The sequence below is a fragment of the Coturnix japonica genome, chromosome 9, assembly GCF_001577835.2.
Source record: "Coturnix japonica isolate 7356 chromosome 9, Coturnix japonica 2.1, whole genome shotgun sequence".
NCBI lineage: Eukaryota > Metazoa > Chordata > Aves > Galliformes > Phasianidae > Coturnix > Coturnix japonica.
Window position 1 is genome coordinate 17437988 of NC_029524.1, and position 139922 is coordinate 17577909.

At 44.1% G+C, this 139922-nt stretch overlaps 9 protein-coding genes and 2 long non-coding RNA genes across 23 annotated transcripts in view; 5 read left to right on the forward strand and 6 right to left on the reverse strand.

Moving 5' to 3' along the window:
* Nucleotides 1–2492: 2492 nt before the first annotated feature.
* EIF5A2 (eukaryotic translation initiation factor 5A2) lies at nt 2493–9079 on the forward strand. The gene is made up of 5 exons (XM_015872023.2): nt 2493–2593; nt 2808–2988; nt 3954–4058; nt 4418–4549; nt 4983–9079. The coding sequence occupies exons 2-5, from the start codon at nt 2824–2826 to the stop codon at nt 5040–5042; spliced, it is 462 nt and encodes a 153-aa protein (XP_015727509.1). The 5' UTR covers nt 2493–2593; nt 2808–2823; the 3' UTR covers nt 5043–9079.
* A 74-nt stretch (nt 9080–9153) lies between these two features.
* Nucleotides 9154–10961, forward strand: RPL22L1 (ribosomal protein L22 like 1). Its single transcript, XM_015872024.2, has 4 exons — nt 9154–9273; nt 9458–9550; nt 10054–10175; nt 10713–10961. Exons 1-4 carry the CDS (start codon nt 9181–9183, stop codon nt 10855–10857), a joined length of 453 nt encoding a protein of 150 aa, XP_015727510.1. The 5' UTR covers nt 9154–9180; the 3' UTR covers nt 10858–10961.
* A 1986-nt stretch (nt 10962–12947) lies between these two features.
* Nucleotides 12948–22097, reverse strand: LOC107318317. The gene is made up of 3 exons (XR_004308428.1): nt 21135–22097; nt 20937–21041; nt 12948–17409 (listed from the first exon to the last, which is right to left on the reverse strand). It is a non-coding gene; the product is annotated as an uncharacterized LOC107318317 (long non-coding RNA).
* A 14470-nt stretch (nt 22098–36567) lies between these two features.
* SLC7A14 (solute carrier family 7 member 14) lies at nt 36568–58949 on the forward strand. Its single transcript, XM_015871972.2, has 8 exons — nt 36568–36897; nt 46862–47245; nt 50051–50287; nt 51043–51260; nt 52972–53118; nt 53546–53754; nt 53879–54756; nt 56171–58949. The coding sequence occupies exons 2-8, from the start codon at nt 46942–46944 to the stop codon at nt 56491–56493; spliced, it is 2316 nt and encodes a 771-aa protein (XP_015727458.1). The 5' UTR covers nt 36568–36897; nt 46862–46941; the 3' UTR covers nt 56494–58949.
* Nucleotides 58950–60920: 1971 nt separating this feature from the next.
* CLDN11 (claudin 11) lies at nt 60921–67769 on the reverse strand. Its single transcript, XM_015871982.2, has 3 exons — nt 67336–67769; nt 66106–66270; nt 60921–62009 (listed from the first exon to the last, which is right to left on the reverse strand). The coding sequence occupies exons 1-3, from the start codon at nt 67559–67561 to the stop codon at nt 61777–61779; spliced, it is 624 nt and encodes a 207-aa protein (XP_015727468.1). The 5' UTR covers nt 67562–67769; the 3' UTR covers nt 60921–61776.
* A 960-nt stretch (nt 67770–68729) lies between these two features.
* SKIL (SKI like proto-oncogene) lies at nt 68730–85725 on the reverse strand. Of its 4 annotated transcripts, XM_015871975.2 has the most exons (9): nt 83796–83967; nt 82779–83017; nt 81255–82413; nt 78558–78655; nt 77350–77588; nt 76899–77140; nt 76266–76355; nt 75610–75834; nt 68730–73408 (listed from the first exon to the last, which is right to left on the reverse strand). In XM_015871975.2, the coding sequence occupies exons 3-9, from the start codon at nt 82359–82361 to the stop codon at nt 73247–73249; spliced, it is 2163 nt and encodes a 720-aa protein (XP_015727461.1). In that variant the 5' UTR covers nt 82362–82413; nt 82779–83017; nt 83796–83967; the 3' UTR covers nt 68730–73246. The 4 variants fall into 4 exon arrangements, with proteins under 4 accessions (XP_015727461.1, XP_015727460.1, XP_015727459.1 ...); XM_015871974.2 differs by lacking the exon at nt 83796–83967 and adding an exon at nt 84985–85725 and having other exon boundaries at nt 81255–83017; XM_015871973.2 differs by having other exon boundaries at nt 81255–83017; nt 83811–83967.
* Nucleotides 85726–85832: 107 nt separating this feature from the next.
* Nucleotides 85833–106001, reverse strand: PRKCI (protein kinase C iota). Of its 2 annotated transcripts, XM_015871977.2 has the most exons (18): nt 105717–106001; nt 101753–101874; nt 100245–100334; nt 99454–99504; nt 98239–98324; nt 96815–96955; nt 95936–95987; nt 95239–95297; nt 94620–94796; nt 93729–93826; nt 93240–93326; nt 92459–92594; nt 91951–92038; nt 90663–90788; nt 90487–90566; nt 89570–89659; nt 89185–89300; nt 85833–88322 (listed from the first exon to the last, which is right to left on the reverse strand). In XM_015871977.2, the coding sequence occupies exons 1-18, from the start codon at nt 105824–105826 to the stop codon at nt 88235–88237; spliced, it is 1797 nt and encodes a 598-aa protein (XP_015727463.1). In that variant the 5' UTR covers nt 105827–106001; the 3' UTR covers nt 85833–88234. The 2 variants fall into 2 exon arrangements, with proteins under 2 accessions (XP_015727463.1, XP_015727464.1); XM_015871978.1 differs by lacking the exon at nt 98239–98324 and having other exon boundaries at nt 105717–105914.
* A 1586-nt stretch (nt 106002–107587) lies between these two features.
* Nucleotides 107588–130605, forward strand: PHC3 (polyhomeotic homolog 3). 7 transcript variants are annotated; one of them, XR_001557303.2, is made up of 16 exons: nt 107588–107662; nt 109938–110085; nt 110857–111015; nt 112349–112426; nt 113884–114042; nt 114704–114802; nt 115383–115623; nt 116062–116939; nt 117380–117530; nt 117782–118035; nt 118467–118623; nt 121065–121179; nt 122316–122466; nt 122558–122789; nt 122950–123050; nt 125190–125301. XR_001557303.2 is itself a non-coding variant. In XM_015871965.2 (15 exons), exons 2-15 carry the CDS (start codon nt 109960–109962, stop codon nt 125342–125344), a joined length of 2955 nt encoding a protein of 984 aa, XP_015727451.1. In that variant the 5' UTR covers nt 107588–107662; nt 109938–109959; the 3' UTR covers nt 125345–130605. The 7 variants fall into 7 exon arrangements, 6 of the variants coding, with proteins under 6 accessions (XP_015727451.1, XP_015727453.1, XP_015727454.1 ...); XM_015871965.2 differs by lacking the exon at nt 122950–123050 and having other exon boundaries at nt 125190–130605; XM_015871967.2 differs by lacking the exon at nt 122950–123050 and having other exon boundaries at nt 113917–114042; nt 125190–130605.
* An 810-nt stretch (nt 130606–131415) lies between these two features.
* Nucleotides 131416–133681, reverse strand: GPR160 (G protein-coupled receptor 160). 2 transcript variants are annotated; one of them, XM_015871980.2, is made up of 2 exons: nt 133517–133681; nt 131416–132738 (listed from the first exon to the last, which is right to left on the reverse strand). In XM_015871980.2, the coding sequence occupies exon 2, from the start codon at nt 132681–132683 to the stop codon at nt 131664–131666; it is 1020 nt and encodes a 339-aa protein (XP_015727466.1). In that variant the 5' UTR covers nt 132684–132738; nt 133517–133681; the 3' UTR covers nt 131416–131663. The 2 variants fall into 2 exon arrangements, with proteins under 2 accessions (XP_015727466.1, XP_015727465.1); XM_015871979.2 differs by lacking the exon at nt 133517–133681 and adding an exon at nt 133083–133397.
* A 2892-nt stretch (nt 133682–136573) lies between these two features.
* Nucleotides 136574–139922, reverse strand: part of SEC62 (SEC62 homolog, preprotein translocation factor) — a 13327-nt gene continuing 9978 nt past the window's right edge. The window contains exons 6-8 of the mRNA XM_015872030.2: nt 139331–139391; nt 138747–138866; nt 136574–138186 (exon numbers count right to left, since the gene is read on the reverse strand). Of these exons, the coding sequence (XP_015727516.1) occupies nt 137720–138186; nt 138747–138866; nt 139331–139391 (648 nt within the window). The 3' untranslated portion in view covers nt 136574–137719. The remainder of the gene's footprint in view (nt 138187–138746; nt 138867–139330; nt 139392–139922) is intronic.
* LOC107318343 overlaps nt 138159–139922 on the forward strand; it is a 6480-nt gene continuing 4716 nt past the window's right edge. Inside the window, exons 1-2 of one of the 2 annotated variants that reach the window (XR_001557322.2) lie at nt 138159–138248; nt 139466–139632. This is a non-coding gene — a long non-coding RNA (uncharacterized LOC107318343). Of the gene's footprint in view, nt 138249–138863; nt 138952–139465; nt 139633–139922 lie in introns of those variants that run through there. The other variant, XR_001557321.1, reaches the window with a different exon arrangement.

The following is a 139922-nucleotide window of genomic DNA, read 5'->3' on the forward strand; positions in this document are numbered from 1 at the left end:
GCACTGGGATGCAGCAAAGGGTCACAAGGGTTGGTCAGATCTGCAGATATGTTTACGTCTGCCTTGTCCCATCAGCCTGGCAATTAGCACCTTATCTGCCCTTGTCACACGCGAGTTCCAGCTGAAACTTGTTCTTATGACACAGCTCGTTCAATTATTATTTTTATCTCCACGTTACAGTTTTGTGAAGTCGCTAATCATTAAGATTTAAAAGACCGAGTCATACTTATTAGCTAAATGGTCTTTGCACTTTAGTTAACATGTAAAATATGTTCCCATACCGCGGTTAGCTAATAACGCAATATAATTAATAGCCCCTGAGAAAGCATCTTGTCAGCAAGAGCTTCAACAGTGTTTTCCTAATGTGCTGAGGTGACAGCCATTAGGACTTCTCTGTCGTGTCAGATAAATGGGGAACAATATCTAGTTTCCCACACTCCAGGCCTAATTTCAAAATTAGTTTGACTTTCCTAATCCAATAAACTCGGGACATTTGGCTCCATTAACACTTTCCACGCTCATTTATCACCGATTCTTCTGCCTGGCTTCAACTTGTTTTTCATCACGGGGAAGAGGTGCCCTCCCTCTCCCGGCTCAAACAGCTGATGGGGATGAAGATGAAGCACTGCGCGTGCAGGGACCGATGCTGCAGGGTCTGATGGTGCTCTGGGTCCATATCTCCCACCGAAACCTACAGGGGATGGACAATTGCAAGGCAGGGCAGCAGATGGGGGGCAGAAGCAGGGCTCTCCGTGCAGCACACGTCCTGCTATTGGCGTGGCGTCAGCCTGGGAGGAGCAAACAGCGAAATTGCAATGCATATCCCCTCCTTCTGGTGCAAGTTGCAGCTGGTTCCAGCTGGCTCAGCGTCCCTGGCAGCGTTGCACTGCTTGCCTCATAGCTGCAGTGTGTGCCCGGGGTAATGCTGACAGCACATACCTTGCCCAGTCACATCTGCACAACCAGGCACAGCACACGAGTCGAGAGCGACCAGGAAGCAGGAAGAGGCAGCGTGACGGGAGCTGGGAGCATCCCAGGACACACAGCCCATAGTCAGTGTATGGACATCCCAGAATCTCATCCTCAAGACCACTGCAAACACGGGATGAGCCCCTGGTGCTTGCACTCATTCTTGGGAGAAGCAGGGGGTGTTTGGCAGCGCTCAAGCAGTGCCTGGGGCAGTGTGATGCCTATAGCTGTCACAGCAAAGGCTCTTTTGTCTGGTTCAGGCTGCACAGAGACTGAATGCAGGAACACAGAGGGTCTGCTGAGCCCAGCATTGTCCTGTGCTGTGTTGAGTTTGCCGGTAACAAGGCTGTGTGTTTGCCCCAGGGCTGGCTGCGATATACATGGCTGAGGCTGGGCTTTAATGCAGTGCTTCAGGGCACCAGGCACTTCTTCATGATATGAATGAGTTGTGCCCGTTCTTTGCTATTTGTGACCTTCCAAAGCTCATTTCTGCCCACTGCTCATTTCTGCTGTGACTGATATGAACACTTAGAGAGATGAAGATCAATAACGCACTGAGCATACTCAGAAGAAGAGACACAGTCCAGGTGTGTGCAGTGCTCTGAGCACACGTACCAAAACAAATACATGTAAAGTGAGACCCCGATGGTTACAAACACGCCTTGAAACCAAACTGCTGGTGCTGTATGTATGTATATATGTATGTGTGTGTGTGTATGTGTGTTTGTATGTATATAGGTAGGTAGGTAGGTGTGTGTCTGTGTGTATGTATGTAAGTGTGCGTGTATGTATGTGTGTATGTATGTATGTATGTAAGTGTGTATGCATGTATGTATGTGTGTATGTCTGTATGTGTGTGTATGTATGTGTGTGCGTGTATGTATGTATGTATGTGTGTATGCATGTATGTATGTGTGTATGTATGTGTGTATGTATGTATGTGTGTGTATGTATGTATGTGTGTGTGTGTGTATGTATGTATATGTATGTATGTGTGTATGTATGTATGTGTGTGTGTATGTATGTATGTGTGTGTATGTATGTATGTATGTGTGTATGTATGTATGTATGTATGTATATGTGTATGTATGTATGCATGTATGTATATGTGTATGTATGTATGTGTGTATGTATGTGTGTATGTATGTATGTGTGTGTGTATGTATGTATGTGTGTATGTATGTATGTACGTATGTGTGTATGTATGTATGTGTGTGTATGTATGTATGTGTGTATGTATGTATGTATGTATGTATGTGTGTATGTATATATATATGCATGTGTGCTCCGTGTTCGCAGCGCCCCCTTCAGTCCTGTCGGTGCGATACACCCATGTCTCCCCCCTGCGTCCTCGCTCCTCTCCCGTCTCCATTTGTCCCACTCCGCACTCCGTACCTCCCCGCACGTGTCGGTCTCAGTGCCGCGGGGCGGTGCGGTGCGCTGTGTGCCGGCCCAATGGTCGCTCATGAACGGAGCGGAAGTTGTTGGGCGTGTTTCGGGGCGTGGTGCTCTCTCTGCCCGCCGCCCGCCGCCCCTTCCCGCCGCGCTCCGCAGTGGTCGGGCGCGTGTGCGCGGCGCCGTGTGCCCCCGCCCGCCCTCCCGGCCGCCCCGCCGCGCTCCGCAGGTAAGAGCGGCCGAACCAACGCTCCCCTTTCCCTTACCCGGCTCCCGGCCGCTCCGTGCCCGGCTCTAACGGCTCTAAGGGCCGGTTGGGCCGCGGCGCTGAGGGCCCCGAGGGCGGGCACGTGGCGGGCGGTGCGCGGCGCTCCGGTATCGGGGTGGTGGGGGGTGGGAGCCGGGAGGGGGGACACGCGCTCGGACCGACTCGGTGCGTTCAGCCCCGCAGCCGCCGCCATGGCCGACGAGTTGGACTTCACGACGGGCGACGCCGGCGCCTCGTCCACGTACCCCATGCAGTGCTCGGCGCTGCGCAAGAACGGCTTCGTGGTACTGAAGGGCCGCCCATGTAAGATCGTCGAGATGTCCACCTCCAAGACGGGAAAGCACGGCCACGCCAAGGTGAGCGGCGGCACCGCGTGTACTGCGACACCAGCGGGGCCGGGGGGTTGGGCCGGGCAGGGCCGGGGGCTTCTCATTGCATCGGATGGTCGGCGGGATCGCGGGGCGGCGGTGATAAAACGATGAGCGATGGGCTGGGTAAGTTCTGGAAGGGGCTGATGAAATCCCCAGGGCGTGGTTGCACCGCGCTGGCCGCCCCAGCCACGCTCCCCGGGCCGCGACTGGTGCTGCCCCAGCAGTTGGCTCCGCAGCTGTCCGGGCTGGGCTCCACTAAGCTCGTATGGTGAGGCGGATCTACAAACACGGGCTCGTTTGCTATCTTAAGTTTCCACAGCCTCATGTGATACGCGGGAAGTATTTAGCGTTTGGTCAAGCTGGAGGCTGCCAAGACTCTGCTGGGTGGTTTTTTTTTCTGTCCTTCTCATTGCACTTCATGGCAAATCCCTTTTTTCCCCCCCCCCCCAGTCTTACATAGTACTGCTAAATACTGAACCGGTTGTGAGAGTGAAGAGAGCTGAGTAGGGTGGGCTGTAAATTGCTAATCCATGTGCTCTGAGCAGCTGCTGCAAGCATTGGGAGGTGGGAGCTGCTCTCATCTCAGCACGTGGTCGTTTCTGTTCTCCTTGACCATCCTGTTGTTTCACACAACAGCTGGAACGTGAAATAAATGTTCTTTTAACAGTCACAAAACAGAAGTTGAGAGCATTGAGCTTTACCTTGTGTTGTAAAATGATTAGAGGTGAGGACTGTGGCCTTCACTCGTTTCCTTTAGTGGATGATCTGAAATATGGAAGGACACCTGAGGGGCCTCTCACACAGCATGCAAAGGATTTGAGGACAATCTCATCTCACATGTTAGCTTTTAAAAGACAAGAAGCCCCATATGGGACCAGCAGCGCTGATTTCAGTGCTGTTTGGCTCCTGTAGGATGAACAGGAACTGATCTTCTTTCTTTTTCTTTGTAGGTCCACCTGGTTGGTATCGATATCTTCAATGGGAAAAAATACGAAGATATTTGCCCATCAACTCATAACATGGATGTCCCAAATATAAAGAGGAATGATTACCAGGTGAGTTAATGTTATCCTCCCACATTTCCATAAATCTACAACTCCTAACACTTCAAGTAAAGTGTTTTTCACCACAAGACTGCTTGTCAGTTAATACAGTACTGCTGCCTTCAGAGTTTGGCAAACTTGTCTGTCCAGATGTGGCACTGCTGAACCAGGAGCATTTACTCAACAGTTCAAGTTGTCAAGAATTGTCTGGATAGAAATCTCCTGCTTACTGTGCCATCAACCTCACAGGGCAAATTAGGTTCTTAACTATTAGAAACACGGTACTAAAGAATTAGTGTAACAGCTGTCTGTGCCTTCTGCTCATCTTGCTGCTCGTGTTAAACATCCTAATAATGACCTTCTCTTTGCAGCTGATAGGGATTCAGGATGGGTATCTCTCCCTGCTGACAGAAAGTGGTGAAGTTCGTGAGGATCTAAAGCTGCCAGAAGGTGACCTGGGAAAAGAAATCGAAGGAAAATTCAATGCCAATGAAGATGTGCAGGTAAGAATAGAGTTAGGCAGGCAAGAAGAGAGATGTTTAATTGGCCTTGCCTGACATAAGAATACGTGTTCTCCATTATGTAGTTATTTGTTATATGAAGAAAGAGTTAAAAACCTGGGAATTGGTTCCTTGGCAATTAGGACATCTGTGTAGGGGCACACAGTGTGGCACTGAAGCCCAGCTCTGCTGACAGTGATCTGAGTCTCAGATATCAAGATAGATCCTAGCAGTGCTGTTTGCTTGGTGTAGATTGGAGCTTCCACTCTTTCTTGTGTGGAGCCTTGCGATGTAATCTGTGCTGTATAAACACCTTAAAGCTGAAAACAAATCTTGAGATGCCACAATCTTGCACCGTCGGGTGTGATCGCCTGTATCTTCTAGGAGCAATTCTGCTGTGGAGGGTTGGAATTAACCTGTGTGTCTTTTCTTTCAGATATCCGTCATAAGTGCAATGAATGAAGAATGTGCTGTAGCCATAAAGCCTTGCAAATAAAGAGGATCGCCAGGCACGGGCAACTGCTCAGGTCTGGATAAACCACAGATCTTTAAATTTGGTTCTGATTGTCACCAAAGCTCTGGCCTTCACAAGCAACCTCATTTCTTTTTTGAATTGTTACAAAGCAGTGCTGGATTCTGGATTAGTGTTGCAGGCTAACTGGCAGTTTTCAAAATCACTGAGATTTTAATTCCTTAATTGTAACTATTTTAACATTCCTGTGGGTTTCAGCTCTGGATCTAAGAAACCGTTCAGGTGTTACTAGTGGATATATTTTTTATTTGCTTGAGCAAAACAGTGTTTGTCTGTATGAACAGACAAAATACAGTATTCAGGGGCTTTTAGATAAGCTAGTAGGTATCTAGGATTATAAAGTGACCTAGAGCACAAATAGTATTTTTCTTGACATGTTTAGATAGAACTGACAATAAAAGTAGCTTTCTTTGTTTTGTTGATTATATTTTTTTTAAAGCTTAACAATTTTGTGGATTGGACTCTTGCAGAACTGTAGGTACCAATCACAAATTTTAGACCAAGAAACTCAAGTGATCAGAAATGCCAGCTGGCTTCACCGAGCCCCAGTGGCCACGTGCAACTTAACTGTATTACCTCTGTATTCTTTTTTTTTGCCAACTCGTTGGCTTATTGTAACGTTAAAATGGTGTCAAAGCCTACCTGTGGTTTAGGCAGGCAGTTGAGTTTTGAGTAGATGAGACATAGATAGGTCAAGGTGAGAACGGATGCTAAAGCTATAGACTTTCACTCGAGGCCTTTGTCAGACTTAAAGAAAAACAAAAAAACAAAACCACAGTTCAATTGCTTTTCTTTGTTCTATTTATCTTCAAACTCTAAAAGGGTGACGAACACAGCGGGAATCTGTTGCAGTGCTTCCAGCTTTAGGTTTCAATCTTCAGGTTCAGACCATATTTTTGTAGCACAAGGACCACGTGGTTTTTCAAGAAGTGGGACAAATTGTAGCATTGAGCCTAAACTAAATGCATGTGTGGGGTTGGGGTTCTTTTTGTTTTTAGTAGAAATATTGTATTTTCAAAATACAGACTTGACAAACAATACTGAACAACCATGGCTTAACCATAAGAATAACTAGGTAGCTGAAAAAGTTAGTTCCTGTCCACAGGAGTTTGGAGTCATTGAAACACACGTGCATGCCTCTGACTATTTAGTAGCTTAATAGGCAAACAAAGCTTTACAGAACAAGTCATGGAAGGATAACTAGCTTACTCTTGTTTATAGCACTCAACTTGAATTTAGATACTTAATGACTCTTCATAGGTGGGAAACTTCTTAGCCCATGGTTCAGTCTCTCTTCACAGTGGGTAAACCATTTCATGGACTCGCCTTAAGCTTCAGCAGCTGTCAGCTGATGTAGGACAACTTGTGAACACCTCGTATGCTGCATTAGGCCATCTGTACAATTCAAACTGTTGGCAATGAGAGTCAGACTTCACGCTGCTGCTTACTGCTTAAGTGTTTCCAGCTTGTACTCTCTAATCCCCAAAGGGCTCGTGGCAACTATCCTGAACTGCCCTTGTACATACTGTGGTAGGGCTTAGCAAATCTTGGAAGTCTAACATAGTGGGCAAAAGCATGTATTCTTTATAGACTTCTCATGATGGGGAGCAGTACGATGAAGGTAAAGACAGCAATAAATATACTCTGGTAATAAAGCACAGTTACCTGGGACACCTGGCAGAAGTAGGATACTGCTGCATGCTCTTACCTAGTACAGTGCACGTTGTGAGTGAGCTCTCTGAATAGCTCCTTGACTGAAATGACAGAGCTTTTCTAAAAGCTGTAGATCCAAATGCTTCAGAAAGGTTTTTTAAGGGCATGCTAGCAGTAGAAGCAGCTCTGCACTATGTCCTTTCCTGCCTTCCCATACCGATACTTGAGGGACAGGCTTTGGTGGGGTTAGAGGTGACTGAAACCATCCATCATAGTCTTAACAGCAAACTGATCTGTGTGATCGGCAGCCCAATGGTTATGAATGCTTTCTAAAATGCTTGAAATCTACAGGACTTTGATGTTCTGGTAGGGTTTCAGTCTGCTTTCTGGTGCCTGTCAGTCCCTCCAAACCCTTGTTGGAAGACAGTTGTTCAATGCCACTGGCCCACAGTCCAAGTATTTACTTAGACTGTCTATGTATTTACTTAGACTTTAAGTTCTCCAGGACAGGAGCTGTTTTCCATCCTGTTTCTACAAGTGGGGTCCTGGCCTGACAAGTTTTCAGGTACTAAGGCAATCTAAAGATCAATATTTTATGACTTCCAGCTTGCTGGAAGAACCCTCCTTGGGGCTTAAGGACGTCCTATTGCAACCTTCAGTTCTGCAAGACCTAAATGATTCAGTACTTCAATATAGGTTTGTTCTTATATACTTAGTTGTCTTTTGTGAAGCGCTTCAAACACAATGGAAGTGCGTAGCATTGCCTCGTCGTGCATGAAGTTTCCCATAGATAATAATACATAAGCATGAGTCTTAAGCATAATCTCCAAGTTTTAGTAGGGTTGAAAGTTGCTTCTAAATTAGAACAAGTCTTTGAGACACTTTTTCCAATGTAAGATGTTTCAGTCTGCTGTCAGAATTATTTGCAACAACATTGTGATCAGTAGTCCATATAGATGCATATTTTTTAAGATCTCTAAGCAAATGCTTAGGAGAATTCCTATTTCGTAGCTTTACTTTAAAACAAACGTCATCCAACTACTTGTTTTTTAGCCTTGTCTTTAACACTCTCAAACCAAGTGTATTAAAATAGAAAAATAAGCTCATGGTAGCTCACGCAATTGCTTAAAATAAAGGCTGTGATGACTAGGAGGTGAAGACAAGTATTTCCACTCCAAACAATGCATTTTTTTATGGCTCCAACTCATTGAGCTTCTCATACTGCTTTACAGAATTGGAAAGACTGCGGTATTTCCTGCCTCAAATGTTGGCACGTAATACTTCAAGATTTCAACAGATCCTTCAACTTGTTGCTTCTAATGGTGGTTTTTCAACCGGGCTCCTCCTGGTTGAGCCATGTTCTCAGGGCTGTTTTTTTTAAGAAGTTAGCTGAGTTTCATTGTTTTAATGTAACCGCTTTCAAGCCTCTCACAGGTTTTTCTAACCCACGATGTACCCAGAAACGGTGCACGGTCTTTAGCTTCACAATACAGGTCAATTTTACAGTATAATCTGTAAAGGAGTCAAAACTTGTTGACAGTTGAAACTCTTCAGGTTACTGCAGGTCAGTCTTTAGAATTCAGAATTCAATCAATCCCACTATTTTTTTTCCTTTTTTTTTTTTTTTTTTTTTTTTGCTTGAGTGATTAGGATGTAGTTTGTTACTATAGAATTCAATGTCAGGATCAGACGACCTGAAGGCTTTGTTGCATATCTCACACACAGGTTATTAAAGGCACAGGTGAGCTCCTGTGCTTGGGGGAATAACTGATGTGAGCCAAGAGCTGATGTGTTGGTCTGAACGTTGGCTCTGTGTCACTGAAACCCCCATTCCCTATTTGTAAGCAGGCTGTGCCCAGAGGCAGCTGCAAGCCCGGGAGGTGTCTGTATGCTTGAGAAAGTGCGTTGTTGTTTGACACCACACCCACAAAGGAGCTGAAAACGGCCATTATGTGTTTATCTATCTCCAGAAATAATAATAATAAAGATGGCAGTGCTGGGGGAAGGGGAGCGCGGTGATGCTTATTGGGGCAATGGGGCCGAGGTGGTGTTATAGGCCCTGTGGTGTTATAGGCCTGTAACCTGTGTTATGGGCCCTGTGTTTAAGCTGTGTTATGGGCCCTGTGGTGTTAGAGGCCTTTAACCTGTGTTATGTTATGGGCCCTGTGTGCTGGGTTGGGGCCTAGCGTAGCTTTGCTTTGTGTCTGTGGGCCAACCCCGCGCTTTCTGAACGAGGAAACACTTTTAACGCTAGAGCAGCTCGGCCTAGAATTGTACGAGGAAGAAAAAAAAAGAAATGCTTTCGTACCTAATGACAATTAATTAGAGTAAATAAAGAGGTGACTCGCTCCGCTGCCGCCTGTGACTCGTCCTTGGGGGAGGGCGGGAGGGACAAGGCCTGACTGGGCCGCGGCTCCGCCCGCCATTACGCCACCATCACGCATGCGTCATGACGTCACGACGTCGGGCCGGCTATAAAAGCGCGGTGTACGCCAGGCCTCTTCCTTTCGGCGTGAGTCGCGGCGGCGGCGTGATGGGGCCGGTGAGTGCGGGCGGGGAGGCCGCTGTGTGGGCAACCACAGCGGGCAGGGGGCGGCCTGTGCCGGGGAGCAGCCGGCTGCTGTGGGGATGGAGACCGGGTGATGGTGGCTCTGAGGGCCGGGGGTGGCGAACAGACGCGCTGTGGTGCGGAGCTGACGCTGCCGGTGCTGCCGTTTCGTTCTTAGCAAAAAGATAGGAAGGCTAAGAAGGCGACGTGGAAGTTTTGCCTCGACCTGACGCATCCTGTTGAAGATGGGATCTTCGATTCTGGGAACTTTGTAAGTGCTGCCCGTGTTCGTGCTGCTGGTGCTCGGTGCAATGGGCTGCCTTTGGAAACCAGCCCCTAAGTAACAAACAGCTGCTTTGTAATTAATTCACCCGCAGCTCCTGAACGTTTCCTGGGCTTACGTGTCTCATATAGATGATAAGATGGGTGCCTGGCCCTGCAGACACCCATAGTCAGGCTGGGTCTGAGTACAGACACCCATAGTCAGGCTGGGTCTGAGTACAGACACCCATAGTCAGGCTGGGTCTGAGCTCCTCATGGAGCTGTGTGTGTTCCTGCTTACACCAGGTGGCCCTTAGAGGCCATTTCCAGCTCCAACGCTGCCGTGATTGTGTCATCTCAATTAATTGCATGCTGGGAAGTCTTACAGCATTGTGGGTGCTCACTGTGGCAAACAGTGGTATTTAATGTCGCTCCATGACTAGGGTCCCTTCCCTAGTTCATACCTAGGGTGCCCTTCCCTAGTGTTCTATTTCTTCTCTAATGTCGAAACAGGAACAGTTCCTAAAGGAGAAGGTTAAGGTCAATGGGAAAACTGGGAACCTGGGGAACACTGTTCACATTGAACGTTTGAAGAACAAAATCACCGTGACATCGGAGAAGCAGTTCTCTAAAAGGTCTGACTGTTTTGTTTTTTTTCACTGTGTTTGCAAAGTAGTGGGGTTATATTTATATACATGGGGTTATAATTAGTTATATTAAAATATACACATACATGATATGGCAAGAGAACCCCTAAAGCCAATGGAAGCTTTCCAGCAGATTCATTTGTTGGAGCATGCAGTAGATCAGTGCACTGAGATGGGTACAGCTCCTCCCCCACACCCTCCATTCACTTCTCTGATACAGGTGTGCCAATATCTGTTGTGTTGGTAGAAGGTTAAGAGCAGCAAGAAGCGGCCCGGGGGGTACTGGCATTGAGCTGTGTAGGCAGGAAGCATCAAATAAGTTCTTAGATATCAGGAATGAAAATGTAGGCTTGTTATCTGTTACACATGGTAATTTGTGATTTCATGCTGTAATTAATTAAGTGGAATCACCCCTTGGAAAATTCAGCATGTAAAAGTTCCCCTGTTAGAGGCATGAGTGGAGTACAGGCATTGGTAAGGGATGTTAAATGGCAGAAGTTCTAACGTGTAATTGATGTTTGTAAGGTACCTAAAATACCTCACCAAGAAGTACCTCAAGAAGAACAATCTTCGTGACTGGCTTCGTGTTGTTGCGTCTGACAAAGAGACGTATGAGCTGCGCTACTTCCAGATCAGCCAAGATGAAGAAGGATCAGACTCAGAAGAGTAACAGAAGCTTAGCTTCATTCTCAATACAGCGTACAAAAGGAACATCTATTTATGACAACACTTAACTTATTGGTCAATAAAGATTTTGTACTCTGTTTGACAGAGCATGGTTAGTTTTCAAGCTCCTTTTTTCCTTAAATAGTAATTAAGTGCCAGCATAGAGAGTCATTTCATTTGCATTGCTAGAAGTTGGAGCTGTTCAATGTGACATTATTGAAAGTCCAGGTAGAAAAGCAAAACTAAACTCTTCACCCAGTGAAATTGTAGGACATTTGCAGTGTTAAGCTCAGGCTGCGTGAAGGCAGCTCCTGCCTCTGGAACAGTCACATAGGGTGGGTTTTAAACACATAAACACAGAACTGGGTTTTTAGAGGGACTTAACACTGCAATCTGCAGTGCTGTGTTAGTTTATAACAGGGATGTATGCAGGCTGCAACACTGAGATTTTCTGCTTGAAGTAAGCTGCTGGTTTAAGCTGAAGGTACCTACTGAAACGTTCCTCTTCCTTGTGGATTTCTGAGGATTTATTTCAGCACTGCTTTTGCTGGCAAATTTTATGACAGACTTGAGGTGCCAAAGCACAAAGCAATGCTTTACCAGCCACAACACTCTCTTGTGCTACCTCAATCTAAATGAAAAGTACAGAGGGGGTGATAAATGAAACCCCAGAGCACATGGAAGTTTGTCACTTGTTATTTTCCAATCTATTTGAACAGCTGTTCTTAACAGAAGAGGATGCAGCAATCAAACAGCTGCTTGAGTAATTGCTATTATGCCCCTTTGTTTCACATTTCTGTTTCAGAACTAGGAGAGGTGAGGGAGCCAGCCTGCTGCTGTGGATATTTTATTTATGAAAGATGGATATGGTCAGAAAATGCCACTAGCTGGCATGGCCCTGAGGCTCTCTCAAAGGTTTGTGTTGAGTAGATGCAGACCTAAACCTGGATCAGTGTGTAACAGTGTGGGTAGCTGCAGAGGTGGCAGCTGGGAGCTATTCCCCCTGAGCACCTGATCCTCTACTGATGGTCAAACAACAGCTGTAGGCACCAATGTGTTAGTTCTTTTTTTGCTGGAAATCCAAAGGGCAGCTAATGCTTTTCTGAGGTGGCTGCAGGATTGAAAGCTGATGCTGCATTCAACAAGCAGCACGGTGTTTGTACCGAGCTGCAAGAATTTGTTTTTTCTTTCTAAAGATACTAAATAACTGCACATTATTTGCTACACCAAGATAAGCGGAAAAAAAAAAAAAAAACCCTGTGTGTTACAGTTGTATTTTGAAATACATCTCTGTTTTGTTTGGAATTGCCCTTTTATGTTACAATGCATCCTTTAAAGGAGGCTGACACAACAAAACTATCATGATTAAATGTAACAACTAGAAACAAAATCAAAAAGTCAATAGGGCTGTGCTACCTTGTTATCTCTCTCTTTCCTTTTAATGCAGTGTCATGTGCTGGTACACAGCCTAACACAAAGACATCATCATTCAACAAGAGGTGGGGAAACAAGGGCTGGGATTTCAGCAAAGCAGCTGATGGCACAGCTGAGCTTGAAGGAAAAATGCCACTGCCATGTGAGTGGCAATGCTTGTGGGCTTACCTGGAACAAGGATGGAGCCCAGGAAACCCATCCCTTCCATGGGGCTTCACAGGAAGAAATGGCTGCAGCACACAGACAACAAGAGAACATCAGAAAAACCTGAGCAACTGGGGTTCCTTCATAACATCAGCCATCTCACAGCAACAGAGCTGGGGTAATGCAGGTGGAAGTCAGCCAGCCCTTGTTTACATTAGGAAGTTAATTAGATTATCCAGATGAGAATCACATGGACCTTAGGGGAAAACAAAAACAAACAACTGACCCCTTTATCTTTAAATCCACAGCTTAATTTGGGACCAAACCAGCACTTGTAAGTTTTACATTTAGTTGAAATTGTACAAACTTATAAATACATACACCACATAACCGTATGCTTATTTGACATATATACACACATACCTATATCCCTATATATCAATATATTGATATCTATATGTATCTATATGTATCTATATGTATCTATATGTATCTATATATCATTTTTACCTCCATTCCTTTCTCAGTAAAGGTTTTCCCCTCCCATTTCTCAGTAACTATTTCTGCTATAGGCTTTTCCAAATAGAATTGGTTTAGGAGAGACCTCCCACCCATGGGCAATTTAAATATCTGGCAAATAAAAAATAATGAAGTGCTTTTTCTTAGATGACGAGCTCAGCAGCTGTTGCCAGAGCAGCAGCAGCAGCAGATCCGCATCAACTATTTGTGTGAGCATACAGAGAGCTTTTTCTGCACCACCAGTCTCTTATTATCTGTAGTACAGCAGAACCTCACTGAATGCCATTAAAAAATAAAACCAAATCACATGCTTTCTGCCTGCTTGCTCCCTAGGCCTAAAGCTACCAGAATTCAGCTTTATCCTACACCCAAGTGCAGGAATTAAGAGCAAACTGCTGGCAGGAAATACCTGGAGAGGGGCTGGGGCACTACTGTGTATCACAGAGCCATGTGGCAGTATCAGAGGTGGCACAGCCTCAGCATATTCCCACAACGTCAGCACAAAGTAATTAGAAGCAGAGAGGCCCGTGGAAAAACAAATAAGAATAGCTTCAGTGTCCCAGAGGCAGGAAATGAGTCTGTGAAGGGAGTGATCTGATTACACCAAATATAGACAAAATAGGGATAAAATGATGTTTGTTTAAGAGACAAAATAGAAGGAAGAAACTTCATCAGGTGGATTGCATGGGGCTGAATATCCCCTGTGCTGGTTGTGGTGTGCTGCTGCACTGAGCCTCCCCCTCCTTACCAATATCCTCACCACCACTAATTGCCAGTATTCATATTCCCAGCACAGGCTCCCCACTAAGAGCAATGACCCTGCAGGCCTTCGCAATGCTCTGAGCTGCTGGTGCCCAAGCCAGGAACCAGCTGGCACAGGGATGAAAGGCAGCATGGAGCAGTGGATGCCCTGAGAGCAGCTGGCTGCAATCCTTCCCTTTGGCACAGCAGGGTGAGTGCTGTCCTCCAGCACACAGCCCCACTGCCAGCAGCATGGATAAGGATGGCTCTGAAGTCCCTGTTCCCAGAGCTGTAACATTTTCCTGCAAAAATGCATTCATCCATCCTCCTTCCTGCTCACGTAGAAAATATTTACGCTGCTAGGAGATAAGGAGCTTGGAGTTCAGGATGGTTTTTACTGACAGCTCGGGCTGGGAGCTGCGGAGCTTTCAGGCTTTTCCCATACCTCAACATTTCAGAACTTTTTCCCCAAACCTGCTCCAGGAGTGGCCCAAACCAAGGGAATTTTAAAGCAAACTGCACAATCCTGAGAGTTGAAGGTTTGAGCAAAGAACGTAGGAAAACAGCTATGACATATGTCCTTGTCCCAGAAATACCTTGGGAGTAGCACGGACAGGAGCAGCCAGTGCTGCTGTCTGTGCATCACAGCTCTCTGTGGATTCCTTCCCTTCCATACAAGTGATCCAACTATTTCTCCAAACACCACTTACTGTCAGTCTTGCAGTTCTTTAAACCAGCCGTACATCCACAAAGCCATCAGGAGATGGAGCCAAACCAACCACCATGGTGCTCTGTGCTGGGGGAGCACAGGGGAGCCGATCACCCAGCGAAGCTCCTTTCCTCATGATCAGTGCAGTGTGGGTGGGTGCACTAACACATAGAAACCAAGAGACACAGTGGATTTAGAAGCACTGCCCTGATGAGGGAATATTGGCTGTAATTTGTTTTGCAAGCACTTAGCAAAAGCAGAACTGGAAAGAAACTGAGGAGTACCCAGCAAAATAATATGAAAATGGAGTCCTTGGCAGCCTCAAAAAGTGCACTTTTAACACATGTAGAGTGCAGACAGATTGCAGAGCCTGAATCTGAAGAGACCAAACTGTAACTGTGTTTTAGACTGTGAAAGAAACAGCAACATATCTGCACTTCTCATCTCTCCTCCCAGCTGTGGTGTGTAATGCTATAATGGGATGGAAAGTACCATGATAATAGAGGGGTCGCAAAGTCCTGGCTGCAGCAAATGTAAACAAGCACAAATACAGCAGATACAGTCACAGAAATAAAGGAGAAAAGCTGCTTACCTTCAGAAGGCCTCAGGTATGCAAGGATCTCCAGTGAGATACCCTCACCTCCACCACCAGCCCTTAAATGAGATCTGGGAAGAGGTGCATCCTGGTTCCTAGCCCTCCCAGTCACCTGGGTACATTGCATGCACCTGAGCTCCTCTGGGTTGGCCCTGCCTTCCCACCAGGTGCTCAATCACTGCTTCAGACCATGACTCAGCCATTCTGTTACAGCATGACATGCAAAAGCACTGAGCAAAGATGCACACCATCACTGCTAGCAGCAGGTTGACCCCGTGGTCCACAGACCTGCATACCGTATAGCTCATTTTACTCTAAAAGCCTACAAAATAGAAATATAAAGCAGCCAACATACATCTGATCTTGCCAGAGCACAGAGAGCATCTTTGACATGGCCCCATCACCTCCATCCTCCTGGTTCAAGCTCTGAGCATGACCTGTTCCACAAGCAGTGGGAAACATATTGCAGCTGAGATGGAAATTGATTGTTCTTGTCTTTTTCACCTACTGTGAGATATGAATCGGGAATTCATTAGCTGTGAACTGCTGAAAAATAACATTGCTCTTAAAATATTCAGTAGCCTCCTGGCTCCAAAGGACCCTGGTTAACTGCAGACAGAGCAGAGGGGTGTTTCATCATTTAAAATATCCTGGAATGGCTCGTTAGAAATTACTTACTGTTTCTTTCAGATGCTTTTTGTTTCCGTTTGCAGACTCTTCTTGCTCGTGGAAGAGCTAAGGCACAAAACAACTAATAAACCCTGGAGAAGGTAAAAGGATTTCTTTCTGCTGGTGTGAGAGAGGGGCAGGGCGAATGGTGGGGCTCCAGGAGGGGGTAGGGTTGCAGCAGGGCCACCCCTGGGTCCAACTACAGCTCTCCATCTCAACTCTTTGAAGTACAGTTTATTTTCAAGGGGTTGAAAGGGAGGTTCCTAGAGGAAAAGCTGGCAGCAGGAAACAATCAAACCAGCAATTTTTTGTTTAACTGTTGTTTTCCTGTGAAAAATATCCTTTGAAAGAAGAAAGGCAGTCCCTGCTGCACAGCCATCCCACCCATCACAGGGCACCAGGGACCAGGGCTAGCACAGCGTGGTCTCGTCATCCTCCCAACACATTCCATACACATCCAGTAGCAAAGAAGTGATATATTTTACATGAAAACCATTTCCTTCATATACCTCTGCAGCCAGCAGCCATGGCAGATGCTGCATATCCCAGTACAGGCAGCAAAGGGAACGGCTCAGCAGCAGCATTGCCTCTGCAGATGCTGTTCACTGGCCCTGCCAAAGGGAAACGATCGATTCCACAGCATCACTGCCAGATCTGCAGCCACAGCCAGCAGCTCAGGAAAAGGGCTTACTGCTGACTCTGTGCAAGCTTGGAAAGATTCATAGTAATGATTTTTTTCTTCTTAAGAAAATAGTTGGATTAATCCTTCTGCTGGGGTTACGCTTAGTTTCCAGTCAACTGGTGTTTTGGAATCATGTCAGAAGCAAATCGGACTGCCTGGCACCATCTCCCCAAACAATTCATGGCTGTGTTTCTCAAGCACTCCATTAGGTTTTCAGAAGAAAATAGATCTGATTTCAGACACGCTCAGAGGGTGCTGCTGGGTGCTGAGGGAAATGAGGCTGCTGCCACGGTGCCTCAAAGACGAGCAGCAGATTTTGCACAGACTGTAGATGGATGTCAACCACATGCTTCCCCTGGGTTGCAGTTGTATCTTCTTTTTTCTTTGCAACGATCCCTTTATAGCTCCAAACTTAAAGTGGTAATTCCAAGGAAGAGAACAGCAGAACCCAAAAATGGATGGAATTTCATGAAAAAGTTCTCAAGCACAGCCATGCTGCTGGTGCCAACACAGCACTGCCCTGAGTCTCAGCAAGAGATGTGCAAGCACCACGGTTTGCAGCAGGCTGAAGGCAAAGCTCACAGCGCAGCTAAGGCAGAGCTAAGGGGGTTGGTGGTGAAGCTAAGGACAGCCCTTAACTATCATCACTGAAATACCTTCTGTGAAAGGCTCTGTAGAATGAGTTATCACAAAAATCACTCCAGCTTCTGCACTGCACCTTAGGGTAGGTTAACTTAATCAGTGAGAATTAAGCAGAAACTCACATCAGCAATGTAGGAGGCTCTTCTTTGTAACAGTTTCACAAATGATATATGTGCTAACTAATGGGTAGCTGTGGATACACCCACACAAACCCACCATTAGAAAGCAGTTAGTTTGTGTAGGCTTCTCTCGTCAGCTTTACAAAGACTCACATTTAGCAGGAGAGATGGTGGTCGAGTTAGAACCAGTGGTTGTCAGCACCTTCCTGCAGTGGTGGTTCATCCACAGAGCAAAGAGAGCCTGGGGGGGGATGTCAGGATCCAAGCTGAGTCTTCATATATGGACTTAGTCATTCTATTGCCTGAAATAAGAGTATAAGCATGGAAAAATAGTTTCAGAATCAAAATAAATAAATTTGACTGGGATGGATGAGGCTGGGATGAGAGGGTAACTTTGGCAGGACAACCTCAGCCTTTTTGTCTACCCTCTCAGTCTGTAGTTTCCTTCTTTAATCTCTGCTTTAAGGTATTTTTGATGCTCTCACCCATTCTCCAGCTTGGCCATATTCTTTGACCCCCTCCCACCCCCCCATGGCTCATGCTCAGCCCACCGTGACTGAAGCCTTTCCCCACATCTTTGCAGGCACAGCCTTTCCCAAAAGCGTGGTAACCGAGACAGAGAAGAGAGACTCCACAGGGAGACTGGAGAAGGATGGCTCATTCAGCTGAGGGTTGAGAGAGGTTATTACTGCTGTTTATAAAGAGTCACAGCAGGAAAAGAAAATAATTAAGCTAAGAAGAACTAATGGGAATGAGCCGGCCATAAATAATTTAGGATGGAAATGAAGAGAAGCTTCACACCATTAGAGATCTCCATGAAAGCTGCAGTTCTCACCTGCAATTAGTCTGAAGCATCACGAGGAGTATCACATTTCCAAGTCAAGAACTGAATGCCTCCTCCCCACAGCAAAGAGGACCAGAGGAGGAGACAGTGCCTCCCAACCTCAGCCCCATCCATAGCAGCAGGAGATCCTCACAGTGCTCTATAGGGACTCTATGTGGGGCAGCCAGCTTAGGGCAGGAGCCATCCAGAGATTGAAAATAGCCTGTTGTTCTGAAAGCTTCCAATGATGTCAAAATGCACACATTTGGGTTGCTTTTTCTAGTGTAAACTATAGGGTCAAAGCCAGTTTGTGCAGTGAGTGCACAAGCATTGCCCAACACCAATGCACCAACACAGGTCATGGGGAAGAAGTGTCCAAAATCCACAGCTTGTCTTAGCTTATGACTTTGTTGTTACCGACATTAAACATCTTCAGACATTTTGAAGGATAGTCTGAGAGCAAATTACAGGATCGAAGTTAAAAAGCATTCACTCAATAAAATTGAGTTCTTAATCATTACGAAAATAAATGTCTCCATGAAGCCTTAATGGCACAGTGCTGTTGCCTTCATCCAAAGACAGGGCGAGTGCACTGGGAAGACCAGGGTGGTCAGCTGCAGTCTGACTCCAATTTCAATGCCAAAAATGAAAGAGGGTTCTTAATTCCCAACAGTTTGCTGCTATTATCTCATTGTTTCCATCTCAAGAGCAGCTAGTTCAGGAGACCTGCAATCTACCATCTTAGAAAGTAAGTGATAAGCATCCATGGCAGTGGGAAAGTGGATGAAAAACAGTATTTAGAGAGGAGGGATGCAGGTGGATAGAAACTGGTACCCAGGGATTTAACATCCTGCAGTAGAAGATGCACAGGAGGTAACCACCTTTCAACAGAGCTAAAATAAGTCATCAGAAGAGTTCATAGACATCTGGGATGCAGAAAACAATGCAGTACATCAGGTTTGGATGGGACCAAAGCTAGTTAGAAAAGTTCATGTGCCCCAGAGCCAAGGAGGGACGTGGAGGCACAGCAGTAGGGCCAGGTGAGATGCCTCACACAAAGGGACAAGCACCACTGCCAGCTTAGCTGCTGCATCTTCCATCCAGAGAAACAGGCCTTGCCTTGCTCTTTGCCCCTCTTGTACAAATCAGAACCATTCCAGAGAAAGCCTGGACGCCCAGGAAAGGCTCTTCCACTCATGAGATAACACAGACACAGAGCCTCTGTTTTGTTGAGAAATCTGCTGATGGGAGGGAGGGTCAGGCTGGTGGGAGCCACTGCTTGTGGCCTTCCCACATTGCTCATTGTTGGATATGTGCAGGTCAGGGGCTGCATGTGATTTATCAGGGATGAGGCTCCAAGGACAGCAAAGAGAGAAAAGAGCCAAGCACAATCACATCACGGGGCAATTCATTAGCTGCAGAGCTGATAGCCAAGCCCGGGGGCTGCAAGTAGCTGCCATGGACAAATGCCAGGAGACAGAGTTTCAATTTGATTTGCACAACTTGAACTGCTTCTCAGCTTGGTCTGTGCACAGAACACTTAGGTGTTTTTTGGCTGCTCTCTATCCAAGCCAAGTCCATTACCCAGGGGTTGCAGAGGGAGGCTGGCATATGGGGAGCGTCTTGATAGGACTCAAGGAGTGTCTTAGGTGAATCCTCCTGAACACCTCTGCACTCATTACAACTTTCAGTCATAGATAGATTCTATGATTCTTAGCAGTGTTGCCACAATTCCAGAATAGGGAAAATCTGTGTAACCAAGGAATAAGTACATTTATATAGATCTAAGGATGGACGTGTTCATGCAAATAATGCTGGAGAATTGCATGAGAAGAGGGTGTCATCTAAGCTGAAAGGAGAAGTAGGAGATGTCTCTAAATGCAAGCATTTATACCATCAAGGTGTGCTTCTAGTAAGATCATTAACTGCAAAAAGCCACTCCAATGAAATCTGATATTCAGAGCTATCAAACACCTCAGGCCCTCTCCTGCCAGGTGACTCTTTCCGTCCTACATCCATCTCTGCTGCATAAGCCTACATGACAACTGTTTCTTCAGTGCGAAAACAGGGCACAGAGCTGATAAAATAACAGCTGGAACCTCCAAGCAGAGTCAGGCACTCCTTTCCCACTGACAACCACAAGCAGTTGGCATCCTGAGAGAGCAGAGCAGAGGAAAACCACTGAAATAAAGCCATTTCCTCTTCATCCTTTAAATAGTTGGATATACTGACAGTGCATGCCTGCAAGGGTTCAGCCCGAAGGTATCTGGAGCAGGAGATACTTGTGGCCACCAGCCTCTACATCCAGGGCACCTTGGGACAGTGAATGTCTGCATAAAAACATTACTGCCATCTCCCAGTCTGCAGCTTAATGCAATAACCCCTGTGAGCAGAGCACAGGAAGATGCTCTACAGCTAAATGGATTGTGCAGGCTGAACCAGCCACCCTGCAGAGCCATGGGTGAGGGCAGCACCAGCTCTCCCACCCCCTCTTCTCCTTATTTTGCCAAATAAAGCTGTGCTCTCCAGGAGCCACAGACAACTAGTACATCTCTGCCATGCTATGTGCTGGCACTCCACTGGCAGCATGCTCACCAACTGCTGGTTGGTTTTTCACAGTCCCTTTACAAACCTAATTAAAGCTTTCCATCTTTTGGGACAAGTAGTAGAGCCTCTAATTAACTGCCAAAATTATAGCTAGGAGCCAGTAGCTGCCGTGCAGCCACCTCGGTGCTCATTAGCATCACAGGGTGATTCTGGTGGGAAGGAGCAACAACAGAGATAGAGAGGGGATGGGAAAGATAGCCCATCACTACTGCAAACACTGGCAGCGTAGGAGGCAAACTTGGTGCCTCCAGGCTGGATCTCACAGGAGGGAACACAATACAAACACGTACAGTGGGATATTCAAAGCTGAGGGTTGCCCAAAGCACCAAGAACTACCTGCTAGAACTATCTCCAAGTGCAGGAGGTGGGATAATTCCATTTATTGTGCTGCTTTCTTACCTTAAATGGATCTGGTCCCCAGGACTGGAAAGGGCAGGAGCTGATAGTCACACAGTGCTGCTGCTGAGAGGCTGGGCTGTAATCCACATCCCCTGCAGGGCCTTCCTGGTGAGAGGGAGCACCAGAAAACGAGGCAGGTGGTTGGGGTGAGATGCACACAGTGCAACCAGTGGGAATTACTCAGTGAACCATCCTTACCTCTTTAACAGAGCTACTGAAATACTTTCAAGCAGAAAAAATGCTGAAAAATTCTGAATTCTCTGTTTTTCAATCCTGGAAAGCCCTGCATGGCCTTCTCCAGGGACACAAGGCTTTAGAACAGGCTTTTGGAGTGAAAGCAAACCTTCCCTACACGAGGCTCCGCTGAGCATTGTAAACACACCCTTCAGCTGTTGCTGCAGCTGAAATATGTTGTTTATGCTTTGCCCACTAAGTGGAGCTGGGGGTTTTCCCATGTTTCCTTTTCATGCACAATGTGGATTTTTCTTCCTGAACAAAGTGGCAGAGCTATTGGGGCGGTCCTTGCTATGGGGTCACAGCTATAGGGGACCACAGTTTGGGTACCGAGGCCACATGCAGTGGGGAGGCAGAGAGATGGCACCTTCTGTGTTTGCCAACATCACATGAAGTGTATCAGCTTGAGGCATTTCCCCCTTTTCCTGAACAGGGTGTTTCAGAGCACAGTCCACTTGTGCCCTGTATGAGAAGAGCAGAGGGCAGGGAAATCAAATGGGATACAATCACAGCTTCACAAAACTCATAGTGTTATCCTGCAAGGAAAAGATAATGAGGAAATGGTTTTTAAACTCGTGATTCATAGCTAGCCAGGAAGGAGCTATGTGAGGAATGTGACTTTAATTTCACCTATGAGTCCAGTACCCAAACATGGTTTGCAGTGTTTATGTGCCCAGGAGTCAGACACACCAGCTTGCTCTATATTAAAGGTGACTGTTGTATTCATGTTCTGCCAGCGCACTGATGCTGCCGGTTGAAATAGCTGTTCTTTCTCCTTAGTGGTCTTGAGCAACACTCAGGGCTCCAGTGGTGCCCTCAATGATATCTGGGTCCTGGCAAACCCATCCTCAGGCGTGACAGACACCTGCCAGACGTTGTGTGCTTACACAGACTGAAATGAGAAGCATCCTTTCAGGCAGATCCTTTTAATCTACGGGAGAGAAAAAGGAAAAAGGTTTCATAGCAAGGAGTATTTGCTGATATATTGAAACATATTGTCATTATAGCTTTATTGCCAGTTATCACAGGGCTCTTATCAGCACATCCGCTCAGTAAATGAATAAACCCTTCCACAACACAGCTCTGAACCACATGCTGAGCTGTGGGCAGGGAAGCCCACGTGTCCCCTGGGCAGCAGCACGAACACCCCATGGCTCTGCCCTGCTCAGTGTCATCAGCACCCAGAGAAATCATTGCTCAGATCTGCTGTAACACTGCAACAAACAAAGCTGCATATGGCTGCAAAACACCCGTGCTGTCCAGCCCAGCCCAGGCTGTGGGCAGCTGCCCCTCAGGTCATTTTGTGCTTATTGCTTGCTCCAAAGGTAATGCCTCCTATTTATTTCCTTGGAAACTGCAACAGATACAAAAAGCACAATAGCACTATTTGATAAAGCAAATTCTCAGCTACAAAACACTGTTTTTCAACACAGTCACCACCATTAGCTGTACATTTTCACCAGCAGAGATGACCAGAGATGCTACCATTGCCACTGCTGAAACATTCCACTCACTGCCCCACTGTGCTCACATCCACCATTTGGTCTCCATTAGTGTTCAGGGAAACATCTGCTCAGAACACTTTGTGCAGTTGGAGGGGACCTTCCTAGATAGATCCATGCCTTACACACATGCATACAAAGATGCTGAGCTCCCACTGTGAGGTCTGAGCTGTGCCAAGTAGCTCAGCCATCCCATCACTGCTTCCCTCTCCAGCAGTGTGCAGGCTGGTGTCACCTCTCCTGGCAGATATGGTTTCCATAGCAATGTCACTTTTACCACATGAGAGGATTCACCCAATTAAAACAGCCGCCTTCAGGTAATTAAAATACATGCAATTTCTTTGTTATTTACATTTCTGCCAGCGAAGAACCACAATACTCAATTCAAACCAGGATGCTGAGGGTCTTTGAGACTGAACAAACAAAGAAAGAAAGCTGTCACTGTTTGTCCAGCACAAAGTGGGGACTTGTCCCTGTGTACAAAAACCTCCCAGTGCAGAGATTGCGAGGCAGAGCCGGGCAAGCTGTGCAACCTGGGATTTGCATTCGGGGCTGGTGCCAGAGGGCTGGCGTGAATGGCCTGGTTTATTTTCTAGAGAGGCAGTCTTCAAGAGAAGACATAATGCACTGGGTGAGTAAGGGCTGCAGCCTGGTCCTGGTCAGAGCTGTAGGATCACAGAGAGGAGTGGGGCTGGGGGCACAGGGCTGTGGAAGGCTGTGACCTGGCCAGGTGAGCAGGGAGCTGTGGTTTCTCCTCAGCTAGGTGGTGGTTTGCCATCTTCATCAGCTGCTACCAGCAAGGCTTCAGTATGTAGGACGTAAGATGATGGCCTTAAGTAGCACCAGGGGAGGTTCTGGTTGGATATAAGGAAAATTTTCTTCCTGGGGAGAGTGGTCAGGCATTGGCACAGGCTGCTCAGGGAGTGGTGGAGTCACTGCCCCTGGAGGTGTTCAAGGACCATGGGGATGTGGCACTGAGTGACACCGTCAGTGGACATGGTGGGATGGGTTTGAGTTGTACTTGGGGATCTCTAGGCACCTTCTCCAACCTTAATAATCCTGTGATCTCAGTTCTATGATCTCAACTCCACAGTGTTTCTGTCTGGTTTCAGATAGACTGAAGATGCTGAAAGCTCTTCTCAAATTAAACACATTCTTAGTTGTCATTTAGAATCATTGTTTCTAATTAACATCATTTTGAGTGGCTACTAAAGGAAGTGTCCTTGTGTGGAAATACTGTGAATGTTCAGTCCAGTGTGGATTTTAGCTGTGGGCACTACTGAGCTGCTTCTTTTCTCCTCCACAGTTAAGAGACTGAGGGAGAGAGGACTGTATTTGTACTACTTCCTCACCCCTACTTCAAGACAATGCATCTCAGCAGTAATTATAACATTCATTGTCCGAATTCTGGCAATCCCCAGCTCCTCCCATGGGGGATAAAGCAAAGACCCATGAGAGATAGAGCAAAAGAGCATCTAAATGCAGATAAGACAGTTTTTTACTCTTTTGTCTGAGCTTTCTGGCAGTTGTCAATGGAGACAAACAGAGCAGCCCACCCTCTTAGAAGACTCAACCCATGAAGATCCATTGTAGGGTCACACTGCATACTTACTCATCAGCCCTTATTACTGGGAACCTTTCTTTAAAATTAAAAAGGATCCATAAGTTAGTATTATATACTGTGGGCAGCTAGGTGTGAAGTGGAGCAGCAATTAAAACGTGGAGGTCAGACAGGGCTTGCAACATGCAGCTAGAAGCTTGTCAGCCCCTGGAAGCCTAGCTCGGCCCTTGGAAAGCTAACTTACTGCTGCTTGGATATTCCTGTTTCAAATAGCCAATGAAGTCCATATGTGACATCACTGTGGCCTTGTGGGTTTCTCTGTGTTGTCTTGGCGCATCTTTAAAGAGATGCATTTGTTTTTAGGAAGATGAAATGGAAATAAATTCTAATGAAAATTGAGGACAGAAGTGATTACGTGGAAGGAAAGTAAACCAAGCATGCTATGCCTGGCAGGTATCCCCCAACCCTTTGAAAGATCTGGTTATCTGTTGATGAAAAGAAAACAAAGAACTGGAAGACAAGACAGTATCCATTAAACAAAGCTAAACCTCAGCCAACACCCTTGTCTCATCTAACAAACATGTTGATTTTGGGTTGTTTGGAGCAGGTTTAGATGCTACCATGGAGCTTTAATGATGCTGAGACTGCAGAATAGGCAGTGGGCTACTCATCTGCTCCTTGCAAGGGCTTTGGATTTGCATTAACTGCTGTTCTCCTTACAGTCATTGTGTCTGTTCCTCACTGTAGTCTGAGCTGTGGGTTAAACCTTGTGCCAAAGCAAATGATGTGCATGGCAGATGTCAGCTCAGATGTCCACCTGAACTCAGCTTTGAACTCACAAATCATTTCAAATTGAAAATAATGGAACAAGATATACTTTATGTTTGGAGGAGGAGGAGGATGCTTGGCTTATCTGAAAATCCTCTGAGCAGGCTCTGGAGACTTCATTCTGTTACAGAAGGCTTTGCCCAAACCTAATGCCAGGTAGCTCCAACCTGCAGTAATCACAAAAGCAAGAAAACACATCTCTACAGCTTGGGTGCAGGGTTGAGGTGCTGACAAACTCTCTCAGATGCATAAGAAGCGTCTTCTCTCTGCTCTGCAGGGTGGGTTGACCTGCACAGGAGGAGCCGTGTGTGCTCTCAGGGCTGCAGTGACCCGGCCATGGAAGCAGCACCCACCACAGGACACTGATCAGACTCTGGTTACACCCTGCAAGCTTCTTCCAGCTGTCCATAACACATCCACCTACCTAAAGGCTCAACCTTACCAATCTTTACAGTGTGAACCTTGCCTGCTTGGAATACTCAGATTAAAACAGCAAACCACTAATTTTCTAGACATTACATTTTAGTATAAAATTGCAAACCCCATTGTGAAAACTACCCATTTCCTACAATAGCTGATCAGCATGTACTAATGCTGTTGGCACACGTTCTTCCCAGACTACACCTCATCATCCCACGCTGAGTTGCAGCACATCCACAAAAGCAGGAATTAACAGACTTGTTGCAGGTTATAAGTATGCTCGGCTGGCAAGATGCTGAGAACAGTGGACATGAAACTCACAATTATCTGAGTGTCTAGAAAAGGGCAGCCCTGTAGTTCTGTGGTCCTCCAGCAACACATTGCTGGTGGTTGATAGATGGACATTGATACACCTTGTCCCAAGTGCTGCTCTCAGCCATGTCCCTCTGTGTCTCTGCTTGGCCAAGGGACAGACGTAGGATGGCTTCTCACTAGAACACAATGTGATATGTCTGCCTTTATGTTCCTGTCTAGTTTAAAGCCTCTTACAGGCTACCCACAGCCAACACAGGTTTGTATCACATCCCAAAGTCCCATCATCTCACCTGGCCCAGGCAGCTGTCCTGCATTAACAGGAACTCCCCAAATTCCCACAGAGATATCTAGGATGTAACATGACTCACTGAGTGATTCAGGCAGCAAAAACAAGTGCCTAGTGACTCAGTTTTGATTCATTATTCTGGTCAGCCCCTATCTGCTAAAAGCTAATCTGAAGGTCATTTTGAATGAAATGCAACAGGCGTCGTTCTTGTGATGGTTACCAGCTCTGACACTTCCCTACAACTCTGCTTTTTCTCTGAAAGTGCAATGACGACACACGGCTTCTCTGAAGCAGAGATGGACTCATTGATCCGTACAGAATAAAACAGTGCGCTCATTCCCACTGCCTTAACAGCTCTCTAAGCACCACACAGAGCTCCTGAATGTATCCTAAGGATCTTAAAGTCTCTTTTTTAATTATTTTTAATTCAATTTGAACTCAATCAGTCAATGCCCCAGCTCTGGGGGAAGCTGCTATCTATACACAGTTCAGCTGGGTTTGTGCTGAGACACAGCTAATTTTATGCTTCATCAGAAAGACCACATTTCTCTCCCAATTATAATTTTAATCCCGTTCCTAATTTGCATACATTAACACTCAGAAGTGATTAGAGTTGCACAACATGAAATAATCAAGTTTAAGCACTGTACATAACGCTCAGCAGTTTCTGCCCAAGGCAGAACATACCATCAATAAACTTGTTAGCAGGGTTGCCCTTTTGCCACTATCATCTGTGGCTTTTCTGTTGGCAAAAGTATTTCCTTTATTCCTATGGTATTTGCCCAGTGTATCCTCTGGAAGACCACAAAAAAAAAGAGAGCAATAAAGAGGCTGCCTCCATAGCCCTTCATAAGCAGCTCAGAACCTGTAGGTTTGCTGGGCCCTTTTTTGGCTATGCTTTTTGACTAATTTACTTTGGGTCAAATCTGGAAGTTTTCACTGAGGCAGAGATTCACTGCCATTAAAATGAGCAGATCTTGAAAGAAGCCCCAGCTCCCAGTGAGCAGACTGTCAATTCAATTAGGCTGCTTCTCTGCTAATAAATTAGAAAAGCTTGGGACTGTCCTTCAGATAGTAGCCAGCTGGCATCTGATGACCCATGACCATAACCATTAGTTCTCAACCTGTAAAACAAAGGCTGTGTGCACATTGCCCACAGGCAGGGTCTCTGACCCCAGTGGATATACCAATGGCATAGGCCAAAAGCGTGTCATAGATGGCTTTGGGGCTTTGCTGCAGACAAGCTGCACAGGAGCTCTACCTCTTCCCCAGTTCTTGGCAAGGAGTGACCACTGCCACATCCAATTCCCTTAATATTGCTTTGTGTTCTTTATAATGCAGTGGGGATTTGTGCTTCAGTCCATACAGGGACTGAAGGGACGAGAAGGACAGTCAGAGCCAGCAGATCTGTTCCCCATCCCATATGCTCATGCCACCCTCCGACTAAGGCAATTCATTTAAAACCCCTTTGTCCTGCTCCTCCCTTTGTAAGATGGGTCAGGCACATTTATGTACCTATATCAGCATTCAGAAGATGAACACAACGTGAGGTGTTTGGTTGCAATAGCCAAGGGAGCAACAGCAGCCAGAGCAACTCCATTTGCCATTCCCCCACCCAGCAGTAACATACCTCTGACTCGTCCCATTTGATTAATTTCATTATATAAACATGCTCCTTGCCACTAAGTTCCTTGTTCTGCCAAACAACTGAGTTGTTTTTTTTGCCAGCTCCTTCTTGCAGTTTCTGACCTGTTTTCTCCTTCCAGGGGGAGGAATCCACAGTGGATAAAAGCACTGCAGATTTACCAGATAATCGAAATCATCACAGGAGACAGTGTTATGTGATCCAGACTTTGCTTTGAAAGCATCAAAGATATGCATACTTGCAGTATTAGTTTAAATATATACATATCCCACCTTGGGCTGGGCTTTTATTGTACAGTGTGTGCCAGCCCCTGCTCATGCTGGGTGCTGGGCTGGCACCAAGGGGCTCTGACCTGGCAGCAGCGATGCAGTTTTTCTCCTGCAGCCACAAATGGGTCACAGCTCTGCTCTAGGAAGATCCCTGATGTGTGGAAAAGGATAGAGAGTTGTCGGCCCTCCATCAAGGCTCCTGGATGGCAACAGAAGTGCGAGTTCCAGCTATTTCTTCAGGTGGATTTGATGATGGCAGCATCTGCCCCCAGATCACTTCCCCAAGCACATTTCATGCAGACCACAAAAGGGAACATTTGCTTACCAAGCAATTGTTTCAACGCCAAACCCTGAGTTTTTAATTTATTGAGTATTTGTTCCCCTTGACTGAAACTCCAGCAGCCTTCTTCTGCCAGAGCTAATATTTTAAGCTGTGTACTTTAACATCATTTGCATAACTTCTCCAAAACATGTTATTGCTGTCCATGTCCTCCTGTTTTACATCCTGCCTAATCCCAAGGTCAAGGAACTCAATAGGAGCCCCTTGATTTTTTCTGGGCTTTAGACAAGAATTTACAGACCCAGCATGAGAGATCTGCCAGCAATTCAATGCATTGGCCACGAGCTCTCGTCTGCCTCCTGCGTACACTGGACACTTGACAGCAGGGCTGCTCTTGGTTTGTTTTTACTTGCTCTGCACCACGAGATTTAAACTTTTACCCTTGCTCAAAAAGCCAACAATTATGCTTACAGCATTTTCCTGTAAGGTCTTTAATGGCTGGTGCAAAGCCTTTGGTCAAAACTTGAGTAACAGCTAAGATGTTTTCTTTTTACAAATCTATCTTTTCCATAAGAAAGATGTTATAGAGAAGGTATCTACTAGCATAGCAGCCTTTCTGCTCAAAAATCACCAGGAAAAGACTTTCAACATTGCCACCATGAAAAAGGTGGCTTTTGGTGTATGCTTACTGCTTGTTCAACCCAATAGCATATATTTATCAACAGGTCAAAATGGCTCATTTTGCTTATAGACTTATTGAGTGCACTGCACCAGTATTCAGCAGTTCTGCTCCATCCTTGTACTTGCTTCGTGTCCAAGTCTCTTGGAATTTAGTTCAGCATGAGCGTAAGACTGAGACCATTCCCCACCAGGAGCCAAAGCTCTCCTGTCAGACAACCAACTTCTATGTTAGCATAAAACAATTGGTTCTCATTGCTGATACATCCAAGCCTTCTGAGTCATCAACCATCTCCTGTACAGCAAGTTCAGTCCAAAGGAATACAAAACAACTGATAGATGTCTTTTGTTTGATAGGGTCTCTGTAGAAACAGGGTAGAAAAACGTCTTCAGGAGGCAACTATTGACACTGCTTTGCTTGATGTCCAGGGCAAGAAAAATGAAGGGAATCTCCCATACTTGAGGATCAGGGCAATTCCTGTTTCACTGGTTTTCACTGAAAAATATCAGTCCAGAGCTACTGGGCTGCATGTTGTTGTGCAGGAGGCTTGTGGAAACACCCTGTGCCCCTGCTGCAGAAAGCTGACAAAGGTTGTGTTAATAGAAGAGCATTTTCCCAGACCTTCTAATTAAGAAGGAACTTATTTTCTTTTTTTATATTATCTCACTCACAGCTGACCTGATGATGATCTGTACCTCTCCGATCGGTCTCCCCACATCCACAGTGCACAGCCGGCACCAGGGGTGGGATTGCTGTAGGAAGCCATGGACCTTCAGCACACTGATCCTGCCAGCTGAGCTTCTGCCTTCGCCTTCTGTGACTCATCCTCCTCCAAACTGCACAAAGAGCCCTGAAACTGCATGGCTGAGTCACACCTGCTTCGGGGGTGGCTCTCATGGCCCCTGCCTGCATGGGGTGGAGGCAAGGAACCTGGAGCTCTAAAAATAATGAGAGGATGGAGGAAAGGAGAACAAGAGCCCTTCACAGCCTCCTCGTGTAACAGAACACTGAGGTGTTTCTGCAGGGCAAGGGGCAGGTGGAGGTGGGATGCATGGGATGGACAATGTGATGAGGGCTGCAATTACAAGGGATTAAAATGCACAGCTCTTCTCTTATATTTTAACAGGAAATTACAGAGTCAGTGGGAAGAAAAGTCAGAGAAGGGCAGCAAAAAAGCAGAAGAAACACGACAAACCCAGCTCTGATAGACATATTTGCAACTGCCCTAATGGTTTTGGCCACGTGGCACCCACTGACAGATATCTATGAGCCAGCACTCCTTCCAACAAAGAAGATACAACTAGAATTGCCCTTAGGGATGGTGGCACTGATCTGACTTTCTTTACCCTGAAAAAAAATGGAGGGTTGGTTTAGATTAGAGCTACAAATGGGGAATTGGGAGAGTGGGCAGAGGCCACGAGTTGCTATCTCCAAGCTGAATGCCTGTGTTTCTAAACAAGACTGAGCAATCCATCAGAAAACTGTGTTTGCTCAGATGCTGCTTTCATGTTCAATTTATTTCAAGAAATTTAGCTTCATTTGGGGAGTTGCAAATGAATTGCTACTTGCTCTGCATCAGCACAGCACTGGGGTTTCTTGCTTAAGGAATAAAAAGGAAAACACACGCGTTGTCAAGCCAACAGTGGTGACCTGGGACCAGTCTGTGCTCAGCACCAGCTTTGTTGCAGCATAATGCACCTCAGAGCCATGCCTGCAGTGGGACTCCCAGCACATGGCATCCTCTCCTGCTGGTCTGTCCTGGTGTGGGCTGGGAAAGGCACTACAATATGTGCCACCCGACAGCAAAATTTCATTATGCACCACTCTCCCTGCTCCTTATCTGTGTAATAAAAACACTCCAAGAAATCCAATGGTGCTAAAATTAGCAGCCAATCCTGCCTTCAGATCCTGAACTCCAAATAAACCTGCAACAGCACAATAAACTCAGTAATGGACAACTCACTCTAGTTTCACCCTACCAATCAGGGTCTGCTCCAAAAACAGCATTACTTTTAACCCCCTCCAGCTGGCACTGCACCACTTTCCCCTCTCTTGATCCCATTCTCCCAGCACATGCTATTTCTCAGTGTCCTCAGCCTGGATGGGCAGTAACATCCTTGTCCCCTGGGAGGGCTCAGGGCCATTCACTCATCCCTCCTCACTTTCCCCTCCAGCAGCCAGGGGCTCTGCAGGTCTTTGAGATACAGCTCAAAGATTACATTTGCTGTGTGTCAGATCAAGTGATGAATCTGGATGTGGAGATGAGTATGAGGGCAACCAGACATGGTGAACCCAGGATGTCAATGCAAACTCTGGCACAGGACAGTGAATCATAGAATCACAGAATCATTAAGGTTGGAAAAGCTCACTAAGATCATTTAGTTCAACCATCAATACACCACAAGGACCTTTGCAGATGTCCAATCCATTGGTGAGGAAGGGATGGAGGGGAGAACCAGCCAGGAGGAAAGAGATTGAACCACCTGCTTCAGGGACCTTGTTTACCATTGTTCTGGTAAACCAAGAAGATAAATACACATCAGATATTGCCTATTATAGGAGTATGCCTGGACAGAAGTGATGCTGCTTTATGCGATGATGTTTTATGTGGCCAGTCAGGACACTGTCCTCCCTGAATGATGAATCCAGTTTGTCTAATTAAGGCACTCATTGCTCTCTTACTGACTGGACACATTAAGAAATTACTCACTCAATCACTCCTCCTGGTTTTTAATTGAAATGTACTTTTGCTGTCCTCAAAAGCAGGACGCAGCAAAACGTTTCCTTTTCCCTCACTCAGCACAGAGACAACACCAGCCCCATCTCTAACACTCACTTCCAGCTCTGTTCAGCACTGGTTTCAGGAGACCAAAAACATCAGCTCACATTAGGTAAACCTCTTCATAAAAGCCATTAACTCCTCTGCAGAAAAGCCCAGTGGATTCTTCCAGTCAATGTAATTTCTAAAGGATAGTGTTTAGAAGTCAGCAAAGGGCCAGAAAAATAGCAATAAAAAGAGATACAGAGGGGGTCAATGTGAAGAGCATTTCATTTGTACACTGCCCACATGATCTCAAGGGCTGCACCATGTCTATAATTGGGTGACCTCAAAAAGCATTCCCAAAATTGTGCATTTTTAGCATTAGACCTAACTGAATTAGAAGCAGCGCCATTATCTGTTTTGAACTCTTGATTAACCTTTCTGTATACATGCTAATGGAAAAACGTACTTTCTCTCAACTTCCCAGTCCTCTCCCTATGTTGTAGAAGCTTTTTGCATACTAGCTGGCTCATCACTGCTGAAAACACCCAGCCCTAATATCCTCCCCCAGCACTGCAGAAGCTTGCTTGAAACCTATTTACTGCCATGATGTGCATATTAATGTCTTATTTGCCTCAACAAACAGAAAGAAGGCTATTGTAAGTTACTAGAAAATACACAAACTAACCTAAAATCCAGTCTTAATTTTGCAGAGAAGCCATCTGGTTCATCTTCCTTCTCATGTGACTTTCAGAGCCTCTTTGGTGTTCTCTCATGGAAAGCTCACCACCATGCAGCAAAGGAGGGCTGCTAATGAGCTTAGTAATTCACACAGCTTCCCCCACTCTGCCTGATGGTGCAGGGAATGCCAGCACCCAGGTGTGCAGATGAGAGAGGAGCATGTGTTGGTCAGCTCTCTCCCCCACAGCCCCATGGTCAAGAGCAGTGGGTGGCAATGCTTTAATGAATACCCAATTAAAACCTAAAACTATGCTACCGCGAGCTCAGATCTTATCAGCCTCTCCTGAAAGCTGAGCTGGGTCAGGCTCTGTGGGTTCTCAAACAGGAGATTTCAACTAATGCGCTGTGGGTAATTCAATAGGTGCTCTGTTTGGAGCAGCACTCAGCCAAGGCTGCATTAAGATATTAAATCCATGGCAATGTGAGAGATGCATGCTCTGCCCATCGTCCTTCAGCTGAGATACAAAATCAGAATCCGAAGCTAGAACAGACCTGGAATGACCCATCTGTAATAGCTGAGCTTCATCCCTTGCAGAACCTGCATTCAGTCTGAAGAAAAATATGATTTAATCCTGGTAACGCGTTCATCCTCAGTGCTGACCCTTCTCGAGCTTTGCCCTTTGCCTCCAGCAGTAAGAAATCTCCAGGGAACAGCAGGTCAATGGGAGCACCACTGACAACAAACGATCAGATCCATACAGTCCCCTTTTTCCTGCAGTGCTGCCCATTTCTGAGTGCTCTCCCGCTGAACTGTTGGTGCTACCAAGGGTCAGCCTGGGAATGTTGATGGGCTCTCATCCCAGACATGCAGCTTTTTCCTGCCCACTTGTCTCACTTGAGCCTTTTATGCTTCTGTGCAAAAGCAGCGGCAGACAATGAACTCTCTCGTTTGCATGCAAAGTGAAAACTGGTGAAAATACAAACCTCTCAGCAAATCCCACTGTGGGCAAAACCCCATCCATCATCGGTAGATGGATAAACTGAGCTGCCTGTAAAAACTGCAAGGTAACGTTCTCCTTTCATTTTCCTTTCCCTCTTCTTATCCCTTTCATTTTCCCTATTTTTAGTTCGAGCAGAAATGGCTCAGACTCTGGGTGAAATTTGACAAGCAAATGCTAAAATACCCTGATGGAGACCATTTGGAGAAGATCCAAATTAGTGATTTCTAAAACACGTTGTCCTGGTCACATTGTTAAACATGAGATCTATAAACTCTGATGGTTCTGATGAGTCTAAAAATCTGAAAGATCAGAAAACTGAGACCAAACCCTGCCATCACCTGCACCACTGGGACAGTGGGAGCTGACCCTCGGCCATGTCCCATGTCCCATGTGATGTATGGTGTGACCTGGATGGACATGTTGCACTCATCATGCCCAAAGCTTTACCATCAAAGCTGAAGAAAGCTGAATGGCAGCAAATGCTTCTGTCTGGGTTTGTTGTTGAAAGGCATCTTATAAATAGGAAAAAAAACAAGTGTGTGGTCCTTTAAGCAGCCTGCAGACACTGAACCATTTAATCCCCTCTCTCCAGCAGCTTTATCCTGGCCTCCCCCAGGCACATCTGCAGCCGGGTCCACCATAAGACACTCTCTTGCACTGCCCATTACCAAGGTCTCACCGTGTTGCCATGCAGCTCTGATGGTGATTTTCTTCATGCTCTACCCTAACTGGAAATGTGTCTGATGGATTTATCACCTGTCTTCTCCGCTCAGCCCATTGTGGAGGATACTGAGCAAGAAAGGCTGGGAGGAGCGAAGTGAAACCAAATGGTGAATTTTGCTTCCAGGCAATGGTTTGGCTTTAAACTAAAAGAGAAGAGATTTAGGTTGGATGCTGAGGGGGAGAATTTTCACTCAGAGGACTGTGACACATCCCTGGAGGTGCCCAAGGCCGTGGATGGGCCCTGGAAAGCCTGAGCTGGTGGGGCAGCCAGCCCATGGCAGGGGCTGGGGCTGGGTGGGCTTTAAGGTCCCTTCCAATACAAACCAGTCTGTGATTCTATGATTCTAAGCCTTTCTGGGACCCAAAGGAAGCAGGCTCAACTTGCATCACAGGCAGTCCCTGACCCAAAGGAGTTACACTCTGTGCAGATAAAATGCAGCCTGGTTCCAGGCAACATTTTCACCTTTATTTTCCAGCCTTGGACTTCAAGGAACCATGGAGTTCACCCAGAAACCTGTAGCAGAGGCAGTAACTGCAAAGAAGCTTCCAAGTCTCAAGTCAGGGCTTAATAACAGGATGAGCCTTCCTCACTCTGGTGCTCATCATACCACGAGAGAAGATGAGACAGCGAGATTAATCCCTCTTCTTATCCTTCCATACTAATGCCCAAATCTCTTTGACCCCTGCAGGGAACTCCCTGAGTTTTCAGCTGATGCAAAAGAAAGAAGGGGGTCCAGCATTCTGGCCAAAAGTGATTTCTGATTGGAATGTGATATTATTTCAAGATCATTCTACAACTTTGCTTCAAATAGCTTTTTCTTTGAAACATAACTCGAATCAGTGGATCTCTGCAAGACCAACAGAAAACCAGTCCAGTGGAAACTGCCATTTTCAGCAGAAACAGTTGAGAGAAAGATTTACAGGAGCACCTCTGTGATGGGATGCCCAATAGCATGGGCTGGGAGCTCTCTGCCAGTCCAAGGGACACCCAGGCAATGTCTTCAAAAGCCAGTTCTGATGATGGCAAAACACTGCGGAAAGCTCAGTGAAATAAAGGAGATAAAGAGGAAATTTTTATTTCTGGGGTGGTTTGGAGATCCTCTCTGTAAGGTGTTACTGAGGCCAAAGCCTGACTCAAATTCAAAATAGGATTAAGCATTTGAATGTCTGGTCAGCCAGCCATGTGCTGTCTTGGGAAAATGAGCAGAAATCATGTTGGTATAGAAACTCGTCAGTGCCTGGGGAGAGCAGAAATTCTGCCACAAAAGTATTGTCGTGTGCTCAACTGTTATGGGCAATTTCACCCTGACATGAGGGCGATCCCAGTGATAAGACTTGTCTGGAGGGTACCTCAGCCTTGTCCAGCTTTTTCTCTGCATGACAGATGCATTTAATCAAATTGAAGAGTATCATTAGAGTGGCAGCCTTAGAAATTCATCTTCCTGCAAGATTGGAAGTAACAAAACTCATGGGAACAAAGGATTAATGAGAGAGAGCTGAAGCAAGCCTCGGGCATAGCACTTGTTCCCCTTACTCCTAGGGGTGGTGGCAGGTTGTCTGGGGGGCTGACTGTGAGACCACTGTTGGATAGAGGAAGGAGCCTTGTAGGAAGCCAAGAAAACTATGGGAGACATCTACAGGGCCACAGAAATGAGGCTAGAAAGGATTCAGAGATGACAGTGGTCCGCTGCCCTGCCCAAAGCCGGGACCACGCACATCCCAGCAGGGCTTATCTGCACGGTGTCACAGCTCATAGATCTCCAGAAGGTTAGTGCCAGTGACGTGATTTTTGCTGTGTCTCTCACAGGCACTGATTTCTGAAACAGAACTGCGGCTGAAGGATCTCTTTCTGTTGTTACCAGCAGACATTTGTTTCCTTGGTTAGAGAATGAATAGCTCCAGGGCACACCACGCAGCTGGGAATGGGTCACATTAGGGGTTACAGCATGACGCTGTAATGGAGACTGAAATACGATCCTCCCCAAACACCTCTGGAGATGAAACCCTTTCGAGTTTGTTGGTGAGAGGATAATACAGATAGATAGAGAAGGGAGCTTTTCTGGAGGGAAGCAAACAGCAAGAATCTAGAATTAAAAACATAGTGGGAAAGCAAGAATAATCCTGACTATGCTGCACAGCTATTCCCAAAAGCAGCTATGGATATAAAAAATGAAATATATCCTGCCCCTGCTAACTCCTCCCAGACAGACTGGGCACGGCGGCGTGCTGCAATACATGAATACATGAAGCATTTCATTTAAATCTTAATTCTGCCTGTTCCGGGATTACAGTATTAGCACCCAAATCTCACTGCGCGGCTCAAGCAGAAAGCAGAGGGGGAGCGTCCCCCTCCCTCTGGCTGCGGGGTGACGAAACCCATCCTCGTAGGAGGCCGCTGGGGGCGGACGGGCTGCAGCCTTCGGGACACCTGGGCGGGCAGATGGATGGCGACAGCGGGGTGGCAGCCGGCGCTGGTGGCCGTACTGGGGCCGGCAGGATGCCCAGCAGTGCACGGCTCGGTGTATTGCCGCTCCGGTCACATGCGGCAGGCGGGGAGAGGGGGGAGCGCTAAATAATTGAGGAGCTGCAGCGCCCTCCTCCATCCCTCCTCCATCCCTCCCTCCCTCCTCCCTCCGCCCTGCGTGTGCGGCCGGGAGCCGGGGCCGCCGGTGCCCAGCGCAGCCCCCCCGCCGCCTGCAGCACCACAGCCGTCCCCGCCGGGCTGCTCGCCCGCGGAGGCCCCGCAGCAGCGCCCGCCCGCTGCCCTTTGCGCCCGGTGAGTGCCCGCAAGGCTCCGAGGGGGTGCAGAGGGGATGAAGCGTGCTGGGGTGGGGGGAAGGCGCCGCCTCGCTCTGCCACCTCACCGCCCGGGAAGAGCGGGTCGGAGCATCCCGGGGTGGGGGGGAGAAGTGGGGGCAGCGTGACTCCAAGCGTGGAGAGCTCTGCCCCGGCCCTACTGCGGTCACCCCGTCCATAGCCCTGTACCGGCGGTGCGGCGGCTCCTCCGAGCAACTGGGACAGACCCCGATTGGGACAGAGACCCCAGAGCCGCCCCATCCCTCAGCCCCGAGCGGCCGCAGCCCCGTGTTGACAAAGTGGCACTCGATGGAAGGGAGGAGGTGGGGACGTCAGGGCTGACGGCACGGGATTGATTGGAAACAGAGAACGGCGGGGAGAGGGGATAAATGCCGGCTGGCCCAAGCGAAAAGGCAGCTCTGGCTACAAGTTGCCTCACCGAACGAGACAGGAAGGTAGAGGCGGTGCAGGAGGGCAGTGTGCATGGGAAAGGAATAAAACAGCATCAATATCCCGACGGGGAGCAACGGGGCGGGTGGGCGGCAGAGCGGGGAGAGCCGAGCCGGGCGCTGTCCGCAGTGCTGAACCCCGACGGGGCGGCCCGGGGGCTCCCGCTCCTCCTCGGCCTCTCTTGGCTCCGACTCGCTCCGACTAGGAGGATGGTAATGGAGTTATCTTCCTTTTTACGTCACCCCCGGCTCGCTGCTGTTTATTGATTCCACACGGGTATTTTCAGACTGCTGAGTATCAGCCGCCTGCCTGCCTCAGCCCCGGGTAGATGTGCCCGTGCACCACTTTATTAAAAATCCTCATCTGTTTGTTTTTGTTTTTTTTTTTCCTCTCAAAATTGCTTTCCAGCTCAGGTCTCGTGACCTATCAAATGACCATTTAGACAGATCGACTTAGTGCCTCCCCGTGACAGTCTGTGCCTAGAGAGGTCTGATAGAGGGCTTCCTAAATCAACACAGACTCTGGGGAGGCATGGGAAGCAATATTTCTCTTGTCAGCCCCAGAGAAGACTCTCAGCTCAAAAGGACCCTATTTAATTTAATCTAGCATATGAACTAATTAATCTTCCCAGTGTCCCTAAGTAGTAGGTAAGTACATTTTAGCATGCCAAGGCATTTGTTTAATTGCCCAAAAACTGTCATGAGATTGAAAGTCTGATTGCTAAAGGTATTTACATATACCCATTCTGTTGGTACACATAAGGCACATGACTTGCTGTAGTTGAACAATGTACTGTAAACAAACAAAAACCAAACAAGCTAAAAGCAATACTAGAGTGAAGAGTTACCTAGATTAAACTAATTATCTGTTCTTAAAACATTAAGCTCCCTGGGGAACCCCTGCTGCACGAGAGCAGGAAAGTAAGGTTTTATTGCAGGGATCCAAGGCCCAAATGCTATTTCTCATTTTCATCTGTCAAAGGTACTGAAATGACAGTACCTTTGACAAAAAAGTAGAGGCTGGTGAGGGGTAAATAATGAAGATGAAGCAGCTTGGGTCCACTCAAAGTGAAGTCCAATATGCAGTACATATCTGAGATGGTATGAAGGAGGCAATGTGTACATTAGGCATTGATGTAGTATAAAAAAACACAGACAATTAAACAGGACTGAGACCTTACAAGGCTCATGCAATTGCTATTCGGTTTTAATCTCTCCTTGCAAAATGAGAGTTCTAGAATACATTAGGAAAAAAAAAATAACAATAGTATTGGAGTTTGAGAAAGAAAGAAAAGCCAAAAATGAAAGTACTGAAGAAAGAATCTTATAAAAGAAGACCTACAGTACCTGGTCAGTTCAACTAATTAGAAAAGAAGGTGGTAGATGACTTGATTCATGAGGTTAAAAGCCTTTACAGAAAAAGATGAACAGGCAGTGAGTTACTTCTCTGTCTGCCTAAGAAAGGCATGACGGAAATGGGTACTGAGATGCTAAAGTCAAAGCATTCTGATTTAAGTGAGAGCTCACATTTTTGATCCGTGGAGGGCTGATGACCTCATAAAGGAACTATCAGAAAACCTGCTGAATTCTCCATCAATTTATGTCAGGACTTAATGTCCTCCCAGAAGCTGTAACTTAGCCAAAGCAAAGCAAGTCATGGGGCTTCCTGCAGGAGTAATGGCGTGGAAGCCAGTGTCTTGTTCTGACAAAGTGAACTCAGTGGACTTAATGGTACCTTTGATCTTTACTTCCCCAGTCAGACACAAGGACATACCAGGTGCCCCTAGACAAGCACATTCCCAAGGGGAGTTTTGATGACATACTAAGAGCAGAACAAATCAGTGTCCAACTTGCATTTTGAACACCCCAATTTTCCTACTTCCTCCATTTATTAACTCTCCCCAAAATAAACCCCTTTCTTCACACTGCAGTAAAGTCAATCATTTGAAAACACAGATCAGTTTCCTTGGAGAGTCAGTCATGACTCTGAAGTGAAAATGTATCTTACCCATCCCAAGATAATTTTTTAGGATTAAGTGAAAATTATGAGGATGTATTCTTTATGAAACTGCAGAGTCTCAGATGGGATCATATCTGAAAGTATTCCAGTCCAAAATATTTTGGAGGATATATATAGGCTGACTTGTCTGCTTTTTTCTTGAAGCAAAAGACAGTCTGTTTCCTCGGTTCTGAGATCATACACGTATAATAAGATTTCATCCATCTTTCTTTGAATCCAACAGGACTTTTTCTAGAAAATTCAATGAGAACAGAGCCAGTTCTCAGTGACTGAACTAATGGTTTTCCTGTGAAGACCCTGCCGCATTCAAGCAAATAGGATAGCAAAAGCTTATGGAGATGTAAATAGGTTCTTCAGGGGAAAAAACAAAAATGGTTATGACAATAACAGAGTAGACTTTAATAGAATATGTGTAGTTTCTCTGACATCTAAATTCCAAAATGGTTAAAATTTTGTCTTCATGGTACCTGAGACATTAAGATCATCATAATGTATATGCTTAACTATAATCTTAAAGTATAAAGCCACGACTGGGCCCAAATGAGCACAAAATGGTCCAGTCAGGAAACAAAGAAAACATTTAAAGCCATTTCCTAAGGATCTGAAAGCCTGGCCAGAGTCTCCGATCCAGAGTGAACCTTCTGAACTCATTAAACCACCTACTGTGCCAATGGAAGCAGTTTCTAACTTAGATCCATTGGCCACATAAATTCGTAATACATTTTTTCATTTGCAAGCAACAAGATGTTGAAAATCATGGTTTTAAATTGGAAACCTCCTACTACTTCTGAGCTATTTTCTTCTTGTATATGTTTATTTCCTGTGGCTCATCACACAGTGGCCCTGAGTGGTGCAGGCATCAGCTCGGGGCTCAGCTGGGGCTGAGCACTCTAGCTAGTGTTGATGCTGCTACAGTGGCTGATTCCTTGCTGTCACCTCAATGGAACATCCCTGGGAGAAAACTACTCTTTCCCTGAAATAAAACTGTCAGAGGGAAATCCAGGCACTGACAAAACAAAAACAGTGAAGCAGAGCCACATATCATGTGATTCTATTGTTTCTGATCCTCTGCACGACAGCTGTATCAATAATTTACTGAAAGATGGAACACTATAAATTAAATCTATCTGGCAGATGAACACAAGAAGAGCAGGTTATTCAAATCCTGCAATTTAATTGCGAGAGTACAGAGTTAGAGGGGTCAGGTGGGTTGCTGCATGGAGGGAGATGGATTATTACTGGGAGATTCCTTCTGTTATGCTGCAAGTGTTGAGAGGGAGATGTTGCATAGAAACCTTATGTAAGCATAGTTTAAAAAAAAAAAAGAAGTGTGTTTGATCCACAAGTGAGTAGGATTTCAGCACTGGCCCTTGGTAACCACCAACTCCTGCTGCCTATATGCCTTGTCGGTAATTGGGACACAGCTTTGTGCTTTGGTTGACTCCTCCTGAGCTCCCTGAGTGCTGGTTGGGTCTTTCTGAGCAAAGTCCTTCAACACACGCTTAAAATATGAGGCTAAAGGCACTTTCTTGTGTCTAGAGGCCACTAGCACATCTGGATGCACTCTGCCAACAGCAGCAGAATATGCCCAAGAGCATTTTGAACCAGGTTTTAATGATGGATCTGTTAAGTTGTGTCAAGTGAGCAGCTGTTCCCTGATGCCCAGCAATATGGTTACGGTGCCCTAGTGGGATCTGGACACCCTGGTTTGACAATGACGGAAATATATGCCTGCTGCCTGCCCTTTGCCCTGGGCTGGGATGAGCCGACAGCACTGGCAAGCATTTGGGTCTGCCAGCACCTCTTCAGAGCACCTGGGCAACAGAAGGTGTGTGCCAGCCTGTGCACTGCCTCATTAACTGGCTGGGGAAGCAACAGGGACCAGGAGATGTGCAATTAATAGCTAGGGTCGCCAGCTCCACACTAAGTAAATTAAGATAAAAGGCAGTAATGTGTCAAGTTCCTTTGGCCAAGAGCTCCGGCACAAACAAGAACCACAGCAATATTATTTCAGCTATTCTATTCAATTCAGTTCTAAGGGAGGTGAAGAACAAGCACGCAGTTAGCTACCAGGGCTCTAGTGACAAACCAGCCTTAAGCTATGCATGAGCATGTTTACCTACACCCATTCCCTTGCTACTCAAGGACATCACCAGGCTGTTTGTGTGCATTACTTAGGACCACCATAATACCATGATTTTTGAGCTATTGGTGTTTTTAAGAACACGTCATTCTTCGTTCAGTTCTGCCTCATTAGTAATATCCTATATGCTGACTTAATCTTGGATGTACATTCATAACTCGCTTGTTGGGAAGTGTCTGAAAGCACTCATGCTACAACGCCAGGTATTACTCACACCACACACTGCTCAAGTGCTGCTCCACGTTTGCCTGACTTATGATGATAAATGACTAAACACAGAAAATCTCTTATAAGCCGTCTTCTTTGATCAACTTGTGCTCACATTACTCATATAATCAGTTCTGTTGAATTGCAGGAGGATTACTCATGTAAGGCAAGGATTTTTTGTCCTAGTGAATAATAATAAGCAGCAGCCAATCATGTAATAAAAGCAGCAGGATCTGCTATTCACTTCCTGGGAAGTGAGTTGAATCTGCCTCATGCTTCTGTTGGGGGATTGGCAACACAAGCTACAGCCACCCAAATTACCCTGCAGCTCTCTATGTTGTGTGCAAAGAGCCTGCTGATTTACATCTACTACTGCTCCTCCTGGAGACCTCAGCAGGCACTGAAGGAATTTCTCCTTCCAGCTCCTTCTGAGAAACATGTTTCTTTGAGAACCTCTCCTGCATTAATTAGCCCATAGACAAAATTATGCAAACGGGGCAGTGAGGCATGATCAATTACACTTGCATAACTGCTGATGAAACGCGATAACTAATTAATGAGACCACGTGCTCAAACAAAAGAGAAATGCATTTGAAAACCAGCAAGAGCTGAACAGTGTGTGTAATTCTGATGTGCTTACAGTGCAGAAGACCAGTTTGGATTCCTAAATGGTTGCATGGAAGGCTTTCCAGAAGCCAGAGAGGCTGCTGGTGAGAGTCAGCCAGGAGGAAAAAGCAGTTCCTTAGCAAGGAGTAAAGGAACGTCTGTAACAACCGCAATCTTCAAAGCAGAAGTAGAGACAAAAACAATAGATTATCAGATCCTGTGTTTGATATACAGGTCATTATTTTTTTCTGGTTTGGACAACAAAGTATTAAATCAGTACTTCACTGAAAAAATGTAATTTGTGTTTTTGCCATTGAAATTCACATTGATATCCTGAAACGAAATAAATTGTCATAATGATGCATCAGCCAGACTTTGCAACAGCAAAAATCCATTTTTCTTTAGAGAGCCTCACACCTTAATAAATAGCCCATTCTGTGATTTATGTTGAATTTAAAAAGCTCTCATGGCTGGCCTGCAGCAAACCGTAATGACTTCCATTCTACGGTGCAAAAGTATGGATCTACAGGGGAAGAACGAGAAAGTGCAACCAAGTAATTACAGAAACTGCTCCTGCATCTTATTAAAGCAAAGGCATTTCTTCAGACAGTGGTATTCTAGAACAGACTGTCTGGTTACTCAGCCCGAAGCAGCTCAGTACAAATGCAGCTCTTGTCCACTATGACAGCAAGGTACAGCTGGGAGAGCATTATTTTTAGAGTAGTTTCTCTGCACCTTCCTTACAACAGCCAGCTGCATGAAGCGCTCGTGCTTCTGTTAGGCATCTGCTTTCTCCATTCTACTGATGGAGAAGCAATTCAGTTGTTTCATGTGGTCCCCTAGAAGGAGCCCTCAGCACAGTTGTTCCAAGAAGTTCCTGGTTGCCCTGTTCTGTTCAGCTCACCCACCTATTGATCTGTTCTGCTTCTTCAAGGCTTTTCTTTCACCACCTCAAGACAACAATGAGAAACCAGCCCTTCTTAGAAATGTGCAAATTGATTACACATCTTTCTCCATAATTCTTTTTTTACTTTCCTCCTAGTGGTTAAATAGCTTTTTGCAAACACAAATGGAGCACTTCATGCATATTGCATTACTTACAGCGCTGCACTCACAGATGGCTGGATGTGCCAGAAGTACCCGGCGCTCAGTGCTACACCACTCTGCACCACACATAGTCAGTGCTCCCTGGACAAAAAGGGCAGAAAACATGTGGGAACCCAGAATGCCTGCATGGCATGGCTTCCTGCAGGCACAAGTGCACAGTGGTGGATGCAGAGCAGGATGCCCAGAGGGATATAACTCTCAAGCCCTGGGGATATTTCTTCCTATGGGATCCCAGCAGCTATGGCCAGCTGCTTGCAAGGCTGGCACATAATGAGCCCAGCAGTGCTCAGAATAACCCATCACCAAGGGATCTGTTGGTCTTTACCACAACCAGCTCCGATTTCACCCCTGTGTGCATCTTCACCTCCATCTGTTCCTCTTTGCTCACCTTTGTGGATGCAGTGTCCTGATATGAGTGCTCAAATGGAGTTAGCTCTTCAGCTGTGGAAGTGGGTCCCAGAGGCTGCAAAACAAGGAGGTTATGCTGGTTTGGCTCTTTCTTGCATAGGAGACAGGAATAGAGAGTTTAAGGACTCCTGTCTGCAGCACCATTGCCTTCTGTCTTTGATCAAGCTAAATAACTCAGTGTTTATTTTCCTTATTTCTCAGAAGAAGATAATGGTGTTTGGCCAACTTGCAGCAATATTAATATTGGTAAAGCACCTAAAAAAACACAGATGAAAGAAGAACAGAAAAGAACTGTCCAACCCCTCCAATTGGCTATAAAGACAAAAAAACACAACCAAAACCACCACATAACAGCCCTGAGGCTGGTTTTGTTGTTGTTTTTTTTCAGTAGTCTCATCACTAAATTTGGCTTAAACCTAAAATATTTCACCATGTTTTCCTTTTTAGTGATAATTTTAGCTTAAAATAATAACTGCTGCACTTGAATGCAGGTAGAAATTGGAAAGGATTTTTAAAAATCCCCAAATTAGCAGCAGAAAGGCAGATGCTGAAGCTCTGTGCAGTGCTCTGAGGCTGCAAATTGAGCACACAAAAGTCCAAACCCACACAGAAAGCAGCAGCGTGACGAGCAGCCCACAGCAGCATCCCTCTGCCCCGTGGCTGCCGGCACTGACGTCATTCCTCTCCCTGCTGCCGGGCCGTAATGAAAACCACATCTTGTGTCTGCTCCTACTGCCCAGCTCACAGCTACCAGCATAGTAATTAAAACTAAAAACAACACAGTGTTCAGGGAAGTGAGGCTGGCAGGGATTTTCCACTCTCCCTTTCTATTCTCTCACACCGTGGGTTGCAGCTCCTGCATAGCAGTTCTCCGTGCTGCCTTCCTGCAAGCAATGCTGCAGCCCAGCTGCACACACAGCCCCAAGTGGGGCAAAAATGCTGTTGTATCAGCAGGCATTGGGATGCTTTTGTCTCTCTCCAGATTTATTTCCCATTCTGTTTGAGTACTGAGTCATCTCAACGCCCAGCTGCACCTGGAGTGAAGCATGAATTTTGCTCCGCCAGCACCTGCGTTAATATTGCTGCTGTGGGATTTGCTAGGAGTCTGCTCTGACCCTGTTTTCTAGGGCATGTAGAATCATACAAAGGCTGAGGCTGGAATGGATCTTATAGATCATTAAGTTCCAACCCCCCTGCTGTGGGCTGGGTTGCCAACCACTAGATCAGCTGCAAGGAGGAAGGAGCTCTCCCATCACCTTCCTGCAGCAAACTGGGACCTCTGCAGGCAGTAGGGAGATTTCCTGTACCATAATGACTTCTACAAGGAGAAAGCAGGAGGAAACCCAGCCATTACATCTCAGTGAGAACCCCCAGCTGGCACCTTACCACCTGGAGCTCTCTCTTCTATTCTATCACCATCAACACCCTGAATCTACTTGTGTTCCCTGCATCCTTTACAGAGGGCTTTGCACAGGGACATCCCGGAGCCCCCCAGGTAGAGGGCACTCATTAACATAAGGACTAAATGAGTCACCTTGGCAGGCAGTGGGTGTGTGTTGGGGCAATGAGGGCAAAGCAGAAAGCAGCAGGTTTAGGTCAGGAGTAATTTGGCACCAAATCACACACTTAGAAAGTTGTGCCTCTAAACATCGAGGCTTCCCCTTCCAATGTGATTTCTGTTTTAGTTCATTTGCGCTAATGAAGAACACTGTTGTGGTACAAACAGCGGTTGCTAATGAGCACAATGGCAGCAGAGATAGCCAAGCTGGCCCTGGCCCCCAGCACAGCGCCACTCAGCCTCCTTGGTACTCAATGATGTCCCTCCATCAGGCATTTCTTAAGGCTGTGGGAGGGGAGAGGATGTTTCCAAGTCATGGAGTAGCAATATTCTGCTCTCACTTAAATACCAGTGATACTTTCAAATGATCACTCTCATTGAGTATAGCCACAATAACAGAGTAAATTCATTTCAGCTGTTACTGAAGCATCGCCTTCAGCAACTCAGGGCCCTCTGCCACCCCAGCCACTGGCCAGAAAGGATTATTTTCTTACCTTACAGACTGCAAGAGGAAACAGCACAGAAATAAGGGCATCTGGACTGATGCTGTTCACAAACCAGGCAGCTATTTCTGCCCAGTGTTCTGTTTAGCTGAGGTCTGTTTGATGCAAACCCAGGCAGACCCACCCAAGTCCTTCCAGCTCAACATGGAGTACTGATAAAGACCTGCAAAGGAAAAGAATATCCTTAGCTAGAACATGCATCCTTTCAGCTTGTGGTCGCTCGAGGTGAGGAACAGAGCAATTCGAACTGCAATCAACCAAAACGTGAAACAAATGCTGTGTTTTATTTAATAAACTCCAGCAAGACAAGGCTGCCTTGTAGACACAATGTAATTTGTTTGGGATGTAAAGACTGAAAGAATAATTGTTTTGGCTCCAGGGCAATAATGATAATAAAAATTTCTGCACCAATAGGAAGGAAACTGTCAGGCTAAAATGCATATTAAAGAAAAAATATTTCCTTTTTTTCCTGTGTATCAGTATGCAGAGATTGTCAGTTCTTGGTGTTTTTCTCGAAGTCATCACACATCACCAGGGGGTCATTTCTTCTTGCCTGGGAACTATGCAGTCTGTTAAAAACAAGAGAAAGACAAGGAAAGAAAAGGGCTGTGTCTGAAGAGTGCCTGAAAGTATAACTGACGAGGAAAAAGCATGAGCTAATTCAAGCTCTTGGAGCCAATCTTATGACTGGGAAGGTGTAACCACCATGTAGAGCAGACTGGCTCAGGCAGCAACATTTGGAAGTATTCAGAGAGGTGACCTGATGTGCCCCAGCCCCTCATGGCTGCCCAGGAGCATTTTTGGTATTTGTTAGGCACTTGGAGGGTTTCAGGTTCCTGCTGTGTGGGGGATGATATTGATAACTTACCCCCTTGGGACAACACCTCTCCCTTTGCTGTTTCAGCTCAAACAGACACTGTGAGACCTTTTCTCTTTCTTGCAGCTGGGTTGCCATCACTGGAGAACTGGCAATGCGGCCGCAGCCCTGAGCACAGATTCAGCCTGGGACACCCAGCAGCAGCCATGAGCGGCCTCCTGTCACGCCTGGACCCACGGCGGGTGCCATGGGGGGCTGCAGGCCATGCTCTGCGCTCCCGCGTCCTGCGCACCAAGCCTGTGGAGTCAATGCTGGAGGGCACAGGGACAGCAGGAGGACAGGGCACACGGCTGGCCAAGGTCCTCACCACGCTCGACCTTATCTCCCTTGGTGTTGGCAGCTGCGTGGGCACCGGTATGTATGTGGTGTCCGGCCTGGTGGCCAAGGAGATGGCAGGGCCTGGAGTCATCGTGTCCTTCATCATCGCTGCTGTCGCCTCCATCTTGTCAGGTGAGTCATTCTAGCAGGTTTTGAGTGTGGTCTTGGGTACACTCTGGCTACCTTCATGGCTGAACAGCATGCCAATGACCAGCACTGGTCTCGTGATGTTGGGAATATCCATGAGGAGATGGCAACCAGGACAGAGACATCACAGAGGGGTAATGACATCTCCTTACGCTGAAAACCCCTTTTGCACTGGTGTTCCCCACCTGGATGGGGTGCCCAGGTACGAGGAGCCAGCAGGACGGTGCAGGTGGGGCTGAGCCCTGCAACTCCTCTGCTACCTTTGGAAACATTCTTATTGGCTCCCGTTCACTCAGGATCACTCTTTGAATTTCCAACAAAATAAAGTAAACAAAGCAATGTGCAGAGAGGGAGGAATTAAATATTTCAGTGAAAAGTCAGCGAATTGCCTCCCGTGAACCCAGCTGAGCATATGGCCTGAGCTGCAGTTTCCACATAAGCCAGTACTGCTGGCATTTGTCCTTTCCAGATCAGCGCTAACATGATGATGTGATGCCCCCGCTCTCCCCGCTCACAGGACTTTGCATGCTGTGTCAGTCTGGCAATCCAGCTTGCGTGTGTGGGCTGGACAAGGAAACCTGACTCAGTGACAAAGGACTTCAATGCGGGATGGGAATGACCTGACTTTACTTTTCAAGTCCTTGGATTATTGTGCTTTCCCCATTCACCACAGCCCATTTTGTGATGCAAACCAAATGAAGTGGAGCAACCTGGGTGGGTCCTCTCTGAGAAAACACGTTGTCCCCAAAAAGAGCTTTTTTCCCCCAAGCTGTGGGCCCTGCCCCACAGCAGGGAGCTCCTGCCGGCCCCACAAGCTCTGCCGCTCCCAGCCCTGCTTTCATCTCCCCCCTGCTTGTGCAGCCCTGGGAAAGTGTTTTCATTATCTCCTTGGCCACTTCCTTGCTTCATCATTGACACTGCTGTTGTTTGTAACAGCAGCGCATTTTTGGCAAGTGAAACCCAGTAAGGGCTGGGAGCCGGACAGGCTGCAGTGGGGATTTCAGCTCTCACTTCACATCCTGCAAGTGTGCATGGATGGATTTTAAGGAGTTGCTCTGGTTCACAGCTCGGGCAGATATCCACATCACCTGTGCTCACCCTTGGTTATCAAGTCAAAGCCCATTACCTGCAAATTAGCCTAGGGTCTTTGGATGAAGATGCTCCTTCCAGAATGTAGTGTAGATTGCTGGTGCTGAGAGGGGCTGTAATGCTCAGAAGTGGCTGAGAAGAGACGAGACCGTTGGTAGCAGACATTCCATGGAGGTCAGGATTTCTTTTGCATCAAAAGGGGAAATGGCACCTGCAAAGAAGAGATGGAACTTAGCAGTGTTGCAAGGTCCTGGTTCCACAGAAATTTGGGAATCATTCTGGGAAATGGGAATGCCACTGAGTTTGATGGCATTGGGGTTTGTCACAGCCATATGCACAGAGTAACATTCAGTTATGAAGCTTTATTATCAGTACTACACTACAGATGGAGCTGAGATTAGTAAGAGAAAATCTATGCCCTAATAAGTTATATCATCTTCCTTTTTAAGCCATGCATACAGAGGGGAGTGCTGTGAACTCTACTTCTGCTGGAGGACCTGTAGAATTGTGAATTAAAATGCCATTATTAATGCCACCTGCTATTAACTCAGTGGCAGTCAGGTATGAACACAAGTTTTGCACCTCCCAGCCCCCCGGACTGCTACCACATGCTATGATAAAGATTGATTTATTTCTTAATATACACTGAAACCTAAAGCAGATAAACCCTACAGGCTGCAGTATACAATGAATAGAGAAAGATGACGATTTTGGAATCCCTGTAGAGTAATTGGAAACTCAAACATTTTATACATACAAAAATATCTGCTCTGCCATTATCGCCGTGCATCAATAAGAACCCTCTTCAAGCCTTATCTTGTCGTTGGCTGAAAGTACTGCTGCCAAGAAAGATTATATGATTTTTAAAGCTACCAAAGACAGAAACCAGACACTTGTCCCCACCAGAGCACCTGTTTCATAAATCATTCAAGCCTGCAGTTATCCGTGAATGTCTTACCTTTGCGGAATGCATGCATTTTTAATCAGCTTTGAATAATGACTGTGTGGGACTGGATGACTGGGACATCTTGTTGCTCTCGTAGCTGGGCCAGCCCTATAGAACTCCAGTTTGGAAGAGTTGTGTTGAAAACTGTAGCTAGGAACAAGGACCCCACCAATGCGGTCCTGCCAGCACTTACCCTGACCAACACCCTGAGAATTTCTGATTTCGTCCATCCACAACTACTTAATAAAATCTGATGGTTGTTTCAAGATAGCAGTGTGTTAGGATCAGGATTTTATTGAAAAATACCCTGATGTAGTAAGTCTGGAAAGTATTAAATCCCATTGAAATCTCCTCCCAAGCAGCTCCAGTTACACACTTTTCACCTCTCCCCTTTCTTTACAGTTTTGCAGTTAATCCTCAGTATGAGATCTACAAGCAATACTTAAGTGTTAAAATAACTTAGTTCTTTGTGAGAGATGGCTTTAGACTCATCTGGCATGGCTAGAGTGAGAGCAGGATGAACAGGGCAGTGCTCATACATGCACCTGCATTGTAGTGACCCAGAATATGCACACAACATCTTAAGAGGAAACAGCACAGAACACATTAGCATCTCTATCAGATGAAGAAGGAACATCTGTCACCATCAAAGCTACTGTATGGAAATAGGGTCACCACGACCACACCACCATACTGCCCACAGATGCTCTCTGTGGATGAATTTTAATATATAAACATTTTTTCTTTCCAAACAGGTGTTTGCTACGCTGAGTTTGGAGTGCGGGTCCCCAAGACCACAGGCTCTGCCTATACTTACAGCTATGTGACAGTGGGGGAATTTGTAGCATTCTTCATTGGCTGGAATCTCATCCTGGAGTATCTGATCGGCACAGCAGCGGGTGCCAGTGCCCTCAGCAGCATGTTTGACTCTCTGGCCAACCACACCATCAGCCGCTGGATGATCAGCAGCGTTGGGACACTGAACGGGCTTGGTGAGAATCGGGCTGGAGAGATGTGTGTCTTTTTGTGCAGAGCCTCCTCCGTTAATTAGGGCCTGAAATGTAATTGGAAGCTCGTCAGAAGTGAGACATGGATATTAGGCTTCATTCATTATTTACCATCCGTCAGCCTCTGGTACTTTGCATCTGGTTCAGAGTCTGGGTTCTAGGTGCAGGGATATACGATATAATACTTTGAGCCTCTCTGGACCAAACCAGCATTTAGACGATCAGAACCTCAGAAAAAAATATATATATTTCTATCTCAGATGCTAACAATAGAACAGGAACATTTTGCTCAGCCCTGTTAAAACCCACACAGAAATTTTAGGGAGAGCCTGTAGTAGTGACATGTAGAAGCTCAGGGCTGGGGTGGTTCTGCGTGACCAGCAACAGCCTACTGTTCTTACCAGTAACAACAGCAAGCTGTCTTGTAGCTTTGCTGTGAAAATTTAATGTTTGATTGACTTTTAATTTGTGATGCAAACTGGGATATGATCATTTGTTTTCTGCTCTCCAAAAACTCCTGACAGTATCTTGAGGCATCAGGATTTATCACCTCAATAAAAGAGCTTTGCCTTGCAGTGGCACAGTCACCTGGAGATCAGCTTTGCAATGAGAACAAGGAGTACTTGCAGAACTTCGGGATCTGAAAAGCATTTTCATAGAGTCATAAAATCTTCTGTGTGGGAAGGGTCACCTAGCCTAGCTATAGACAAACAGTGACACACCTCTTTTCTCTTACCCAGGGAAAGGAGAGGAGTCATACCCTGACCTTCTTGCTCTGGTCATTGCCATCATCGTCACCATCATCGTGGCCATGGGTGTGAAGAACTCAGTGGGACTGAACAATGTGCTCAATGTGATTAACCTGGCAGTCTGGGTCTTCATTATGATTGCTGGGCTCTTCTTCATCAAAAGTGACAACTGGTCTGAAGGGCAGTTCCTGCCATTTGGATGGCCGGGGGTAAGTCTTGTGCACAGTGGGCCACGTGGTGCCACCTCTGCCATGTGTTCAGCTTTGCTTATGGTGTGCAGCCCCCACTTCCACTTCACTCCTCAGGTTCTAGCCCTGCTCATCCCACCCAGCTTTGGCCAGAGGCATCCAGCTCCCAGCTTGGGCCCATCCATCCTCACTCTGCCAAACCTGAGGGACACGGCAGTGCTTTGCCTGCATCTCCTGCCACTCTTAAAATAATCTCAGTCCTTTTCCTAGATGCCCTCTTGGCTGGCCAAATAGCATCTGAAAGCATACACCAGGAAATGTCTCTCATCATCAGGCTCACAGCAGCAAAACGCAGTGGCTGTCCAAGGAAGAGCTCAGGAGGATCCTGCCCATCCCCTGCAGAGGGGGAGATACTTACGTTGGCTGCTCTTCAATAACAATGTTCTCGAGCATTTGTTTTGAGCACTTCATAATGCCACCTGCCAGTGCTTATTTTGTGGATGTTCCCTCAAAGCTTACTGAGAATTTGGACATATTTGGCTTTTTTAGCTTGCTTGCACTGGTTTTTATCCAAAGATGAACAGAGTCTGAAAATATCTCAGCTGGCCTAAGCCCAAGATAATTTCTCAGATTTACACTGCTTGACTCCATTGGGATTCTGTGTGGAAAAATAAGCAAGAAAGTAAAGTACACCAAAAACCTTGATTGCTAAAAGGATCCCAAGCAGACATGCTGTCCTTCCACGTCTGTAAATCAGCATTTCTCTTCTGGAGCATGGCAGTGAGGAGCACAGTGCTCAGGCCCATTTAAGAACAGAGGTCAGATTTACTTTTGGATGGTACCTGTCTTTTTCTGCCATAAAATAGGAAAGAAAAAAAAAAAAAGAGTGCCTAAAATAGGAGCTTGGTTCCAATTCAATTTTCCAGACCTCCCTTGGCAAAAAAATACATGGTTTTAAAAGATACATTATCCAAAATGCATGAAAAACAATAGAGTCTTCCTATGGCTTCCGGATGGCTGTTTTTCTCTGAAATTATTTGTAGAAGTTAATCCACCACAACACAAGCTTGAAATCCACAGAAGCATAGAGATGCTTTGAAAAGTGACTTACAGACTGTCCCCTGAAAGAGGTGAATTCTCCTGTGTGCTCCATCGCTAAAGAACTGAGACAGATGTGATGGACATGCAACATCCAGCCAGCCAGATGCATGCAAGGGCTTTGCAACTACAAATTAGAGCTCTCCTTACAGCTATGCAGTCTCTAGCCAGCTTCAGTGTTTGTTTCTTATAAACATGCTAGTATTGTACATTAAGAAAAAACATAATAAAATAACCAGCAGTACAAATAATTCCTCTTCCAAGTGTTCCAACCTGTCTGCAGCTTCCAAGGAAAGCAGAGGTTGTTTGGAGAGTGGTGCACATCTGACTGTCCATGTTCTCTCTCTCTGCTCTGCTTCCTCTGCTAGCAGATCTTGCTGCCTGGCAAGAAGTCCCACTAACATGGAACACATGAACACACTACAAGTCTCTACTAATATAAATGGTTGTGGGGAGGGATGATGGGGAGTCAGTCAATCCCTCAGGATCCGTAGTGTTTTCAGTGCCTCCACACAACCCTAACACTACACCCCAATGCAAGTTAAATAAGCACAAAATGGTTTTGCTTGATCACTTGTTCCCAATTGGGTGCTAGCCACCTTCTTGGCACTGAGACACTGCTTCTTCTGTCCAGGTTCTCAAAGGGGCTGCAACGTGTTTCTATGCCTTCATTGGCTTCGACATCATCGCTACCACAGGAGAAGAAGCAAAGAGCCCCAACACCTCCATCCCCTATGCCATCACGGCCTCACTCGTCGCGTGCTTGACAGCATACGTATCCGTAAGTACCTGCTATATGTGTATAGATATGAATGCATGTCCATACGTACTAGCTATATGTGTACAGCCATCCACTGTGAGTCGGGAAGAAGTTAAAGCAAGCATTCTGTGGGGCAGGACATACATGGATGGCCACAGCCTGTCCGGCCTCTCTGCACCCAGTAAATGCATGTCTGTACTAGGAATTTCAGGTTAAGGATATCTCCTCGTTGCCCTAAGGTGGCAGAGATCGAGGTAGCAGAGCCCCTGGATTAACCACACCACAGTAAATCACACACAGCTCAAACCTCTGCATTTTACATCTTCTCCACAGGAGAACTCAGGGTTTTTTGCATGTTTCCCACCCTTGCGAAGTAGCCCCTGTAACTGCAAGCCTCCAGCAGAGCTCAGGGCTGCAGCTGATCCTCTGTCCTGTTCACCTTCCCCAGGTAAGCATCATCCTCACACTGATGGTGCCATACGATGCCATCGACACCGAGTCCCCGCTGATGGAAATGTTTGTGGCACGTGGCTTCTATGCAGCCAAGTTCATCGTTGCCATTGGGTCTGTGGCAGGCCTGACAGTCAGCTTGCTGGGCTCTCTCTTCCCAATGCCAAGAGTCATCTATGCCATGGCTGGTGATGGGCTGCTTTTCAGGTCAGTCATATGTACACAAGCATTTGGCTTTCTTCATTGCCTTCCCAGCAAGGTAAGGGCAACTATAACAAGCAGCCACTTCAATCTGCAATTTTAACCTTCTGTAACCACTTTCTTGCTGCAGGTTTTTGTCCCATGTCAGTTCTTACACAGAAACTCCAGTGGTGGCTTGTATTGTCTCTGGGTTTCTCGCAGCTCTGCTCTCCTTGCTGGTCAGCCTGCGGGACCTGATAGAGATGATGTCCATTGGCACGCTGCTTGCCTATACACTGGTGTCTGTCTGTGTCCTGCTCCTCCGGTACCAGCCTGAGAGTGACATTGATGGCTTCGTTAAGTTCCTCTCCGAGGAGCACACCAAAAAGAAAGAGGGTATCTTGGCTGACTGTGAGAAGGAAGCTTGCTCCCCAGGCAGTGAAGGAGAAGAGTTCACAGGCCCACCAACCAACACATGTGGGGCAAAAAACCTTCCATCGCTGGGGGACAACGAGATGCTCATTGGGAAATCTGATAAATCCACCTACAACGTGAATCACCCCAATTACGGCACAGTCGACATGACCTCGGGGATTGAGGCGGATGAGTCTGAGAACATCTACCTCATCAAGCTGAAGAAGCTGATCGGCCCTCGCTACTACACCATGCGGATCCACCTGGGGCTGCCAGGGAAGATGGATCGGCCCACAGTAGCCACTGGCCATACAGTCACCACCTGTGTGCTCCTGCTCTTTGTCCTGATGTTCATCTTCTGCTCCTTCATTATTTTCGGGTCAGACTACATCTCTGAGCAGAGCTGGTGGGCCATTCTCCTTGTGGTGCTGATGATCCTGCTCATCGTTGTGCTGGTGTTTGTCATCCTGCAGCAGCCAGAGAACCCCAAGAAGCTGCCCTACATGGCACCCTGCCTCCCCTTCGTCCCTGCGTTCGCCATGCTGGTGAATATCTATCTTATGCTGAAGCTCTCCACAGTCACATGGATCCGATTTGCTGTCTGGTGTGTCGTGGGTGAGTCCCAGATTATTTTACTACTGACCCAGCTTTGAAAGGGTGGTAATAGCATCGGTGACTAATGCTTTTTGCAGCCGGGATACCCAGTCTCTTGCATTTGCTCCTCATAATGCTGGAGTTCTTAGAAATCTGTTAATCAAGGCCCCAAACTAACACAAAAATCACACCTCCAGAAAAATGTCAGTTTGATGGAAGCAAACTTCTTCATGTTAAGACTGTTCTGATGAGTCTTCTGATAGAAAGTAGGTGGGTTTCCTGCAGAAATCTGCCTGCTTTCTTGCTGTTTTACCTGCTTGAGCTCTTTCAGCAGCCCACACCAAGATTTCAGCACATTTCTAAAATGCAGTGCTGTCCAAGTAGCTCTCATAGCTCCTCCTGAAGGCTCTCAGCATCAGACTACAGAGAACTGAAGCAACAAGGAATATCAGAACCAAGTACTCCTCAGAGAGAAATAGCAGCCACATGAGCAAACACAGACATTGCAACAGCCCATAGGAACCCCAGCTACAGACAGCAGACCCTGAACTTTGGTGCCAGCATCCAAAACAGTCATCCCTTGCTGAGCACTCCAGTAGATGCTCTCCCCATTGGGAAGGTGTGAAAGTGGATTGTTGTAAAGGTTGGAGGAAATAAGGAAAAAGGCCTGTCTGTTCATCACACAAACAGACCTTGAATCTCCCTTCAGTATGCCAGAGCAGTTTCATAGCTTCCAGCCCTTGGGGGAGATTGCTACCAGCTTTCATCCTCCATATCCACACATCCTCTCTTGTTTCAGAGTAAGGATAGGGGAGGCAGGCAGCTCTCACAGGTAATTCCTGAGGCACCACAGCAAGGCTCCATCTCTGAGCACCTCTGAGCCCTAAGCTGAGCTACTGTAGAGCCAAATACAGCCCTTAGGCTAGAGAGAAGATGCTCAGTATTTTTCTAGCTCACTCAGCCAATAAGTGAAGGAGCAAATCAAGACAAAGTCCTTTCACCTGTTCTTTAGAAATTAAGTGGTTTCAGAACATCAGATCAGACTGCTGTGATTAACAATTGCACCTGTGTGCACATATAAAACCTTGTCAGGTGCCAGCAATGGTAACGAGGTCATCTTGTTGGTGTGTTCTGGATCCAGGGCACATAGGGCTGTGTATATTGGCAGGAGAGATACTGAGAGCTTAAGAAAATTCCAGAGGGAAAAGGTCTGCTGGGATGCTGCTGGGGTGGAAATGTGGGCTTCCAACAGAGTAGGCCAGGACAGGTCTGTTGGGAGCTGCTTTCCCACCAAGGCTGCAGATGAACAGGAGGAAGCTGAATGCTGGCATAGGTTGTGGGGACAGGTGTAGCTTTGGGGTATAGTGTGGGCCAGGAGGGGAATGATGGTGCAGCATTGCCCTCCCCAACAGTCTCTCACTCTCATTCACCCCAGGTCTGCTCATTTACTTTGGCTATGGGATGTGGAACAGCACGCTGGAGATCAGTGCCCGCGAGGAGGCCCTCCACCAGAGCACCTACCAGCGCTATGATGTGGATGTTGACCCTTTCTCTGTGGACGACGGCTTCTCCTACGCCACTGAGGGTGAGAGCTACCCAGACTGGGGCCCTCCCGAGGACAAGGGCTTCTCATACCAGCAAATGGCAGGAACAAAGGAAAGCCATCGGACGAGTAGCAGATCGAAAAGCAAAGGCAGGCACAAACCATCCTCAGAGGCCCTCATCGCCAACGACGAGTTGGACTACTCACCTGAGTAGTGGGGCAGCAGGGGGACACCGTGCAGCCAGCCAGCCAGGAAGGGCCTGCGGCTTCCCTGCCCCGTCCTGTTCTCCACCACCATCCTGTCACCTCCGATCCTCGGGTCACATGCCGCAGCCGCTGCTGACCCCAAACCAAACCCACCCAAGGGCTTTGCCAGCTGAGTCCCACACCAGGGAATGCTGGAGCCCTGGTACAAGCTGAGCCCCAGTTGGCGCCCAGTGGGAGATGTGCCAAACTGAGGGGGCTCTGAGAGGTGGAAGGAGCCACATGGGGGGACGGGATGGGTTTTCCCTGGGGAATAGTCACCCTACAGCCACTCCTGTGTGTTTGGCACTTTCTTAGCATGTGTGCTTTTTCCTCAAACCACCCAGCAGTGACAGCTTAACCAGAGGGACAGGCAGGTAGGACACAAAAGTGAACTACTTTCATCCAAGGGGGTGGCTCAGCTCAATTGGCCCCATCAATTGGTGTCTTCATGGCTGTTCCAGCACTAAGTGTATGCAACAAGGCCACTCCACACTGGTCCCCAGGCCCAGTGTCCTGAATGGCCCAAATGTCCTGAATACCAGGATTCAGTGTTAGCCCGCGCACTGCTTTAAACAGTCTCAAACAAATCCTGAAGTCCTGGCATAGCCAAGCATCCTGAACCTGAGCTTGGCCTCCTTTCAGATCACACCTGACCTAGACATGTGCAAGCAGTCAGCAAGCCCCATGCAGTGTCCCTGAGATTGGACTGGGCACTGCTCCCACCATTTTGTCTTTACCAAAACAACCAGCCCATTGTTTGTGAACTGTTGTGGGCATATCCCAGCACTCATTCTGGCCTCCACGCTGTTTTTAACCTTGGCTTGGTGGATACTGTGTGAAAAGGTATAAAAATGCTGCTTGCTCTAGAGTGACGCTTCTAGCATGAAACAGAAAGGAGAAACTGGGAGGGCTTCAAGATGGGGGCAAGGGTTTGGTAAAAGGACCTGTTAAGCTTCACTCTGGACCCCACTCCTGCTTCTCCCCCAAACCTCCACAAGCAGAAACCCAAGAGCATCTCACCCAAAAGCCTCCACAATGCACATAAACTCTACCAACCTACTTGGAGAGCTGTCCTACACGCCTATCCCCAATGGTGCTGAAGCCCTCATGATGGACACTTGTGCCCTGCTGCTCCCCTGAAGGATGCCTTAGAGATACATGGGAGAGATGGCACCTTGCAGGTCTGGCTTTATGCTTTCAGGGAGAAAGATCGTTGCTGTTTTCCGACCAGCTCTCAAACTAAACCATGGGGTGGTCATCCTCGTCCCACAACTGCATGGTATTTAGGCATCTGATGGATCACAAACACGTGCCCAAGTACCCTGCTGAGTCGAAGCCTGATGTTCCTTTTGCAGCCTTAATCTCTTGCTACAGAGCAGTTTGCAGTACCAGTGTGTGTTGTCGTGTCCACCTGAGTATCATTTGGTGAGAGCCTGATCCCTTGCTCTTTGGCGTCTGTAGGCACCTGTCGTTCTATCAGCTTGTTGAGCGGGGCCCTTTGGCTGCTGTGGTTCCCCTGCAGCCATCCACCATTCCTCATTCCTTCTCCATCCTTTTCCTACCCCTTATCCATCCCTTTCCCTTCCCCATCTCCATCCCATCCTCATCCATTCCTAGGGAAGCAGGGCAGGATGGCTGCCCACATCCCCAGGGCCACCAGCAAAGGTCATTTGGTCTGTCACCTCTGGGCAACATTAGCCTAGGGCCAGTCTGAGATGCTGAGAGGGGCCAGGAAGCTGGTACAAGTGTTGCTGTAACCCAAATATTTCTCCATGCCCTAAAAGGAGATTTTCATGCAGCCACCACATTACAAAAGAGCATTGGCAGCACCACTACAGTCCCACTTCATGCCAGGACACAGCACGCCTTTGCTGGAGCCCAAAGTGTGGAGCAGAAATACCTCACATCCACCAGACCAGCCCAATGAGATCTCGGTCCCTCTGCAGGTTGTGACCAGAGCAACACAACCCAGCACGCATCCTCTGCACAGCAGAGGGCTCACGCCCCGAGCGACACCGGTGTCACAGCCCCAGCTTGTAAATGATCCTCACTTCTCTCGTTTTGTTTTCGGTCTTTCTGATGTAGATCTTGCTTTTTTGCAGATGGTACTTTCTGGTGTAACAGTTCTCTGCAGTTCTGGTATGAAATCGGTGTATTTGTTCAAAGAGTTTGTTCCATGGTTTTATTTTACTTTATTTTTGTGGTTTCCAGAAGCCCATTGGTGCATTGTACAATGGGGTCTTGTAGTGTGTCACGAGAAAGAAAAAAATATGCAGATACGTTATGGAGTGATCTTTATTTTCAGATGATTGTGTTGTTGAAAACTATACATATAATATATATAAGTATATATATTATCAAGATACTACAAAAGAAATCTAAATTTACCAAAATCTGTATATTTTAATAAATGCATAAAGCTTTATTGTGTGCCTTTACATTACAACAAACAGACAAGTGAGCAAGAATGAATGGATTTTTAAAGGAAGGTGGAGACAAATGTGTCTCAGCACCAACTTCCATAGTAATGTAAACCTTTTAAATGGAAGAATAAATACATTTAAAAAAGAAAAGGAGGATTTTTCCCATACAAATTTCCTTAAGCTGATCAGTACCTGGAAGTGCAATATTTCTCCAATGTTAAATTGAAGTCAGAGTTGAAAAAGAATCTTGCCTTAAGTGCTTCAACATTTCCTTTGTAGAAGATGCAGTTCAATGGGCTGACTTTGGTATTTACTTGCACTGTTGTGAAAAAAAGTGGTTATCTGTTTACACAATAAATAAAGAAAAGAAAGAAAAAGAAAATGAGAGCCAATGGCCACAGGTCGACTATAGCAGGGCAAAGCTTACAGAGATCCTTCACCATGGACATGGGGATGCTCCTGGTGGCACAACGATGGGGACACACCACAATGAGAAGCGGTGGGTGCTGACCCAGGGAGGGTTCTGTTGGGTTCTGTTGGGATGTGGGGGACCACCCCCGAATTGGGGTGACAACAGAGCAGCCACCACTCCGTCATTGATGCCAGGTGAGGTGTGGAGCAGCTCGTTGTGTTCCAACTATGTTTGATTCAATTTTGAGGCTTTGGTGTGATGAGCACCAAAAGAGGTTGAGTGCTGGTAGTGCCATGGCCACCCCTGCCCAGCAGCCAGGGATCCGGAGAGCTCTATGGGATATTTTGGCACAGTTGGTGCCTATGATACTGGGTAGGGCACAGGGAGGGCAAGGAACTGAGTGCCAGCCCCATGTGCCTGAAAATGTCCATTTGCAGCCTAAAGAAAGGAAAAAAAAAAATATCCCAAGTGCTGCCTTGTTCCCCATAGGATTCCACACCTCCCTCCTGCTGGGATTTGCTGAGCTTCCCACAGTGTTACAGTGGGGTGCACTCCTGCCCTCAGATCTCCCTCTCTGCCACCAGCCCCAGGGCTGATGTGTGTACAATCCACAGCCCCCGCCGCCCGCACAAGCTGGCACCCACACATCAATGGCAGCACTGACGCGGCCCTGCCGAGCACACAACGACCAACTGTGCCCTGCTGTGATGTCATGGGCACAAGTGTCCTGCAGAGCCCTGGGCTGTGTCTCCAGGGCTGCTGGAGCTCAGGGCAGATGCTGTGTGCTGGAGCAGCAGGGCGAACGCCAGGGTCTAGGTCCTTATCTCCATGCTATCCCATTTCTCTCCCTCTAAATGCTCCCATTTCTTCCTTGTGTCTACCCAGGGCAAAGTGTGGGGCTGCAGCATCCGTGGCCCTAGTTGGGCTCTCCAACTAAAGCAGGCCATGGATGGGTAGATCCCAGTGGATCAATGAGCACATGCCAGTGCACCAAGGTTTGTCCTACTTCCCTGTTTCCAGATCTCTTCCCACCACCCCAGACCTCCTAGTGGGATGTGTACACAGCTCCAGGCTTTCCACTTGCTTTGGCCCCAGGGCTGAAGTGTGCACCAATTACATGGGGTGAATTAATAGCCCTGGGAACAGATGGGGCTTGGAGTCACAGTAATTGCTACAGCCTCTAGTAAGGACAGAGCTGGATCTTGATCTTACATGCTTTTAATCAGAGACTGATGACCCCAGAGAAGACTCGAACTTGAGTTCAGAGCAACAAGATTTCAGGCTTCTCCAATGGGTTTCCAAGTGTCCTGGATGGGAAAAATGCCACCAGCCCACCTACCCTGGGGTAAGACACAAGGGAAAACACCTCAGGCTGCAGCTGATTCCAAGCAGGAAGGTTTTGCATACTGCCCGAAAATCAAAGGCAGCCTTCAGTCCACAGCAGAGCAGAACTTCTCATCCCAAATTGCTTTCAAAAAAACCTTCAAAATCATTGGGAAACTGCGTCATGGAAAAACTCGCTATGGAAGCACACAGGAAGGAAGGAAAAGGAGAAGGCAGAGCCACAGATCCTCTGTTATTTATTGTACAGTATTTCAGTTGAAGTACAAAGGCATCATCAGTATTCACCAGAATTGCATTGTGACAGTGTAACTGTGTGTTAAAAACATGCTAAAGGGTGGTGAACACAGATTTATGGGGTGAAAGCAAATGTAAATGTAAAAACACAGTTTTAGTAACTGACCTGTACAAATGAGAGAAAAGAAAACAACAACAAAAAAAAACCAAACACAAAACAAAACACTAAAAAAGAGTGTGGGGATTAGAGCCCCCAGAGTCAATGGAACTATATACAGACACTGTTACGAATCGCAGCGTTAGGACCTTTGGGTTCTGTTTCCTTCATACTGATGACTAGGGGAGTGGGGGAAACATTGTTACTAAAACGATCAAATCCGTACAAAAGTATTTACAGAGAAAGGCAAAAAAATCCCCTACTGTTCCGAAAGAGAAACATTTGCCTGTTGGGAGGATGCATCTCCCTCAGCACTTGCTCCCAGACCGTGCCAGAGCGGTGACCTTGGGGACAGGAAAGCAAATGGGGATGTGCTGGAGTCCTCAGCAGCAGGGAAGTGCCTCTCATGTCTGCTTTGCTGCTTTAAGTTCTCTTGGTGAGCAGTAAAACAAAAAACCCCAAAACCCACCTGAGGCCAACGCACCACCCCGGGGGCAGGAGGACCAGGAGGGTGAAACAGGTGGGAGTGGGGACTGGGGGCTTGTTTTCTAGAGAAGGGGACAACAAGGGGGATAACAACACTTGGGGCTGCCAGGAGCTTGGGCTGCTGCTTTAAAACCTTCCCCTAGAGTACAACAGGAGAAGTGGACCCATGGCGTGCAGACCCAGCGGGTGTGGGAGCTCAGACGTGGGCGCTCTTAGCATGGGTGGGGGAGCTGGAGCCCGACGCGTAGTAGAAGCGGTTCTCGCCGAAGGTCTGAGCATCCCCTGAGCAGCAGACGATGACGCAGCCACCAAAGAGGCAGAGGGCAGAGCCGATCCAGCCCGTGTACAGGGAGTAGCCAAAGCTCATGATGGTGGTTTCACGGTGGGCGCAGACGGGGAACCAGATGGTGGCCACCACGCCACACATGGCTGGGGAGACAGGAGGGGAAGAGCCAGTCATGTATGAAATGAGATCATGAATGAAATGTAGGATCAGTAGGGTTGGAAAAGACCTCTGTGATCATCCAAGTCTGATCATCAGCCTCACACTGAATGTGGGACTGGCAGGATACCCAGCAAGCCCAGGGGATGGAGCATCCATCCTTCCTTGGCCCCTCAAGACAGACCCACACACTATTAGATGCATGCAGCTCAGAGTTAGTCGCCCACAGCTTGTGTTTCCTCTGGAGGATGGCAAGGAGCCCATTCCCACACTGAACCCATGGGGAACACAACAGCTTTGGCTTCAAGACTCCTAACACCAGAGCAGGAGAGGGGTGGGGGATACCTGAGCTGGGAGAGGTGGGGAAGGACCAGCAACAAGGAGCAGAGTAACTGCAGCTTGACACAACCCGAGGTATTTCAAAGGCTAAAGAATGAAAGTCAGCCCTAAAACTGGTGCTCTGGAGAGCTGCACATTTAGCGGGAGATAAATACAAAAACCCATCCCTACATTCTCCTGGCATCACCCCACTCCCTGCTCTCACCCTGCATGGCCCTTCATGCAGCAGAGCCGATGGCCTTAACCACCTACAGGAGCGGGTCCTAAAACAATACCCCTTTATGGCCTGCACATCTGAGAGGAATTAATCTGTCAATATTGACTTGCCTCCGGGACAAGCTGTGCAGGACTCCATCCTTGTGGCTATCAGAGAATCAGAGCAAAACAATAACAGGGCTGTGGCAGCGCTACAGATCTCCGCCGACCGCACTAAGTGATACGTGGAGGCAGTGTCAAAAAGTTAAGGTTGCAAGAGGGGGGCAAAAATGGGACAGAGAAAAAATAAGACTGTTTGGTTAAAGCAGAAAACAAACCATTGCTGCTGGCTGGTACAGCAGAAAGCCCATCCCCAGTCACTGCGGTTATTGTGAGAAAAAATATTTTCATATGGAAAAGAGAAGAAGGTTCGGAGGATGCTAATGAAGCCAGCAAAGACCTGGGGCCTCCTCAAAGCAAGGGCCCTGCGGCTCTGGGAGCGGGTTGTGGGGAAGGAGGGCTGCCCCTGCTGCAGCTCGTGAGCCTCCAGAGAGGGGTCGGATGGGAATCTGCAAAGCATTCTAATGGGCTCCAGCATAAAGCTGCTTTGTTGTCCAAAAGGACACAATCATCTTTTCTTCTTCTGTCCACAGTAAATATATATATATATATATTGGTGTCCATAGACTATAAGAGCCTTATCCCCTCAGACCCCCCCTCCCATGGCTCCACAGAGAGGACAACGCTCACGTTGGGCCAAGGGGAGCTCTCGGGGACGCCAGGACAATGGCATCTCTTGTGCAGTGGGGCAGCCCACTTGTGCAGTGTAGCACCACCTTACAGTCGTGCTGACAATGCTCGAAAGCTGGAAGGCCGGCCAAGGGCTGAGCAGGGCTGCAGCTGCTGGTGATCCCAGCGGGGAGGAGAAATGCACTGGGATGGTTGCTGCACTCAGTGCAGTCTGGCAGAAAGCAAGAGGAGCAGCTCGAGTCCTATAGACTTCTATCACATTGTCCCCATTGACACCACCACCTGTCCCCGTGTCCCACATCCCAGCAGGTCCCACTTCCTTCTGACTGCGCACCTGATCCATAGAGCTGAATCTCTTATTATTTGCCATTATAGGCATGGTTTAATTCAGCAGTGGATGCACATGTAGAATTATTAAGGTTGGAAAAGACCTCAAACATCACCCAGTCCAGCCACCCACAGATACTGTTCATTATCTGTCCTCCCAAAGCACAAAGCCATTTTATGCAGGTTATGTGTTTAGATTCTGCTTTCCCTCCTGTCCTGAGCCACCTGCCCATGGGGAACACACAAGCACTGCCTTGAATAATATGCCAAGAACATATTAGTATCCTCTATTTAGAAGAGCTAACACAGTCAGTTAGCAGTGGTAAATCCCAGTAACTAATGTATTTTCCATCTGTTTATCGTCCTCAGGTCCCTCACTTCCCCATGGGAAAATGATCGCTTGGGTACCAGCATGGGGTCCCCCAAATTAGCACCAACAACATGGGATGGGACAGGTTTTTCCATCAACATTGCACAGGAGATGTTTTCATAGCAGCTCAGAGCAAGCCACCACCGACAGCCGTGTGCAGCCATAAATCAATTCCCTTGGTCAGATAGGATCGAGCAAAGACATAAATACATCAGCATGCAGGATAGGAGGGTGTGCACACGCTGCACTCTGCGGCCTGCTATTATCAGTGGACAGGAAGATCAATGGAATATCTGAGCCCATTGTTTTCCTGGCAAGTTTTCAACTATTTTTTTCTCTCCCCCTCTTTTTTTTTTTCATGGTTTCATGCTGTGTTTCAACCTCTTCTTTCCTCTTTAACAATTCCAGTGCTAAATGCCATCCCCTCCCTGCACAACACTCAGCATCTGCCACGGAGCCAACTCCACTGATCGCATCCCCACTCAATATATCTGCAGAGTTCATGAGTATGGATTTGTTTCCTTCTAACCAGACCTGAGATCTGTGCTCAAGCCTGGATGTGTGGGGGAAAACATAGAAACCCATGAGTGAGAGATCAGTGGCCAGAGCATAAATAAGAACAGCCCGTGACAGATAGACTTTAAAGCCAGCATTATGTCTTCTGAGGCCTGATATTCATACTTATTGAATGCTCTGCAATGGTGACACTTCATTTTTCCAACAACAGATCATTAATCAGCTTAAACAACGTCAGAGTCCCAAGCTCCATGCATTACTCTCCTTCCAAGGGGACCGATTTGCAAACCAGCCTGGAAAAAACAAATGGATTTTGTACCAAAAAAAAAGTGTGGATTGGTTATTTTCTGTGAGAAGTTTAGGAGCCAAAGGAACGCGTTCATCCTTTATCATTGCCCAGCTCTAAGGCAGCCCAGATCACACAGGGGTAACGACCAGCAAGAAGGCCAAACATGACCCGAAGTGCACCTGCTGGCCTTCATCCTTGTTATCTCTTCTCACTGGCCTTACACCATGGCAGGACCAGACCCAAAACCCAGCTTCATCCCCACAGAGCTCTGGGCTTTCACTTGTTCTCATGCAGTGTGACTCATTGTAGCCACTGCCATGTCTGCTGCTCCTGCAATCCTGCTGCCCCACTGCAAAGCAGATTTAGGGGCAGTGCCCTCAGCCACTCAAAATGGAGCTGGTCTACATCACAGTTCTCATTGCCCAAAACTAACATTTTCCATTTGTTTGCCATGAAGTGCAGCTCTGCTGGGACTCCCCCAGCTCCGGGATCAGAGATAACAGCAGAACAGACTCTACTGTTACTACAGTATCACTGACAGCATGAAAAAAATCCTTTTGTTCATTGCCAAGTCCAGATCTGTGACTGGAGGTTTCAGGACAGGGATGAAGGGACACGTTCCCAGAGCTCTCCAGTGTGACTGCAACAGATGAGATGTCCCATGCAGGCCACATAGAGCTGATGTCAGCATTTCCAGCTGTGGCAACGGCCCCTTAAAGCCCACAGGTATTGGAAAGCCCTCCTTGGTCTCACTCCTAAAATTCAGACATACTGACTCATCCTAACTTCCTCACTGGAGCACAGGGCTCCATCCCTCCTTGTCCCCATGCATCCCCAGTTGGGGACATGCAGCTCCATGTGGTGCCCACTTGAAAAAAACCTCAGGAGAAGCAGAAGAAAGAGGAGCAGGGTGATGTCAGCGCTGGCTGCCGGCGAGCAGCAGAGCAGCACAAAGAAGCCACTTTCCCTCTGCCCCCTCCTCTGCCAAGCAGACGGGTGAAAACAAGGCCCCGCAGCCTGTGGCTGGGGTGACGAGGCCTCAAGAACACGCAGGTGCCGTGTTGGGGACAATGAGCTTCACAGGCTGAGCTGCACAAAACAATCTCCTCCGCGGGCCCCGCAGATGGGAAGAAATCCCAAGGACAAGGCTGGCAGGACACACAGGGCTGTGCCCCCCCTTCCCGGGGTCTGACCGCCTCCTTATCCCACAGGAGCAGCACCCGCTGCCCATAGACCTTCCCCTCCCTGCTCACACACCACAGCAGCCCAAAGCAGAGGAGGCCATGCTGTGCCTTACCCAGGAGGATGATGAGGATCCCCCCCAGCTGGGAGCGGCGGTACTTGGCGGCGCCGGGCTCGTGGCCCATCCGGATGCAGGGCAGCACAGTGATGAGCAGGAAGATGGCGGGGAGGCCCAGCACGGAGGCAGCGATCATCAGCGCTCGGCACGCCTGGACATAGCCTGTAGGTGGGGTGAGGACAGAAGATCTGGGTTATTTGGATCAAAAGGAGGAGAACTTTGGGCAAACGTTGATGTCCGATGAGCTCCCAACACCTTCACAGAGTGTATGAGATGGATTCCTGCCTGCCGTGCTGGATCACAGCACACAGCATGGCTAAAAGCAAACTTAATGCACTGTATGTACTGACAGGGAGAACAGGAGCTGGTCTGAGAGGTCCAGCACTGCCAACCTCTGTGTAACATGGGCTGGGCATTGTGTCAGAGGGAACTTCAGGAGTGACCCCTCTAAGTGCTGTAAACCTATTTCCACAGTAATTTAAAGCAGACAGAGGAAGGAAGAATGAACAAAAACCAAGGGATGTGTATTTCTACCCTGTCAGCTCTGGAAGGGGCAAGAAAAAAAACCTCAACAACATAGAGTTAACAATAATTGAAACAGACGAAATAATTAGCTACAAGAACCAGCTAAACTACGGGGACCAGAACACACACAGACCTTGGCAGGTTCATTTAGCCCCAAAGATTCATTCATCATGGAGAAACATATCAGAAAGCAGCCAGGCAGAGCATGCAGGGAGCAGACATGACTACGCTAAGAGCTCTGCCATGCGTTAGAGCACAGGGGGAGCACAGCACCATGAAACCAATGACGAACTTCCAAAAGATTAAAAGCCACAGCAGAATGAATCGTGGATGCCATGAGATTCATCGTTCTCATCATTTTAAGGAATAGATCCTTCAAATTGTTAGTGGTTCATCATCACCTCAAGACAGAACTGAAATACAAAGAGGGCTGAGATACAAGAGAGTAGGCTTTGCAGCCTGGGGATAAGATGGGAAAGGAACAACTTGTTAACAGTTTGTTAAGAGCAGTGGTTGGTAGAATAAGTGGGCTTCAACAGCCAGAGATAAGCAGTTAAAACCAGGTGTAAGCCAATGAGCACCAAACAGGAGATAACACCCAACTCCATGGCATGTTTAAGGGACCATCTCCTGAGCTGATGGAGCAGATGGAGCTCCACCATCGACCGCCCAGTGGGGTGGTGGGAGAGCTGGGGAGTGTACCTGGCAGGATGAGGATGTCCACCAGCGGCTTGCAGTGGTAGAGGCCCGTGGCCATGACGCAGTCTGCCCACAACCCTTTGGAGCCCAGCTCGTCCATTTTGCGGCAGGTGGTGATGGTGTAACCGCAGGTCACCACCCAGTCGTTGGTGGCGGTGGCCACCACCACCCCGATCCACCCGATGAAGCTGCAGACAAACCCGGCCAGGTGCAGGCAGGTGGCCACCATGTCGAAGCGCCGGGATCGCGGACCGGGACGGGGAGAGCAGGGCTGGGAAATGCGCTGCGGAGCGGGCTGCGACCCGGAGCTGCCGGGAGCTGCGAGCGGCCGGGACTGGAGATACCGGGAGAGATCCCCGAGCTGCACTAGGGCGGCACAGAGCGGCCTCTGCCCCTGGGAGGGGTCAGCGCTGCCTCCGGCCCCGCTCCATGGGAGGAGCGATGGGGAGCCCCGACTCGTGCGTCCGTCGCAGGGCCGGGCTGGGGGCGTGCGGGGAGCGGCCGGAGCGGGGCGGGCAGCGCGGACACCGAGACGCGGCGCTCCTGAGCTGCAGCGGCTCCGCTGCCATCGGCTCGTGGGTGAATAGTGCAGGGAGAGAGCGTGGGACGGGGAGCAGAGTTAGACGGCTGGTGCGATGCTGCGGCGCGGGGGGGACCGCTGGTGGGCAGCGACGGCAACTGCAGAGGTCAGCAGCATCTCCACAGCCCCAACCTACAGCCCCGGGTCTATCGAGGTCTATCTTTTCCGAGCACAAACCCCGCTATAGCTGTCCTTCCCCTCCCTTTACCTCTCTCCATCCTGCTTGTTTTGCTATTGGAGCTCCCCGACGGCAGGTAGGCAACGCTACCATCCGGTGCACAGATCGGAGCCACTGTAGGGGAGTTTTCACCGTCGGTAAATACAAATATTTTTCATCAAATAAAGTGTAACACTCACTTCTAATGTTAAATGTTTACAGATCTCAGCACTGGCAATGCGTGTTATCTCTTCATTACCCATCTATTAAGGAGAGGTGTGAACAACTCCAACGTTGCTAGAGGAGTTAAGCAGCAACAAAAGCTGTGCAGCAGGGAACATGCCAGCTGCACCAAGCAGTTATCTCTATGTACATCTGAGCCGAGATGCACGGATATCCCTCTGCCAGCAATACCTGCACGGAGCTCAGGGAAAGCACCCACTGTGTGAGGGCACTGACTTGGTAGACCTGATAAAAATACCCATTAGAAAACCGAGGACCTCCTGCAGGCTGTGGGAACAGTGATTTCAGTGTCATCCCCGACTTAATTTGTTGTAATCAAAGCAAGGAAGATCGTCCTCCCTCGAGATGAACCGCTGCTGAGCACCTTCCTGAAGTCAAAGCGGCATTTCGGCGCATGGCACCACTCAGACAGGAGCGTTCTGATGGTACAGCTTTTATTTCTGAATCCACAATCTGTACACGTTATTTACAGGGCATGGAAATGGATAACAGCACAAAATACGATTGAGGTATAAGCTAAGAGCACAGTATGTCATGTTTCAATAAATAGAATTCAAATTTTGTAAACTAAGTGACCAGATAGATGCATTTTTTGTTTACTAAAACCATATAAAATATCTGTTAATCTCACGTGAGGTAGAGGACAGTTTTGTGTGTCATGTAATGCAACCACAGCAACGCTAACATTAAGACTGTACATCATTGGCAAAGTATTACAAATGAATGTGGCGATGGATCCCACGGCCTTGCTGTGGTTTGGAATAGTCGCCAACTGCTGCCTTCAGCCCAGCAGAGTGCGGCGCTTTGCAGCCACCTTCTGTAATGCAAGGCAGCCATTACCTGCATGTCAACCCATAAACGCTTTGGAGAGTGAGCATGAAAACAGAAAGAGGTTTTACCACCCGCAGGAAGCAACGTAACTGCAACAAAAGATTCCAGATCAACGCGTCCCAGACCTATTGTAAATACAGTGTAACTGTGCTTTCCTTTAAGTGAGGTATCTATATTGGAAGGAAACCGAAGAGACAATGCATGTTGGTGCAGAGGCAGTTTCCCAACAACACAACTTCATACCGTTGGTTTGCTGTGCTTGACAAAGCGCTTCACTCACTTTCCAAGCATTCCCCAACCGCTAACGCTGAACAAAACCAGCCATCTCAAGAACGGAGACACACTATGAGCTCTCATGTGAGCTGCAGCCACACAAAGCTAAAAACACGGGCCTCTTTTTTGAACAGGTATGCAACAAACTGAACACCCCGTAAGCTTTCTATAGTGGAAACGTATTTGAATACATCTCACATCAGAAATGAGCAGAACAAAAACAAAGAAGCTTATTGCAGCTTGCTGTTGACAGCTGAAATGAAACTACTGGAGGATTTTGAGCAAAGATTTACAGGTCGGTGGGATTAACTCTTTAGTTAGCATCAATGTATTATAGAAAACTGTTGTGTGGATTAATTACATGAATTAAGTGCAGAAAAAATACAAAGTCGTTACCTTTGCCGACAGCCAAAATATATGTTCTACAAACAAGTGAACTGAAGGAAGCTGACCGTGACAGCACGTCAAGGACAGCTCCACAGCTAATGAAGGGAAAGTCTTCTGAATAGTCCATAACATGGTACAGCTCTCCAACCCCCCAGGGTAAACCAAGAATGTATGAACAAACAGCTGTGGCTTCTAAAACATGGACTGAGCCACGTTTCTTTGGGCCACCAGGAGCTTCACGCTCCCATTCAACTTTTCCTACTTCACTAATGGCATTACGCCTTCACTATATACAGATGATTTTACACCTAAGCCGTTAATATATTAAATATAGAATAAAATTAGTGGAAGAATGTGAAACAGAAACACATTCATCTGAATTTTCCCGAGCTAAACGATATGCTTTGCAAAAACTAAAACACAAGCTTGGAGATCTGAGATTACATCTCTTCCATCCAGGGTGCTGTGGGTGAGGGTACGGTCACACTGCTAAACCTGCACACTGTACTATCTGAGTCCTCACATCTTCTCGCTCATCAGAGCACACAAAGCATGTGAAAGTTCTTTTTGTTTCTCCAACACACAGGAGCAAACAGGCATTCACCCTGAATCCGAGTTCCAAAAGGTGCACACGCGGGCAACTTCGTTTTCACTCTAGGCGCTCAACCAGGAAACTATTAAAACAGTGAACAATCCTAGGCTTTTTTCTTGTCCTCTAAAGACTCGATGCCACAACTATGTGAGAAAGCAACTTTCTGCCTAAGAGATCAGCAACCAAAAGCTGAAGGCAAAAAAAAGAGTAATGCATCAAACGAGCTTGCCATGGCTCAGAGTAAGAACCCAATGACAGAGCTGGTTTCTACCTTTAAGTGCATACTTAAGTGAGGGCCCTTAAGCGTTCATTGCGAGTTTCTATGTTAGGCTGTAAAATAAACCACTCAACACATAACAAGCGCAAGGTAGTGAGAAAAGGTCAACGTAGATTTGTTCTAGAGCTACCAGCGTGTTATTTACAACTCACTCAAAAGCTATCTGGACACACAAATCTATGGCACAGTTATGTTTACATTATTACTTAAAATCAGTATAAAATTAAGTCTATACGAAAATTATTCATGTAAGCAACCCGAAAGGAATATTTAAGAATTTTAAGAGGGTTACAATAATTTAAAACGCATTCTAACTTCAGATTAACTAAATGGAGTATTTACAAAGCTATTTTAAGGTCATTTTAACAGATGTTCAGTTAACTTTCTCAGCCAGACATCTTACAAGCATTAGGAAGCCTCACCTGCAGATGGAACTGCTAAAACTCCATGCCAGCTGCTGGAGTTCTTGCAGAAGTGAAAACAGGAGTACAAACTATGGCTGCCTTCAGCAGAAGCTGCTTGGCGCAGCAGAAGTGCAGGCTGGGGCAGGGGAAGTCCAGCAATAGCAGTACTGCACTGCAGCTGCCACAGGTTCAAGTCAACTAGAGGTGAAATGGGGAATCTCAGAGCCAGGAACGTAACACAGACAGGAGCTGAATAAAAACTGAATATACGGTACTCTAAGATCATAATCCTGTGAGGATTCCAAGCTACAAACACTGCAGTGAACCCATTACGTGAAAAACGTAACCTGGATCCTCTTTTTTGATAAACATTGCCAGTTTTTGATAAACATTGCTTTTTTTTTTTTTTTTTTTCCTCATCTAATCTGCCCTAATCAGTGTAAATATGACACAGGGTCCATAAAGGAAATTATGCACTGCTACGAAATAATTATTCTATGACTCCACAACACGTACCACCTCCTTTCCCACTCAGCTTAAAGATTTGTGCCATTTTCTATTTCTGTAAAGGCGAAACAGGAAAGAACTCAGCTTTCATTTTTACTAGTTCAGAATAAAATCTGATGCCAGTGGATTTTACCAAGTGGTTTTATCCAGAATTAATCAACTTCTTTAAAAGAGCAATACATCTAAGCACCTTAAAAAAAACAAAGCAACACAACAAACATAAGCTAGAGCACAGGTTAAAATAATGTAGTGGAATAACAGAACTACTAAGGTAATTCTAGTCACAATCAGCCAACACCTGTCAGCTGTGTCAAACTGTTCAGAAAGAAGTGCAAAGGAGTACTTCTCCATCCAGATCTGTAGTCATGCACTGCATCTACCAGGAATCGGACTTTTGAAGTACCTGAGTAAATGCAATATATATATACACAAAGTGGACATTCTGTACAATGACACATTTCTAAATGTCAGAGCTCAATAAACATGCTGTATTTTCTTAATTCATGGTAATATTACCATGCCATTCCAACGTAGAAACGATCAAACTCATTTTCAAAGTGCCATATCTTAGAATTCTATTTTTCTAAGCAATTATCACAATGTCAGTTAAGGCCTGTTCCATGTATAGAAAGAAAAATTCACAAGTTAAAAGGAAGCTTAAAGTGTAGAGGCTTCAGATACTAAATAAACCAGTACTTTTTTTTTGTTTCTTTTAATAAATATTACTTTCCTTGGAAGCATTAGTATCTGAAAACCAGGCAAGCCATGGAATCCACAAGTCTGTGCTGGAAGGGACAGTCAAAGATCATCTAGCTGCTACCTCTGTGCCATGGGACATGGAGGGACACCCTCCACCAGATCAGGTTGCACAAAGCGCCGTCCAACCTCACTTTGAACACTTACAGTGATGAGGTACTCAACACTTTGTTGGGCGACGTGCTCCAGGGTCTCACCATTAGCCAACAAATAAATTCTACTTTCTTTCAACTTCAAATCACTGCCCCTTGTCCTATAGCTACCAACCTCTAATTGTTTTGTTCTTCCAGCACGGTGACCAAACACCTGCTCCAAAACTGTTTACTGAATAAGTTAGCTTGACTTCACGTAACAGAATTATGGAAAACTCATGCCGGTAAATCACTTCTGATAATCATCCATCCATTGTCATGGTGATTTTGAGGATTACCTCACATCTGCCTTTCGACTTTCCCCAGTTTAAGGAAGACAAAATTCTCACTGAAAACTCAACTATTTTTGGCCTTGAAGAAATTAAGATTTTTTTTTTAAAGTACTTTTATAACCGGGTGTGAAATCGATAGTAAAATACGGATCACCAAATCTGTTTTAACAGACAGTGTTAAAAGGTACAGGGTCCTCAAGGGCTGCATTAGAACTAAACAGAAACTGGTCACTCTAAATCAGAAGTTTCTTATTTTCTCCTAGTTTGAGAAACACCAGTACAAATAAATGCAGATTTCCATTGGTTAGGAAAATCTAAAAACGCGTACCTATCTATCTTCTTATATATATATATATTCATCTGCATTTGTATGGCAAATAGAAATCTGTAGAGAATACTTCTTATCACACAGAAACTGCTTACAATTCGTTAAAAAACGAAACACCCTGTTTGAAGGACACAGTCACACTCGTCTTCCAATTTCTATTTTCCATTTCCATGTTTTGAAGATTTCAAGATCTGCAGCTTCAATTCTTTTATCATCATCTCTAACTTCTCCCTCGCCTCTCGTTCTTGTCTCAGTTCATCCTGAAGCTCCTGTCTATCTGCCTCTGCGTGGTCCAGCCTCTGTCTCAGTTCTGCTAGCTGTAAGATAGAGGAGAAGGATTTAATTTTAACAAAAATATTTGTGCAATATAATAGAGAGTAAAGCAAAGAGTTTTGCATGAGACTGTCAAACCACTAACGGCATCAGCAGAAGAGTGTTAATCCCACGTGTGATGTGTTCAGTTGTTTGAGTCTAATTTATTAAAGCTGGACTTTCAGACTGAACCAAGTAACTACACAGTAGAAAATCAGTGGTAAACCCCAATGATTCAGAACATTAGTCATCTCAGCTGAACCATTTACAAAATGGAATCATTAAAATAAAACCAAAAAACAGCTTAACAACCACTGTTTGTATATGCATATAAATACCATACCTTGTATTAATAATAAGAAACTACTTTGAATTTATTAGGGTCTGTTCTTTCCCACCAAAACTTCTTCACAATACAACTCAGATGAATCTTTCAAGTGTGGCAAAGTTACTGCCAAGTTGCTTATATGTATACCACCAGCAGTCACAACAGGAAGACGAAAGCCACTTATCTTCTCTACCATGGGTTTAAGTAGTTGTTTCTTAAGAAAAGACCTCACTGAATCTAAAATCCTTCTGCACTTACGATGTTGGGCTTCCATCTGAATAATCACTACGTGTACATCTCGCTGATAAAAGACAGCTCATGACAGCAAAGAAGTGCAGAAGCACATAAAAACATTGCTGTTTGCTGTAAAGTGCAGTGAGAAAAGGAACTCCTGTATCAATTTTACAGAAAAATACTTCTCCTTATACAAGATGAACATTCATTGAATGTAAGTAGCTTTCAGACAGCATGAGCCTATTAATGTGAGTCTTCTGACTCCACTACTTAGATGCAGACTGGTGCAGCACAGCAATGCCCATTGCCTGCATGTCACAGCACGCAATACAAAATCAGCATGTCTGTGGTGGAGCTTTTGTTTTCACCTATAAAGAAAGGCTTAAGTACTGGTTATACTGCCCTATTGTGACTGATGGGGTAAAGCAACAATTAAACCGGGTAAGTCAGTAAAGGACTGAAAAAAGGGGGAACACTTCGTGCACCTTCAGACAGGCCTGGACAGAAGAACAAATGTTTACCAAAACTCCAAATCCCCTATTATTAATTTCATTTAATGTACAATGAAGGCTTTTCCCAGTCCACAGTTCTCAGAGAGGGCAGCTGGCTTCAAGAAAACATCACATTAAGGCTATTTTAAATGCAATATATGCAGCTTGGGGAAAATAACTGTTGTCACGACCTCTGTTTAACTCAGGTACAGCTGACAACTGCTTGGAACCCATGATCCAAAGTGTACTGTAAGATGTGATAAATGGAGAAAAAGATTCCAATGACATGTTCCAAGTAGCTCTACAGTACAACTAATAACAGGATAAACTTTCATGGGAGGAATACATTTAGCATTCTAACATCAAAAGAAAAAATCATCCAAACTCCTTGGAGAACAATCCATTGTTTTTATCCTCTAAAGAAAGTATATGCTAGACAAGCCATATAAAACACGCTACACATGATCATCAACTAGAACATGTTGTTACTTGCAGTAACAGGGCTTGTACCAGATGTTTGGTAAATCAGACCTTAGTCAGAGAGGATTACTTCTGGCAGCAAAGGCCAGGAATCCGTGGAGTGGGATGTCATGAAATTAAATTCATGAGAAGGATTTATGGTGCTAGTCTCTGCCCTACTCCCTAAAAATACAAAAACCTGTATCTCAAGTAGAACCTGTTTCTTATTTTAAGACTGTATGAACAGCAAATATACAGAACTATAATTGTGACCGTAAAGCTTAAGTTTAAGATTTTGTTTGTTTCAAAAGACTGTTTTCTGTGCAACGTACAGAAGTGCAGTACAATGTACTTCAACACGTTTCTATAGCCAAAGCAATTGTGCTTAGTTCTATAACACGGACAAGCTTATATACATTAAACGTGACTTGCTTAGAATGTCATAATCCTTATGTTTAACTATTTAATCAGTCATATCATACAAATATCTGACAAAGAAAATCCTAACATCTGACAGGCGACATGTTTCTATAAGCTACATTTTAGCTCTGTCTCAATCAAGGGACAAGGAAGTAAATCTGCTATCGCTGTGACTAAGATGGAGAAGACGAAACCTTGCAGTTGATGAGCAATAACTTCATATTCACTCACGCACTAAACATGATTTGGTTTGAAACAGACTTTCCCTTCTCACCTGTGCTGCATATTCTGCTTCCTTGTCTTTCTCTGAACTGGAGTCACAGGTACACTTCTGCTTCATCATTTGGTCCAATTTCTTCTCCAAGTCTCTCTGCTCAAAATAAAACTCTTCCATTCTTTGAGCGTGTTCGGTTTGCAAAGATTCGAGTTCTTTTTGCAAATTCTGCTGCTCTTCACTTAGTTCCTTCATAGCTTTAGAGTTGTTCAACATTTCCACTTCCTGTCAAGACAGATCAGGATCACTTACACCTTGGTTCTAACACCAGAAGAGTGAAAAAACAATCTTGTCATTTAAATACGTAACTGGAAACAAAGAGGCAAAAAAGAGCACATTCATCTATTGGTAACAATGGCCTAATAAAGGAACTCATCTCCTTATCAATGGTGACGTGCTGTATAAAGCATTCAGTTCAATATAAAATATAATGACATTATCATTACTTTCAAGCACACGGAGCTTCCAGAAACAAATTCACAACGTCCAGCAGTGAAACCTCAGAATGTACCAACACTGATTTACTAAAACATATTCTGAAGACAAAAGAAGTGTCTCATCAGAAAACAGAATAGAAGTGTTTGTTCTCTCTTTCTGTTAACATTTTGATATTTGTCAAAGGGCCTTCGTTATTTTTTTCTTTCTTTTTAAATTACCTCCAACAGCAGAATGCTTCCAAAGCAGCAGTCCTGGGGCCCTGCCTGAGATTGATGATTCTGAGCTTGATGTTCAAAAAATAAATAGGTCTGGTGTACAAATACAAGCAGAAAAGACAGTATTTACTTAATGCAGAGAGCAAATGTGATGCAAAATCACGAATGAACATCAGTTTCTAATCTCTTCCATAAAACTCCCTAAAAAAAAGGTTCATCAAATAGAAACAGGAAGGTGCTATTCTCACTATGCGGGGCTGTGTTGAGATCAAATCAAATTCCTGCATCTTTAAAATCCTAAAATGTGAGAAATTTCCAAAGGGCCTAAACTATATTTTCCAAAATATTTATGTTTTTGAAAAACATTCAAGTTGTTTTCATTAGGATAAAATGAAAGAAGGAGCTCCTTGAAGACAGATGTTAACAAAACTGAAAGAACAACACCACTTATTAGCAGCCTCTAACCTAAAAAACACACAGGATGTTGATATTTACTGTCTGGATTCGAGCTGGTGGAAAATTACTTTTGTGCTCCAGCGTTCTAAATGGAAGCCACCCATGGAATGCTTCTAATACCAAAAACCTAACAGCAGTTTCCTGATGCTAAAATGAAGTGCATTCACATTGGCATCGTACCATTTGAAGCTGCTGCTTCCTCCGCAAAATGGTATTTAGTTTTTCTTGCTGCTTGATGTAGGTTTTCATTACTTCCTCCATGATCCTTCCCTTGTCGTCTTCACAACTGATGTCCTTCATGAGAGTGGGGGACAACGTTCTCCCATCATTACCTACTCCAACACACCTGGAGACTCTAATGCTTTTGGAAGAAACACGTTCGGATTTTCCACCTCTTGCACAATGAGCTGACACAATTGGATCTACAGATGAAAGAAGAACGTGGCATAATAAGCACAGAAAATCAGAGCAAAGTAAACTGAAGATGAGGAAAAGGTCAGCAGAATTTTTGGAGAACAGAAGTGATACGGATACGATCACAAAATACCAGCTTGGTCTTGTTCTTTCCAAAGTTACAAGCTTCAGAACTGAAGACTCCAATGTAATTCTTTTCTATAGCTTATCTACTCACCTAAACGCTTATGCTGCTCCAGACCAGTCTTCAAGTCAATTTTCTCCTGTTCCTCAAGAGAAAGCTCTGGATAGGAGGCAGGTTTTTTGTGCTTTCCAATGCTGAGCTTTTTCTCTGACAGTCCAGATGAAGACTTAATTACTTCAGAAGCTTTGACTGTTGTTTTTGTTACATCCTTGTATTGCGAAGCAAGTGATACATTAGGGGCAACCACTTTATCACACATATAAAGGTAGTAACTGAAACAGAACAGTAAAATTAAGGATGAAAATGCGCAACAAACATCAAATGAGAATACTAAGTTTAATTTTACTTGATTTTAAACAGCAAAATTTTCAATAAATATAAGCTTATCCTTTTTATCTTTTTTCTACGCAAAAGGAAGTGCTAATGACTTTATCCTTACTGGTAGATTATTTAGATACGGTTTGGAGGCCACACACACAAAAAAAGCTTATGCAAATGTGACTGATTAAAAATACACACACACATATGTGTGTGTGTATAAATCATACAAAGTCTTCTCTCAAATGCAAAGAGTAAAATCAGAATGCCACCAGATCCAGACTCTCCAGCACTCCCATAATCCTCGTATTAGCAATGGAGTATGGGAGGAGGGATCAGCATAGTGGTATGTACATACTGCTGGGCACTGACAGTGCTGGGCAGACTCAAGACCAATGTTGGACCTTCTTTTCCACATATACTGACCAACATTGATGCAGAATACAGAGTGTGTACTGCATTAAGGTCATGTACTCCATTTCTGAAACCTAGAAATTAACCAAGTCAGCTGCAGTCATTGTTCCAGCATGGAATAAAGTCTACAAAGAGTTTTTGCAAATCTTTTTTGAAAGGAAATGAAGTTGCACTCGTGGTAGATAGGCTTTGTGCAGCTTTTCACATATATGCATTATATGTTATAATAAGAAAATTAGCTTCTGTCATTTCTGGCCTGAGAAGGGAAATTGTAATTACATTTCAGTTGTATTTCCTCCTGAAGGATGCCCATATATCACAGCTTGAGCCTCACACCAAAAATCGCCCATAAGCAGTTCATTAATATTTACACTAAGAAATGAATTACAAGTTAGGCTGCAATTATTTTTTGTAACAGTTCAGGTTGCAAATACATTCTTTTCAGATGCAATTTATGTATTAGATTTATGTATGTGATGCTCATCGTGCTGCAAAGGAAATTCATTTACCTGGGATGGAAGAAGGAGGGTGGCTGAGGATCAGCTTCTGCTTCCTGCTTTATAACAGGATACCACTGTGATAATTCCAGGCTCTGCTGGGAATCCACCTCAAGAGAAACAAAAAACAAACCGTAATGTGAAGACAGGTTCACGTTAATGACATTTTAATAAACTGTTCTCAGTGGAATGGCACTTCCACCATTAATTCATACACACAAAGACAAACTGGGTACTGGAAAACGCACAGACTTTGGCAGAGGTGGATGCTGATGCAAGCGACAGAGGTTTCTTCAATCACCAATTTCCCTTCGCGAGTTAAAGCAGCAACGAAACTGAAAGAAAAGCTCTTCATAAACCTACATAAAAGCTCAGCTTTGCTCCCAGAACTCTGGCAGAGACACGCCACCAGACACCGAGAAACAGAAAGCAGAAACAGGATTCCAAAAAGGTTGTATCACCCTTTTGTAATTAAGCATCTATACATCAAAGTATGCACTTATCAGATACCTGACCACAAAATGAAATCTATGAGTAAAAAGCAATAATTACTGGTGTTACAGGAACACAGCTGGGCAAGGTCACTGCAGTAAGCTAACAACCCTCTGCAGTATGGAACAGAAGTACCTTAGGTACATCAGAACGCATCATCTTAAAGCATTTCTGTGCGTGTAGGATTTGGATAGCAGCCCTCCTTCTGTTTGTCTCAAGGACCAAAATTAAACTTTGACTAAAGTTACCACTGATACTTAGTGAAAGGTGTCTGGTCCTATTTACAAGACTCGCAGCTGAAAAACTGATTCCTAATTTCATCGTACTAAAATAGTCTTGGGACTGGGGTGATGTCTACACCCACTGAAACCCCTCATAATGTGAATGTGAGTGGGTTTTCCCCCAGTGTGATCAGCTGCCACCAGCCAGCAGCCACAAAAAGTCCATATTCACACACCCAGAAACAGACTGTGACAGAACCTCACCTCTGGCAGCCCAGAGTCTGCAGTCACAGCAGCACGGCCTGTATCAGAAGTCACTTGACCACAACAAGGTGTCAATCCCATCTACATGAATCTGGTCAAAACGTCAAGCCTGCTAAATTCAAAGTCTAGCAATGCAACTGCAGCGTAACCCCACCCATGCAGATCCTCAAATCAGCTCCAAAAGGAACAGAAAGGAGAGAGGACACAAGGAAGCTAAGCTCCAAAACCCTTCATTCTCATTTCGTACGCTGCTTAATAACAATAATAAAAACAGCTACACAGGTCTGTAATGGAAGAATCCAGAAAGGGTCTTTGTATTTCATTTGTATGAACTGCAGTCCAGTCCAAACTGCTGCTGTGAACTTCAGCTGTTTTTTCATCTGTCTATAGGAAACTGAAACCGTGGTCACAAGTCTGCTAACAAGAAACAGGAAGCAGCCTGCTGTAGTCACACCTACAACACATTTCCACCGATGCCACAGTTCATTACCTGTACTGGCTCTGCAAGGACAAAGGCTGTCATGATAGTGAAGCCTCCTTGCTGTGAGCTTACCTGCACCTCCAGCTGATTCAGCATGTGCAGGAATGCCATACAGCAGGCTATTGTGGGAATTTCCTGATCAAATCCCTTACAGCACACTGGCACAACTGTAGCAGCAGCTGTTACTGCAGTAATCCTTTCTGTAACACTAAATGTCCAGAGCTGTGCTGGAAGGTATCATCTCACCACGTACCTTTTTGAGCTCACCTGCTTTGAAATCCAAGACAAAACATCCAACAGGTGAGCTGAGAAGTTTTAAGTTTAGATTATACTCAATAAAATTGCATATTCTTCGAGTGCAAACATCCATGCTGTCATCACCCACGTGTTCCCTCATCTAATGAGCTGGCTGCTCTCTCTGTTCCCTACCAGCACTTCTAAAAAGCCTATTCCTTGCACATAACACGAATATTTCCCCAGCAACACCCAACATTTATCTGGTGTTTATTATTTAAATTAGAAGCCCTCTGAAGGAAAAATAAGCTCTGTGTTTTTGAACTGCACTGCAGACTTGCAGCAGTATTTTAGGAAAAAATACTATGTCTATTATTAACCACTGTCAAGATACCGTCCTACAGCTCTTTACTTGGACTGCTTCAGAGCTCCTCTCTTTTGGCATATTTCTCCATAGAATCTGTTTAAACAGAAAGCTACTGCTGGACAAGGAGGCTTCAAGCTTCTAACAGGAGCTTATCGATGTGTCCTTACCTACATGAAACGCCATGAGATGGGTGGTTGGCAGGCCAGGCAGCCATACACCATATGTGTGTGTGTGTGTGTGTGTGTGTGTGTGTGTGTGTGTGTGTGTGCTGGTGTGAATGCAACAAATAACAAACCAATTGGTAACACTCGATTTTCAAGCTCCTTTCGGCTTTGTTCAGCTGCTGCAGCACATACCGCATAAAACACATTAAAAGATTTCCAAATTAATTCTGAACTTCCCAGAGACTGCTTACTTTAAAACGGAACAACAACCAACAAAACCAAACCATCTAGAGCCCAAAGAGGAAAGAAATCTCTATGCCTTTTCATCAGAAATGCATTTCCATGGTGAAGCTCCCTCATGAAATTCATTTAGGCTTGGCTTGACAAGCGTTCCCATTTACAAGAGGCAAGCACTGTGCTTCCAAAAGGACCATTTTAGGAGCAGGCAAAGAGATTTAGGAGTTCTACAAGAGCAGGTGAACTTACTTTTGATCGAGTTCTTTTCTGGTTTTTCTCACTAAATTTCTCCTTCATTTCCTCCAACAGATGCTTCAGCTCCCGCTCCTCCGACGTCCCCAGGTACTTCTGGTTAATATGAAGGTAGCAGTGCCACTTGGCTGACTCAAACCCCCAGTGGCAGGTCCTCTTGTCAGGGGATCGATGTGAATGCATCACGAAGGTCTGGGGTGAGAACATCCCATAGCACTCCAGACATTGGATACAGGGGTCATCCGGCGCAAGGTAGAACTGAGGTGCAAACAAACCCTGGCACTTGCCCAGGCACTCGTGCTCTACTTCGAAGGCACTGCCAGTCTCCTTCAGTTGGGCCAATGTGTTCTTAGCAGGGAGAAAGCTGCTGTTCTGAGGAAAAGTGCGAGGACGTAGTAAAGCATTGCATAGTCTCTGAGCGTCAGTCAGTGTAATGAGCCCGCAGGAGGGAGCATTAAATGGAAGAATCCCCAGAACCTTCAGAATATGAAGCTGGTCGGAAGTGCACCTGGAGCAGTATATGTACAGTTCATCACACACGGTATTGATCTGTTGCAAAGAAAAGTCTCGAAGAACTGAATTCAACACCTGAGGCAGGCAAAGTCTTTTTTCTCCTCCGACTTTAAAGCAAGAGATGGATTCCCCCTCCAGCACAGTCTGAGTGAGCTCTGTGGAGCTGTCGGGAGGGATGAGCAGCGGAGCAGACAGGATTTGAGGTGATGGGAGAGGCAAGAAGACGGTGGGTGACATGCTCTCCTGGGAATAGCGAGCTGAGAAAGCTGCCGGTCCACCCAGTGAGCTCTGGCTGCTCAAGTGGAATTGTGCCAACGTGTGTTTCAGACCTGGATTTAAATTCAAAGGCTCGGAGATTGAAGAACTATTTGGCTTGGCACTCTCCCCGTCAGCCTCCACAGAAGTTTCGTCATATTCGTCCAAGTTTTCCTTCTTTATTGTTGGCAGTTTATTTATTACAACTCGCACTGGGCTGTTGACGTGCATTTCTGTCATTAGTTTCTTCAGCGGGGGGCTCCCATCCTCTTGGATCCCACTCCTCTTTTGCTCTGAAACGAGCCCTAGAGGGAAATTAGTCTGCGGGCTTTCCATCGCTGAACACCAGAACTGTAATTAATGACAGTCTCGAGCGTCCATTCTCCTCCTGCTTAGACAAAAAACGACTTGAAGTCAACTCGAGTCCCACAGTCACACCCCGCTCTGCACTCCTTTAATTCTTCAGCCTCCAACAGCAAAACCTGCAGCCCATTTTGAACACAGACTAAAAACACTAAGTCTGCAGTTCTACATCCATTTGCTCAACTGTCTTTTATAAGAAAATGCCGTGATTCGTTTATGTTCTTCATACACTGCCCACAGTCACACAGCGGAGCTCCAGGAACCAACGAGGTGCTGCAGAGCGTCCATTCGTGGCCGCTTCTTTCTTTCAGAAGCAGGCGCCGCAGAAGTAAGTCTGTATTTCAGTATTAAAACAGAAACGCTCTCAGCTCCGTAGGATCCCAACCGTACCTGGAGCCACACGGAAATCCCGCCCGGCACTTTCAGTTCCTGGAGATGGAGCCGATCTTTGGGGCCTGCTTTATTGCGCTGCCAACTCCGTGATTTCAGCAGCTCGCAGACCAACCCGAGCCGAGCGCCGGGCGTCCCCACGGAGTCACCTTTGGCACAGATGTCAGCGCGGCGTGTCTCAATTCTCCCACCCTCAGCCCGAGTCTGCAGGCTGGATTCCTGCTGTCAGTCCGCGCAGCCTGCGAACAGCGAACGGGGTCACAGCAAGCCACGAGATTGGGGTATGGGGAGCAGGGTATGGCGTGCAGGGTACAGGGAGCAGGGTATGGGGAGCAGGGGGTATGGGGTGCAGGGTATGGGGAGCAGGGTACAGGGAGCAGGGTATGGGGAGCAGGGGGTATGGGGTGCAGGGTATGGGGTGCCGGGTATGGGGAGCCGGGTATGGGGAGCAGGGTATGGGGAGCAGGGTATGGGGAGCTGAGTATGGGGTGCAGGGTATGGGGAGCAGGGTATTTGGAGCAGGGTATGGGGTGCCGGGTATGGGGTGCAGGGTATATGGGGTGCAGGGTATATGGGGTGCAGGGTATGGGGAGCAGGGTATATGGGGTGCCGGGTATATGGGGCGCAGGGTATGGGGAGCAGGGGGTATGGTTTGCAGGGTATATGGGGTGCAGGGTATATGGGGTGCAGGGTATATGGGGCGCAGGGTATATGGGGTGCAGGGCATGTGCCCCCGGGGAGCGCCACGCGAAGCCCCGCCCGCCCCGTCCCGCCGCCCCCCCCGCAGCCGTTCCCGGAAGGGCGCGGGACGCCGCTCCGTGACTCACCTCGGGGCTGTGCGGCTGCGGGCAGCGCTCCCCCCGCTCCTCCCACCCCCTCCCGGCTCCTTCTCTCCGTCTCTCCCTCGTTCCCTCACTCCCCGCCGCTCCCTTCCCCCCCCCCGTGCCCGGCGCTCCCCTCCCCCTGCCGCCGCCATCCCCTCCCTCGGGCGCTGTCTCCCCTCTCTCTCCCCCTCACCCCGTCTCTCCTCACTCGGTGCCGCGGAGGCTCCGGATCCCCGGGAGCGGAACAGGCTCCGCTCTCGCACCGCCCACCCGTGACCTCACTGCGGAGACGGCGGCGGCGGCGGCGGCGGCGGACACACACGGAGACGGCGGCGGAGACGGCGGCGGCGCGCGGGCACGAACCCGGCGGCGGCGCGCACCCCCCGCCGCCCTCAGCAGCCGGCGCCGCAGCTCCGCCCACTGTCTGGGGCAGCGGCGGGAGCGGCCGCCCTTCCCCCGCCGCTGAGCACAATAAATGGCGATGAGATGCAAGAAAGGACGGTAAAATGCGATACAGAGCGATATAACCACACGTAGCTACTCAAAGGGCACATCGGGGCCTCCGTTAGCAGGCTGTGCCTTTGGTGTTCGCATTTTATCGTGCTCAGGTGTTCAGGGGCACCTGAGCGACCCCCGGTGCTTCATATGGCTCAAACAATAACTCGCTGACGGTATAGAGAGGAAAATAGGGCTTAGAATAACTGTATAAACAGCCGTGCCTCAGCTTTTAACCATAACGTTGTGATCATAAAGACAATAACAGTTCTACTTATTTTTTAGAGCTTAGAGAAAAGCGTTCGACCTTTCTATTATTAAAGAATCGAGGTAGAGATGAAGGAATCGTAAATCTGAACTAGAGCATGACCTCAATCTTTATATTCAGTGCAAAGCACGGCTATAATGGGATGGTGGTTCTACTGCTGCCATGTTACAGGACCCTCCGGCAAACATGGGGCTTCTCCATTGAACAAAAGGGCATTGAAGGGAAACCTTAACTCTGTAACCTCCAAGTTACCTGGAATTAAGGCTGCTTTCTGGCCCTACTTAAAGGAGGCATTTCATATATTGCATATAGAAGACACAACTTCTCATGGCCTGAGGAAATAGAAAAGGGAAGGCATAAATCCCTTCCACCCCGTGTAGGCCAAAGGGAAGATAAATGCTTCCCCAAAACTGAAACCAGCATTTAATCACAGGGAAGAATAAAATCATTGGAGAAATTAATTTTCTTCCCTTTAATACCCCACTATTTGGCCTCTTCCATCCTCATTTGGTCGCTCTGTTTTTATTGTAAATCACTACAGATTGACTCAGCCCTTCCTTAGGGAGCATTTATCATAACAGCTATTACTGCTATAGGAAGTGCATTTTCCCTTACTTACATTTCCCCTACTGCTTTCTGGATCCTTTCGCCAGACGCAGCCTGCATCACTCGTAGCAGCAGAACCGCAGCTGAGCCCTTCAGTTGTGGATCCTTGTAAGGTGTAACAAACTGCAACAGCAGAAGGATCCTGCTTTTATTTCTGTTCCAAACAGTCACATCACTTGGAAACCTACAAAATGAACATTTAGGGCTGTCTTAAAATGTAACTCAGATACGTTTCTTGCTTACTATGTCACTGCTGAAGTCAGGATGTATGTTTAGCATTTTCCAAGGACATATAGATGGTCCTAACTTCTTTTATAGAGCATCTTTAACACAAACAATTGCTCAGACTGAGCAGAGAGCAGTTGGCCACCGAATTGAACAGAAACAAGAAGCGTGCGTGGGGGGAGGTCAAGCATTTAAGATATGCAACCATCTGTAGCGCTCGTCTAGGACTGCTGATACATCCTGTTAATAGCAAGCCAGGCTGCAAGAGGAAACGGCTTTTAAAATACAAATACACAGATCTTCAAATATAGATAGATTAAAATACTGCATCTGCAATGGGGGATGAGGTAAGTGCCCCTGCCCTCAGTTGAGACCTGAGAGAGAGTATGAAAGAAACAAATGGAGCTGTGCAAAGTAAATGCGATGGATGCGAACTGCTCTACAGCTGCAGTGACAGCACAGGAGCTCCAACTGAATGATACCCAACATGCTGCAATTGCCTTTCAATGTTTTCTGGTGGAGGTTGTTGTTGCACTCCCTCCCTGGATGCCTAACGGTCCGTCTGAAGGTCCCAAACAAATCCCAGTAGTGCTTTGTAGGAGTCGGCTTTGTTTCTTTTCGGATGAATACACGGCATTCTAATATAAATGTTTTATTTAAGGTAAAAATTGTGCACAAATAAAGAGAATGATTACACAACAATGTTCAAGACCATATTCCATACGAAACAAGAAAGTAGCAGAGACGATATGAACGAGCAGAGCACCCCTAAGAATCTGGCATACAAAGGGTCAGCTCCACACAAATACACCTTCAAAATTCAAAGCCTACACAACTGTTTACACGCCACATCCCTTCTGAATACTTACAAAAGCTGCTATTAGGCTCCACGATAAAAAATAACTTAATATCATGGCACTTAGGAGAAAATTAAACAATGGACTTACAGTCATTAAGGATATTTATCTCAGTGGCAACAGTTAGATGTGTGAATAGAAAAAGTATATTTTCTGTGACGTTATCTATAAAAAGTTCTGCTTGGAGCACAACACAGTGCTCTTCTGAGCAGCAGAAATGCCCTTCCCTACGTAACACTATTTTGCTTGATATTGTATATGAAATTAAGGAACTGTACAGAGAAGGCTTTTCTTGCTTGAAGTAACTTCAAAGTTTACTACCAATTAAATTCCAATGTCTTAACGAGTCACATGAGTGTCAAGCACTTAAATTTATAGCTGGATGCAAGCAGTTTCACTTCATATGAAATAACAGTGTTGAAGTTATTAGCTGCTCTTTAAAAGTAGATTGACTTTTTACATTGGAAGGTGTAAGAGAACCCAGGTGTAAGGAACTCTCAGGTGTAAGGCTAAGAGAACCCAACTTTCAACAGTGTAGAAGTTCAATGCTTCCCTGGAATGGAAGTCCCTCCAATTAATTCCCAGTATCTTGGTTCCTACTCACGCTGCAAAGTGAAGTCCATGCTAAGTACCACACTGTGAGCTACTGTGCTTGTGCAGTCTCTCCCCTTGAAGCTAACACATAAGTGGAAAAAAAACATACACTGGAAGATTCATGCTGCAAATTTACAGCTTTACCACACGAGGATTTTCACAGAGATACTGACTGTACAGAAAGCTCACTAAAAGCTTCAGATAAGGTTTGCTAACTTGTGTTTACAGACATCTGAATCTGCTTTAAGTAACACCAAGTTGCCTCACAGCTCTTATTCATATAAATACAGGTTCTTTTCTTCGATGTCTCTTAATCCCTTTTCTCCAGAAATAAAAATAAAGAAGTGGTACATTTGGCATTTCTTCAGCCTAAGACATTCAAAGCTACTTCCCAAATATTAAAAATAAGAGTTAGCTGTGCTGTACATTACATTGTTTGCTAACATGAAATGTAATCATTATTACCTCCCAAAAGTCCCAGTTTCAACTGTTCTATTTATTCTAATAGGAAAGCAATTAGAATGGAGTCTACTACCAACACTAAAGGTTTGTGTGTTATTACAAATCACTACCTACACGTGGAAAAATTAAGGGAGTCATTGTGGACAGCACCTATTTTTTTTCTAGATGTGCTTTTTCCACTGGCAACGTGGAATGCATTTCCATCACTATGGCAGTAAGATTTAACCATGATGATAAAAGAAGGAAACATGGTGAAACAATGCCCTTACCTTGGCCATAGCTGTAACGTGTGCAGTTCTGATACAAGACAGAAATTGTAAATGCAATAAATAATAGCATGAAGTCCAACATTCGTCAGTTTTAGCTGCCCATTCCTGCTAAATTGCACTCTTGTGGATTTTAATTTCTTAAAGTATTAATTGAATTCCACTTATACCACCCCCAGCCCTCAATGAAAGGGACAGGCTCAGAAAGGCACTCCGTATCAGACTGTGCACACTTCCCCCTGTATCATTTCAGAATGAAGTCTGACTCTAATACTGAGTTAAACACCACCTTTAGGATGGATCAACGTACCTTAAGAGAACAGCCAATTCTTGACCTATTCTGCTTTCCTCACTGTCAATTTAAATCTGAAGGGCAATAATAAAGCTGTAACTTCTATATCTAAGGAGAACAAGGAAATCAGATTTAGAACTACAAGTCATGAGATCTTACTTGTCTCGCTGGAATAGCAGAATTCCTTTAGTGAGATTTCATTATGTCCTCTGATGCAATTTGTACTCTTAAAGTAGTAAAACAACTTTCCTTTATCAGAAGGCTGCATTGGCAGGTTATTGCAGCCAGATCCCATTGTGCAGTCAGGAACCCCAGAGACCAACTTCAGGTTTGGCAAGACTTCTTGAAAACGTACATTTTAAATACTCTGGCAGCCCAAGGTTCAGCAGAACAATTGCCCCAGGTGATAATTGATACAAGAAGAAAACCTGTGTGTAATTCACACTCGGTGGCAACAGTACGATGACTAGTTACTCATGTTATGCTAGTGCATCCAAATGAAGAGATCTTTATCCATGCAGAGTAAAAAAACAGAGTAACAACTGGCACAGTCCAGACATGAAGAATTCAGACACACTCCTCAGCTGACATCAAAAGAGGATTGATGTATTCAAAGCCTTCGAATTCAGACTGGTCAATCTTCTTCACAATATCGCTATTAAGATTAAAAACAGTTGTTAGTTTAGCAAAATTAAAAGTCAGTAGTATCAGCTGACAGTTCGTTTTTAACATTGAGACCTGCACAATAGACTGCAACTGAAAACATTCCCTCTCTTTTGAGCCTCCCTTTCCTTACAGTTGATACTGTTTTCTTCTAGGCCCTGTAACAATATGCGCTAACACAGGGATAAAGAATTAAGTTGGATTTCAGACCTAACTGAGGTGCATAGGTAACATTTAGTACTTGCTGTTTCTGCTTACAAATTAACATGCACATTACACAGAACCCAATACAAAACCTAAAGATGATGTATGGTAGTGGTTCAGTCAGGACAGAAGGGCATTTCCTATACAACCCCAAATCAGAACACTCAATAGGCAAGGTACCATAAAACCCCAAACCAAAACATTATCGAGCATTATATCAAGGCTTTTCCACCAGGATAAACTCACTCAATTACTAACAATTGAAAATACCCAAACAAAGGACCTTTTCTTGTCCAGAGCATCAAAGATAAATCCAATCTAAACCCAACATTCCAGAAATATCACCTCTTAGCATAGTACTGAAATAAACCATGCATCAAAAACAGATTTTTTCCTTCACACGTTCATTCCTTGCAAGTGATACCACTAACATCGTAAAATAACACTTAATCATCCTTCTCCAAACTAGGATTCTTACCCACTGATCACAGATTTTGTTACCTCATGACTCAGCACTATAGTTAACCCATCCATACCAAGCCTACAAGGAGGAGACAACAGACTTTCTGTACTAAGAATACAACCAGCTGATGAATTTGTCTAACTCCTTCAATGCTTTATCAAAACATCTTAATTTTTACATTACTTACTCATCATCTGGAGTGAGCTGCACAGGTTCATTGGTGAACTGGGAATCAAAGTTATCCAGACCAAATTCGCCAGATATATTTGGTTTAAATGGAGGCACCACTTGCTTTTGCTCCATCTAAGAACAAACACACTTAGTGACATCAAGAAAGAGTTATGACCCACAGAATTATATTTAAATAAGGCCAAAAGTTACTCTCAAATTCATTCCATATTCTCTCTAAAATACTCCACTGTACTCAGTGCATGTCAAAGAGGTTCTGTATTAAGACTGTAGTAAGCCAGTTAAGGGCTTAAGGTTTTATGAAGCTTTGTGGCATCTCTCACAATCAGAAGTTGCCACATCACCGCTGTACACAAAGCAGAGTCCAGCAGGCATTCACATACCAGATCCCAATCAACGTTGCGAAAAAATGGATGTCCCTGGATATCTGCAAATCCTGTCTGAGGGTGGCAGCCCAACCGCTCCTTTGGGTCCTGTGTAAGAAAGTATTTCTAAATGAGAGCCACAGCCTACGTATGAATAAAAGCATTGTTCCAAATTCTGTGAGAAATCATGAATTATCAGGAGTTCTGTTACGAGGTGCACTGAAGAACAAAGTTCGTGTTATTTATTTTGAAAAACGTTTCAATTTACAGAATATACAGAAGTCCAAACTTGAATAATATATAAACAACCACCCCATCTTCACTTATTTTTATTCAAATGGGTTTAAACATTTTGAAGCAAGTGAATTTGATTCTTCCCCTCAACAGGCAGCTTGCCTATCCAAGTTGTTTTGAGACAGTAACTGCAAGCTACTGATACATACAGCTGAAAGATTATTTTAACACTTCTCTCCACTAGGAGGCTGTAACACAATGCTCTCAGTAGAAGCAGAAAGAAGGAAATGAGTCGACTTTAAGAGGACAGCTCTGACAAGTCCCTTATTCAAGGGAAAGAGCTTCTCTGGTTGTTTATAGATGTCATACTACCACAACTAAGTTACTAACAATGTAAACGTCTTTAGGTACCCAGATAATGTGCTAAGCCTGTTCAGTTTTCCAAGCTAAAGAAATTATTTAGAACATTTCTAAGCCTTTTAGTTTGAAATTCACTTCCAGCTCCACAGCAATAATCTAAAGCTACAGATTCAAAGACAAATATTTTAAATAAGTTTCCCAGCCTTGCTAAAATGTTACAGGATTACACCTTCTGTACCCTCTTTCTGTGCACAGCAGCTAAGGTAGATCTGCTACACATCAATTAGTCCACAACAAAACAGCCACTCTGGAGAAGTCAAATCCTCTGTTTCAGTTCTTACCTTATTAAGGAAACTCTTTAGAACACCTGCGGCTTTAACAGAAAGGGATCGGGGAATTCGGATCTGCTTTTCCAAAATTACTGCAAGAAACCAGCGTTTATATCAGCTTTCACATCTTTAAACATAGCTTAAAGGTAAACAAAGTACTGAAGTATCTGAACACTCATGGTACTTACCTTGAAAAAGGTAGTCTTCTGTGTTCTGATCAGGATTGTCAGAACTTCCAACAATATCAAATGGAGACCTTCCTGCCATCATTTCAAACATCAATACACCGAGTGCCCACCAGTCTACACTGAAGCCTGGAATTCATAAGAGAAAATACTGATAAAGAATTTTGAGAGCAGAAAAAAAAAAGTCTTGCTGTAGTCCTAAAAATGTTTAGAGAATACTTTTAAACGAATTATCGATAGTGTGATTATCTAGTTTTCTATTGACTAGTTAATAAAAGAGAGGTAACAGCAGTAAACAGACATTACGTGGTTTGTTATGTGAAGGATAGGAGGAAATTCTGTACAAAGAGGAAATGCAAAACCTTTAAAGGGTGACGTCATAGCCTTAACAAAGTCTTAGATTACACATAGGCTTAGTCATTGCTAACCAACAGTCTGTTAACTGGGGAAGGACAAGAAGGAAGTACATGATTCTTAACAGTAGCAAGACAGTTCTTAGTCTATTATGCAGTGCTAAAGAAAAGAATTCCAGCAACTTAGGCTGAGACTGTTTATTGTATAAAACTTGTGAAAGGAAGGATGGACAGACAGATTTAATGTTAAGCCAGACAGAAACATTCAGTTAAGTTAGTGTATGTGCACTTCTACCTCTATTGGTATTTGGTTGTTATTTTGGTTTTGTTTTTTGTTGTTTTCTTTTTTAGTTGGAAATAATTATGGAACATTTACAAATCTTGAGGGAAGAACGCAGACCAAAGATCTGCTTCACACACTACTGGAAGTTAAGGAAGAAAGGATAAGCAGAAGAAACATACACAATAAACTGTACTCTTATCCCGCGTTTCAGGAGCCTTGTGGACTTCAACATGCATTTGCATGGACATTTTCAGTTTTTAAACACCAAAATTTGTGAAAGGGACATTCATTACCTAAGCCCTTTGTAATACATGTATTATATCACTACTGCCAAATACAAAGCTCCAAAAGTGAACACAAGGCAAGCAAGGGTATCTTTAAGAGTATATAAAACAGTTATAAACTATAATGAACTTAGAAGACCCATGCTACTCTTTAAGCTTGTTAAAAACAAGATAAGAGTGCAGAAGGTGGGATATCTGATTTGTTTGTTGTGATACTTTCAGCCTTCCCTTTGAAGGGTCCATTCACACCATGTTATCTTGGATGGGTCACAAGTCTAACAGAATTCCACTGCTAAACAACTTGAGCAAGAAGCTGAGATAACTGAAAGTTACATGGTAGACACATGGTAGCAGTGAAAAGTTTGAATTACCATAATCTTCTCCTCGAAGAATTTCAGGAGCAATATAGTTTGGAGTTCCACAGAACGTGCTTGTTGTATCGCCAGGCCTCAGCCCTTCCTAAACAAACAAACACCACCACTGTCAAAACAAGCTGTGTGTAACTCTCTCCCACCACATACTTTCTAAAACTTTTACTTGCCTCCTTTCAATCACAAAACAAAAAACCCTCTAAATTCCAGGCTGGGACATATTATTTGCTACACAAAAGCAGGTTGCAGTTAACATCTCATGAGGATGGCTTGTACCCACTGACAACAGTTCTTTAACCTTTCAGCTGGTCAACTCCATAATATCTCCAGTAACAGGAAACTGGGAATAACTGAGAAGTTGTGGAATGGTTCACATGCATAAAGAAATGCTCAGAAGTTTCACCTTTTTGAGTCTCTGCTTCTTTTAATTGACAATTAATCTCTGCTTCTTTAAAATGACAATTTCTTAATTGTTGCTTTTACTACTTAGGAAGGAACTACAGCTTACCTTGCACATGCCATAATCTGTGAGTTTAATATGTCCTTCAGAATCTAACAGCACATTGTCTAGTTTTAAATCTCTGTAGATTATGCCTCTTTCATGTAAATAATTCAATGCAAGGCTGATTTCAGCAGAATAAAACCTAGAACAGCAAGATATACTGATTACCCCAGCAGTCAAATAAACTCATAAAAAAAACAAGACACTCCAGATCACAAGAACAGCCTTGGTGGTACAATACTTTTTAAACGGAACCCTATCCATTCCATTGTAATTTTTAACCAGGGAAAGAGGTAAGTTGTTTATAATCAGTAATTTCTTATCCACATGCAGTAATTTATACCCACAGTCACTTAATTATTTTTTCTTAATAATATTAATGTCTACTCTCATCAACTCTTTCACCTCACAACCTGAAAAAAACACACACAACAAGAACTCAACATTTGTTTAGACCATGGTGGTTCTAAAAGAAACACATTAATAACATCAGACAGGTAAACAAATACCACAGAACAGTTTTTCCATTTAAAAAAAAATCAGAATCAGACTGTAGTCATCAAGTGTAATACTAATTAACACAAGCAATCTGTTAGCGCTTCCTATTACAGTTCCTCCTTGAAACAAAGATACTGTGGCTTGCAGCATTAAGATGGGAACGCAGTCTCACATTTCTGAAATCCTTAACATCTGGAAATGGTTTGCTGTCTCACCACCATAATCTGCACTACTGCACTGTGCCAGATATCCCACTGTTCTGATGGAAGACATCTGCAATCAGACATACCTAGCATGCTCCTCTGGCAGTTTTCTCTGTCTCTGCATGTGAAACATCAGATCTCCTCCATTTACATACTCTATAACAAAGAATAACCTGAAACACACAAGAGCATATCACAAATGATTGTATACGAGGCTGAAAATTTTTCCTCTTGACTGAATATTTGCAGTGTTGTGGGTCTTTCCTGGGCAGTTCAACTCCTCCCATCTCTCTGGCAACATGGCTGGCTTCAACTTTGCATGAACTCCCTTGCTGGTTGCTTCTCCCTTTCTAGCATCCTTATCATAGCACCCAGTATTTCTCACATTTTCAGATATTTCCAGTCTGAAAGCTTAGATGATAAACACGGCTTTTTGTTCACAAAATGCAACAGTGATTTACAGCACACTGACTTTACCTACCTACCTAGCACGTAATCATTTAAATAGGCCTCTGATGTGCCTAACAGTATGAGTTTTTTTGAAGAAAAGACTATTATCATCTCACGTCCCTTACCTGCTTTCTGTTTGGAAGCAAGAATGCAGTCCAACAAGGAAAGGATGATTTGAAGCCTGTTCAAAGACATGTTTCTCTGTCTGAACCCAATCAATATCCTATTAAAAAAAAAGAAAAAAAGCAACATTCAGATAAGTACTGCTGTACACTGCAGGGCAAGTACTAATGACAATTAGCATAAAGATAAACTGCTGCTGATGAATGCAAAGAAGTTGCAAAGAAAGGCAGGTGAAATCAATGTCGGAACTAGGATAAAATGAGAAGTTCTTGAATCAGCAAATCTTTACAAAATACCTTAAAGAACCATGAATGAAATCAGCAGCAAGAGCACACTAACAGTTGACTGCAAATGGTAGTAAATTTCCACAAATCATTATGCATGCTACAACCAATCTGTAAACGTGGATGCCTGATTTAAAGAGCAAATAAGTAACACTATGAGGTTCTCCTTTGTGACAAAAAACAAAATTTCACAGTTGTGAACATATGAAAAGAAGACTCCAACTCCTTTTCAGCCAAGCAAGCAAAAATAATAGGAAAAATATGGAATATTTCTTCAAAGTAAAGAGGCAAGAGAAACTTAAGTGATTTCTGCATGAGTAGTGCTGTAGACTGTGCCAATTACAACAGTGATGCTGGTTGAAGTAATGGAGCTCTTGACAAAAACCACTAGCATGGGATGACTTGCTGTAAACTACGCATCTGTCAACGCAGATCTCAAAAGCAGTCATCTGTCTTATGAACTTCTTGTAATGCATTTCCAAGTAGCTGAATGTTTAATGCATAGGTTTTAATTCATGATGCAGACACAGATGTCTGGCTTCCCCTTTGTAACAGGTATTAAAGCTGTTCAAAAGAGTTGGCTGAGTTATTAACAAAGAGCTTACCTACCTCATCATCATTGACGAGTTCTTTCTTCACCACCTTCATTGCATAAATGCGTTCTGTTTTCTTCAATCGAACAAGCAATACTTTAGCATAACTGCCTCTTCCTATAACTCGGAGCAAATCAAAATCCTGAAGACCCAGGCTGGAAGAAGCTTTGCCACTTTCTCTTATGCCCATTGCCTACAGATAGAGATACTTCTGAGTTCATGAACAGGCTTGTCAATTTTAACGACTGTAGTTGCTATTCTTTAAAGACAGTTAGCACTTCAAACAGAATAGAACAATAAAAACACAAGTGATTCAATGAACACTTGCAATTCTTAAACTGCACTGCCAGGAAAAGGAACAGAAGGGAAAGGGAAGAAGGCAGAACAAACAGGACAGATGAAAAACAAATGAAACTAGAAGAATTTGGAAAACTTTCTAAATCAAAGCACATCTCAACCCAGGCTTTAAAAACAATCAGCTTGAAAGACACACATGCGACCACCGAGTGAGCAATCCAAACATGCTCTATGTACTGGTTTTCATTTTGTGACAAGTTAAATTACTAAAGCAATAAAATAAAGAGTGCCAGAGTTGAAGATCGCTGAACACAATTAGTGTGGTTAAGATACTTCACCTCTTTTTCTTCACCAACATGGTCTAAGCTCTCATGACTCGATGGATTATATGGAATCACTAGAGATGCAAGGAAAACAATTAGATCCATGGAACACAACTCGATTTTCTTTCTCTTAAAAATTTCCACTCGTTAGTTGAATCAAGGAGAAACAGCTTAAATGTACCTATTATATGCTTTCAAAACTGGTATTTTTTGTTGTTGTTTTTAAGCTAGCAAAATCATTCTTTTGCAATACTGCAATAACAACTGTTATGGCTTATATAACGTTGTGATTATATTTGGAAATCTATTTAGACTCTCCTTGACACACTGTATCTTGTGCCAAATAACATTTGTTGTTGTTTAACAAATCACTGTCCATTGAAACTGAAACACCAGGAAATCTTGTTTAATTTTTTTCCACTGTAACTTTGTTTACTGCCTTTTTGTTTGCTTAATGATGTTTAAAGTACACTCCTTACTGATGGAAAAATCTAAGTATCAGACTCGATTCTTTGCAACGGTTTGTCAAACTGCAAGACGCAGGAAATAGGAGATTTTATATTTAAATCCCCCTTAGTTTTTAAAGCAGCTGTCCTCTTTGTCTTGCCCAACAAAAAGAAGTAAAGCAGAATTCTTAAAGCAATTTGCTTAAAGTTATTCTGTTTCATATTAAAACCCATGTTCATGTTTCAAAGGGAAGCACTGATCTTACCTGATTCTACGTTATCCGGATGCACCGATGGATCCATAGGCATTATTGGTTCCTGCAAATTTGCACAACATTTGTTTAACAGATTGTGAAAAGCATTTGAGAGACAATAAAGAATCTCTGAGAAATATAATCTGTTTTAGATGAATCCACATAACTACTGCTCTAGTCCATACAGTATAAAAAGAATCACCATAGACCTTATTTTTCCTGCTTTCCAGAAGTTATGGCAAGTTGCTAGAAGCTATTGAAGAAAACTTCATACAGCAAGGAGAAGGTAGTAGATTAGATGCAAAATGAGACAGAAAATTGCACATACTTCAGCAGCTTTATTATCCAAATAAATTTATGAAATAAAGACTTCCAGCTGTCCATTTTTAAACATTAAACTGCAAGTGGTATTTACATATTGCTTTTTGGGGACTTGAGAACTAAAGATGATTGCATCACTTAGGAGGAGGTCAGAACTATTGTGCCTTGCCTTCCTTTTCTATCAAACAAAATAGTCTAATAATCTAACAGATGTTTAGAGAATTTACTTGTATGTCACTCTGAATATGTGAAATGTAATATATGTACACGTTCATATAAACACTATGTAACTACATGTCATATTTACCTTGCTTTTCACCATCTGACACAGAAATAGACAATCTATACAAGAATTAAGACCTTCTTGTTACTGAAATGCTATTTTGCTAAGCATCTCTTCTATTTTCTTGTCATGTAATGCAGTAGCCATAAAGAATGACAGCCTTTTTAAGCTTTATCTACTGTGATTGTTTGCTGAGCATAGTCTGAAAGCCATTTAGTATGAAACAAGCTCCTTTATTTCATTTATTGTTGCTTTTTAAGACAACATTTCAGATAAACCGTACTTACTGGTTGTAGTGTATGACGACCACAGTCAGTATTGACTAGTTTGTGACACTTCTTGTGAACAAGGAGTTTGCAGTTGATGCATTTATACCCCTGGCGACCCAGGCCCCATATTCGGTCTGAGCAGATGGCACAGTGAGCTCTCTAGAAGAATAAATCAATAAAACTGATTAAAAGCAAAGCTAAATAACAGAAACTATTCAGCCACGTTCCCATTACTGAAGAACAGAGGATAGGAGATCAGAAAAACCCCTACTCAAGTTGCTACTGTACCTGAAAAGCCTATGACAGAACTTTAAGATAGAACAAGCAGATACAACACAGAAAAGCCCAAGAATTACAAATGAACAATAAGCAGCGACTGCTTATCAGAAAGAGCACATTTACATGGGAAGGTGCAGGCACAGTCAGCCTCTTCTGCTGCACGTGGACCCAGAGAGATGGGTGTCAACTGCAGGTCAAAAGCAGTGCAGATGAATAAGCAGGCTCCTGTGACCAAGCTAGTTTGCTAGGTCTCATTATCTTTATGTAGGGGAGTCCTTAGATTTGAAGAGAGAACAGCAGGAAAGCAAAAGCTTCAACATAGATAAACCACCAGCTAAGAGGAAATGGGAAGATCACCACCCACTGAAGGACACTCATAACTCAAAAGAACCATGAATGCAGGGCACCAACAAAAGCAAGTGGGATGGTGCCTTCAGCCTTTGACCGGGAAGAGGTCAATGAATATTTCCTAGAGCATTGCTTATGTAAAAAATATTAAATGAATAATGCTGAAGACGAAGTTTAGTGGAGATCATTTTGAGAGTTACTTAAGCACGTGATTCACAGCTTAGAGAAAAAGGAAAGAATACTGAAGCTGTCAAGGAACCTTGCTTATTCAATTCTTATTTTATCTAATTTTTCAGATACAAGCCGCAGATAGCTCTCTTGATTCTCAATCGTCTTTGGCTATTGCTTATTGAAAGTATTAAAACTGGCCAGTTATTTTCAATTGTTTCTACGCCATCATAAGCAGATGCTAGAGAAACATCTCAGGTTTTGTTTAAGTCGTGAAGGAAAACTGTGCATCATAAGCAACTCGACGTATGCTTAAACAACTGCAAATGCACTTTCAGTTCAATCATCTAATGCCAGTGTTAAAGTCTGCCCTCCCCGGAGATTTTAAGGGAGCACCAGAACACTTCCGTGACAGCATAGTTACAGAGTACACTGTAAAGTGAATTGCAACTATTTATGTTTTTATGAGCCTAATTTTATATGGATAAAGTTTCCTGAAACTACAGTTACCAGCATCTAAGAACTACAGGCAGTCAACAGCAATTAGAATAAATCTACCTTTTTATTTTTTTCAAGGCAGTAACATTAAAATTATAAAAGTAAGACAACCCTGGAACATGGTTTTAAGTACCCAACAAGAGTCTCACCCTGTTAAATCGTTTGGCTTGGAAAGTGTGACCATTTGCACAATAGAGCTTTCGCCACCGGCGGGCGCCACGGCGATAAATGGATTCTAAGAGGAAAAACATACAATTATATCCATAAAAGATATAAATACAGAACTACAGTACTTTCTTACTGGTGCTTCTGTGTACAGTGATTTGCAGAGTAAAGTTTCATTCCTGCAGCCTTATAGAAACACAAAGTATTTTCTTCATTTTTCCAATTTTGGAGAAAACATCAAGCAAAATACTCTGACCATCTGAAAGTTAATTCTGCCTTTCCAAAGTTAAAAGGCGGAGTGAGTCAAAAGGAGGAAAACTGTCCAAACAACACAAGCACTTGTTTGCAAAACATGCACATACCTTACTTAATTCAAGGAGGAGCTGTGGGAGGGAGGGAAGAAGGTCCATTTCAGGAGCATGTCCTGTTATGGCTGCATGCACAAACCCTCCAGTATCTTAGGTCCACAGCTGCCACCATTTTCTGACTGTTTGTTTGTCTCATTACAGGCATTTCAGGACCCAAAACTGAAAACTAGAATATGCAAAACTACCTCAAGTTGCAAAGCTATTTCAGATGTAGCCTAGAACCTTTCTTTCTCCCCTTCAGAAAGGCAGCATTAATCCTACTGCCATAGTTAACATTTAAGCATGCACACTGACATTTGTCAAGAACTTGGATATCAAGCTGACAGACGTGTGCATGCATAGCATACCCATCATCTTTTATAAGATGAATAACAACAGCATAGAAGCCTACATTAAACATATGGAAAATCACCTCTCATGGTTAGTACATTTACCAGCATGACAAAGGTGTTCACAAAATATTCCTGATTTTACCCAAAGGTTGGTCTGAAATTGATTATTTGACACCTCATTACAAGTGGTTACAAGTCTTTGTTCACATCAGTCAGCGAGCAATCTGGCAACTACTAGAGACAGGAACAGAATGGAAAACTGCCATGGAAGAGGCAAAAGCAAGGAAAGCAGAGACACGTGGAGAGTTAACAGAAATACAAAAATGCTTTATTAACAATGACTCAGAAATGACAAACAACATTCCTTTTTAATATTTAAGCTGTAGAGATTCGTGTTATTAATAGTCATAAGCACAGGAAATCAAACAATAGAGTATCAACTTTTTCTAGAATACACATTACTTATTTTAAGTATGCCCAAATGAAGATGCCTACTTACTGTCTTCTCCTGGGCAAGGCATGCCAGGCCGTTCCGGTACACAAGGGAACACTGCAAGAAAAATATCAGCTTCTTATTAATCTGTTTCATACAGAAGACAATTCTTTGGGTTAAATACAACACCTACATAGTAAAAAGGCAACAGAAAATTGCTAAAATGCATTCTAACAGCAAGCAAGAAAAAAAGATGCCACAAAACCCTGTACTGGACATAACAGTGATCCAAGTGTGAAATGCAACTGGACAGCGGAGTAAGGTAACTTGTGTAAAGATGCTGGCAACAAGTAGTGAGGCTGGTTTCTCAATTGTCCAATCACTGCAGTGGGTATTTGGAAATCTGGACTGTAGGTGAAGCACATTACAGTGTTCCAGAACAGCCAAGTATGATTTTGCCTACATTAGTTCTTTGTTTCCAGTGTATTTAGCTGCAGTAGGAAAAGAAAACTTGGGAAAGTTAACCCTGGTGCATATTTATTGAGAAGCCAATCAAGCAGAAGTAAATGGAGACAAGACAGATCAAAAAGCAGAATAATAAAAAACAGAGATACACATATAGGAGCAGATGAAATCATTTTTACATCTTTTTTCCTTTCTTAATTCCATAAAGAACACTGACAAGTACTGACAGCTAAAAAGGCTGACGTCGTCTTTGGCATCCTCTTGACAGGCAGCCACAATAGACTTTAACTGAAGAAGACAGAGTAGTGCAAAAGACACTGATAACATGAGGAAAAAATTCCTGTTCTCCGTAGGTGCAAACATTAGAAGTAATACATTAAATTTTACTGTACCATGAATTAGAAGTTCTGAATCCTTGTTTAGTTCATACAACCGAAACGCCTCTTCTAACTCCAGCTGTGAAGAAACAGTACATGGGTCTCCTGAAAGAAGAAAACATCACAAAACTCGGTCTAATTAGTTCCGTGTGGTTCAGCAGCTCCCTCGCAGTTGTTCCTAAGATAATTATTGTATCAAACCAAAGCAATACCCTCGGCGTGGTAGCGTTTCTGTCATTTTTCATCATATTGCACATCACTGTCCCATTGGACAGACTTGGCACTCAGCTGCCTACCCACCCCATAAACACAAAGTGAAGAGTGTGGAAGGAGCAGGAACATCCCTATTCATTCAGACTCACTGTGAACCAACAAACCAGTTTTTCTTCATTTGTTTTTGACACCTGTGCAAACAGCTTGTTTCTTTCTGACAGAAGAAAGGGAGGCTCACAAAAGAGCATAAGCAGTGCTTCAGATTGCACACAACGTTTACAGACTAGAAAGGAACCTTCATAATTAAATCTGACATGTGCTTTTTCAAATTGGTGACCACAAGTTAAAAACACAATGCTCTACACCTGCAACAACTCTTGTGTTGTTGTGTACTTGTGTACATAGCTTGGGAAAGCTGGTGATAGCAGAAGAGAAAACCTGCTCAGATTCTGAAGACCACGCAAAGTGTTTGACACAACTGATCACATAGCACATCCAAAAGCAACTTGAGTCCCTGTTTAGCTTTGAGCTCTCAATAAATTGGCACTCACCCAATTCTGAATAAGAAATCTGTGGCAAGGGGAGGAAAGAGGCCTATAAGCACCATCTACGCTAATCACTGCATACAGTTACTAATCATTGCCTTTTATGTATTGCATCAAGTACTCAGCTGGCTAAAATAACAACAGCTATTCCATAATTTAGATGTCTTTGGTGTGGCTCAAAACTTATGTTCAGAGCACAACTCCACTAAGAAAACAAGAGTTACAAGTAGGCTTTTCAAAACATGCCTAACATATACACAGCTCAGAGTGGAAAAACAGAGAGAGGACTGAACTTTTTTCAACTGATATAAAATATGACCTGCATAAATGATGTGCTAAAGATTAACAACATTTCAGGGCTAAAATTTCTATGGAAAGCCACTATACATCACTCAGCCGAGTGTTTTCTCCAAAGTATTTTCTCTTTTAATACTTTTTAAAGGGTTGTTTTTAAATAGCTGTATGTTATAAGACTCAAGGCTGCTAATGGAACAGCTGATTCACTCAAAATGCATTTTCTGGTTCTATGCACAACTATATACAGTAATCTGTAAAAGTAGATCTACATATTTAAGTGATCTGAACCAACAAAACTATACTTAAAAGGACACTGGAAAGCCATTACTTTTGGAGTCTGAGTTACTAAAAACATATAGTTTATCTCACAAAGGTGAAGGAAATGATGAAAGGGAGAGAAGAGCTAGAAAGCTGAGCACCGTGCTGAACAAAAATCTGTTGGGAACCAGGCAGCAAGGATCGATTTACCTTCTTCATCAATCCACTTCATGGTGAAAAGCTGCTCGTTGTCAAAGGAGCACATGTCTCGAACTTCACTGCACAGCCCCTCAAACGAGATGGAAGGCTCAAAATATGTTATCATGATGTCCCTGAGAAAGAGAAAAATACATTTGAGAAACTGTGCCATGCTGTAATACGCAGCATTTCATCTTCACCTCTATCACCTTCCATGCCCCACTAATATAAAACCCACCTCCTGCCACAGCCCCTTAGAAAAAGAATCTTTAAGCAATATTAGAAAGCCGTGAGCATCAAGATTCCTTCCTACAGCATTCAGGCTCCAAGTAATTCTTATTACTGATTATTTGACATGTATTTCTCCCATTATCTGCTTTTGAAAACATGAAGATCTAAATCCCCAAATGACTTCGTATCTGTCCAAGTTGTAGATTTTAAGTACACGCAGCGATGAAATATGTTATTCCAGTGGACACTGAATAATTTAATGCTGCAATAATTTTGAAGGGCATTTCTAATGTACAGCTGGTAAGAATGTATATATCTGCTCCAAGTTCTAAGTGTGTGGATGGTTTGAAATACTCATGAAAATTATTAAACAGCAGATCAGAGGGAAAGAAGTTGCAAATATTGAAAGCACCTTTGAAGAGACCTGGGTGATGCTTCCCCACAATGACAGGGAAGGTGAACACAGAAGCACATACTTAGAATTAAAATGTACTGCTTTACTGTTATGCAGAACTGGTATTTCTGTTTTAATTAAGACTGAGAGTGGTGCTTTAGAAGCATTACCATAACACGCTGACCCACTGCCCTGGTATTTGCTGGGCCTTCAAGGGGAATAGGTGACTCTGGGTCAGTCCTTTACACAAAGGATGTCAGAGGTACAGAGCAAAGGAAGGTGGAAAGAAAGAGAAAGAAAACAGGGCAGTATACAACACTACCCTCCAAACAGCTCATAAGCCCAATGTTTGAGCGCCGATGTTCCCAGAAAACACATGGAGAGCACAGACCCAGAGCAGCACAACAGCTCTGCAAACCCCACACATCTAACAGCACGTTACTGACATGCAGCCATCTACCAAAACCCACAAGGCTCTATTAGGAGGCAAAGTCCTAACCTGTATTTCCTGTTTTTCAGGGACCTACGTTTTAGGCAGGAGATAAGGCACTGCTTAGCAACTTCAGTGAATTTCAGCTAAAGTTCACCAGCCCTCATCTCATTCATCTTTTAGTGCAGGTTCATTTCTTAAGTAAAAAAGGAAGTTCTGATGGGCACCGTGAAGTCAGAGCTGAACGTCTCAGCTTTCCCAGTGTGTGCTGTCACTGAGCCTGCAGGTGGTGGGAGAGGGGATGCTACACGGAGCAGGGGCTGTGCAAAATTAGTAAGCTATGTAAAAGAATGAAGGGAATGTACTGCAGACCATAGCCTGCTGTCTTGTATAAGAAAATACAAAACACTTTCTTTCACAACGACAAGAGGAAAAGAAATAATCCTTCACTCTGATAAAATCAGTGAGTAAGCTGCTGTTCTACAGGCCTGCCTGTTCCAAAGCTATTCTGCAGCACAATATCCTTGTTTGCCTCCTCATGACACACACAAGGAACTAGAAAGCAGTCTGATTCCTGACAGCCATTTCCACATCTGGATACTGTAGTTATTACAGGGAATCGCTGTGTGTTTTAAGACTCTGTAGGGATTATTTATCTCTCTGAAGACCACGAGCCTCTGCACCACCTTCCCCATGTCTCCTCTGCGACCAGGCAGCTTCTTTCTCATGCTTTTATTTCTCATCTCACCCACCAGTCACAAGGAGCAGCCCTTCAGCAACAAGAACAAAGGGAAGAACACACTGCTGACAGTTAAACGCAATTGAATAAGTGCACCTCACTTCTCAGTTCTACAGTCAGGCTTCTGTGGGAGGCTGCCACTTGGTTATCTGGAGCCTAACACAGCTATCACACATTACATTTGTGAACATACATAGATATCCAGTCACGTATTAATTACATACCCACACAGTCATCATACACCTGGCTTAATCTTTTGATTATGCTTAGTGGCAGCTCACTGACATTAACTCGTGCAAGGCTCCTGGCGCATCCTGCTGCTTGGAAGCAGCTTTTAGAAGCTCTTTAAGCCGAGCGAACCCTCCTTTACATTCACTTTACATTCGAGGGACAACAGAAGACTGTATGAAAACTATGAAAAGCCTAATCTACGTTCCAGCCTACACAGTTAAACCAGTGCAAAATCTGCTGTAAGAGCCAGCAGATCTAATCACGACAGAGAGATGGCTCAAGATACATGTATATCTATCCATATTTAATCAATGCTATTAGTCCTATAGGATTCATAAGGCATAGGTCACACATCACCCTTATTGCTCTCAGCCACTACAACACAACACTCCTCCCCTGATATCTCTCATACTGAAGTGACAAAAAGCACCTACAATAAATGAGATAAGCCAGAAAATAAGCTTTTAAAAGAATATTAGAGACCTGAAATGGTTGTAATTGTAGTTGCCGTGTAAATGCTGCACTTGTTGCCTTATCGACAAAAAAAGAATGTAAACATGGGGTATAATAAATTCCTAGGAACTGCTGCTACATCCAGGGCACAGATTACGGGAACTTTACATCAGATGAGGCTATTTCCAGCATTTCAAACAATCAGCCCTACAACAAGCACGATTTACCTGCGAGAAGGAAACATCAGGGTAAACCCAACCTAGTTCCCAAGTCTCTGGGAATTCCCATCCTCTTATTCCCACCATCTCCGTTTGTTTTAGGAAAATTTTCCTGCCCGGTTTTACATGTTTCATGAATTTAAGATAAAGAACTACCACCGCATGGCTGAATGAAACAAAGACCCTTCAAAGAGCTCCTCATGAAAGCTTTTGTCTCGGCTGAGAAAAGCAATTAGGCTCCTGGCCAGACCTGGGGTGTTCTGGGGCTGCATGAGCAGCACTTGAGCCACACAAGAGCCTGACCACCACGTTCCACACTTCTATTACAAGGAAATTAAGAGAAATTAACATTTTCTGATTAATATTTCCTGTAAAATCCTCTAACCGGCTGCCACCTTCATGCAGTCTGTGTGATGAAAGGGTAAACGTCGCCTTTGATATCTGCACTTAGATCCTCAGTCTGCAGCTACTCCCAGTGCAAGTCAACTGCTCTGCTTTGATTTCTGCTTCTTGACAGCGCTGGTTTGAGAAGTGGGCATGAGACTGACAGTCAGGGGAGCAGACTGTTTAGATCTCAAACCAAACAACTGCCAAGGCATTCAAGCTTATCTGTTTGTTTGTTAACCAGCTGCCCATATGACTCAGTGTCACGATTAAAAGCAAACCAACAATGGTGTTAACCGAGACTCAGCAGATGAAACTCGAAAGAAACATTCCAATGCCGGTGAAATCACTGCCTTGTATCTGAAGTGCCACGAACCAGCATTCCTGTCCAGAGTTGCAGTTTTCCTGCTCACTCCCACAGCTGCTTTATCTCTGTTCCTGCACCACAGCTTCTCATTGCTAAGGCAAGAATTTGTATGAGTGCATGTGGAAATGACTGAGATTAAAACTGACCCAGCAGAAGAAAAATAAACGTGTTTAATCCAAAGCACTTTCCACATCGGTTCACTGTCCAACCACATGAGTATTAGCAGCTGGCAGCCACATCTTCGAGGAAAGGTGGATTGATGAGACCACAAGGCAAAGATCTGAGAGTTTAATGTAGTTATTCTGACAGGTTTCACAGGTCCTTCAGAGCCACAGACGGTGCCAGCCTGCAAAGCTTTGCTCAAGAAAAGCCCCAAAGTAGACACAGGTCAGAAACAAAACGCTTTAAATACCCAGATTAAACACTTTAAATGCCCAGAGTGGCTTTTGTATTGCATTTACATTATATCCTTGAAGCCATAAAGCCAGATGTATCATCTTTACGGCCTCCCCCTCACTCCCTCACTCACCCCTTATAGTAGGCTTTCACTCGGACCTGGTGGGCGCTGTCCCCTCCGAGGCCTCCCCCGCCGCCTCCCGGAGCCGCCATGGTGCTGCTGCTGTCCCGCTGCGTCGGCATCACCCCGCACCGGGCGGCACCGCGCAGGGCAGCGGGAGGGAGAGCGGCGGGACCAGGGGGGCGGAGGCGGCCGCACAACCGCTCCGCTGGACCCACGGGCCCGGCCCTGCAGCACGACGACGGCCCAGAGTGGGCGGAACCACTCGTGGGGGCAACATACGCTACGTGGGTTCTTCCTGCGGGTCTCAGCACGTACCTGTGGAGTGGAAAGCTGCACCGAGAAAGGGAAGAAAGGGGAAGCAGCAGCAGCAAGGAGCGCCCCGGGTCTCAGTGAGGGAGCCGAGCCGCCCTGCGTTAGGTGGGACACAACGACACCCCCCTATACTTGGTACTTACCTGCGCTACGTCGGCTTGGCGCCATGAAGGCGGCGCTGTGAGGGATGGCTGTAACCAACAGCCAGGGGGCGGCTGGGAGAGAAAGCAGAGCTTAGCACACACAAGTTGAGGTTTCCAAAGTCTGCTGAGGGGTGTTGTAAGTTTGTGCGGAGATAAGAGTTGATAGGTGGTTAAACAATTAAGGGTAGTCTTCACCACTCAGCACTCACTTGCGTAGGTATGAGCTCAAAACAAATGGCTCAATGCGCTGTTAACAGCTACAGAACACAGTGTAGGGGTAGCACATATAGAACTTTTTGATGAGGCCACAGCATGCTGCTCCTTTACATCAAGGCCAGGGAATACCAGGCTGCAATGGTGCATTTGGCACAGTAGAAAGCAAATGGAACGAGAAAGGGAAAACATCCTGCTGCAGGTGTATGTGCTGATGTGCTACTGACAGCCAAAGGGAAGGAAAAGGGCATGAAAGTGACATCTAGAGTTCAATGAGGGCTATTAAAATACCAGAGCACTCCTGTGTCCCCACAGGGTGGCACTATGACTTCTCCTGTCAGGAACAGCTCAGACAACCCTGTGTGTTCCTCTGACATCCCCAGCCCTTCAGATGGCTCAATATTCATCCAATCTCATCATACTGAAGGGTAGATAAGGCTACTCACTCAGGCTCCACTCCACTCAGGCAGTGAGATCAAAATGATGCTGGTTTTGTGTTCCCATTCACCACTACAGACCTGTTACATTGGAAGCAGCTTGTCAGACCCTATAGGGATAATCCCACAGCAACACACAGGGTGTTAGAAACAATGACAACTCCTATATCCAACTGGGGAGACATGCAAGGACCATTAAACGTATTTCTGATGCCAAGCATCACAATCCAGCACAATGAGACAGATTTCTTCCCTGCTCTCACAGCAGAGGGTTTCTTTTCTGTATGGTTGGGAACATAAGCAGCTTTGATGATACTGGTGTGTGTGGAAAGTCTGTGTGAACGCTGCGAAACTCTAAAATACAAAACACATTCCTTCATCACAGACAAACAGTCCTGAATTTGTCACAATGAGACTCGTGTTAACCTGTTAACCTGGTATGGCGTGACGGCTACTTGTCCTTATGGAGAACTGACAGCACAGAGCAGCTGCCACCACCCACAGGCTGGAATTAACGACGTAATGGAGCAATTACGGTCAGTTCAGAGGAAGAAGCTGCTTTCCCCATTGCAGGGAGAGACTCAAGAGCTGGTGAGCGGCCACCTTAACCACCCAGCAGCCCCCTCAAAACAGCCTCTCACCTTCAGCTTTCCTGCTTTCCTTGCTGGCTCTTTCTACACACACATCCAAACCAGGATATCTACCTCAGCACAGCGGGCTCTGACAGACGAGGCGACAAGATGGCGGCGGAGGCCATCACCTGCCCCGCCACACGCAGCGCGCCTGCGCAGCTCCGCCCCCTTGAGGGAGGCGAGAAGATGGCGGAAGCGGAGTGAGCGGCTCGGCCGAGGCGAGTGTGGCGGAGGAGGGGGAGCGGCAGCGGCAGGCCCGGGCCGGGCTGCGGTGGGGCGGGGCGCGTAGGCGGGGACCCGCGCCCTGACAGCGCTCGGCCGCGGGCAGGACCGGGATGGGGGCCTCCCCCCGCCCCTCTGTCAGCCTGCAGCCGGTTGTGCTGGGCGAGGCCGTGGCGTGTAGCGGGCAGTGCCCTCCCCTCAGGGCTGCCTCATGGCTCTGTCTGTGCTCTGGGGTCGGTGCCTCAGGGTGGGCTGGGTGGCACGCAGCAAAAAAGCCTATTTCTTATCTATTGAAATGCACTTTTCTTATCTATTATGCACTGCCCAGGGAGGTGGTGGAGTCACCAACCATGGGAGTGCTCAAGAAACGTTTAGATGTGGTGCTGAGGAATATGATTTAGCCTGGAAGTATTGGTAATGGTTGGACTAGATGATCTTCTAGGTCTTTTCCAACCTTGATAATTCTGTGATCTATTGAAAACAGAACCACCCCCTTGTAACTCCACGGTTTGGCTGAAGGTGGTTTGTAGTGTAGCTGAAGTGGGGAGCTGAGATTGTATTCTAGTGTCTCCCAGGTTCACATAGAACTGCTCTTAGAGGTTACATTTATGGGGATTATGGGGGATCACTTTTTTTTTGTGCCCCACATGGGTAGGAATTCTAGGGAGAGGTGATGAATGAAACGAGTAAATATTTTAAATGTGAATAAACCTACTGGTTTCCCCGTGGTAACTGCAGATCCAGCGTTGGCTTTTACTGTGTGGCTTACAGAAAGCTGAAGTTTCTCAGGTGGGAGTGGTGCCTTACATAGATGTGCACTGTGCTGGTGGTGTCATGGTGTGCAGCAGCAGATGCTTATGGCCTTCCTTCCTTTGGATATTTGGTCTTTAAGTCTCAGAACAGGGAGAGAACAAAAGCATCTGAATATTTCCATTATACGTGGTGTAACTTGAAGTTTCGTGCTCTTTAATATAGTCGCTGTTTGAATAAATACTTTTAAATGCAGTTTTCTGCTGTGCTTTGTATCTTGGACTGCTTTTATATGCACAGTGATTGTTCAAAGCCAGAGCTGTGTGTATTCTAACGCTTAGCTTTAAGTGAACACCTTTGAGGATCAGCTGCACACAGTGTTGTGAACAGTCCCAGCTCGTTTATCAAACTCTGTAAGCTGGGAATTTGGCCTTTTTGATGTTTCTGAGGAGTTAACGACCAATTTCAGAAGACTGTATTTAGTTGTATCTAAGAACTGGTTATGGTTACACATACAGCATTGCTTTGATGTACTTCTCCTTGCTGTAAGTGAGAATGCCACAATGCTTTTCATGCTTTCTGTTATAAGAGATCTGTCAAATTGTTAATGCACGCTGGGTTTTTTACTTTAAAAAGTGTATTTTGTCAGTTTTCTTAAGCTTCCTGCCTTTCGCTTTATGTGGGGAGAAGCTTTGGATGGCGTCAGCATTGAGGCAGCTCAGTGTTGTTTCAGCCTTCAGCTGGGGTGGGCTTCTGGTTCAGCTACTGCAGAGAGATACATTGCTTATCTCAGTAATAAGCTTTAAATGTGGCTAAGAGGTAAAGACATCTGATGTTGTTAGGCTAGTTTAAACAGTTGTGTAACTGCTGAAACAAGCTAGACAAGTTATAGGTGTAAATATTTCGATGTGTCTTTAATGCCCTCTGGAGGAGACATAATTTTTTCAAGGTACTTTACATTAGCATTGTGTGAAAGTCATTTGAAGTGGTTTCAGAAGTGATGTTGTTCTTGTTATGACTGAAATGGTTCATTTGTCTGTGCTAGCTTGTGCTCTCCTGCAGGTGGATAAATGGCATCTGAAATACACAACGGGTCTGAATATCTAACAACAAAGCCTTACTTCCCTTCACTTTTAGTGGTAGGGTCTGTGCTTTGAAAGCAAACTTCATTGCCACAAACCTTCAGTGTCAAAGACAGCAGATATCCATGCAGTGGTGGGCATGAGGTCTGTTGGGGACCACACATCTGAATCATTGATTTTGCTTTGGTAACAAAACATTTCCAGTTAACCATAATATTAAAACTGAAAAGTAAGCTAAGATGAACAACCTTCATCCATTGAGATATGAGAATCATTTTGGTTGTAATGAGAGTATTTTGGGAGAGAGATTGTATTCTGCCATAGAAGGCAGTTCTGTTAGGTTAGGAAAAAGTTGTCAGAGGTGCTTTTAGGTATTTTTTTTCTGTGACTGTTGTGACTGGCTTTTGTTAGTGAACTGCTTCCATTTCAATTCTAGCAGGCTGGACAAACACTGCTCAGCTATGGAGAATGAGCCAAGCACAACAACATGTTCTGCATCTACAACCACCATTACTACCACCTCCACGTCCCGGACGCAGCTCCCGCAGATCTCTGTCTACAGTGGCTCTGACAGACATGCTGTCCAGGTACTGGGACACCAAATGCTGTTTCCTGTCCTGTACAATGCTCTCAAAATTTTGCACAATACTTTACACAAAATAAGTGCACAAAATTAACTTTCCATTCTTAATTGCCGTCTCCTTTCTCAATGTCTGGCTTAATGTTTTCATGCTGTTTCATTACTGTTTAGTAAATTATCTCAGACCACTTAAGGATAGGGCAGGGTATAGGCCTGCCTTCCAAATAATGAGAGAAAAATCTGATGTGAAACTTTGGTTTTGTCAGTGTTCCATAAGGATACGGATTATTAGCATAAAATACTAAAACATAAAGGTGTTTATTTGACTTACGTTGACTATTGGGATCCAGAGATATCCTCGTGTGTGCAACTCTTCTCCTTGGATCCACCTCTATTTTACTGATCTTTAAATAAGATAGCCTGGAATTCTGTACAGCGCTTTCTGCTGGGTTTGATAATGGATCTCACATACTATACGCATCTTCCAGAAGATGGAACATTGTGTAGGAAGTGATCTGAGAGTGTAAGACATGTACAGTATCATTTGTGACATTACAACAGTGGATTGCTCAGGCTTTGTTTGTAAACCTGGGTGTATTTATAGTGACTGTGTTTGGTAACTTTCTTGAGAAAAGTGGTGATGGAGCAAATTCAGTATTATCTAATTAATGTGAAAAGGCATTATTTGGCTTTATTTCGTCACACAGGTAAACTTCAGCATCGTGTCAGCACAGTGTGTACTTTATAATTGTAATAATTACCTACTGATTCATCACAGGTTATTCAGCAGGCCTTGCATCGTCCTCCTAGCTCAGCTGCTCAGTACCTCCAGCAGATGTACGCAGCCCAGCAGCAGCATCTAATGCTGCAGACTGCTGCTTTGCAGCAGCAGCACTTAAGCAGTACCCAGTTTCAGAGTCTGGCAACCGTACCACAGGTGAGAGTGAAGATTGCTGAACAGTAGTGGTTTACTACTTTCTGGAGTAGGACTACAATTCTAGAGCATTATCAAACATAATAACAGGTTAAGTGCCTGAGCTTTTAATGTCTCACAATAATTCAGTGTTATATTTTAATGGCTTTGTTCTATTGAATTGTATCTTCCTCCAAACTATTTGGAGGATTTAGTCAGCCTTGTAGGTGCTCCAGTGGGCGTCCATTCCATGCTTTACTGCATACATTATAATGCATCATGTAAATCATCAAACAGGAAAAGATATATGTATTAAAAACAGACTACTTCAGTCTTCTTCCCATTATCTTTTTGTGAAAGTTAATGGGGAAAGCAGTGAATAGCCATGTGCTTCAGTGGAGTCAGGTTCAAGTAGTGAACATCTGGTATGTTGGTGTGACTTGCCACGCGTCTGACTGTGTTGTAAGTAAAGGCAAAATTCAGTTTTAACTGCACATGTGGAAATATAGGTAGTAAATGACAATGGTACATTACATTTCTCAAGCAAAGCTTTAAATTGCCACAGAACACTGGATTAGGCCTGTTCTGAAAACTCAAGCAGTGGAAAGACTTTCTTTGACCTCAGCTGACTTCATTTATTGTCAGAAGTAGGATGTGTTCTTGGCTTCTAATTACATACCTTTTCCAGTAGGTCCAGATAATATATCGATTTATTTTTTGTGATGGATGTATATGTATGCTATTACAAAGGCACAGTGAAGAGATTTAGCTTGGGGAAGGCTAAGAAGTTTTGGTATGCAGTCTATTAAAATATCCATATCTAAACCACTGTCTGTGTATTCAGCTGAAGGTCGGGAATGGTGTACTGCTGTAGATACTTGTTGTGTGTACATTAATTATAATTCTGGAAGATATGAGAATGTTCCTTGCAGCGTTTATTAAACTTATTTCAATTTTAGAGGCTTCTAATCATAATAAAAATTACAACACGAGCTCTAATAACAACAGTTTTTAATGATGTCATAATATAAGCTCTGAACGCCATAGGTGATGAGCTGATCTGTTAGCTCCGTTGTAAGCAGTTTGATAAACTTTGCCTCTGGTAGTTTTTGTTCAGGTCTTGATCCGTGAGAGTCTGCCTGAAAGCTGGAAGGGGTTTAAGGCACTTGACACCTTGCAGATAACAGCTCAGAGCATGGAGTTCACTTTGAAAACCAGTTCCTCTGAGCAGTATTCCTGCTGCTAACTCAGAGAAAGTTAGTGATAGAGAGGAGTTTTTCTGACCGTTTATGCAATATTATGAACATCACTTAAACACTCTTTGATTTCAGTATTGACGCCTATTCTTGCTATCTAGGCAAGCCTGTCAGGTGGGAGGCAATGTACTTCCCCCACTGGGAGTGTCACTCAGCAGTCAAGCATGTCGCAGACCTCGGTACGTAACTGAACAAAGCCCTCCATCCATCTCAACCCTTGTTGGTTATTCTATAACTATTTGGCAACACAGAAAATACTTCAGTATTTAAATCTGTGTGGTTAAGCAGAGTACTACAGGATCGCTGAATAGCAGAATGATGACTGCAGTAAGTGTTGGCTGCACTACCAGTGTCTGCCACTCAGCCTGGTGCGAGCTGTTGTTGCTGGTTGGTGTTGGAGGCTTTCCGGGTTCCAGCCCACTCTTGGTACCCTGAGGGGCAGCTGTGCACTCAACAGGCATTAGAGACTGTTCAGACTGCTGCAGGAATCGCTCCCTGAGCTCTCATTTCTTGCTGGATTTTTTCCACATTAGTTTATTTGGTCAGGGCACAGCTGTAGATTGAAATCATAACTGTGTATATCACTGAGTACAGAGCACTGAATGTAATGAATCCAAGTCATTTCTCACATAGGAAATTGGTTAAAGTGTACGTAGCTTTCATTGTTCTATTATCATTTCTTACCATGCATCTTTTATGCACTTTAACTTACTTTATCCATGTTCTAATCATGTGCTCGGGTTTGTTGTTAGCAGCACTGTGTTTAGTTCACACTGTATTTCTTTAACCAACATCTTCAGATGTGCAAAGTCTCCTATGTACAGTTTTGCAATTGCCTTGACTAGGACTTTGTTAGTCCTGCAGACATCCTGCTTATTAATCATGCCCTCAAGCTGTTCATGGCTTCAGTGCATAGCTTCAGTGATGTAACTGTATGGCTTTCTTAAGCTCTCATAGTGTTGCTTTGGCTTACATTGTTAGAAGTAAAATGATTTGTTCATTAAATTTAAGGGGAAGTTTTTTGGATTTTCAAGGAAATCTTAAAGTGATCTAAAAGAGCTGGGCACTTAACTCTGTTAGATGTGTTAGAAAAACAAACCAGCTTTTGCTTGATGCCAAAAAGAAATTTTCTGTGAGCGTTTAATATCAAATTATAGAGAGCTGTATTTTCCAGTCACTTTTTAGTGTCTGTATGAGAAATCAGAGTGTGTATGGCAGCATAAGTAGGCATCCTGGTCAAGTTTTGTAATAAGCATCTCAGAAGCTGTCAGTCCAGTCAGATAACACAAGATATTTCAATAGTATTTGAATGTTTTTCTTAAAAAATGACGAGCTTATGCTATATATTGTATAAGTATATATTTCTACGGGGTATATTTTTTTTTCAGTTTATGTAACATCATTTATATTTGTTAATGCTTGTTATTATGTACTGCTAAATATTCCTTGTAGTTTGAGAATGAAAATGTACAGTCTCACCAGAAACCAGTTTTTTAATGTATGGCTCAATATGTTTTTGGTATCTTTACAGTTCAGAGGTTTCAACTGACCCTGCCATTTTTGTCAAAGGCTTTCTGGCTTTAAATCCTAGCATGATTGAATTTCCATGACAGAAGCAATATTTTTGTTTCCTTAGATTAACCTCTCCACCTCTCCTACACCTGCACAGATAATAAGCCGTTCACAGACCTCCAACACCACCAGCAGCAGTATTACCCAGCAGACTATGTTGCTAGGGAGTACCTCTCCTACCCTGAGTGCAAGCCAGGCTCAGATGTATCTCCGAGCACAGATGGTAGGTTTTGGTTACAGTCCTTAGAATTGATGGATGGCTTGATTTGTTTTTGTCCCAAAATGATACTGTTTCCATTCTTACTTTGTTTCTAGGAATTATTTTGGTATTTTCCTTAGTTTCATGTAACACTGAGATTTCTGTTACTAATGTATGAATATCAAACTCTGGAACGCTTCAGAAGCCAGAGGAGCAAAAGGTTTGCTATAGCTTAGTTCTCCATTTGAAGTCTGCTTATGTAGCCTGGTCTTACTATGATTGTTAAATGGGTCAAGCATAGGAAAAATAGCAACAGAACGTGCCTCTTTTCTGGCTATGTAAGAGGGACATACAGGAGTCTACCCATTTTCAGGCCAGGGCTTTTTCCAATACACTGGTTACATCAAGAGTTGGTTTTCTTGCATTTAACTAAGATTCTCTCCAGAATTTGAGATGGATGCGTAGTTTTGATTCTCCTTATTTTCATATGAAAACCATTAGATTCTTCTCATTTCCTACAAGTGTAACATTTCTATTTCTTAAAGGGCAACATTGAGAAATCTGTGTGGTGATTCTGTTTATTTTTTTATTGAATACTGTTTCTAGGGAGTCTTGTTCCAACTTATCCCTAAATTCAGTGTGTGAAATTTCATAGGAATTACCAGAGTTTTTTCTTGCTTAACAGCTGATCTTTACCCCTGCTACCACTGTGGCTGCTGTCCAGTCTGACATTCCTGTTGTCTCTTCATCTTCCTCATCGTCCTGTCAGTCTGCAGCTACTCAGGTGAGTTTGTGTAAATTTCTTAAGGGCGTGTCCAAACTGTGCGTGCTAAAACTGAGAAGTAAGGAAACTTTATGCTGAAGTTTTACTTAGCTACAAAACTCAGTAATTATACTGTTTCTGTACATTTGCAGTGTGCTCTCTTCACTGTCATTGTGTATTTAGAGGTGATTGGTGGTGAGAGGTGAGGTGATTATATGTAAGACTGGGATTCTGGGTGTAAAATTTCATCTCATTGTAATTATCTTTCATCCTTATTACCTTCAATAACTTCATGCTTTCAGCTGAGCTGGAATTGTCATTTCACTTCTCAAATGATACACGATCTGGAAAAACATATGGTACCTTACAGAATGTTAGTCACTGTCTCCTGCTGTGAAAAGCAAACATTTGTCCAACTAATTTTTGCTTTCATGAAAGATCTTCCCTTCTTTCTTAGCAGTTTCTTTTAAAGTTTTTAGCAATGGATTTTGTTTAGAATTCTTTTGGAAATCCAAGTAAGTTACACCAGTTGAATGTTCTCATTTGCTGCTTTTATCATGGATGTTTACCTGGTTGTCTTCATGATTTACTAAATTTTCAGGTTCAGAACTTGACGTTGCGCAGTCAGAAGTTGGGTGTATTGTCAAGTTCACAGAACGGTCCACCAAAAAGCAGCAGTCAAATTCAGTCGTTGTCTTTGTGTGCTAATAAACCTGCAACCAGCACCAAGGGCAACCAGCCAGAATCCTCAGAAAGCAATAGAAAAGGTGACAGCCCAACACCAGAGTGTCGGAATACACCAGTCACACGGACATCAAGCATACATCAGTTAATAGCACCAGGTAGGATGAGAACGAAGCTGTAGAAGTAGTTTGTATGTTACGATTCTGTCAGAGTCTTAATGCATTCTGCACTGGTTCTTTTAGGTTTTGTAAAGAAAGTATAATGTTTAATAGTAAATTTACTTATTTGTTAGTATTTGACATTACATGGGACTTTGATAAAGGAGAGTGTTACTGCAGTGTTCTGAAATCACAGTGCAAAAAACATTGCTATAATTGCTGCAGTTTGCTTTCAAAATGGTTATATTCCTGTAAGTTCTTGTGTACTATATTCTGTCAAATAAGGTATTTCTAAGCTGGGATATGGAGGTCTGGAAAAGTTGTGCTGGGCATACTTGGAATTAAAAACTTCATTTCTTCCTTTTGTTTTTTAATAATATTCCCTGCACTCAAGGATATGAATATTAATTGTCACTTTTTTTTTTTTTTCCTTCACAGCTTCATATTCTCCATTACAGCCCCATTCTCTAGTAAAACATCAGCAAATCCCACTTCATTCACCGCCTTCCAAAATTTCCCATCATCAGCTGATACTGCAACAGCAGCAGCAAGTCCAGCCAATCGCACTTCAGGCTCCTTCTGGGCAGGAGCCCCCTCCATCACAACACTGTCTTCCACTCCCAAGCCATAGTCTTCCTCCAGCTCCTAGCAGCGTACAGTCTCATTGCTCACCTATTCACATCCATCCTCCACCTTTACCACTATCTCCCACTCCATCCCAGTCAGCTCAGCAGTCAGTAGTGGTATCCCCTCCACCTTCTCACTCCCCTAGTCAGTCACCCACGATAATTATTCATCCTCAAGCACTTATCCAGTCACAGGCAAACTCTCTTGTGCCAGCAGCTCTTCAGGCAGAGCAGTCTGCCCCTCAACAAACTACTACCAGTCCAGTGCGACCAATTGCACAGCCACTTAATCTTCCATCTCACCTCCCGCTTCCACCTTCCCCTGCTGTACACATAGGACCAGTAGATCAGCCCAGCTTGGTTTCCCCAGGCCAGCAGATAGTGTCCTCCACACCACACCAACAATATTCAGCCTTGCAGTCCACACCTATCCCTCTTGCAGCTCCTCCACATCTGTCGACATCTTCAACCCAGATACAACAACTGCCATTGCAGTCTGTACAGTCTTTACAAGTGCAGCCTGAAATTCTATCTCAGGGCCAAGTTTTGGTTCAAAACACTTTAGTTTCTGAGGAAGAACTTCCTGCTGCAGAAGCTTTGGTCCAGCTGCCATTTCAAACTCTTCCACCACCTCAGACTGTTGCAGTAAATCTTCAAGTTCAGCCATCAGTACCAATTGAAACACCGGTGGTAAGTGCTCAGAAACCATCTTCTCTTTGATTACACTTCTGTGTAAGACAGAGAACAAATTGCAGGCTTGTCATTAAATTAACAAAGCTTGCGTTTTGTAGGAGTCTTTAAATAGCTACAGAGGTGTGTGCAAATTAAAATAAGGGAACTGCAGAGATCTGCTGTTAGAAGAAGTCAAATTCTCTGATCTATTTGATAGAAGAATCTGTGCCTCACCTAAAATCCTGTACTTTTTAACCAAGTAATTGTTCTCTTCATTGTCATCATGATGCCCACAGTTTGTTGTCTCATATGCAGAAGAAAATTAGTATTTATTAAATGAGTATATTTTAATACTTAAACTAGTAATTAAAAAACAAAACAACTGTTTTTATATGACTCTTTTTAAGTATTGAGGTAGATTGGAAATATCTCTAAGGTGATAGTTTGTTTGAATGTAGATTTACCAAGTGGAGAACGTATGTGAAGAAGAGATGCCTGAAGAGTCTGATTGTGTCAACATGGCTAGAACGCCTACACCACCAACCTTGTCTCCACCAGCAATAACCTTGGGGAATGGAGATGCACTTAATTCAGAAGAGCCTTTGTCAGGTAAGAACAAACATAAAACTAAGATAGCTGTTCTGCTTAGAACTCAGGAAAGTAAAATGATGTGTTCCTGAGAACCATTTGGTTGTGAACTAGTCAATCAAGGAAAATCAGGTTTTGAGTTACTTCAGAGCTTAGTCTGTGTTACAGGACACTGGGTACAGTGCTGGGTGTGTTTATATCTCTTCTTTCCATAATTCTGAGTGTATACGTAGACTTAAGTCACAAAAAATATCATAAACTTTGTTTTTCAGATCACGCAGGACTGCCTTCAGTGACATCATCAGTCAGTGCCTCAGTAATTAAATCTCCATCTGATCCTTCGCATGCTTCTATCCCACCACCGCCTCTTTTGCTTCCAGCTGCAACAACAAGGAGTAGCAGCACATCGATGCCCAATAGCATTCCTAGTCTAGAAAATAAACCTCCACAGGCTATTGTTAAGCCACAGATCCTAACTCATGTTATTGAAGGCTTTGTGATTCAGGAGGGGTTGGAACCATTTCCTGTAAGTGTGAAAATTACTTTGATTTTCTTTTTCTTTTTTTTTAACTACTAATTCGTAAAATAAACTATTTTTAAAGGTGTTTTTTAAGAATCCCCTAATGGCCAGTTTTAAACCACTGAGTCTCCGCTTTTAAAGGATGTGACCTTCTGCCTCATTAACAAATATAATCTTTTCTTTTTTTTCCTGTCCCTTCTTTTCTGTAGATTTAATATTTCTTCCTTTGTTGAATGTAATTGCAAACTCTGCAGACAAATGAGTCTGTATTTGTTTGAGAAAAGGTGTGTAGAACTTTGATGCTATATATTGATGACTCATTGATAAAAGAATAGAAATGATACTGCTGATCTCAATTACAACTGCTAACTCACAAATACTATTTCCAGCTATTCATTCTTCATTTAACCATTGTTGCTTTGCTTTTATTGCAATAGGTAAGTCGTTCATCTTTGCTGGTAGAACAGCCTGCAGAAAAAAGATTGCTAGTGGAGGGTCAAATCATGAGTGTTATGTGTGTTGAATCAGACTTGCAGAATACAAAACATGCAGACAACTCATCGGACACAGAGATAGAGGATATGATTGCAGAAGGTTTGTAGTTTTTGTTTAAATCTCCATTTTTTTTCCCTTCTGGTCTGTATCTGTTTCAGAAACCCATCTTGTCTTTACATCTGGAATTTTCCTCTAGTCTTTACACCATCTCCAATACAAACTGTTTTAAAATGTTTATAGTGAGCTACACACCATATCAACAGTTGCTGTGGAAACACACGAGTGTCAGGAAGCTGTGCCTCGTCCTGCCTAGAATGCAGGTCTCTAACTCACACAGCTCATGAGCTTAAAATACCCAAGTTTCCTATGCAGTATCTGAAGTGCTCATCATTGTAGATTCCTTTAGAACTCAGCAATTAAATATTTCAAGTGTGTTGCATCACTATTAGCATTCAAGTCCTAGTGATTGCAGCCTCTTAAATGATAGTAAACAGAAATTAAAGCATGGACTGTCCCAGAAAAACCAAGTCATTTTTTAATTCACTGCTTAAATTCTTCCAAGGCTAGAAAGTCCAGTGTTTTTCTGCCAGCTGTGTATCCTCTTCCACATCTTGAGTGTTTGCCCAGGGGCTAATTTTGGTGATCTGCTAAAAATTTGTTGCAATGTATTAATACAACTCTTAGTTTCATAGTCTAAAATAGTTATTTTCCTTCCTTGATATCAAAACCATAGTGAGCAGAGTAAGAAGGGACTGATACAGAGCCTGCTACTCCTGCTGTCACGTAGAAAATGAGGCCACAGGTCTGCACTGGGGCTGTGGCTGAGAAAGTCATGACTGTGTGCTGAGCAGTAGCAGGTGTTCCCATAGCTGTGCTTCAGCTGCCACCTACAGCATGCATTATTCATTCTCACCTAATTAAAACAGTTTTTCTTATGCCCTGTACCAGTGACGTTTTGTTAGGTACTGTGGTTCTTGCCTTGGTAAATGGTACTGAAGCGCAGTGAAGAAATTGATTGCATTAATACAGTGTTCATTTTTTAATGTAAAACATTAACAATCTGAGGCCCATGCCTCATTTTTCACATAGGCATGGCATATGAAGTCTCAAATAATAAGCATCTGGCATACTAATAGTGGGGCGTTGAGTGTGACTAAATTTTTACTAAACTTTTGTCTCATTTAATTCAGAAGCTGTTATTTTTCCTCTGTACCTGAATGGCAGCCTGGTCTCCCAATGAGGGCTTCCATTTAATTAGTTCTTTGGGTGTCAAGTCCAGTGAGGTGAAACCATCAAGCGCAAGAAGCTTGGGGAGGGGGGGGGGGAAGACATCAGATAAATTGCATGACCTCATTTGATGTGTTTGGTTGTTTAACAGTACAGTGGATTTACGCTATTCTGGACAAAATGAGACTTGCCAATCTCTTAGCTCACATAGCTTAGTAAATTCTCAGTGAGTGCTTGATTTCTTAATTAAGAGCACAGCTTTCTGACTTTTTTTGTTAATTTTGCTTCATCCTATATGAAGCAAGGGAAGTTTTGGGGGTTCTTCTGTATCTTTTAGAATAGACTTGTACCTCTGTTGCAATAGCTATTTTGCCTTTAGTGCAGTAGATATTAATTCAGTTTTGTTTTTAGTAGTTCTGAAGAACCTTTCAGGATTAACACTGCAGCATCTCAGATACCAGACAGCTTGTCTGTGTGTTGCTATATGGAATTGCTCAAGCACTCGTGTTTCTGTTTTCAGTTTTCATTCCTGAAAGCTGATGTTAGATTTATGTACTCAATTTGCAGTTATTCAATAGATGAGCCAGGAGATATCCAGTACTGGGAGGTACCTACACGTGCACAAGACAAGCAGAGGAGATTTTCTGATACTAAACAAAGATTTAGATTGCGTTTATATGGTAGGAACACTTAATATAGAAAAGGCTTTTAGCATCAGTTATTGCTTTAAGCTGTTGTTGCCTTTTACCCACATTATGTAGTTTGTGGGTTTTTTGATTGCTTGTTTTTTAGAGAGAGTGATTAATTTGCAGGGTAAATCTGCTCTTTATTTAGCTTTGGCTGCAAAGTTGTTCAGATCTGACATGTTTCCAATTTCAACTCGGGGCACGAGGTGGAGACTTGCAGCGTGATAATCCTCACTTGGGCACTGCTGGAGGAGTTTTTTTTACTTCAGTTGTGCCTTTGAATCCCAGTACATCAGAAGTGTTATTCCAATAATCATTTCAACCTTTTAATCTTTGCTGCTTTTTGATTTGTCTTCCATTTCAGATTGTGCCAGTTTTGCTCCTAACAGTGTATTTCATTGACATGTTGCATGGGTGCAAGTTTGTGTTGGTTCAATTTACTTGAGTTGTCTTACATGGAGAGTGAAATCCATCATTTTTTTTAGTTTGGCATAATTTTCTGTTAATCAGCGTTCTTAATTAATAGATGTATTTTTAGACCTTGTATGTTTCTGCATAAGAAATGAAAAATTGGAACACAACTTTGTCATTAAATCTGATCTCTTTATGCCTCACTCCTTCCTTTAGAGGGCCTGGATGAAATGGAAAATGAACTCCTGAAGTGTGAATTTTGTGGAAAAATGGGATATCCCAACAAGTTTCTACGATCAAAACGATTCTGTTCTACGTCCTGTGCTAAAAGGTACTCTGTCTACTATTTATTATTATCTGGTTCATAGAGTAGCACTCATATAGTGTCATATGTTGAAAAATAAAGAAGCAGACTGTGTGGGATACAAATGACTATGGTATTGTGGAATATATTTCAGGAAGTTAAACCTATAGGTAAATTGTGAAGCTTTTTCAGAGGATGTAGTGAATGCAGATGGGCTTATAGAATTGGTGATGGATATTTATAAAGGGTTGGTTATAGGTTTTGGGAACTTAGACAGTGGTTTGTGGGCCTCAGGTCACTGTGTCTTTGTTGTATGTATTTTGCTGCTGGGCAGTGTCAGAGATAAAACACTGGTCTGTGGGCTTTCTTATAGTTTTATGCAGTGCCGGGGGAAAAAGCACTGAACTTACCTTCATGTCATTGGCAAAGGTGAATGAATGTAGGTATCTCATTCTCTTTGAGTTATTGTACTTTTTTATTATGTGTAGATCAAGATAGAAACAAGTAATAATCAAGGTCTGAATGCAAGTCGTTCCATCATCATAGATGGAAAATTGGTATTTAATCCCAGATGTTTTAGAAATAGGTAATAGTTCAGTAAGGAATGAATTTAAGTTGCCTCTTAATTCTGCGTCAGTGTGCCTGGAAATCATCTTTGTCTTGTGCCAGCTGCTCTTTTCATACTTGCCCTCAGACATTCCCATTTTAAGCAGTGGAAATGTGTATATTTTCTTTGGTGGCTGTTAGGACACCAGTAGTGAAATTCTATTCAGGAGGGCATTGGGCTTTTTTCCTCCATCTTCATTTGACTGGTTGTCAGGTAGAGGAAATGAAAGCAAAGGATGACGTTAAGCTCTCAGAGGATGTTTTTCAGAAGTAGAATTTGAGTGTGTGATAAAATGCAAAGTTGTTTCTATCATGGATTTTTTTTAGAACAGGAAGGATGGGTGTCTGCTGGGGGTGGGGTGATCTGGATGTATATAATCTTGCTTTAAAACCAGGGGTTAGAGTACGTGGCCTTTTCTTTCTTACATTTGCAACACCTGCTGTTGTGTAGAATTAGGCAGCATTTCTGTAGACAACGATGTCGTTTTATTGCTAAGTCAATTGAATTCAGTCCAAAAAACCATTAGTGCATTATTGAATATATCTTACTTCTTTAGGCACAGCCTTAGTTGCACTAAGAAATTTGGGCTGTTTGCATCAGACAAGACCAATCGTTGGAATCGGAAATCAGATAGCCAAAGTCTTGGGCGACGCGGGCGTCGACCGAGTGGCCCTGATGGGGCACCACGAGATCATTTTCTTAGACAGGTCTGTGGAATATTTGCTTAAAATTACGGCATTGTTCTGGGAATTACAAATAAAATATAATAGTGTAGTGTATTTATACTGTATTTTCCAGCTTCCAGTTACTTATCCGTCTGCAGAAGAAGATATGGCTTCTCATGAAGATGCTGTTCCTACTGCAATGACCACCCGTCTGCGAAGGCAGAGTGAGAGAGAGAGAGAGCGTGAACTTAGGGAGCTAAGAATTAGGAAAATGCCAGAGAGCATTAACTTGTTACCAGTGGTGCAATCAGACCCTTCGGTATGGACTGTTGATGAAGTTTGGGCCTTTATACATTCTTTGCCTGGTATGTAATGTGCAGTTACTTGTCGCAGATTTTTAACAGTAAAACTCCTGGTTTTTAGCATCACTCTGAGGAGGAGGTGGTATGGTAACAGCACGAGTCTACTCGTTAGTTGGTGATAGAGGCTGGAATGTGATTTGTTTCCTCTTGCTTGTTCCTTCAGCACAAACCCCGTGTTGATAGAACTAGTCCCACTTCTGCTGTTGCACCCCAGCTGATGGAGACTAGAGGTGTTCTTCCCTTCAGTCTGATTTCTCTCAAGAGGTCAGTAGAGAGATCAGACACACTTCTTCCCCTTTACATTTATTTCTTTACTTCCCTCCTTACCGCTTATTCAGTAGAAAAAGGAAGAAGGGAGTCCTTTAATTTTAAGCGAGTGAAAAATTTGAAAGGCTCATCATGATTTAAATCACTAAAGAAGGATAACCAGGTTTCTTCTTTTAAGCTAAGTTTTGTTTTACGTAGCTTTGCTGAAGTGGAGAATTCCTTATATATAGATTACATAGGAGACAGAAAAAGTAGTATCTAAGTCTGTGCTCAGAAAAATGTCGTTTGCCTTTATTTACACACATTTTCCTTAGCTCAGTAGTCGTGCTTGTCTTTATATCATCTTCAGGTTATTTGGCATTTGTTTGTTTATCATTTCTTGCTTATCAGAAGCCTTAAAGTTTTACACCCCACCATTTCCCAGGAATGCCATTCCATGTCATCACATATTGTAACCCTTCCAGAAGACAAGACAGGTCTCCATAATAACAGAGAATCTTTGTTGTTTACCCATATAACTTGCATGTCTAAACACTGAAACCTAGCTTAGCCTTTTTCCTAATTTTCTACTGATTTCTGGAATGCTGAACCATTTTGCTGTGTATCCCCCTAGGCTAATGACCTAAGAAATGTATCCTTATTTGCTGAGACACGTGCATGTGTACGGCCAGTTAATTTTTTTAATATAGGTCACACAAAAGATTGAATCACAGATGTTTTGATTCAACCTTTCATCTGGTGGTTTAGAAATTACAATTAAGTTACATTATCTGCATCTGGGAACTTTTGGTGATATCTGTAGACACAAGTGGAGTTCCTTAGGTTTAAGGCAATGTATTTCTGTGTTTTACTGATGATGCTGGAATGTGATTACATTGCTGCTGTCTGTATTTACTGTCTTCATTCTTTGAAAGCCTTGGGTAACTCCTTAACCCCCTGATCCTAAGTTCTATAGAAGAATAAAGGACTGTTCATGTTCTTAAAAATGTAACACATTATAAACACAATTCATTTGCAAGTATGAAATCAAAAATATTATCCTTAAAGTGTGGGTTCTCTTTTGAAACAATTACTTGTAGAATATTTCATCAGCTGCTGAATCTTTTTATTCTGCAAATTAGTTAATATTGAATTTTAATACTTGATATTTTTATGGATGCAGTGAAAAATTATAACAATTACAAATCTCTATCCACATTAAGATCTAGTTCCTCTTTTAAAAAAAAGAAAGATATTTAAAATATTAAATATTCACAGCCTGCCAGAAGTTTTGTTACGTAGCTACATTTGTATTTTGGAGTTTTATTTTGTCAGCTTCTCTACAGAGAATGAAGCTTCAAATAAACAATGGACAATGAGTGTTCTTATTCACATTATTTAGATGTTTGCCTGTGTAACAGAGGTACAGACAAGACAGCTCTTGAGCAACTTTTTGTTTCCATAGTGTTGTTAAATGGGAAGGGGCATTGAGCTCCTTTGAACAGTCCAATCCATGAAGAGCTCCCTTTATTATGTTGTAGGTCTCAGTCTGAACCCATGCTACTTTGGGTTCAGAAGGAGTTTATCATTTAACGAAAAAATCCAACCAACTTAAAGTTGTGTTTGACAAATGAGCTATTGATAAATGTACTAGTGAGACAGGTGTGCTTAAGCCTGCAAATAAAATTGCACTTTGTTTATCTCAGTGGAGTTAATATCTTTTGGAAAACAAAGGTAAGTGAATTTTCTCTTTGAGATGTGACTAACAGTACAATAAGCACGTTTTTATTGTTTGAAAGTATCTGTGTGAATAGTGGCTATTTGTGTGATATCACCTGTTTCTTCCAATTGCAAGAACATGGCAACTGTTCTTCATTATGAAATGAGAAAATTGTCTGTGCTGGGACTTTGAATTTTCCAGTAAGTAATTCATAAGTAGTTATGGTGTAATTAGATACTGTGGTAAATATGACTTTCATATTATCTTAGAAGTTCTTGTTGTTATTGAACTTATTGAACTCCTTCATATGCTGTGGGTTCCACAAGGTAAAGAGGTAAATGCTGGGAATTGTGTAACTGTGAAGCTCGAGTATGAACAGTCACTGTGTCTGGGGATGCACATTCCTAACCCAGTAATTCTTTTTCTGTTGCCTTTAGGTTGTCAAGATATTGCAGATGAATTTAGAGCACAAGAAATTGATGGGCAAGCTCTCCTCTTATTGAAGGAGGATCACCTTATGAGTGCAATGAATATTAAGCTTGGACCTGCATTAAAAATCTGTGCACGTATCAATTCACTGAAAGAATCGTAGGGGGTGAACGTGAAGATTTAAACAAGTTACTCTGTGACTAAGTCAGCAGTAACACGCCAACGACTTGAGCATGGCATGAGTGTTACTGTGATGTTTTGTTGAACATCTGGGGTTTTCCCCACACAGACTTGAAAAAAAGAAGATATTCTGCTGATTATATCACGTGGTCCTTTGCAGCTCCCAGCAATTAATAAGTTTGTGGTAAAGCTCAAATAACGCGTTGAGTTATAGGGGGAGTTTGTGGGAAAACATGAAGTGAAATATTCTGTTAATATTCTGTTAAATATTCCCCAGTATGTACTTGTAAGTTTAAAATGAACACCCCAGCACCTTCATAACCTAAACACCATTTACATTTTCTTGCTGTATTGTCAATTATGACTTTTCCCGCATACAGCAGTTTTTGGACTGAAATAACTGCAGTGTCCACAGACCCTGTGGAAGCACTAATAATGGTAAAATGCTATGCATTTAGTTGTGCTCTCTGAATTTCTTCTAGTCTTGGGCAAACTGTTTGTATGGAGTAGGTTGGCAGCCTGTTTTCCTTGTGTAGATTTACCCTCATCTCTGCCACTGTAGTATTTTCTTTGTTTGGAAATACTATAAGCCATGTAGGCATCTTGTTAAAGTCCTAATTATCATGCTACTGAAATGCAATGGCATTACACTCTTGCCAGAGCTAACTGAAGCACATATTTTACTTTATTCCTTGTATGCTGCTGTGCACTAAGAGGGCATTACGATGTTAGGTTTCTAGTTCTGCATGCTGCTAGTTAAACTAGACCAGCAGTTCTCAAATGCAGATCTCGGTGTGAGAACGGTCACGTTCCCAGTGCCTAGGCATGAGTGGTTTAGTTAGTTCTGGCTGTGACTTATGCTGAGAGAAGTCTACCCTAAAGACTGGAGGTAGAGAGAAGGGATGGTGTAGCTCACAGCCTCTTTTTCCTGTTACCATTTTGTCTTCTAACATGTCTTTCCTTGTAGTGCATTCCCATTGCCTCACTGGAAGCTTCCAAGCACTTCTTTGTCCACTGACTAGTATGAGCTGGGCTTGCTGTAGCTCAAGGAAGGAACACGTTGAGGAACTTGGTATAGGAGCAGCTGCAGTGGCAGTGGAAGGAGCCTAGAGCTGTAGGTGAGCAGGAGGAATGTGCCCCTTCTAGATAGCACTGGGAGAAATCTCTATGGCCCTATTTGTGATCCTGGCGGGAGATTTTGGCTTGGATGCTGCAGACCCAAGCAGTGGGATGGGTGTCTCTTTTCACTCTCTCATCTTTTATATGGAACAAATGGTTCCCCACTTACTGACACCCTCAGAGATGGGCTCTGAGGCAGCAGCACCTTCTCAATCTTTGCTTCCCCCATTACCCATGTAAAGACACCCTTAGAGAAATTTTGCACCTTCAGTTCCTTTCCTCTTGCAGCTCCACTTCCCTTATTTACAGGCCAAGCTCCCTAAGCTCTCCTAGAGGGAAGGAAGGGTGTGTGTGTGCTGATAGAGTTACTGTGTATATATTGGAATATGTGTATGTGTCTGCAAACGATGTATTTTGTATGTTATGCAAATTGATGCATAATACATAATTGTGTAGGGTCTGCCTAAATATTTTCCTAAGTATTCCTGGGAAGAAAAATTGATCTAAAATTTGAGAACTGCTGACCTAGATCAAAAGGGGTCAATGCACCTACACTGGCTGAAAGGAAGGTTTGTGACAGACCAATATGTGTAGTATTGAACTGATGACCTTAAAGAGTCTATTGGGATTGCAGAAGAACTTGCACTTTGTTTTCCTTTAATTAGATATTTTTTCTTTCTTTTAAGAGACCTTCTCCCATTATATTCCAGAGATCAGTGTTAGAATCGATTCCTTTAATTACAACCACTTGAGCATTCTGATAGAGGATGTTATTAATTTTTATCAACCACTGAAACTCCAAGTTAGGACAATCCATTGCTGTTATGTGCTAATTCATGGTGAGAGCCCTAATCCAAATGGCACTGAAGGCTTTGGAGAATTAATTGATGTCTGGGTTTAATCTGGAGGGAAGTTGCTAAGCACTTTCTGATTTGTTTGGGTTTTCTTTCTGTCTTCAGTTACTGTTGTCAAATAAACTTAATTGTGAAGGTTCATTGTTTGGCAATGTTCATTTGAAAGATTCTCAAATGATGGAGGCAGTAGGTTCCTATTCGTAGCATTTTTGTAAGATACACCTTGTAGCATATTTGTAACATATGTTTTAAAGAATAGGTTCTGTTTTAATGAGCTAATTGAGGACTGAAGATATCTGAGATATTTATCTTTTGGCTTCTGTCTAAAAGTTTTATTATTTTTATACAGAAACATCACTGTCTAACTTTTAACCTGTCTTCTGATTGTCCTGTTTGATGTAAGCAGTAGGTGTACGTCAGTGTGAACTGATAATAGCTTAAGGCCTATTTAAAAATGTGGACTTATGTTGTGAGACTTATTTAGACCTGCAGTTAACCAGTGTTACGTGCATGAGAATCCCATGATTGTTTTCATTTTTGTTTTATGAGACAGCTTCCAGGAGAACTGCAGCTAGTGTTTATGCACAACGCTTGCTAATCACTGACAGATGCCAGGAGCCCATTGCAGACATGATGAATGCACATCTGCTCTGGTTCTTCTGGTGCACTATGTTTTCTGTGGTTTTGGGAGAGCCATAGATAATGAGTTATGCTTTAAGTATTCATGAATGCAGCTAAGAATGTGGGCCTTACGTATATCGGAAGGTTATTCATTCAACTGTGTTGGCATTACGTAGGACTTGACATCAGATACAGCTATAATAAGCTACCCTGATAGAGCAGCACACACATTAGAGCTTGTCAGTATTGCTGTGCCATTAAAATCTGTTCTTAAAAAATCACACCTGTACACAAAAGCTTTCAAGTGCAACTGAAGCCTATTTCAGAAACTTTGGAATGTACTCAAAAGAACAATCAAATACTTGGAACAATCAACTACTTGGCACAGTATTCCTCTAGAACAGATTTTATGTCATGCTCGTCTCCTGGGTCTCAACTTCTGGCTTGAAGTTGTTGATTTTGGATTCTGAAGGAGGGTATCCTTGCTGGTAATGGGACTTCACTAAAAGCACAAATACAACTAATTTATGACACAGCTGTTCTGTAGGTACAGTCCTGTTCATGTGTGGGAGCACTTAATGCTGTCCTCCACTACCTGGTCAGTATTTCAGCAGCTGGAACATTGATGTTCTGTGGTAGTTCTCTGAAACATTCTGCAAAGCCAGCTTTCCTCCCAAGTATTCATTTAAAAAGGTAGAATAGCTCATTAAAATCAGTGTTGATTTTCAAGGGACTCTGATATGAGGGAAAGTACAGAAGTTTCTCAGAGTGTTAATACTTTATCCACTGTTAACACTAATATTATATAATCCTGTAAGAACTGAAGGACTGTAAAATGTTTGTGTGCCATAAGGTCGTTAGTTGCTGTCACAGCACAAGTAGTGACATATAGCGGTTAGCAGTTGTCAATCATTCATATTATTTCAGGTCCTAACGTAGCTTCTCCTCTTTCAGGCTTGCAGTGAAACTGTAATGCTGTTCTGCAGAGTAATGGTGTTTGGTTATATTGCTTGACTCAAGGCCCAGTGTTCAGACTTCCCAGAAGCTCCAGATAAAAGGAAGTGCAACAAGAGTGGAAAAGAGGCTGTTAGGAGGATAATAGGATGAGATCACAACTGAATCAGGTATTTCCCTGTATAAAACATAAAAGATAAAGATGGGCTTAAAATGAGATACTATTCATCTATTTTAAGTTAGTTACTTGTCAGTAGGCTTAGACACTGCAGTTGGGTGCTATGTGTAAAAAACCCTTTAAATGGCTTTAGAAGCAGTGCAGCAACTGAGGGAATTCTGCAGTATCAGAACAGATGAAGATGTGTAAACTTTAATTACAAGTTGAGAATCTGATAAATACGTCTGTACCTTACCCAGCTTCTTGCAATTCCAGTTCTTTCTGCATTAGTGAATCAGAAGGGTGAGACTAACCACACAAAAGGGATCTGAAATGTACGTTATTGAAATAATCTTGCCTTCATCTGGTTTGAAGTGAATTTTAAATGAGGTATTTTCCCTTGTTGGCTGAGTTGGTACAAATAAGCTACTTCATGACCTTCTGAAGTGCCTGGTGCATTACGATGTTTGGAACTAGGTTTTAGTATTTGTCAAGTCCCTTTCAGTGGGTGTCCGGTGTATGTGAAACCTGAAAGATCTGTTTAGACATTATGCTGTAGCATGTCAAGCACTAACTAGTAGCAACTGGAAACTGGGGGCAGGGAGTGATTCCTTAAGGCTATTTTATGGTATATGGTTCCCTACTTCTAACGTGGAAATAGGATTTCCTCCAAATACATCATCCTGCATAAACGATGAAACACTTTGTGATGCCAAACACCTCAAACTACGTTTGCTGCAAACACTGTTGCCTCTTATTACAATCGTTTCAAAACTTTGTTTTTTATCCTTTACTCTTCTTTTCTTTTATGGCCTTTTTGATTGTCTAGAAACCATTTCCTGCTGTTCTAGAGATGCTGTCATTTTGGTTACATCACTGAAACCTCAAAGAAACCCACAGTGCACAGTGCAATAGACACTGTGTGTAAAGCAGTAAAATGATAATTGGACTTTGATACATTGCAGAAATGTAAGCTTAATAGACGATGTTTGATTGTGAAGCCTTATCACGGAGTGCTATACTAGAATATTGTTTTATAATAAATTCTAGCACATATATCACTGATATATCATTAAATTTGTCTATAATTAATACATAATAACGTAAATGGTAGCCCCAACATTAAATTGTACACTCGAGGAGCACAGTGAGTTATGTAAAACAGATGATCTTCACCTCCTGAATCGTTTTTCTTAAAGCACTTTCCTACCAATTAGCACGTGAATGAGTTTTAGATTCGCCCATTTGTTATCATGGGTAGAAGTGGGATTTCTTCAATCTATCTGCTAATGTTTAAACTGAATATACAAATGCTGAAACAAAGCACCTTATACTATGCTGCTTAAATTTGCTTGTAATTGCACCTTTGGTTATCTGCAGATTTTTCTTCAGTATTCTTATGTGATACCATTGTTCCCTGTGGGTCTGAGTGAATGATTAACCAACCTACAATAATATAATTTACTTACATAGTTTTTACTGCAATACAATATTGTACTGTGAGTTCAGTGCTTCAGAAATAAATACTACTTCCATTTGTCTGCTTGGGTTGTGTATCACTTATTTACCCATCCCCTGTAAACTGAAGAGCTTCCTCGAGCTGTAAGAGAACTAATGAAATAGTTGTGAAGCCTGAACAGGATTTCCCTTATTGCACTAGAAATGCTTTAGCAAATTTAACTACTTCAATGTCTCTAGTCCAACCTATTCTTTAACCTTTGTCATGTACTCATGTAACCTCATAACTTTATACACTTACAGGAGTGTATAAGCTACCAGAACTGGTTTAGTGGCTTGTGGTAGCAATGGTAATGGGAGGACAGTTGGACTTGATGATCTTGTGGGTCGCTTCCAACCTTGTGATTCTCTGATACTTTGCATCTGATCAGTACAGGAGGTCTAGTCCAACTGTTCATATTAAGTGTTTGTATTTCTTTTTCATTAAAGCTCTTACTGCTGTGATTACAATTAAATAATGTTTAATGTGCACACACATACCTTAGAGGAACAGCAACAAGGAAATAATGAAACGCTGCCTTTCTCGTAGCTGTGACAATATCCATCTTGCAATAGTTTCTGTAAACCAAGTTTATAATTCTGATGGAGGTATGGCCTCAATTAAGAGGCTGCATTCCTCATTAACCATGAAAAAACCTTAAACTAACAAAAACTTTAACAAGAAAATACACTTAAAAATAAAAGCACAGCAGTTTGAACTTGACAGTTGGTCACCTTGATGTAACTGATAAAAAAGGGCTTCAGCCTATTAAAAACTGATGTATTTTATACTATAAAACCTGAGATTGTTCAATTTAAAACAATTGTAAACTTGTAGTAATAAACACCAGCTTTAACCAAGAACTTATTTTATGTAAATAGTGGTCTTCTCTTAAGTACTCTGAAATGGGAATAAAGCCCAGTGTAGAAGCATTGCAGCATCCCACGTTCTGGTGCGTTGTTCCTTACTGCACTCATAAATGTTAGATTTTCTTCCTGTGGATTGTAGATCTGGAGATGCTTCCTTGAGTTCTCTATAAGGACATGGTCACAACATCAAAGTACATGCAGCCCTATCAGTCTCTTCAGTCAGCAGCTCGTTAACAGATGACAATTACTGTGCCTGGCTTTTCAGCTGGCTCTGTGTTTTCATTGTCAAATGGCATAAAGCAGAATTTCCAGCTGACAAATGGATCTGTAGACCACGTCTCCTCTGTCAATTCAACATCGTGACATCGAAACCAGTACGCTACTGCAATAAGAAAGCTGTTGATGAAGTACAGCCAAGGGACGTTCATCTCCATGTAGGCTGGAACCCAAGCACCAAGAAACAAGATGATAAACTGGAGAAGAACAAAAGGTGCCCAAGAACCAAGAAAACAGATGAGGAGTCTGGTCAGAAGCTGCCGCCTGAAACAAGTGCTGTTGTTGTTGGGCACGTAGGAGAACAGCAGAACGGACTGGTTGGCAAAGGAGGCAACCCTCATGGACAGCAGCATGGTGATCAATTCCCTCCAGCAGACCATGAGAGCTATGCCTATGAGAACCAGCATGGCAACCGAGACAGAGTAGCTCTGCACGCTGACAAAGAGAGGGCACTGATAAGGAGAGAAATGGTTCTGAATTTCTAGTTCTTCATAGATAGCGGGAACTTTCAAAATACAAAAAAATACAGAGATCCATATAAAAACCACAATAAAAATGTAAAATAATCTTCGACCTCTTCGGGGGATTTGAGAGGTTTGGGTTATATTCATGTAATAATCCAGACCTGCCACGAGATACACCGGGTAATGCAAAGTGCCGTAAGTGAGTGAAATGATCTGAGTAAACAGGCAAATGTGGTACGTGGTGAATCTGACACCCCAGAGCGCAAAGTCCTCCAAGTAGAGGATGACAGCGATATTCAGCAGCAGGATGAAATCAAGAAGTGCCAGCGAGACGCAAAAATACCCCATAAAACTAACTTTGACTTTCTTGTGCTTAACTTGCAGCATGAAGAGATCCAGGCACACCTTCCCAAGCATGACCAGAAGCAGCATGCAGCTCGTCTCCAGGGGCCGGCGGAGCTGGGGCTGCTGGTACCGACTGGAGCAGTTCTCACAGAGCAGAGCAGCCATCCTCCCAATGGTAAGAAGCAGCACATTAAGTATCACAGGGCGCGGTGCATCATGTCTGGAAAGGAAAAAATACAAGGTTGATGGTGTTTCTTCCCCATTGGAAGCATGGTGGTCTTTCTGTTGGGCTGGATATATCAGAACTCCTTCATATTGTCGAGAAATTACATAATCACACAGAGTAGAAACTGTGCAACACGTGGGATGCGTCACATTATGGTCCCCCATAGAATCCATATGGAAGTGAGACTGTGGGAATAGCAGCACTACACGCCCTCCCAGTTGCTGCTTTTCCCCTTCAAGTTGGTGTAAGTTTTCTTATAACGGCTCTTCCCACTTGTTTGTTCTGTAAATGAACGCAGGAGGGATGGCAGGATATCAGCAGAAACTAGGCACGCTTGCTTCTCTCTTTGCTGCAGAAACAGGCTGTTGTTTCCGCAGCTCTTAGAACCGCAGACAAAAGCAAAGCACTAAATCTTTCCCCTTTCATTTTCGCTGTTCTGTGGGGCTGCTGACTGCGGCTTTGCTCGTTTCCTCCTTTCCCAACGCTTCTCCCTTTTCTCTCGGGTAAAAGTGGAAGAGAGGAAAGTCTGAACTGAAACAGCGAGTACAGCCAGCACTCAGCGCTCCGAGCCGGCCCTGCGGCCGCCGTGCGGGCAGAGCAGCGGGCCCGGCTCCGGGAACGAACGTGTCGGTAACGAACGTGCCGGTAACGAACGTGCCGGTAACGCTCCTCCGCCCTCTGCCGTTCCCCTCCCACGCTCCCACCGCGTTCCCCCCGTGCCGTGGCGGTGGCCGTGCGGGGCCGCCCCGCACGCTGCCCGACCAGCACCCACCTGCTGCTGCCGGCTCTCCGCGCTGCTGCCCGGCCGGGACGTCCCCCGTTAAGGCGTGTCGGGGTGCGGCCCCGCCGCCCGATGGAGGAATCCCCGCCCGACCCGTCTCCTCGCTGGGGATTCCCTCCCCGTAAGGACGCGCTTGGAGCACGGGAAGGAGAGCTGAATGTTTGGGAGCGATCTGGATGTGATGTCGTACCCAATTCAACTTAGGTCTGAACATCGGGGTGGCTGTGTGCTTAGTGTGTTTGGTGTCCATTGAGAGGGAAGCGTTTTTAATTGCCTTTCTTGCAGGCTAAATCAGTGCTGGGTCTGTCCGTGTTTGGTCTGTGTGTACAAAGTGCCACTTGGCTGCTGAGACCTTCTGAGAGCAGCTTCAGGTGCTCTGGAATTTGTTGTGCTGATAAAGGTGTCAGCACAGCCCCATGCATCAACAGCGCCCTGCAAGCTTTCTGAGCAGGCTCCATGTGGCCCATAGGCTCACACAGACCCTTGCAGTGCAGCTCTCTTGTTGGAAGGAGGCATTGGAAGCCGCTTTTGCAGCTTTAATTTTAAATCTAACTTGATCCACTTCTGACAGAAACAGAAAGGAGAGAGCCTGGATGCAGCCAGCGCCCTTCTCAATGGTCAGTGCAGTGCTCTGCTCTCTGCTCCACCTGTGATGGAGCTCAGCACTTCAGCTCTGTGCCTTACTTAAGTTCCTCCTTGCAGTGGTGTTTCTGCTCCTTCTGTTTCATTCTCAGCCTGACTGAGGGCCGGGAGGTTCCCTTGGGACAAGGGCAGATGTGGAACACGAGCACAAGTTCTTAACCTGTGTTCATCACATCATGGTAATGATTCCTGGTAGTCAGCCCCCATCTTTGCTTTTCCTCAATTCATCTCAGCCTTGTGTCTTTCAAGAAATCCTACACTGACATCTGGGATGCCTCAAGCCACATGGGAACTGGGAGATCAAACGTATATCTATGGGTTTTGCTTTCATGTGAGGGCAAAGGTGTAGTTATGAACTCCTGGAGAAGTTATTATGAGAAATTCCAAAGATTTGGGCTCTGACTTAATTTGGTGCTGAATGGCCGTAAGAGCTGTGAGCAGGGCTGACAGAGACCAGGTGCAGATGTGGAGATGGGTGCCCATCTGATAGAGCCTTTCCTGCATGCTTCTCCTTTCCTGGATATGCCCGTAGCTGGGTGTTACCTGGCAGAACAGGTTTAATGCCTTAATTATCACATGATTTGTCAGCACAGGGCCAGCAATTTGAGTTTTGCAATGACCTGATGAGCATGTGGTTGTGCTCTTGCTGTTCCTGAAATGTCACCTCTCAGAGGGACAGGAGGCCGTTTATGAAGATTGTAATAGAGGAATTAACTAAGAAATGTGTGATAAGGGACAGCTGCTGCTTCTTAATGAAGAAAGTACTTGACTGGTGTCCCATTTACAGGGTGTTTCCATGTATTGAAGAGCACAGTATTTATAAGCACAGACAGTGTGCATTCCTTCTTTATCGGCCTGAGTTTTGCATCTCTGAAGAATTAAGGAGACAGGGTTAGTGATGGATTCTACCTGTTCCATGTATTTCAGTCTATATCTAAAGCATGATCCGTATCAACTGAGTACTGTTATCTCGCTCTTCACTTGCATTTACACTATGTGCGTTGTGCTGTCGCTAAGTCTAACTCATCTCCCAAGTCCTTTATCATAAGACAGTTATTTTTGTGCCTGGTCATTATTTTCACATAAGAAATACACATGGCAAAATGAATGCTCACTGTGTCAGCCAATGAGTAATGGACTCTTTGTGGACACAATCGGATCAGGAAATGTGCCTTTTGTTTTCCTGCACCTGTTGCTGTACTACAAATAAAATCAGCCAATGTTTTATTAAATAAAATGAGAAGCCCTAATGAAATTGTACCAGCCATTACCAGGAAGTCTATTGAAAACATTCAGCAGCTGCTCGGCCTGAGTTTGTTTGCACTGATAAGGCTGTTTTGTCCCACTCCTGATGTGCAAAGCAGAGAAGCCGCAGTGCAGCCCTGGTGTGCAGCAGAGCCTTGGTGCGTTTCGTATCTCTCCACTCAAATTCCTTTTTAAAGTATTTGATGTTGGTGCTTCTGATGCCAACTGAGAGGTCTGAATATGACTTTGCATTACTTTTACATACACGTGCAAAAAAATCAGACAAACTTATTTCAGCTCCTGTTGGCAGCAGCAGGACTCCAACACAATGAACTGCAGGGATATCTTCAGCAGAAAGACAACTTTATAGCTCTGCTCTTGCAGGGCAAACAGTAAGTTAGCTAGTTATCAGGCTGCAGCACTGGCTCTTAAGGTCAGATGTACTGTGAATGAGAGGCAGCCAGCTGAAGATTCTCGCACAGAAAGGGCTGCAGTTCTGTTCTCAACTCTGGATGTGAGGATGTGAAATGCGAGCACAAAGAAAACTAGCACCTGTATGAGCAAAGCATAAAGAGCATCCTCAAATGGCTGCTGAAATGAGTGGAATGGATGTTAACTGAGACCTTTAACATCATGTAACGTTCATCTCAGTAAGGTAATAAAGGCAGTGACAGGTCTTTGTTAGTTATTTTAATCAGTTCTAATGTACAAGTGTCCAGAAGTCAAACTATTTCTATAATGGGCCCTTCAATTTTTATGTTATATTCGTTTAAAAGTGGTCCAATTTATCTGTTTTTTTACAGAGCAAATATCCGGATTTAAGGAACGAGTGACGCTGTATCCAACAAGTTTCAATCCACCCATTAAGATGTATTTGCACAAAAATAGGTATCTTCATCCAAAATGCTAATGCTGGAAGGAAGGGGAAGCAATTCAGGACTGAAAAAAGTGCCGAGTAAGTAAAATTAAGATAAGATTACCCTTATATTCTGTGAGTTGGTTCAGGAAACAGTCAGATCTACAGCTCCAGCTTAAGTGATACTAAGGAGTGATGCCAGGTTTAAACTTGTTACATGTTTAGTTAACCAAACATACAGCATAGCCTCCAAACATCCAATGAATAAGGGATGCGTAAGAGAAACTGCACAAACTACTTCAAGATATTTATAAACAAATGATTTATCATCTCTTCATATTAGCTTTGATTATCTATATTTCTGAACAAGCGAATACTCTCCCGGCTCTTCTGTTTAAAAAGTATTCCAGTTCCAGAAAATAGAAAGTTTTAACATTAAGGCATACATACAGCTGTGTTGTTTGCTTTCATTTAATAAGGATCAATTTACTCATACTCAAATACATGGAATGTTGGCACAAAACTAAAGCTCTTGTTGAACAGCTACTGATCATACACAAATATTTCGTGAGGTCCTCTTGACTTGCATTTTCTCTGATAGACACACCACAAAATGGCTTTATTCATACAAACTGAACGCTGGATCAAATCTCTAAATAATAAGTAGCAGATAAAGTAAATGGTTTGCTTTATTTGTAAATTATGTACAGAATACATTTTTTTTTTTTTTTTAATTACGATGGAGCAGGAGAAAGAAAACAGCCATTACTTCCAATTGCTGCTTCCTTCACCTGCTGGAGATGACGTCTTTCTCTGAACCAGATGTACAAAACCAGTTTGGATTTCCTAAGTTGCTGGCATATAGTCTGGAGAAACAGAGAACACTGCAGCCAAATTCAGCGCTACCAGCTCTTATATTTTCAGCAAAATACTTCTGCTAAAACTACTTTTCTTTAGGAAAGTTTTCACAGTCTTTTGAAAAGAAAAAAAAAAAAATCAAGAAACATATCAAGAAAGCTGTGGGCTAAGAAGGGCTTTATCTAACTAGCTATCAAATGAGTACAACTAGGAATAGTCTGAGATTTGGTCATTCAACTTTTTACCTGTTTTACAAAAGGAAGTCTGAGAAGCAGAACTAATTGACCAGTGATGCAAGTACCAGAAAGCTGCGGTTTTCAATGTTTGAGGACGATCTGGGCAATCTATTAATCAAGAGAAAACTTGTCAGGTTGATAAAACTTCTGTAAATGTATATTAATGATTAACATAGTACCAAGTAATCAAGTTAATGGTTAAAAAAAAAAATAAAATGAAGGAACTAGATATAAAACTGTTTGGTAATGTGTATATTTCAGCAAACAAAGATGCTACTGTATGGTCTATGTTTTGGTGATCAGCCAACAAAGAAAATCCAACCCTTTGCACATACTTAGTCCCACAAGCACAGCCAGTTATGACTTCTCGTGTGAAGGCCTACTTTCGGTATCTTCTTCCTCTTCCTCTTCACAATCCCCTTCATCTGTTTGCTGTTCAAGTTCCTCTTTTGTGATCATTTCAAAGTCGTTTCCATTTCCACTACTGTGCTGGGACCTGTCATCTTCACGCCTGTCACTGTCTGTGTCTGAATGCCGCTCTCCTCCTGAGCCTTCCGTTCCCGAGTTCCTCGTTGCTTCCGTTTTCCCGTCTTCTTCTTCCTTCTTCTCACTATCTGATTTCTCCTCACTGTCATATTTTTGCTGCTTTTTGGATTCTGATTTTTCCTCTTTCTTTAAGTCTGCTTTTGGTCCTTTGTATTCGTGTGTGTACAGGGGCCTGAAGGAGTCAATGAATCCCACATCTGCTGTAAGGTTTGGCAGGAACCAAAAGTGATGCCTTCCTCCGGTGATGAGCCAGATAATCAGGAAAAGGATGCAGCGAGCTGTATTAAAACAGTGTGAAGATTTGTTATGATAGAATTCACAACGTACAACGATGTCTAGTGTAAGTCATACTAACATCCACACAGAGCCACAACAGCAACAGGCTTAGGGAAAAGTCTTTTAGTTTTGTTACTAACCCCTTCCCCCAGCAATCATGTCATCTGTGATTTACCTCTTCGTGCTTTCAAATCCTGGTTATATCATTCTTACTCCAGCATCTATTTTTAATGCTCTGGCTTTGGTTTTGCTTTTGCATGGGCTTCTCGGTTCTTTTTGTGTTTGGTTTTAAAATGAGGAATTAAAATCTCCACTATACAGAAAAACACAAATAGGCCACACAAAGTGGAGATTTCTTAATTCTGCAGCACAACTCTGACACCCTGTGGCCACCAGGGAAATACAGATGCAGAATCAATCAGTCTGGCTGCTGAGCTGCTAAGAACAAATTAACCAGATGGGACTGAGAGATTCCCACACCTCAGACAGTGCCTAAATGTATGACATGTTTCTGCTCTTCTATATTTCACCTACTGAGGAAATGAAGGTTACTGACACTTACCAACAGCAAGAAGAAGAATACTGGCTACAAAACAGCCTGCACCTACGCTGAGGTAATATACACCAACACGCATTTCTGCTGGCCAAAGTGGAAACAGAGTTGCAGCTATAACGGCAATCACTAAATAGAAAGATAAGAAGAATGAGAAACATAATTAGCTCTTCCTGACATAAAAATGAAGGTTCTCGGCTTACTGCTATTCAAGGTACTGGGTTAGCAATGTATGAGTTAGATAATACTGTTTTATGCCTTGACTGAAACCTTTCCTAGTCCCACTGCTGCTTTCATTATGGGTAGACAGACAGGTGTTATTTAAACTGCTCACAGCCTTGTGCAAATTCCAACAGTTTCTAAAGCATGTCTCAGCTGTGTCCTCTTCTGTATTTTTTATTTTATTTGCATGTATCCTCCCTCCATCCCGAGATCAAACTTCACATAATGTGACTGCTGACAAATCATGCTAAAATGGAACAAAAAAAGGTTTTGTCTGGGAAGAAGATATAAATTTCTCCAAGGAGAGATACTCCTGTTTGGTTAATGTGGCTGCATTTATGGTGTGCTTGCCAATGGCTGCTCTTACTTACCAAGAACGAGTCCCATGGCAAATGTTTTAAAGTGAACAGGGTCATAGATCCACACATACACCTATAACAGAAATAATGACACTTGGAAAAAAAAGCTCTGACACAGGATTTTTTTTTCCTCACTTAAATTCTTAGTGCTACCTCAGTGCACTGAACAAACAGCACTTCAGTCAGTACCAAAGGAAGGCAAGGGGTACCGGAGGAAGCATTGCATTTTGAATAGCACTTGAAACAGAGGAACTGCCAGAAGAGACAAACAGCCAAGGGGCTGCATGCCTGCATGCCCATACTGATTGCCTCAGGTATGTACTGATCATAATCTGAGCCTGGGGGCCGGAGCCAAATGCACTGTGCAGTGCAGCGGCTGTGGAGAGGTTCCTGCTGGGAGGGAATGCATTTCTGGGCTAGTTAAGAAAAACATGGGAAGTTTCAAAATGTTGAAGAATTCTTTCATGAAATAAGTCATTACCTGGATTGCTTTACAGCTCATGTGAATGTTCCTACAGTAAAACTGACAAAGAAATGCAAGATTCAGAGTATTACTGAATCAAGGTGGTTGTTGGTGTATTTCTGCTTGTTTTTCCATTACACA

What these genes read in the sequence shown, in the direction of transcription:
- SKIL (XM_015871974.2), bottom strand. Translation starts at nt 82,361, where the DNA reads ATGGAAAGCCCGCAGACTAATTTCCCTCTAGGGCTCGTTTCAGAGCAA. An exon ending in AGAAAAGAACTCGATCAAAA is followed by an intron (nt 78,656 to 81,254) that starts GTAAGTTCACCT and finishes GTTTCTCTTGAG; the next exon opens with GTGGATTCCCAGCAGAGCCT. An exon ending in GGAGCAGCATAAGCGTTTAG is followed by an intron (nt 77,141 to 77,349) that starts GTGAGTAGATAA and finishes TTTCATCTGTAG; the next exon opens with ATCCAATTGTGTCAGCTCAT.
- PHC3 (XM_015871965.2), top strand. Translation starts at nt 109,960, where the DNA reads ATGGAGAATGAGCCAAGCACAACAACATGTTCTGCATCTACAACCACC. An exon ending in TACCAATTGAAACACCGGTG is followed by an intron (nt 116,940 to 117,379) that starts GTAAGTGCTCAG and finishes GTTTGAATGTAG; the next exon opens with ATTTACCAAGTGGAGAACGT. An exon ending in CTTTATACATTCTTTGCCTG is followed by an intron (nt 122,790 to 125,189) that starts GTATGTAATGTG and finishes TGTTGCCTTTAG; the next exon opens with GTTGTCAAGATATTGCAGAT.
- PRKCI (XM_015871977.2), bottom strand. Translation starts at nt 105,826, where the DNA reads ATGCCGACGCAGCGGGACAGCAGCAGCACCATGGCGGCTCCGGGAGGC. An exon ending in TAAAGAGTTTCCTTAATAAG is followed by an intron (nt 89,660 to 90,486) that starts GTAAGAACTGAA and finishes TTTCTTACACAG; the next exon opens with GACCCAAAGGAGCGGTTGGG. An exon ending in GCAACGTTGATTGGGATCTG is followed by an intron (nt 89,301 to 89,569) that starts GTATGTGAATGC and finishes GTTTGTTCTTAG; the next exon opens with ATGGAGCAAAAGCAAGTGGT.
- EIF5A2 (XM_015872023.2), top strand. Translation starts at nt 2,824, where the DNA reads ATGGCCGACGAGTTGGACTTCACGACGGGCGACGCCGGCGCCTCGTCC. An exon ending in TAAAGAGGAATGATTACCAG is followed by an intron (nt 4,059 to 4,417) that starts GTGAGTTAATGT and finishes TTCTCTTTGCAG; the next exon opens with CTGATAGGGATTCAGGATGG. An exon ending in ATGCCAATGAAGATGTGCAG is followed by an intron (nt 4,550 to 4,982) that starts GTAAGAATAGAG and finishes CTTTTCTTTCAG; the next exon opens with ATATCCGTCATAAGTGCAAT.
- RPL22L1 (XM_015872024.2), top strand. Translation starts at nt 9,181, where the DNA reads ATGACGTCACGACGTCGGGCCGGCTATAAAAGCGCGGTGTACGCCAGG. An exon ending in GCGGCGGCGTGATGGGGCCG is followed by an intron (nt 9,274 to 9,457) that starts GTGAGTGCGGGC and finishes TTTCGTTCTTAG; the next exon opens with CAAAAAGATAGGAAGGCTAA. An exon ending in GAGAAGCAGTTCTCTAAAAG is followed by an intron (nt 10,176 to 10,712) that starts GTCTGACTGTTT and finishes GATGTTTGTAAG; the next exon opens with GTACCTAAAATACCTCACCA.
- GPR160 (XM_015871980.2), bottom strand. Translation starts at nt 132,683, where the DNA reads ATGGCTGCTCTGCTCTGTGAGAACTGCTCCAGTCGGTACCAGCAGCCC.
- SLC7A14 (XM_015871972.2), top strand. Translation starts at nt 46,942, where the DNA reads ATGAGCGGCCTCCTGTCACGCCTGGACCCACGGCGGGTGCCATGGGGG. An exon ending in TGTCGCCTCCATCTTGTCAG is followed by an intron (nt 47,246 to 50,050) that starts GTGAGTCATTCT and finishes CTTTCCAAACAG; the next exon opens with GTGTTTGCTACGCTGAGTTT. An exon ending in TGCTGTCTGGTGTGTCGTGG is followed by an intron (nt 54,757 to 56,170) that starts GTGAGTCCCAGA and finishes CATTCACCCCAG; the next exon opens with GTCTGCTCATTTACTTTGGC.
- CLDN11 (XM_015871982.2), bottom strand. Translation starts at nt 67,561, where the DNA reads ATGGTGGCCACCTGCCTGCACCTGGCCGGGTTTGTCTGCAGCTTCATC. An exon ending in GGACATCCTCATCCTGCCAG is followed by an intron (nt 66,271 to 67,335) that starts GTACACTCCCCA and finishes CCCCACCTACAG; the next exon opens with GCTATGTCCAGGCGTGCCGA. An exon ending in GATCCTCATCATCCTCCTGG is followed by an intron (nt 62,010 to 66,105) that starts GTAAGGCACAGC and finishes CTGTCTCCCCAG; the next exon opens with CCATGTGTGGCGTGGTGGCC.